The 144,179-nt window shown below is 40.7% G+C and overlaps 1 protein-coding gene across 1 annotated transcript; it reads right to left on the minus strand.

Moving 5' to 3' along the window:
- Positions 1-28,553: 28,553 nt before the first annotated feature.
- Positions 28,554-120,584, minus strand: hectd2 (HECT domain containing 2). Its single transcript, XM_052027298.1, has 22 exons — positions 120,295-120,584; positions 119,083-119,283; positions 104,138-104,267; positions 93,923-94,061; positions 88,543-88,645; positions 85,870-85,959; positions 84,106-84,170; positions 78,700-78,745; positions 78,261-78,370; positions 76,484-76,632; positions 74,525-74,648; positions 61,940-62,036; positions 61,137-61,244; positions 51,860-51,992; positions 48,720-48,808; positions 45,919-46,077; positions 44,343-44,417; positions 42,814-42,901; positions 42,279-42,385; positions 34,366-34,481; positions 30,020-30,163; positions 28,554-29,438 (listed from the first exon to the last, which is right to left on the minus strand). The coding sequence occupies exons 1-22, from the start codon at positions 120,406-120,408 to the stop codon at positions 29,318-29,320; spliced, it is 2,508 nt and encodes an 835-aa protein (XP_051883258.1). The 5' UTR covers positions 120,409-120,584; the 3' UTR covers positions 28,554-29,317.
- Positions 120,585-144,179: the final 23,595 nt, after the last annotated feature.

Consider the following 144,179-nt stretch of genomic DNA (forward strand, 5'->3'; position numbering starts at 1 on the left):
CAAGCCCCATCCTGCCAGCCCCAAGGAACTACGGGACTGTACAGTTTGTTTTCGTTCGCAGGGGCACACCTCGGGCGCCATCGCAACGACCATATGAGGGACCGTTCCGAGTCATACGGAATAACGGATCCACTTTTATTTTGGACATTGGAGGCAGGGAACAGGTTTTCATGGCGGACCGCCTCAAACCGGCCCATTTGGATCTGCAACAGCCTGTCGAGTTGCCACGCCGCGACGCAGAGGCCGCCCCCCTAAGTGGCAGCTGGCACAGCCCACGGACCTTGGGGGCTGTCTCGCCGGTTCTTGGGGGGGTTGTGGTGGCGACTCACCGTCTAGTCGGGCGAACCGGCCGGCAGTCGGGTCGCGCGGCGTCGAGCGACGAGGCCCAAGATGGAGGCGGGCCTCGTCTTTCCGAGCGACGGGGAGAACCCGCGCGCGGGAAAGTCCTCGACTAACGTAGGACTTACGTCATTGCCGGTTGTTTTGGGCGGGACATTGTCCCCTTAAAGGGCCCGCGCAAGGCGGGAAAATAAACCAGTTCTGTTTGGCAATCCTCCGAGTAGAGTCTTGTTTTATTCCGCGGTAGCAACCGCTACAGTTTGATTATAAATGGATTGAGTTAATTGACTGGAAAATGTCACTGTCATCTCAAAAGGCTTGCACTTTAAATTAAGCTTTCTGCAAAAATAGCCTAAAAATGGCATGGATGTTCAAATGACTTCTCTTGATCGTTCAAAATCCACACATGGTATTTGTGACTCTCAAGATTTTTTTAAGCTTGAAAAATCTAGGAAGGAACAGGCCTTGATTTTCACATTCCTTCTGGATACTTTCTCTACCCAGCTATGTGGAAATCTATCAGTGAAGAGCCAAAGCAAGACAATTACGTCATAAGACATTGAATTAGATTAAACAGAAAGTGAAGGCTTCAACCTGGAAAGCTGCCTGCTATGATGAAAATTGTTTGAAAGTAAGTAGGTTGATGAAAGGAGAGATGACAAAGAATGGTAATCAAAAGAACTGCAGATGCTGGAAATCTGAAAAGAATGCAGAAGATGCTGGAAATACTCAGCAGGTTCTACACTTTTACAGGCTTGAGGAACAGCACCTCGTTTTCTATCTGGGTACGTTGCAGACTTCTGGTACTTTGTATGGAATTCTCCAACTTTAGGTAACTTGTTTTCTGTGTGTCTGGATCAAGTATTGGGCTTTTTTTTCTGCTCTAAGTCATCCATGTTCCGTTTTTTTACTCTCCATTTAGTACAATCTGACCATGCTGGAAATGTCCCATATCCTTGCTATTAGCCAATACATATTACAGAAAAAGTATTTAACTGCCCCCATTAACCTGACTATCACCCAGTCGAAGAGATATTCCCGTGTCCTATTGATCCCTTCCCCACCTCTACTACCATTTAAAACTAACTTATTTTTTCTCCTCTTTCCTCATTTCTTTCACCTGAAATATTAACTCTCTTTCTCATTCCACAAATGCTACCTGACTGCAAAGTGTTTCCAGCATTTCTTTTTTTGTTAATCGGCAAAGAAATTGATTGCTACAGTGCTATTTGCTACAAGGTCCAACATTTACATGGAAATTGATTAACAAGGCTTTCAATGTTTTTAATAAAGCAAACCAAGCATTAGGATTTACTTTCTAGAGGGATAGAATTGAAAGCATTGAAGTTATGCTAAAACTGCATGAAGAATTGGTTTGACCAATGTTCACACTCTTCATACATAGAGTCATACAACATGGAAATATTCTTACAGCTGTATTATGAAAAGGAGATAGAGGCAATGGGAGGGGCAGAAGGATGATACAGTAAATAGTAATGAATTTAAAGAGGAGGTGGACAAGCATATGAGGGAGAAGGGAATATTAGGTTACACTGATCGATTAAGGAAAAATAGGAAGGTCGAGTGATGCATAAATGCCAGAAAGGATCCACTGGCTGCTTAGATTCAATAGTCTGCTTCCGTCTGTACATCCTGTGTAATTGGCTTTAGCCCCAACAGTATATGGTGTCTAATACTTGGAACTACACTTTGGGGACAAATGTCAGAGCTTCAGAAAAGATGCAGATTGAGATTGACTGGAATGATGCTGGGGGTAGGAGATGAGAGACATGTTTGCTTGAGAGTCGGGATTAGATGATAGAAGAAGGGGAGACATTCAACATTATAAGGGCTTTTGATAGAATGCATTAGGTTAATGTGTATCCATTGCAGTGGGCTGGGAATGGGAGCATCTGATTTTTAACACAGGAAATTGTTATGATCCAGAATAATCACTGGATTCAGGAATAGCTACTTAAAAGGAACTGGATATATTGAAGGAAAGAAAAAAGCTGTGACGAAACAGCCTGACGAGTGGGATGAATTAAATATTTCTTTCAAAGGCATGGTGCAGATGCACCAGGGGGTCCAATGGGCTTCTTCTGTGCTATATGTGCAGAGAGAGGACGAAGAGAAAAACAGCATCTTTTTGTGAGGATAAACAGAATATGTGATGAGAAATTAATAAATGTTGATGTACAGAGAAGTCTGATAGATAAGTTAATGTGCAGAAAGAAATAAGAGAGGCAGATTATAAGGAGTATGTAATGCATATAGTTACACAAGGCTTTGATGAATGCACTCCTGGAGTAGTGTGTTCAGTTTTGAACTTGCACCTTCCTTCTGCATGGGTTTCCTCCGGGTGCTCTGGTTTCCTCCCACATTCCAAAGACATATGGGTTAGGAAGTTGTGGGCATGCTATGTTGGCGCCGGAAGTGTGGCGACACTTGCGGGCTGCCCCCCAGAACACTCCACGCAAAAAGGTGCATTTCACTGTGTGTTTCGATGTACATGTGACTAATAAGATATCTTATCTTATCATAATTTAACACTTTTAATCACAATATTATTCAAGTAAATCTGCAGTGCACTCTCACGCTCTCCCAAGGCAAATCTAGCCTTTGTTAAGTCCAGTGCCCAGAAGTGCATACATCATTTCAGATAGGGCCCTAACTGGAGCTCCATGTAGCTAGACCATAACTTACCAAATCTGCACTCCAGGCCTCCAGAGATAAAGGTCAAGATTTCAGTAGCCCTTTAATTCCTTTCTTTTGGACTAGTCCACCAGGTGTTGTTGTCAGGAAAACAAAAACTGAGTTAACCAGCTTATTTGATATCACTTACATGATGATGAAGTCAGAGATTGCTGGGTATTATTGACCCTGGTTGGAAGTGAGCTTCTTTCCATTGTTAAAGGACCATCCAGAATGCTGCTTTATGTGGACACAAGAGATTGCAGAAGCTAGACTCTATTTTTGCTGCTTTATGTGTAATGGCTGAATTACCCAGCTTAAAGAGGAAGACATCTGTTGGTTAACAGTGAATTACCATTTCTTTAGCTTAAATTGCTGCAGACAAGTTGGAGGTGTCACAAAACCTAATTCAGTAATCTTTTATTTAAGATTTTGCTGAAACTAATATTAGCTTTTTTTGCAATTTTCATCAGTGGTTAAGATGTAGCTTCCTAGAATAAGTAAATCTATTAGAACAGACATGACTTGCAGTTCCTCAATTTAAAGCAATAAAATATATTATATAAATTATGCAAATGATACTTGAATGCTTCAAATTGCTTTGTGAGTAGCTATCATTGTCATTCTTTTCTGTTTTATCTTGAATACATACACTGCTTTGGAGCAAGTAAAACACGTAAAAAGCAACTCCAAACAGATAATGTTGTTATTTGTAGTGGAGTTTCAAAGCTGACTTAGTGGTCCTTATTTTGATAGTATCATATAAACTGGCCCACCTGTAATGTTAAACATACTGGTAATTATATTGAGAGTCCAAGCTTCCTCTTCATAACTGACCTTTAAAATCAAAAGCTCACTTTACACTGCTGCTATTGCCATATTGACTCTTAGTTTGCACACAGTCATCAAACCATAAATGTGCTACACAGTAACAGTTTGTAAAACAATAGTGTGAGAAAGATTGATAAAGCTAACAAGATATATGGATAAATTGACTGGTTGGTGATGAATAGGAACCAGTTGTATTGGCTAGCCTCTCTTTCACTCATTTACTTTCCTATGTTCCTATATTAACAGTACGGATCCTTTTCAACAGGGCCAGCAAATCACATTGACCTCCACATGGCTCTTAGAATGAATGATTTCATTGTTTAGTGGCCCAGTCTGACCTAGAGTTTGCAATTAATTGCTACTTTTTCTAGCCTACAGAGCCGCTTAACTCTACTTGATCTAATGACTTTACGGATTACAGTCACACTGCAGCAAATGCTTTTCAATACTGAGATACATGATAAAAACATTTACATCACTAAGTCTTTATTGGGTGTATTAACTCAAAATTGGTCAAAGTCAAAGTTGAGTTTATTGTCATATGCACAGTACATGTGTGCAAAGGTGCAATGAAAAACTTGCTTGCAGCAGCTAACAGGCACACGTATGCATTAGAGACAGAACATTCATAAGAAGAACATAAATAAACATAACTCATACAAGAAATAACTAACTTAGAACACAAAAAGAAATGAAGTCCATTGTAGTGCAAAGTGATCATAGTGTTGCTTTATTGAGGTAGTGATTAGGTTTGTGCAGGTTGGTTCAAGAACCAAATGGTTGAAGGGAAGTAGCTGTTCTTGAACCTGGGTGGTGTGGACTTCTGGCTTTGACAGTAAGGACAGTCAAGTAAAAAAGTAAGTAAGGTCAATGTAAAACAAGTAAGTAAAGTTAGCTGAGATGACGATGGTATTGTTGGTTGGAATTTTTTTCAGTTACTGCTGAGAGCAGCGTCTATATTGATTTGGTTAATCTCAACCCCGGGTTTTATCATGGAACAAAGTCCTAAAATTTAAACCATTAACTATTTAAGCTTTAATGCAGAAACTTTACTGAAAAATGATCATGTGGTTTATTGGAATCAACCAGAAAAATCCAGCTGTGCAGGCAGCACATGTACTGGTTAATTAGCTGAACAAGCTATATTCCACAGCCAAGGAATTGTCCAGTGGATTGGACTGGATTCGTGTTGTGCTAGACAATCTCTGAGCTTCATCAAATGGAGTTATATGATGTTTTTTCAGTTAAAGTATGGGAAGTAGAACAATAAAAAAAACTACAGTACATACAGGATTTGGAGCAAGAAATAGTTTCTAATTACAAATCTTGGTGGCCAGCAGTATGATGTGTTGGTTTCAGCAAAAATAAATCCAGTGGAATCAAACTTCAAATAATTGAACAGCCACGGATAAATTCCTAAGGAAGTGAAAACAAGACCTCTAAATTTGTTGCTCAACTCCACATCAAACAATTGAGTTGTTCAGAGATCAATGCAGTCTGTATGTAAGCTTCAGGGTGCAACTTACAAAATTTTTATATTTGGCATTTATTTACAACAATTTGGGGCAACCTTTCATTGGTGGTCCGATCAATCAACGCAGTGTGAGCCATCAGGTCAAGGAGGTGTCGTCACTGTTGTAAACACAAATGGCAGGCACTTTACAAACCTAATGATGACAGGACTGATAAACTCTTAGTTGAGGGAAGATTGTTTGTCTGGATATGCTCCTCTTTGAATCGAACCTTAGCATTGTTTTTACCTGATCAATAGGCTCAATTATTATCTTAAACAAGAGATGTCACTTCCTCTGCACTGCACAGTCTATCTTCCTAGATTCTTTGTGGGCATAAACCCACAAGCCTCTAACTCAGTTTGAAGTGTTGCCAATGGAGGCTGGCTATTACCAATATTGAGCATTGCCATGGAAGTCACATTGCTGAAGCTATTGTCCTTCAGAAAAAAAAAATGCTACCTTGAGGTTCCATCTCCCTCTTCAGCTGGACGCAAAAGACTCTGAGTAGCTATGAAAGGAACAGAAGAGAGATCATCTAAAGTCTTAGCTAATATTCATCCTTCAAGTACCATTGCCAGGGAAAGAAAACTGATTATGGGGCTTGCTTTCTATTTGTCGGAACTTGCTGTGGAGAAGATGGTCACATTAGCACACAAAGCAAATAATTAGTTTCTCAATGATATATAACTGTCCTGGGTCCAGCACATGGATGCAATTGCAAGGAAGGCGCGCCAGCGTCTTTACTTTCTGAGAAGGTTAAGGAGGTTCTGCTTGTCACCGAACATTCTAACAAATTTCTACTATTGTATTGCTGAAAGTATACTGACTGGCTGCATGATGGTCTGGTATGGCAATTCAAATATGTAAGAATGTAAGAAGCTGCAGAGAGTAGTGAACTCAGCCCAATACATCACAGGCACATCCTTCCCCGCCATTGGTAGCATCTACAGGAGGCGCTGCCTCAAGAAGGCAACATCCATCATCAAAGATCCCCACCATCCGGGCCACGCCAACTTCTCGTAGCTACCATTGGGCAAGAGGTACAGAAGCCTGAAGTCCCACACCACCAGGTTCAAGAACAGCTACTTCCCTTGAACCGACCTGCACAACCCTAATCACTACCTCAGTATAGCAACACTATGACCACTTCGCACTACAATAGGCTTTGTTTTTTTTCTTCTAATTGTGTTCTGTCTTGCATAATTTAGGTTTAATCTACTTTTTCTTGTGAATGTTGTGTCTCTAATGCTATGGGTCTGTGATACTGCTTCAAGTAAGTTTTTCATTGCACCTGTGCATTCATGTACTGGTGCATATGACAATAAGCTCGACTTTGAGTTTGACAAGCTTTTTACTTCATGAGGGTTTAATATTCCATAACACTACACATCGTGCTAACAGCATGTTAAAGACTTTCCAAAAATACCTCATTCCTCAGTAGAATTTATCAGAATGGGCCACCGTTTAGCTATTTTGAAAATTTATCTACATTGTTTAAAAGACACATACACTTTGCAGACTATTACTGAAGAGTGTTCAAGAGAATCTGCAGCCTAAAATGCAAATGGAGCTCCACAATTCAGTAATTCATCCAAACAAAATAGTTATCTGTTCATTTTTTTTTTAGAGTTTATGGTTTACTGAAGGATCATCCAGTGAGGCTTTATGGGTGGAGCTGAGAAATAAGAAGGGGATGATCACATGGTTGGGATTGTATGATAGGCCCCCAAATAGTCAATGGGAATTAGAAGAACAAATATGCAGGGAGATTGTGCAGAGTTGTAAAAATAATAGGATTGTCATAGTAGGGGTTTTTAACTTTCCTAACATAGACTGGGACTGCCATACTGTTAAGGGGCTTAGATTGGGAGGAATCTGTTAAGTGTGTTCAGAACAGTTTCCTTGGGCAATAGATAGAGGGCCCAACTAGGGAGAGGGCAAAGCTCGACCTCTGCTTGGGTAATTGGGCAGGGAAAGTGACTAAGGTGACAGTGAGGGAGCACTTTGATACCACTGACCATAATTCTATTAGCTTTAGGATAGTTATGGAAAGGAATAGGAGGACTGGTTTACAGGTTCAAGTTCTAAATTGGGGCAAGGCAAATTTTGATGGTGTGAGACAGGAGCTTGCAAAGGTTGATTGGAGTAGGTTGTCTGTGGGCAAAGGGGCCACAGGCAAGTGGGAGGCTTTTAAAGGTGAGATAGTGAAAGGTCAAAGTCCGCATGTTCCTGTTAGAGTGAAAGGCAAGACTGGTAGGAATAGGGAACCCTGGATGACGAGGGAAAAGAAGAAGGCATGGGTAAGGTACAGATAGCTGGGATCAAGCGAATTTCTGGAGGAGTATAAGGGATGCAGTAGTGTACTCAAGAAGGAAATCAGGAGGGCAAAACAAAAGGACTTGAGATAACTTTGGCAGAGAAGATTAAGGAAAATCCAAAGAGATTTTATGTATGTTAAGGGAAAAAGAGTAACTAGAGAGAGAGTAGTGTTCCTCGACAGGAGATGGGCAAGGACCTTAATGAATATTTCTCCTCTGTTTTTACTGTGGAGAAAGTCATGAAGACTTCAGAACTAAGAAAAGTAAATGGGGAGGTCTTAGGGATAGTCTGTATTACAGTAGAGGAGGTGCTGGATGTCTTACAAGGTATGAAGGTAGACAAATCTCCAGGGCCTGAGCAGGTAAATGCAAGAACACTGTGGGAGGCTAGAGAAGAAATTGCGGAAGCCCTGGCTGAGATATTTGCATCATCATTAGCTGTGGGTGAGGTGCCGGTAGACTGGAGGGGAGCAAATGTTGTGCCTTTATTTAAGAAGGGTGGCAAAGAAAGACCTGGGAACAATAGACCAGTAAGTCTAACATCTGTGGCAGGTCAGTTACTGGAGAGGATTCTGAGGAATAAGATATACGTACATCTGGAAAGACAGGGGTTGATTAAGATTAGTCAGTATGGTTTTGTGCCATTTGATTGAGTTTTTTTGAAGATATGACCAAGAAAGTTGATAAGAACAGGGCGGTAGACATAGTTTATATGGACTTCAACAAGGGCTTTGATAAGGTTGCACATTGTAGGCTGCTCTGGAAGGTTAGATTGCATGGAATCCAGGGAGAGCTGGCTAATTGGATAGACAATTGTCTTGATGGTAGAAAGCAGAGGGTGATGGTGGAAGGTTGTTTCTTGGACTGGAGGCCCATGACTAGTGGTGTGCCTCAGAGGCTGGTGCTGGGCCCATTGTTGTTCGTCATCTATATCAACTAAGGCATACTTAGTAAGTTTGCAGATGACACCAAAATAGGTGGTATACCGGACAATGAAGAAGGTTCTCAAAAATTACAGGGGAATCTTGATCAGCTGAGTAAGTGGGCCGAGGAATGGCAAATGGGGGTTAATTCGGATAAGTGCGAGGTGTTACATTTTGGAAAGTCAAATCAAAGTAGGACTTTCACAGTGAATGGCAGGGCCCTGGGGAGTGTTGTAGAACAGAGGGACCTTGGAGTACAAGTACATGGTTCACTGAAAGTGGAGTCACAGATAGAGAGGGTGGTGAAGGCGGCTTTTGGCACACTGGCTTTCATCAGTCAGGGCATTGAGTGTAAAAGTTGGGAGGTCATGGTGCAGTTGTACAGGATGCTGGTGAGGCTGTACTTGGAGTATTGTGTTCAGTTCTGGTTGCCCTGCTATAGGAAAGATATTATTAACTGGAAAGAGTGCAGAGAAGATTTTACAAGGATGCTGTCAGGATTTGATCGACTGAGTTATAGGGAGAGGTTGGACAGGCTAGGACTTTATTCCTTAGAGTTTAGGAGACTGAGAGATGATCTTATTGATGTGTATAAAATCATGAGGGGCATAGATAGGGTGAATGCACTCAGTCTTTTTCCCCCAGAGTTAGGGAATCAAGAACTAGAAGGCATAGGTTTAAGGCGAGAGGGGAAAGATTTCACAGGAACTTGAGGGGCAACTTTTTTTTTACACAAAGTGTGGTATCTATGTGGAATGAGCTGCCGGGGAAGTGGTTGAGGTAGGTACAATAACAACTTTTAAAAGACAGTTAAACAGGTACATGGATTGGAAAGGTTTAGAAGGTTATGGGCCAAACGCTGGCAAATGGGACTAGCTTGGATGGAGCATCTTGGTCGGCATGGACCAATTGGGCCGAAGGGCCTGTTTCTGTGCAGTATAACTCTATGACTCTAGAAAAGTGTAAAGTTCTATAGCCCCAGTGAGATTCTGTAAAAAGCAATGACAGGGAAAGGCAAGGTTAGAGACAAACACAATGAATCCTGCTAATGTTCATGGTAACCATCAGCATGTAGACAAGAAAGACGGGCTGGCATTTCACCAAGAATGATCACCCATCACTCTCTGAATTGCTGTGAATTCTTTGTTGCTATTTTCTTGATCCAACTCTCACAAAAGACTTAAGTGCACACCAAACTTGACCATACTTGACCTGGGAGTGCTGGAAACAGCTCAATGTTCCCATACTCCCAGCACCAACATTCCTCAGCATTACAAGCTGTATATTTTTACACTACATTTCTGCTTTTACCTCCTACTATTAGTCTCACGCCCAGAGACTGAAAGTAAAATTCACACTGAAACTTTGACTAAATCTATGTAAAAGCTCATTGATTTTTGGGCAGATTAATACCAAAATGTACTTACCTTGAAAACATTTGCTATTATTTAGCACTTACAGGTTATTGTGAAAATTTACCCTGTTCAAATATTATGCACTAAGATCGGGAGTATGTTGGGTGGGAGGGGATAGTTGGGGGAATGACTGAAGAATGTGTTGGGTGGGAAGGAATGGATGGGAGAATGACTGGAGAACAGGGTGGGAGTGGATAGTGTGGTGGTTGAGAGAGCTGGAATCTGGCATAAATATTTGGTGTCCCAATTTAGCAGCTGTGCTTGTAAGTAGCACACTGGTGGCTTTTACATTCCACCAGAAATGAAAGTTCATATTTAAACTTGCATTATAGGGAAGGCTAGTTTTATGCAGGAAACTTATAGAGGGTTGTTGCTCATTTTCTGACTGTCTCTTTTTCTTAAGAAACTGACTGAGCAACTGAACTTAATTTCTATTTGTTTGGCGATTGGAAGATATAAGATTAGAAGATATATAAGCTTCCAGCTAAAAAAAAATAAATGCTGCCTTCTCTCTTTCCTCTATAATTCTGCAATTTTGAAATGTCACATCAGGAATGTGATGGTTCCTCTCCATTCTTTTATATATTTATAGAAATTCAATGGAAGTTAAAATAGCTCTATCTTGTATACATGGAACTTTTGTATTTGGAAACCAGTGAGATGATGCTATGCTCTTGACCGCTTGGGGAGTTTACTTCTTATAGTTGCTGCATCAAGGAAAGGTTAAACAGGGTTGGGGTTTGCTCATTGGAGTTTTTTAAGAATGAAAGACAATCTTATTGAAATATATAAGACTTTTAAGGGGCTAGCCAAAGTAGATGCTGAGAGAATGTTTCCTCTCAAGGGAGAGTCCAGAACCAGAAGAGTCAAAATAAGCGGGTGCTGATTTAAGACTGAGATGAGGAAAAAATTCTTCTCTCAGATGGTTATAAGTCTTTAGAACTCCTTGCCACAGAGAGAGGGAACATAATCCCTGAGATAGATGGATTTCCAATCAGTGGGAGAATTGAGGGTTATGGAGAAATGGTGGGAAAGTGGACTTGAGGAACGTTGGATCAGTGATGATCCTATTGAATAGCAGAGGAGGCTTGAGGGGCTGAATGGCCTAATCCTGTTCCCACCTCATGTTTTATCAACTAATATCTGACCTTATAATGGGAGGAAGGTTACTGCAGAAGATAGTTGTGCCTTGGACACTCCTCTGAGGAACACCTGCAGTGATGTTCTGGGACTGGGATACTTGATCTCCAACAATTACAACCAATTTCATGTATGCACTGTATGACTCCAGTCACTGGAGTGTTTTCTCTTTGACTCCAGTTTTACCATGGCTACCTGTCACTGCCTTGATGTGAATGGTATTACTCTCACCTTATCTCTGGAATTCAAGTCTTTGATCCATGTTTAGGCCAAGGCTGTGATGAGGTGTGGAGCTAAATTGTTCTGGCAAAACCCAAACTGGGTATCAGTGATCCAGTTATTGCTGAGTAAGTGCTGCTTGATAACACTGTCGATATCATCTATTGCCTCTTTGCTGATGATTGAGAGTAGACAGATTGGGTGGTAATGAGTCAGATTGAATTTTTCCTGCTTTTTGTGAACAGAACATATCTAGGCAACTTTCCACATTGTTGGGTTGATGCCAGTGTTGAGACTGTACTGGAGCAGCATGGTTAGATGCATCACTAATTCTGGACCACAGATCTTCACTACTACAGAGGCTCTTTCTGATCCCATTGCCTTTGCTGTATCCATTTGCTCTCAGCCGTTTTTTGATATCATGTGGCAGAAATCAAAATGGCCAAAGATTGGCTTCCATGACGCCAGGGATTTCAGGCGTAAGCCAAGATGGACTGTCCTCTCAGCACTTGCAGCTGAACAATGTTGTGAATGCTTCAGCCTCATCTTGAGCCCTCACACACTGTCCCAACAATGAGGATAAAGATATTCTTGGGGCTTCCTCCTACAGCTGTTTAATTGCCCACCAACATTTGCAACTAGATGTGGTGAGATTGGAGAGGTTTGATTTGATCCACTAGCTGTGATATTACTTATCTCTGTATGTTACACACATGTAATCCTGTGTTGCACCTTCACCAGATTAGCACCTCATTTTTAGGTACAGCTGTTGCTGCTCCTGGCATGTACCCCTGGTTGAAGCCCTCGCTTAATAATAATGATAGAATGAGGGGTATTCTGGGCCATGAGGTTACATATTGTGATGGTGCATATTTCTGCTTCTGGTGATGGTCCACAGCACCTCGTGGTTGCACAGTTTTGAGCTGCCTCATCTGTTCTCAGTTGATCCCATTCTGCACAATTTTTGTGCCACACAGAATGATGGAGGGTGTCCTTGGTGAGGATTTTATCTCCACAAGGACCGTGTGGTGGTCATTCTTACCAGTGCATCCTTTACGTATAATGTGGTGAGTAAGAGGTCAAACAGAATTTCCGTCATGTTGGTTTGAATGCCAGATCCACAGATCCAGTCTGGCAGCCAGGTCCTTTAAGACTCAGCCAGCTCGGTCAGTGGCAATGTTACACAACTTCCAAGCCACTTTAGGTGATAGGTATTGAAGTTCCTCACCCAGACTACATTCTGTGCCCTTGCCACTTTTAATACATCTTCCAAGAATTGTCCACTGTCTGCCATCATGCCTCTGTTAACATCGGAAGTGTGTACATTTGAGGTGGATTGGCTTCCTGCTTCAGATATTTTTAGTTTTAATCAGGACAAGTTTTTCACACACACAGTGGTGGGAATATGGAATGAGCTGCCAGAGGATGCGGTAGAGACAGATAAAATTACAAGTTTAAGAGGCACTTGGACAGGTACTTGTATGGGAAAGAGGTACGGGTTTATGGACCTAATGCAAGCAGATGTGATTAGTGTAGATTGGCATTATGGTTGGCATAGATGAGTTGGGCCAAAGGGCCTGTTTCTGTGTTGTATAACTGTATAACCAGGGATCCAACCCTAACTCACTTGTTATTGGGAGTTATGATTCAGCCCATTCTTTCTGTTGAATGATTGTGCTACAGCTAATGCAAAAAAAGAGCAGGTGCGGGTTTAAAATGTTTCCAGAGCTAACTGCTAGGCTCATGAAGCACTTTTGATCATTGACATTTTGATGATTGAAGTTAAAAAGCCAGGGGAGGTAATAAAAGCTACGTGACATTTCTGTCCTTTGCCAATTATGATACAGTGGGATCTGATGATACAAATATATATATGGAACTAGTCAACACTAAATGAGCTGTGTCCTTGTCAATAAACAATGCAATCAGTTGGGTAAATCTGGCACTTCAAGGTCCTCTTGGCCTTGTTTCCAAAATGTTGTGTATTCTTTTATATATTGAACAATTAATTTTTATTTTAGTGTTGGTTCTTGGGAGCTGGTATAAATAAATCAGTACAATGGTCAGAGTCTCTAAAGGATATGAAACAGTCTTCACATGGGAGATCACGGCTATTTTTTGTTAGAAAACATTGAATTAGGGTTCAATTAAGCAAACTATTAAATAGCAAGAGTACTTTGAGCTTGATAGATATCTTGTATTGTGACTAAATTAACTGACCACAAATGTTCCCATTTCAGAAATGCTTTTAAATTGTCAAAGCTAATTACAGTTTCAGCAGCCAGCAACAAGCAGCTCATGTCACTTTTAGTTTGTTCAGTTACAAAGTACAATGTTGAAAAACCTATTAGTTGTAAAGGTTTTTTTTTAACTATTTCAGTACAAAATATTTTACACATCATCTGCAATGCACTTACCTCAATGCTCCAATGTTTAATCCACCACACCAGTCTTGTCAGGGAGCAAGCTGAAAATCTAGCTTGCAGGATCTACAAAGATTGCAAATGGGAAGAAATCATTTTAGTTTTTTGTTTTCTCCTCATTTTTTAGAACTCTCAAATGTGGTGAGTCATCCTGGATACAGCTTCTTAAGTGCAAGCAACTCTGATGGTCTGCCCAAGTTGCCATTCTCCATATGTGAGCTCGAAAGTCACTGTTTATTAATGGTATCACCACTGATGAGCCTGACCCTAACGTCAATTGATGTCCCTGCTCATCTATAATGGAACAAGAGCATTGATTTGATTTTCCCATGTAGCCTGGAAATGTCACAATTTTTCTTAACCCATTGAAGGCCATTTGGTTCATCATGTTTGTTCCTTCTATAAAAATTATGCACAATCCACAGAAATGTCTGACCCTGAACCCTACCCAATCCACTATCTGAACAATGGGAGGCCTTTGAAATGGAGATGTTTCTATGTAGGGAGAAGGATAGGGAAATTAAAGCCAGAACTGCATGGATGACCAAAAAGATAGAGTAAGTAGAGCAGAAAATAAAAGCATATGATAGGTTGCAGGTTGTTAACACAAGTATGAAGCAGGCTGACCATGGAAAATTCAGTTAAAGTGAAAAAGGAAATAAGAGAGGTATGGAGTGAGCATGAGAAAAAATGGTAGCAAGCATAAAAGGGAATCCAAAAATATTCTGTAGGTACATGAATGAGGAACAAATTATAAAAGGAGAGGTGGGCCGATTAGCCATTGAAAAGAAAATATACTCATGGAGGCAGAGGGCAAGGCTGAGGTATTCACCAAGAAAAATGATGCTGTTGGAGTCTCGATCTTCCTTTGCTAAGACTCGGCCCACCTCTCCTCTCAGATGGGACACAGCTAAGTTGCTGAGGGTAAAGTTCAAGAAAGAATAATCCGGGGCAGAATTAGTGGTCACTTGGACAAGTGTGGATTGATTAAAAATACCACCTTGGATATGTTAAGGGCAATTTATTTCCAACTAACTTGATCAAGTTTTTTTGATAATGTAGTAGAGAAAGTCAACGGCAGGAGATGATGTTGGCGTGGTATATGTGGACTTCCAAATGGCACTTGATAAAGTGTCACACCATTGGCTTGTCATCCAGATTGAAGTCAAAGGGAAAAAAGAGGTTGCAGCAGTACAGACAGAAAATTGACTAAGGAAGAGGAAACAGAGAGCAGGAGTGAAAGTTTGTTTTTCAAACTTGGGGGGAGAGTAAAGTGGAGTTCCCCAGGGGTTGGCACTAGGACTTCTGCTTTTCTTCATAGATTATTAATGATTTGGACTTGGGTGCACCAGGCACAATTTCCAAATTTTTTAGATGATACAAAACTTGGAGGTGAAGTGAAATGTATGGAAGATAGTTGTAATAGACTTCAATGAGATATAGTCAGGCTGGTGAAATGGGCGAGGAGGTGGCAGATGAAATTTAATTCCAAAAATTTGTGAAGTGTTACACTTTGATACGAGGAATCAGAAGATGCAATATAAACTTGAAGGAATAAAAAGGAGTAAAAGAACAGAGATGTAAGTGCATAGATTGTTGAAAGTGGCACGGTGGTTGTGAAAGTGGTTACCAAAGCATGTAGGATCCTTGGATTTATATAAAGGCACAGCATATATGAGCAAGAAAGTCATGATAAACCTGTATAAAACATTGATTCTACCACAACTCCTTTCATTTCTGGGTGCCACACTTCAGGAAAGGTGTAAAGGCTGTTAAGAGCAGGTGCAGAAGAAATTTACCAAATGAATCTACTGATGAGGGACTTTAGCTCTGTTGGCAGACTGGAGAGGCTGGGATTGTTCTCATTGGAACAGAGAAGTTTGTGAGGAGAACTAGTTCAATATCATGAAGGGTATAGACAGATTAGATAGAAAGCAACTGTTGCCATTGGCTGAAAGGTCAAGAACTTGGGAACATAGAGTGAAGGCGATTGGCAAAAGGACCAAAGATGGCATGAGGCGTTATTACTTTACACAGTAGGTGGTTAAAGTTGGAATCCACTGCTAGGGATAGTAGAGGCAAATTCAGCTGTAGTGTTCAAAATGGAGCTGGATCAATATCTGAAAGGAATGAATTTGCAGGGCTATGGGGAAAGGTGGGGAAATGGGATGGACTGGATTGCTCTTATGTAGAGCTTGTCTAGACTCAATGGGCAGAACAGCTTTCTTCCATGTTGTAACCATTCTGTGACTCTGAGATCCTGTAATTTCAAGAGAGCTTTTCAATTATCAATTACAATCCGAGGAACACAATGCATTTCCACTTCTGAGTGGAAATTCCAACTTCCTAAGAAGAGTGAACATGGTTAATAAAATGACCCGTTTAACCTTCTGTTGTCTGAGATTTCTCACATCTACATCAAATAACTGGATCCCAGATTGTTAGTTTCAGACTTGTTGGAACTGTTCCAAATTAAACATGCTTTTGCCATTTTGTCAGTCACAGCTGACTGAACAAGTAAGTGCAGAATAGTGATAACACACCATGCTTTTTGTGTTGGAAATAGTCAGAGACCACTGCAGAATTACACTGATTTTAGCTGGTAATGTTCAAGCTGCACCATGTCCTGTGCTATAGTCTTTACTACATGGAAAACAAATTATTATTTTGCAACTGTGCAATTGAGTTGAACTAAATTTGAACATCAGCTTTTGTTTTGAATTTACCAACTACTGGCTTCAGAACAGAACAATGATATTATATTGCATGCGGAAAATCAACATCTTATGACTAGCTGCCCTAACAAATTACTCATTTGACCTTCCTATTTCATTTGAAGAATGAGTAAGTACATTGTGGAGAAATGTTTTTCTCATTAGCAAGATAACCAGAGCCCACTTCTTCAGCTTTCTTTATATTTTGCTAGGTCACACACATTTACTCCCATACAACTGGAACTAATGTTTGGCTTCAGATCTGGCTCTGTGCCAATTTCTTCCATGCTTGCCTGATTTCTCCCTGTTAACACTTCTGATTGATAATCTAAGGTGTTCAATTGCATTGTGCAGAGCCACCAGTTTTCATCTTTAGGACATCGCATCAAAGTACTCATTTGAATCCACAGCAGCAAACCTCACTGATGCTGACCGTGGGCTTTTTAACTAACCTTTTCTCTTGGGACATTGAGAATGGAGGAAAACCCATTGGAAGATGGTGAGAAGTGTTCTCAGCTAGCATCTAATTCACCAAAGGTATTTAATGAAAGATGTTCCTATCTGCACCCTCTGAGGAATAAAGCATCAGGTGCCTGAGGTTCAATAAATTCATCCTCCACAAAAACACCACACAGTCCACTGGCAGAGCCTTGCAAGGTTTGCTTTGCCAGTGGCCACTGAGGTCACCACTACCATCAACTTCATATTCCAAGATGAAGTTGGAAGGAAACACAATATAATCCCAGTTTTCAGCATAAAGGAGGCTGCAGATACTCTTTGTTCCAAGAGAACTGAGGGCACATCACAGTCCATTGTCAGAGAGCAGCAGCAGGCACAGTGAACTCACAGCATTGCAAGGGCTGTAGACTTCATCATTGATGAGGGTGTCACTGACGGCACTCCTTTCATTTTGCGGGTACCTCATTTGAACTCGGAGATATGTGGAAACTGGAAGGGATTCTGCTCCCTCATCCATAATCAGTGCATCTTGGAAAGTCAATGCCTGCTATTCTTACTGCAGTCACTATGCCTTCACTCTGTTTGAGAGGATTATGTCATCTGTATTTGAATCCCCTTGAGAAATGAAACAGGGGCAACCAGATGACAAGAACTATTCACTATTAATGTGGTTCTTGAAACAATATGCAGATAATAATGCCAAGATTCCACCTGCAACCATTGGCATGTTCATGGAATGATTCCATTGATTGGAGGAGCCCACTATACCCAGAAGAGTGTGTCTCAAGACTTGTTTTGGGCTGCTGTACCTCCCAAACACCTGGCTCAGCCCTTGATGTGAGGAATAACTGTGGAGGAGGACAGGCAGAGGAGGAAGGAAGGAGGCTACTTGGAAGGCACTGGTTGGACATCAGACTTGCTGGCAGGCTTGCCATTGTACCAGATATGCAAACCCATTGGCCTTTGTTCTCATATCTTGATTCTACTTTGTCCCCCTTGGCTCAGTCCCTTCCTACCTATGTCTGTGACACTTCGCATGCTCTCCATCACTTCAACAACTTCCAGTTCCCCAGCCCTGACCACCTCATTTTCATCATGGACGCTGAGTCTCTATATGCTTCCATCCCCCATCGGGAATGCCTTATGGCTGTCCGTTTCTTTCTCGATAACAGACCCAACCAGTTCCCCTCCACCACTACCCTCCTCCATCTGGCGGAACTGGTACTTACCTTTAACAACTTCTCTTTTAGCTCCTCCCACTTTCTCCAAACTAAAGGTGTAGTCATGGGAACTTGCATGGGCCCCAGCTATGACTACCTCTTTGTTGGCTATGTGGAACAGTCCATGTTCCAAACCTACACCGGTAATGCCCCAAAATCTTTCTCCGCTACATTGACGACTGCATTGGCGCTGCTTCCTGCACCCGTGCTGAGCTCGTCAACTTCATCAACTTAACCTCCAACTTCCACCCTGCCCTCAGACTCACTTGGTCCATCTCCAACTCCTCTCTCCCCTTTCTGGATCTCTCTGTCTCCATCTCCGGAGACAGATTAACCACAGACATCTTCAACAAACCCACTGACTCCCACAGTTACTTTGACTACACCTCTTCCCACCCTGTCACTTGTAAGGCTGCCATCCCCTTCTCCCAGTTCCTCCGACTCTGCCGGATCTGTTCCGATGATGAGGTTTTCCATTCTAGGACATCTGAGATGTCCTCCTTTTTCAGTAATTGGTTTCCCTTCCATCACCATCAATGCTGCCCTTACCCATATCTCCTCCACTTCCCACACGTCTGCCCTCACCCCCTCCCCCCGACATAACAGGGACCAGGTTCCCTTGTCCTCACCTACCACCCCATGAGCCTCCACATCCAACACATCATGCTCCACAACTTCCGCCACCTCCAACGGGATCCTACCACCGGGCACATCTTCCCCTCACCTCCTCTCTCTGCTTTCCACAGGGACCGCTCTCTCTGTGACTCCTTTATCCACTTGTCCCTCTCCACTGATGACACCCAACACTTATGCCTGCAACTGCACCAAGTGCTACACCTGCTCTCTCACCACCATTCAGGGTCCCAGACAATCCTTCCAGGTGAGGCAGTGCTTCACCTGTGAGTCCGAGGGTGTCATTTATTGCATCTGGTGCTCCCGGTGCAGCCTCCTGTACATCGATGAGACCCATCGCAGATTGGGTAACCTCTTCGAAGAGCACCTTTGCTCCATCCGCTGCAACAGCCAGGACCTCTCGGTGGCCACCCACTTCAATTCCACATCCCACTCCTATACAGACATGTCTCTCCAATGGCCTCCTCTACTGCCCCGTTGAGGCCAGGTTCAGGTTGGAGGAACAACACCTCATATTCTGCCTTTGGAGTCTCCAACCTGACGGTCTCAACATAGATTTCTCCAACTTCTGGTAACCCCATCCCTTCTTTTTCTTCCCCCCCCCCCCCGCCCCAACTCCTTTGTCTTCATTTATTCCTGTGGCTCCCTTCCCCCGCCTTGATGACCTGCCCATCTCCTCTCCTCCCCTCCCCCATCCTTTATTCCATGGTCCACTGCCCTCTCCTACCAGATTCCTTCGTCTTCAGCCCTTTGTCTCTTCTACCTATCACCGCTCAGCTTATTACATCTTCCCCCCCCCCACCCCCCTACCTTCCCCCTCTCACCTGGACTCGCCTATCACCTAAACTCAATCTATCCCCTACCTGTGTATACTCCTCCCCGTAACTCACCTTCTTATTCTGGCTTCTGCCCTCTTCCTTTCCAGTCCTGATGAAGGGTCTTGGTCTGAAACGTCGACTGTTTATTTCCCTCCATAGATGCTGCCTGACCTGCTGAGTTCCTCCAGCACTTTTTGTGTGTTGCTCCAGACTCCAGCATCTGCAGAATCTCTTGTGTCTCAGCCTTTGTCCGTACAATGTCTCATTGGTGTTAGAAACATAGAAAAACCACAGCACAATTCAGGCCCTTCAGCCCACAAAGCTGTGCCGAACATGTCCCTACCCTAGAAATTACTAGGCTTACCCATAGCCCTCTATTTTTCTCAGCTCCATGTACCTATCCAAAAGTCTCTTAAAAGACCCTATTTCATCCGCCTCCACCACCGTTGCCAGCAGCCCATTCCACGCACTCACCACTGAGTAAAAAAAACTTACCCCTGACATCTCCTCTATACCTACTCCCCAGCACCTTAAACCTATGTCCTCTTGTGGCCACCATTTCAGCCCTGGGGAAAAGCATCTGAATATCTACCCGATCAATACCTCTCATCATCTTATACACCTCTATCAGGTCCCCCCTCATCCACCGTCGCTCCGAGGAGGAAAGGCCGAGTTCCCTCAACCTACTTTCATAAGGCATGCTCCACATTCCAGGCAGCATCCTAGTAAATCTCCTCTGCACCCTTTCTATGGCTTCCACATCCTTCCTGTAGTGAGGCGACTAGAACTGAGCACAATATTCCAAGTGGGGTCTGACCAGGGACCTATATAGCTGTAACAGTACCTCTTGGCTCCTAAATTCAATTCCCCGATTGATGAAGGACAATACACCATATGCCTTCTTAACCACAGAGTCAACCTGAGCAGCCGCTTTGAGCGTCCTATGGACTCGGACCCCGAGACCCCTCTGATCCTCCACACTGCCAAGAGTCCTACCATTAGGACTATATTCTGCCATCATATTTGACCTACCAAAATGAACCACTTCACACTTATCTGGGTTGAACTGCATCTGCCACTTCTCCCTCTGTAACCTCTGACAGCCCTCCAAACTATCCACAACACCCCCAACCTTTGTGTCATCCGCAAACTTACTAACCAATCCCTCCGCTTCCTCATCCAGGTCGCTTATAAAAATCACAAAGAGCAAGGGTCCCAGTACAGATCCCTGAGGTACACCTCTGGTCACTGACCTCCATGCAGAATATGACCCTTCAGCAACCACTCTTTGCCTTCTGTAGGCCAGCCAGTTCTGAATCCACACTGCAATGCCCCCTTGGATCCCATGCCTCCTGACTTTCTCAATAAGCCTTGCATGGGGTACCTTATCAAGCACTTTGCTGAAATCCATATACACTACATCTACTGCTCTCCCTTCGTCAATGTGTTTAGTCACATCCTCAAAAAATTCAATCAGGCTCATAAGGCAGGACCTGCCCTTGACAAAGCCATGCTGACTATTCCTAATCATATTATACCTCTCCAAATCTTCATAAATCCTGCCTCTCAGGATCTTTTCCATTAGCTTACCAACCACTGAGGTGAGACTCATCAGTCTATAATTTCCTGGGCTATCCCTACTCCCTTTCTTGAATAAGGGGAACAACATCCGCAACCCTCCAATCTTCCAGAACCTCTCCCGTCTCCGTCGACGATGCAAAGGTCATCGTCAGAGGCTCTGCAATCTCTTCTCTCGCCTCCCACAGCAGCCTGGGGTACATCTCATCCAGTCCCGGCAACTTATCCAACTTGATGCTTTCCAAAAGTTTCAGCACCTCCACTTTCCTAATATCTACATGCTCAAGCTTTTCAGCCTGCTTAAAGTCCTCACTACAATCCCACAGATCTTTTTCCGTAGTGAATACTGACGTAAGGTATTCATTAAGTACCTCCGCCATTTCTTCCAGATCCATACACACTTTCCCACTGCTGCACTTGATAGGCCCTATTTTTTCGCATCTTATCCTCTTGCTCTTCACATATCCATAGAATGCCTTGGGGTTTTCCTTAATCCTGCCCAACAAGGCCTTCTCATGCCCCTTCTCTCTCTCCTAATCTCCTTCTTAAACTCCTTCCTATTAGCCTTATACTCTTCCAGATCTCTAACATTACCTAGCTCTCTGTACCTTTGGTAAGCTTTTCTTTTCCTTTTGACTAGATTTATTATAGTCTTTGTACACCACGGTTCCTGTATCCTCTCGTGACTCCCCTGTCTCATTGGAACATGCCTATGCAGAACTCCACACAAATATCCCCTGAATATTTGCCACATTTCTTCTGTACTTTTCCCTGAGAACATCTGTTCCCAATCTAATCTTCCAATTTCCTGCCTGAGAGCCTCACAATTCCCTTTACTCCAAGTAAATGCCTTTCTAGTCTGTCTGTTCCTATCTCTCTCCAGTGCTAATGTAAAGGAGATAGAATTATGATCACATCACCAAAATGTTCACCCACTGAGAGATCTGACACCTGACCAGGTTCATTTCCCAATACCAAATCAAGCACAGCCTCTCCTCTTGTAGGCCTATCTACATATTGTGTCAAGAATCCTTCCTGAACACACTTAACAAACTCCTCCCCATCTAAACCCCTCACAGTCTGGAGATGCCAATCGATGTTTGGGAAATTAAAATCCCCCATCACAACAACTCTGTTATTCTCACACCTTTCTAGGATCTGCTTCCCTATCTGCTCCTCAATATCCCTGTTACTATTGGGCGGCCTATAAAAAACACCCAGTAATGTTATTGACCCCTTCCTGTTCCTAACCTCCACCCACAGAGACTCCATAGACAGTCCCTCCACTAAGTCCACCTTTTCCGCAGCCGTGACACTATCTCTGATCAACAGTGCCACTCCCCCACCTCTTTTACCTCCCTCCCTGTCCTTTCTGAAACATCTAAAACCCGGCACTTGAAGCAACCATTCCCATCCCTGAGCCATCCAAGTCTCCGTAATGGCCACCACATCATAGCTCCAAGTATTGATCCAAGCTCTAAGCTCATCTGCCTTGTTCACAATACTCCTTGCATTAAAATAGACACATCTCAAACCTGTCTGAGCACGTCCCTTCTCTATCACCTGCCTATCATACCTACTACTAGCTTTCTCTATTTGAAAGCCAAACACCTCTTCCCCAGTCTCTCCAGTTCTGATCCCACCCCCCAACAATTCTAGTTTAAACCCTCACCAGTAGCCCTAGCAAACCTCCCCGCCAGGATATTGGTCCCCCTGGGAGTCAAGTGCAACCTGTCCTCTTTGAACAGGTCATACCTGCCCCAAAAGAGGCCCCAGTGATCCAGAAATCTGAATCCCTGCTCCTTACTCCAATCCCTCAGCCACGCTAATCTGAGCCTACCACAGCAACCCCCCCCCTCGGGGGAGATAACACCCAAGGTTTTCTTTCTCTCTGCCCTGGCTGCAGGCCACTCATACCTGGCACCTCATTTTGTGTATATTAACCTGTTCAAAGGGCAAGGTGTCTGTATTTGAGTGGTGGCTGGGAGTGCAAAATCAAGAGGGCATGCCTTCACTTTCTCCTCTCTCTGCCTTTTCAGATTGTAGTTTTGAGTACTTAATACCTATCCATTCATCCATATCTATCTGTTTATGTCTCTCTTGTTTGTTACAGATTTCCCAAGGTAGAAATTGACCAACACTGCTGTACCTCAACATGGTACAGCTTTAAGCTGGTCAAATGGGCAGTGTCTAGTGCCCTCTAGCAGCAATGGCTGGATAGCATAATTGTACAGTATCCAGTATAAAAAGCTCTTGGTCTGTTAGCATGAGGTGATAAATTGAAATGTAAAATTCTAGCTAACTTACAAGTTTAGTGTGAATTCTAAAGTTAATGATTAAATAATGTTCAGTGTAATACACTAACAGATTTTTCTTTTTTAACCCTACAACAATATCCCCAATTTCCTACACTCATTGGCAATCTATGTGTGGATCCAAAGGATGTGGGTGAGGTCTTAAATGAATACTGCTCATCTATTCACTAAGGAGGAAGACACTGTTGTTGAAGATTTTTGGGGGTTGGGGGTAGATATTCAAGATCATGTTAACATTAAAAGGAATGATGTATTAGCAGACATAAAGGTGAACAAGTCTCCAGGGCCTGATGAAATGCATCGGAGGCTGCTAGGAGGAGGCAGGGGAGGATATTGCAAGGCAGAGATACTTAAATCTTCGTTGGCCACAAATGAGGTGCCAGATGGCAGGAAGACAGCAAATACGGTGCCCTTATTCAAGGCAGACCACCAAGGTGGATAATTACAGGCCAGTCAGTAGTACAGAAATTATTGGAAAAAATTCAGAGGGGCAGGATAAATCTACACTTGGAAAGTAAGGATTGATTAGAGATAGCATGGATTTGTTGGTGGGCCATCCTGTCTGAGTTTTTTTTGACAAGTTAACATAATATATTGATGAGGACAGTGAAGTTGTTGTGGTTTACATGGCTATCAGTAAGATCTTTGACAAGGTCCCAGATGAAATGCTGGTCCAAAAGGTTGGGACACATGGGATCCAAGGCAAGCTGGCAAATTGGATCCAGAATTGTCTTGGTAATAGGAGACAGGAGGTGATAGTAGAGGGTTACTTCTGTGATTGGAAGTCTGTGACCAATGGTGTACCATTGGGATCAGTGCTGGGATCCTTGATATTTGTTATAAACATTACTGACATGGATGTGAATGTAGGAGCCATAAATAGTAGGTTTGCAGATAACACAAAAATTGCTGATGTTATTGATAGTGAGGATGGTAGTTTTAGGAAACAGGATGATATTGATCAGCTGGTAAGTTGGACAAAGCAATGGCAAATAGAATTTAATCCTGATCAGTGTGAGTTAATGCATTTTGGGAGGTCTAATAAAAAGGTAGAACATACACCATGAACAGTGGAGACTTGATGGTGGGCATAGACATATTGGGCCAACTATAGCGTAGCGGTTAGCGCAACGCTATTACAGCGCCAGCGATCGGGGTTCGACTCCCGTCGCTGTCTGTGAGGGGTTTGTACATTCTCCGTGTCTGCATGGGTTTCCTCCGGGTGCTCCGGTTTCCTCCCACATTCCAAAGATGTACGGGTAGGTTAATTTGGGGTTTAAAATGGGCGGCGTGGACTCGTTGGGCAGGAAGGGCCTGTTACCATGCTGTAAATAAAATAAAATTAAAAAAATTAAAATAGCTCTATAATTATTTTAATTTTATACATAATAATACCTTCATCAATAAAATTGCGATTTATACCAAACAGACTTTGTGGCTATGTTGTTGTCAGCCAGTGATAACAAAAATCATAAACTAGTCCAACTGCTAATTGATATCTTTTAATTATTTTTCTTAAAGGAAGTAAGCCCATATACATGATTTAATATATCATAACAGATTACAAATTAACATTCAATTAGAGAAATAGTTATTACTAATCTCTGATCACATAAATTCTATAAACAATAAAACAGTACATCACAAAATCCTAAATTGTTATGAACAATACTTCCACTATTACACACAGTGCAATATATAATTGTTGCTAATTCCCAGTTAATAGATTTCCTGCTAATATCACAGACTACAATCACAAAAGACTGGGTTGATGAGGGTGGTTACGTAAAAGCAAACAAGACATTACAAAAACCAGACATTGAGAATTTCATCAACATTAAACACAGCAGAAAGATATTTTTAATTTATAGAGTGTGCAACACGAGGTGGATAGCCTGTACTAAAATGATCTTTGACAGTTTAGATCACAATTTTCAGAACAGTGTATTAGAAAATAAAGGAAGCATTGAAAAATTCAGCTATTTACATTTATTGTAAATCCTTTAGGGAGTAAGTTAATGCACAAACTCCAAAACCAACTGGGCAGGTGAATTAGCATCAATGAAATTAAAATGGTTGTCCTTATTTTCAATAGGCATATTCCAGGGCTATTTCCGTCAACTTCTGCTTCAAAAGCAGACCTTTGTCAACCAGCCAAAGTATTTTGTGAACAAACACTGTAATCTGCTGTACAGATTCCTGAATTTCTGATAAGAAGCTTGCTTATTTCAGATATTTCTTCCTTAGAAAGCCAACTTAGAAAGTAAAAGTATACTGCTTACAGCATCTATTAAACCAACATCAGTCAATATCTGGAAGTACAGGGAAATTTGCTGCACATTTTATGTTTGAAATCTCATTATATTCAGCAAGTGTCTTTGAAAAACAAAAACATAATAACAAACTTGATTTAGAATGCTTTTCATGATTCTGGTACTTCCAAGCCTTTTTTTTTTACAGTAGATATATAACGCAACAATATCTGAATATCAATTACAAGCAATGTCTCCTATTTCTCTAATCCACTGGAAAAGGTCTCAGTATCTCATCTCTTTTCTTAACAATAGTTTCTCATCCCCAAGTGAATTTGTGCAGCAGATTTTGATTTTTATGCTTTTTCTATAATAGAGCAGTCAAAAATGAACTAAGTCCTCCTGTAAGTAGTATACAAATTTATAGTTCAGTCATCTGTTCTCATAATCTCAGTTCCTATGTCATTATACATTTTTGTATTATTTAATCTGTCTTCATTCAAACTTTTTATTTTAAGAAACTAAATGCAAGGGTGGTTATACAAAATCAAAAGTCACATCAGAATTGGGGTATCTTGGAAGTGCTCATATCACATTGAAATACTAATAGAGCAATGGGAAAGGCAACATCTAATCAGCTAATATCATTAATATATGATCTCCAGAACTAATGTTTGGATCATCAGGGATTAATGGGAAGAGGAGCTAACAGAAGTGTTCAAAAAGTTAGAAGAGTTTTAGGTGACAAACAATGGAAAATTTGTTTGGCTAGTCATTGAATAAAGAAGCGCAAGCTCAGGATTAGGACTAAAAAAAACAAAGGAGGATTCAGAAATTTCTTCATCATGTAGATTTATTTTAAAGTGAAATGCATACCAGAAGCGACGATTGAAAGCATCCCTTTCAAGAGATGAAAAAATGAAGAAATGTTATGAAATACTGAGAAAGAGCAGGGGGATAAAAACTGACATTGGTGTGGTGTCCTGAATGAAACTGGGAAAGTGCATGTATTATAACATAAACAACTTTTTGTCTCATCATACAAGTAACTAATCTGATAATTAAATGAAATGGAATACCAGCATGGTTGGTGCACAAAATTTCAGACTTCACAATTTTTATATTAGGTTAGTCAACCAAAATCTTGATGTAAAAATAAAAAATAAAAATAAATACATTCCATTTCATGTGATTGAAAGGGTTGTGGCTATGTTATTTAAATAAATAGTTCTGATTATTTTTCCCCACCAGAAGCAAAATACAGTACAAGAATAAATTATACACCTTAACTTGTTGCTCCTCATTCCACAGTAGCAGAACACATTAGTATCTTTCTTTTCTTCACATTCATTCACAGGGTGGATGAAGGGAGATCACCCATCCCTAATTTGTCCTTGAATTCTGTGACCATTTTAGAGTGCAGTTAGGAGTCAATCATATTCCTGTGATAGGAGTCATTTGTAGATAAGGACATGAATGAATGGTTGATTTTCTTTGCTAAAAGATATATCAAGGTATGAACCCATACCTCTTAATATCCTATTCCTGAAGTTTCAGTAGAAATACATTACACAGAGTTATAGAAACAGGAATAGACCATTCAATTTCTGTCTTGCTCTTTAATTAGACTATGGTTGAACTATATATTAATTTTATTTACCTGTCTTGGTTCATAGCCCTTGATACACTTGACATATGTATATTAAGCTAAAGTCTTGAAATTTTCAAATAACTTTTAGATAATGGCTAAACAGCTGAATTACTACTCTCACTGTGACATAAAATTTATCCAAATTGCAGCAGCAAGAAATTAATATTGTCTCTCTGTTAGGTTATTAAATCTGGTAATATAATCTTGCAGACACATATCTAACTGTGTATACGATCAGGCACCCAGTGTAATACAACTGTTGCTTCTTATGAATGAAACTTTGATGATACACCAGCACCTGCTTTATATTCTATTTATTCAAAGGCTTCTCTGGATGTTAAAATGATTATGAAGTACATTATATTGTAAGAACAGTTGGGTGAAAATTAAAGTAGCACATTACTGAGTAATCAACAAGAATTTTAATACACTATCATCAGCAGGGTGAATCCAGTCTGTAAAAAGATAATCAGTTCACAAGCTTCCCTTAGAGGATTGTTTTGAGGGAATGGGTTGTTATTGCAACTGAGCTCAGTTGTTTTAAATATCTGCCAAGTTGTTCATAGAAAGGACAAACATTCAGCACTCTCATAGAGAAGATAAATATTTCTGCTTCTTGTTTGGCTTCTTGTTTCTTTAATTATTATTAGTTTAACTATGCATTTCTGTTTTAACTCAGCTAGCGGGACTTTGCTTCCTATATGTACTTTGGTTTGCATTATGAATGGGAGATATCACTTTCACTGGGTTGAAATGGAGAAATTATACTTGGGCATGTGAACAGCAGCAATTCAGCAAAGGGTATGCACACCAAGCCTGTTAACTGCACTGCTCTAGTGTGACAGCTGAACTGTAAGCTTTCTTTCTTCCATCTTGCAAGGATAGAAGGAAGGCCGGAGTGTTTAGATTCTCCCTTTTCCTTTTCCAGAGATAATAGTGTTACTGTTGAATGGAAAATGTTCTTAAGGCAGCATTAGAGCATTACACACAGCATTTATTTTTCCCATATTAAAGGATTATTATTTTCACTAGTCTTAAAGACCTTTGAGAAAACAAAGTCTGGTCTCAGACTCCATGATGCTGAAACTAACCTCCACTCTTATTGCACCTGATTCTGAAAACTAGAAACCTCAATCGGTAGCCTAGCTTTTGGATGCCTGGAATCAGAACTTAATATGTCACTTCCTGTCTCAGCTGGTGTTTAGGTGCTGGATTCAATAATTTGTAAGTTCAAAAGGTGAGCATCAAAGATAGATGGATCAACATGATCCCAATTCAGATCATGCTTCAAACATCTCAAAGGCATGGTTTGCTCCACCTGTGAAGCTAATAAGACACAATGGCCTAGCAATTCTATTATGTAGTACTATGTTTATGAGATAGAACTTAATTAGAAAGCCAATTGCTTTTGTGCTTTTGTATTTAATGTGCAGTTCACAAAAATTCCTGAAGTACTTCTGGGCCCTCTCTACACATGGCAGGCTTACACACAGAGGGCCCATAAATGCACAATGGTGTCATATGACATGCATTGAAGTTTAGGTGCCTCCTTTGCTACATTTAGTAATGCATGTGTAGTCTGGAGATGGTGTGGCCACTCATGCAGAAACAGAGTCTCTGCATGAATGTAATTACACCAACCATTACTATATATCACAAAATATTACATATTTTCCAATGTTAAAAAACTTGCACTTTTTGATTTTCCACGGCCCATTCTAAAGTAAACTAAATGGGACACAACTTGGGTCCACTAACCTTAAATTAGGGGACCATTAAGTGACACTCCATTTCTAGCAAGTAAATTACACAATACTTGGGTTATAATTCTGTATTTAAAGCTCCACATAAAAGCAGGTTGTTACTCCAGACCAAACCCCTCTGCATTTGAAATAGCGATTGTTAATTTCTGTTTCAGTTCTTTCTTATTCTTGTATGGAGGCAGGCAGAGTTGATTGAAACAGGTATGGGCGATTGGTAACCTGTAGAACCAGTGACAGGAATTTTAGAAAGGCTTTTTCATATGCTGTTTAAAAGTGAACATATATAATTATTACTCGAGAATCTGATCTGTGCTCAGCATGGTTTATGTAATCAGATATAAAACAAACATGTTCCTAAGCATGCTGATGTTTACAGTTAACCCCATTTCATGGGGTCTATAAACATTGCAAGTTCTGCTAAGCTGTTGCTGGCATTTCAGTGCACTGAGGTTGCTGGGCATATGTAGTGATAGCCAAAAGCAAAATGCTGCAAATGCTGGAAATCTGAAATAAAAATCAGAAAATGATGGAAATACTCAGCAGGCCAGGCAGTACCTGTGGAGAAAGAAACAGTTAATGTTTTAGGTTGATGACCTTTCATCAGAACTTAACATAGTGGGATGTCATGGAGGAAATTCCACTTGGCACGAGCCTTAGCCATTATGTTCACTGGAACAGTTAAATATTCAGAAAGCCAATCCAAGGTGGTGCCATGTTCGGCAATCTTGATACAAACAATATCATAAGTAATTTTTTTTCCCCTGAGATTAATTGCAATCACTCAAAAAAAGCTGTCTTACCAGTCAGTGGGCACATCAATCCTTGTGATTTTAAAACTAAGATCAGCAAGTCCTCCCACTGGAACTCGATCGCTTCCTGTGGTAAAATGTAGAAGTTGTTTCTGGAGCTCAAGACTGAATCCTAAAACCACATCCCAGAAGTACCTACCAAAGAATAATGGGGACACTAAAGTCACAATAACATTTATACTGGAGCATATATTCAGAATCTATTTGCCAATGCATGAAACCATTATGTAACTGCTTTAACAACATGAGGTAATATGCTTTGTATTGATATTGTAGTTACAGTGTAGGTGCAGACTCAACATGGGGTCAGGGCTAATCCATTGGTCAGTAGATAGCTAGACCACCAATATTAAAGGGTGCTGTCTGAGAGCAAGTGTTATCTGCTGTCCAAACCATTCTGCAAGATTTAGTGTCAGCATTAGAGGACCCAATTGTGCCTTGGATCTGTAGCCCACTGTAGCGTGCTGAGTCACGGTAGACTGTTCGGCTCCAGTGACAGAGCTTTTGCTTATTTACTTTTTTTAAAAATACTTACTTGGTTAATATGAATGTTTGAGGATTGGAGGTTTATAGGAGGAGTCGCTGCCTTCATAAATGCACAAAGATTTACTGCCAAAATGATCAGTGAACATGCTGAAGGGAAACCTAATAGTGAGGGCATAGTTGGGGCATAAATGGATGGGACTGTCACCTCTCTGAATAATGCCAAAGCTGATTTTCTTGCTTGACACCAAGTGAGACAGAAATTGGGCAGGGATGGACAGTAACAGCAGGACTGGGTGTTGCTGCACTCTTTGTAGAACTACTCACAGCTTCCATGAAATTCAAAAGCCAATTTACTATGTCGTGTAGCTGTTATATTTATATATCAGTTATATTTTAGCTTATGTTTAGAGTCACACTTGAAGTATTAGAGTGAGACACACATCATATCTACAGCATTAATGGGCTGCATTGTGTAAATCCGACCTGCTGCCCATGCTTGCTGCTCACGCATGTCCCATAGCCACACTGCACTTATACAGCTATGTGCTGCTAATGACCTGTTCTGGAGCTGTCCCGTGAGTGGACCGGGCAGTGTGGGGATCAGGCCTCTAAATGATGTATCCAGAGCTGCTGCCCCCAGCATTGCCAAGATGGTCTTTGAGAGCCTGTGTGTCAAAGGCCTGCTTCACTCTGTTTTTTTTAAAAAATGAGTTTGAATATCAGTTTCATTTAAAAAGTTAAAATTGATCTAAATAATTATTTACCAAAATTAAATTGAATAATATATTTAAAAAATACAATAGACTATTGTTACTTAAGTAAAAGCAAATATAGAGAGAAATTTAAAAAAAGCAAACAAACTGAACTGAACTTAGCTTTTAAATTTTCAGCTATGTCTGGCTTATGCTAAGGGGGCCAGGTATGAAGTGAATTAGGCTCCTCAGCACACTGATGTCATGAACTGCCCCTGTATTCATCACCGAGTGTGCTGACATCTGACCCACAGCATGTTGTGTATTCCCGTGTGGCAGTGTACAGATACAGAAGTTTGTCACACAGTACAGGTGGCAACTAAGTATCAATATGATCTGGCCTGATATTTCTGGTTGATGTTCAGAACATTGTTCATCAGTTTTGGTAGAAGGCATTCAAGCTGAAACCTTAACTTGCTTCCTTTCTCCTAAAATGCTGCTGAATCTGCTGAGTATTTTCTGCATTTTCTATTCCCTTCAGATTGTCAGTAAATGCAGAATTTTGCTTTTGATTAACTATCTGCATCTTGTCCTGGCCTCAGCTTCACAGGTGAATCCTTGCCTACAAAGACTTCAGAGAATCCTTGGAATTGGAATATTATTGTCACCTTTACTGAGGTTACAGTGAAAAACTGGTCTTGCATAAGCATTCATACAGATCAATTCATTACACTGTACATTGAGGTAATACAAGGTAAAACAATACGGAGTAAAGTGTCACAGCTAAAGAGAAGATGCAGTGTAGGTAGACAATAAGGTGCAAGGTCATAATCAGGTAGATTGCGAGGTCAAGAGTCCATCTTATTGTACCAGGGAACCATTCAATTGCCTTATAACAGCGGGATAGAAGCTGTCCTTGAGCCTGGTGGTACGTGCTTTCAGGCTTTTGTATCTTCTGCCTGAAGGGAGAGGGGAGAAGAGAGAAGAGAGAATGTCTGGGATGGGTGGGGTCTTTGTCTATACATCTCGTTGCCTCCGTAAAACAGCCAGCATAACCAGAGTCCATGGAGGGGAAACTGGTTTCCGTGATGTGCTGGGCTGTGTCCACAACTCTCTGCAGCTTCTTGCTATCCCAGGCAGAGCAGTTGCCATACCAAGCCATGATGCATCCAGATAGGATGTGTTCTATGGTGCATTGATAAAAGTTAGTGAGTGTCAAAGGGGACATGCCAAATTTCTTTAGCTTCCTGAGGAAGTAGAAGCGCTGGTGAGCTTTCTTGGCCATGGCATCTACGTGGTTGGACCAGGACAGGCTATTGGTGATGCTCATTCCTAGATATTTGAAGCTCTCAACCCTCTCGACCTCAGCACCGTTGATGTAGACAGGTGCATGTGCACCACCACCCCTCCTGAGGTCAATGACCAGCTCTTTTGTTTTGCTGACATTGAGGGAAAGGTTGTTGTCATGACACCGTCACTAGGCTCTACCTCCTTCCTGTACTCCGACTCATGGTTACTTGAGATATAGCCCACTACAGCGGTATCATCTGTAAAATTGGAGATGGAGTTAGAGCAGAATCTGGCTATGCAGTCATGAGTGTATAGGGAATAGAGGGCAGAGGACACAGCCTTGTGGGACACCAGTGTTGAGAACAACTGTGGTGGAGGTGTTGCTGCCTATCCTTACTGATTGCGGTCTGTTGGTCAGGAAGTCAAGGATCCAGTTGCAGAGGGAGGTGTTGAGTCCCAGGTCTCGGAGTATGTGATCTTATGGTTCCAAAAGAATAATCATAACTATAGAGTTCTCTGTGTGAGAACCACTTTTTCTGCATGTGTTCATGAGCAGTAGCAATTTATTTTATATAGGACCTTACAGCTGCCTAGAGTGACTTCCAACCACTCTGCCTGAGCTGGATCGGAACTTAGCTCCCAGAGGTAAAATAATGGATTACAATGGTGGAATATCTATACAAAGTTGTGTTAGGAAACTCCTGTAAGTAACAGGTCATTGTGCATTAACCCTCCTGGTCTCATTCTCCAGAAACCTCTCTTCATGCCTTTCTACCTTTCTAGTTTAAAAGGTCTTTCTTTCCTTTTGACATGATTATCTCTCCTAATTCTTCTGGTGCTGTACTTCATCCATTTTACCCTTGAAGTGGTGTTCTTGATACAGGCACTATGAAAATGAGAGCCATTAGGAATTGCTTTACCAAAGTAGTCACTGGGCCAGATTGTGTTTGGCTGAGCCTAGCCTTGATCTTTGTCCCCTCATTCACAGCTACATTAACCCTTTGTGGTTCCCCCCTCCTCCTTGTCTGATAGCTCTCAATGCAACAATTCCAAACACGACATGTCATCTCAGGTGCAACCCACTAATTGATCAAGGATTATGGAAATCATATGGAAGGACACAGGGACTGAGTGGGAAAATGGAGTTGAAGTAGTAGATCAGCCTTGATCTTATCAAGTGGTAGCCCAAGCTCAAATCCTACTCCTGTTCCTATTTCCCATGAGTAAACCACAGGACTGACATTGAAGGTCAATGAACTCTTAGAGAGATGGAAATACTAAGTTAAGGACAAACTAAGGTACAAATAAAGACTCTGTAATACCCATTGGAGCTGAAAGATTCCCCAAAGCACAAGTCATGAAGTATTTTTGAACTATGGACATCAGCAGGATCCTGCAAAACAGAAAGGAGATAACGACGACAATCTTTTCTAGTGAAGATAGTAGAGGAGGTCAGTTTGTAGCCAAGTCACCATGAAAAACTCTTGCACATTCCATCAAAATTGTATCTTAACATCCATTTAAAGTCTCAGAGAAAGACAGTAACATTGACCATGTGGCACTGCCTCAGTACTGCATTGGTGTCAGTCTCTGATAGTGTCTGGAATCCACAAGCCTGAGTGGGCAGAATGATATTAATAATCATGTCTGAGATAAATATGCTATACGCCATGCATAAATAGTATGTGTTTCAGCATATTGTTTAACTATAATTTGTACTTTAAATATTAAAGTTTATTTATGCACCAGTAGTTCAATTTATAAAGAAGCCATTTTGAAAAAGAAAAGTCAGGCCCAGTTCTGTATAAAACAGATATCATTACAAAAACTGAGCTCAGATAAGTACAACAGAAGCATGAACCTGTTTACCGTATTGTGGGGTCTACCTTCGAATAACCTTCATACTGCGTGATCTTCTGTAGTGCGTAAATGTCCAGCTCAGGGCTCCCACATACGAGAATTTCCACTTCTTCCGGGAGAAGCAGCTGTGGAAGAATGAACCAGTTATTTCTATTTGTTCTGCACACTCGCAAACTGAAATGAAACTTTCATTCTTGTGCTGTTGTAACAGAGATGAACTGGATTCATTCTATCAAAAGGATTTCACTGTATTTTCTGAGAGCTTCAACAGAAACTGGTTTATATAAAAACAAAAAAATGCTGGAAATGCTCAGCTGATCGGACGGTATCTGTGGAAAATGGAAATACTTAATGCTTGACCCTAGATCCTAGGCCCTTTGTCAGAAAATTACTTTCTTGGCTAAATGAGTTAATAAATCTGACATAACAGTCAACAGGTTTAAGAAAAGTAGGTCTTCTGAATATTATTTGATTCTGTCACATTAATACACTTATATTTGTTCATCTAGTAAAATGTGCATGATTTTAACAGTATAACATTTCCTAACTTACTATTAGGAAATGTTATACTGTTAAAATCATGCACATTTTATACTATGTGGTATGCTAGCCAGATATCAGACAACATTTCCTGGACAGATAAGTAAACAAGTTTCCTCTTTCTGCAATTATCCACACATTTTCTACACTGTTCTCTTTGGAGAAATACTTCATGTTGTCTGCAGTCACAATGGCTAGAACTTTATATTTCAGGAATCATGCAAAAACATGGTATATTTCCACTAATCCAATAAGAAAATTGATTTATGCAGACTTGTAGAAACAAGAATCCATGTCTCATTCTGGTGTTTCTTTCTAGTCTTTAGGTGCAATAACTTAATCAAAATGTTGGCTGTGCTCATATATCCTCCTTGTAGAAAGGTCTACACAATAACTTTGTTGAAAAAGAATAAGCTAATTTACCTGTCAATTTGATTAAGAATCACAGAAATCAGGATGACAGGGCATTTTAAAATGTTCTTTTCAAAATAAAAACTGATTATTTTAACATGTGGAAGAATTGAACTAGTTGATAACCTGGAAATGGTTTTAAATACCTTGAGCTGTATTAATCCTATAATATAGAAATGTACTTTTTGCTTTGAACTTCCTTGAGACTGAGAAAATGTTACTGTTCCATTAGTCGGATTGACAAACCAGAAAAGGGGGTGATGGGGAGACGGTGGTAGAAATTATCCCCAGGAGCTCTCAACATCAGCTTCTGACCCCACAAAATATTGTGGCCTTGGGTCAAACAAAGAAACAAAGAAACATTCTTGGGTTTGACACTTATTATTCCACCAAAAATGAGCAAACAATAGCCCTATTACAATGAATATTTGGAGGAAGGATTGAGCAAAACAAGGACACAGGATATAACCTCAGTGAACCTTAAATGTGTGTCACAACAAGCAGTTCTCTACAATTAGTGACTGAGCCAACATCATATCAACTTCTTAGAAGAGCTAGAAACAGCTTCACTGATGGTTAGAAGTGTAAGGAATCACAGGAGTCTTGAGAGAAACCTTTAATAAGGAAATAGAAATAATGGCATTTGACATGATGCAATTAATATTCCTTTTGGAACGAAGGCACATTTAAGCAGAGATAAAGTAGGGTAGGAATTTCAGAGCAATATATGCAGAGTCAGAATGATGTGATTTGCACAAAAATTGGAGGTTGAATTGTTCCTATGCAACTGTTTGCCTGTTCCAAGTACTGTCACAGGATAGGGAAGCACTGCCGAAAACTTGTTACTGGGTCTTTGGTAAGAGATGTCAAGCTTGATCCGTCAGAACAGCATTAATGAAGTCCTTAGAAAGTTTACATTCTACACTCATATACAGTATTATGCCCAAATTGTGCACAGAAGCTGCTTTGCATGCATTAAATCACAACAGTAATCTTTTCCAACAGGATTAATATCCACTGGGAAACTGGCCTGAACACTTCCAGGTGCAGCTCTCCCAGCATTGCTCACTTCTGTTCTACATCAGTTGCACAGCTAATGATATTGCGACATGCATTTCGGGAATACCAAACTCAATTGGTGCATTAAGCTGCAACTTACAACTGTTGTCGAAGTATAAAAAACAAGGAGTAAAGCCAGTAACAGAATGGCAAAGTGATGCAATTAAAAGGGTCCCCAAAGTGATCTTGATATTTCACTCCTAGCCTCTGCCTGGCTCATTTTAACTCAAATGCACAAGTATCACTGTGTGTCCCCTTGGCAATCGCAGCATTTCCATGTTATGCACCTCAATGCAAGTTGCTGCAATGTCTGCCAGGATTATCAGCTACTTGCAGCTCACGTGTTGATCAGACCAGTTGATCACACTGGAAATCTTCATGTTTCCCTTCCCAGCTTACTCTGACTTCCATGGCAGTTTTTACTACTGCTGTACCATGGTAGCCATAGTGAGAACTCGCTTACTAGTGTGACAATGATGTGGCAACTCCAAGCACCCCTTAGAGGTCTTGAGGGAAACTGAGGTTTGTTTTAGTGCATGAATTAGTGCATAAAACAACATACCATTAGCATGGTAGTGTAGTAGTTAGCGTAACACTATTACAGCACTATAGACTGGGGTTCAATTCCAGCCACTGCCTATAAGGAGTTTGTACGTTCTCCCCATGTTTGCGTGGGTTTCCTCTGGGTGCTCCAGTTTCCTCCACATTCCAAAAATGTATGGGTTAGGAAGTTGTGGGCATACTATGTTGGCACCGGAAGCGTGGCGACACTTGCAGGCTGCCTCCCAGAACATGCTACACAGAGGATACATTTCACTGTGTTTGAAGTACACGTGACTAATAAGGATATCTTTTCATGTTCTGTCGCCCATAGAAACCCACAATGCAGCCAGTAATAGGGAAGAGTAATGCAATGTTAGAGTCATAGAGATACAGCATAAAAACAACGCCCTCTGTCCATTGCATCCACGCTGAACATCACCCACTCATTTACACTAAATCGTACATTCATCCATTTTATTCTCCTCACATTTTCATTTAACTCCCCCCATATTTTGCCACTCACCTACACATTGGGGACAATTTACAGTGGCCAACTGACCTACCAACCTGCACGTTTTTGGGATGTGGGTGGAAACCAGAGCAGCTGGAGGAAACCCACGCAGTCACAGGGAGAATGGGCAAACTCCACACAGAACAGCACTCGAGGTCACAGTTGAACAGGGTTTCTGGTGCTGTGAAGCAGAGGCTCTACTAGCTGTGCCACTGTGCTGCCTTTTAGCCCTTATTTCAAGGTGATTGGAGTATACAAGTAGGGAAATCTTACTTCAACAGTACAAGGCACTAGTGAGGCAACATCCAGAGTACTGTGAACAATTATGATCCCCCTATTTAAGGAATGATATTTCACTGGAGGGGATGAAAGTTCACTAGGATAATCTCGGTTATAGCAGGGTCATCCTTTAAGGATAGGTTCAACAATTTTAATTTTAGTAAGCTCACAGATGACATGAAAATTATTAGTATTGTTGACAGTGGAAAGGATAGCCTCAGGCTACAGGATGATATTGATCAGTTGGTGAGATAGGTAGAGGAATAGCAGATGAAATATAATCCTGTTAAGTGCAAGGTGATGCACTTTGGGTGGATAATAAGGGTAGGAACTTTACAATAAATGGTAGGGCCATAGGGAGTATTGAGGTACGGATGAACATAGATGTACAAATCCAAGTATTCCTGAAGGTGGCAGCACATGTAGATAAGGTGGTAAAGGTGGCATATGGGAGACATGCCTTCATCAGTCAAGGCATGGAAATATAAAAGAGCAGGGAGGTTATAGTACAACTTTATAAAATATTGGTTCAGCCACAGTGGGAGTATTGTGAGCTGTTCCAGTGGCCACCCTATAGGATATGATGGATAGGCTTGGTTTGTTTTCCATGAAGGGGAGGAGGCTGAGGGACACCTGACAGAAGTATGTAACATTATGAGAGGCCATGAAAAGGTAGATACTAGGAAATGTCTCCCCATAGCGAAGGTGTCTATAACCAGAGGCTATGGGTTTAGGGAAAGGGGTACGAGATTTACAGGGGATCTGAAGTGGAATTTTTTCACCCAGATGGTGGTTTGAAACTGGAACACACTGCCTGAAGGGGGTGGTGGAGGCAGGTACTCTCACAACATTTAAGCACCCAGGTCAGCACTTGAATTGTCGAGGCACAAGAAGCCAGAATGTGGAGACGGTGGTGTTCCCATGTAGCCTTTGCCCTTCCTGGGAAACTGAGTCCTGGGTAAGAGACAACAAGCATCGCTCAGTGGGCAGCAGAACCTCGCAAAGAGGAGACAGGAAAAGTTAAGACTGCAACTAAATTACGAGGATATGGCTAGAATGTTTGGTGCATTGTTAAATGTCCTTCAAAACAGCAAACTGGTATTTGTGGTGATTTAATTAGTGAAAAGGGAGAGATGAGGCACTGCTAATGATGAACATTGAAATTGGCTCAAATGCTGATTTCAGTGAAAGGCACCAGTTTCAATGACGAAGTTAAAAAATTGAAACAGCTTTCAGTATAAAAGTTGAAGTTTTGGACAAATCAGGGTGGAAAGTTTTACTTAGTAAAACTGGGGATGAATACAATGAAAAGATAATGTGTAAAAACAAAACGTTATATGTATCAAAACTTATGCCCCGGGGACACAGGACGACGTGGACAAACTCAGAGGTCAGGGAGAGATATTTTTAGCTGCAGCTGATCAATGTCAGATGACAGGATTAAACTAACCTAGTCAGCAGGGGTAAAAGACAAAATGCAACCACATGCAGCACAAACAGCATCTTATGAAGAGGAATATACCTCACTGTTACCCAGCACAATATGACATTTAAATTTAATGATTCCTGAGACACCTTGCAAAACCAAAAATATATTCTGATTAAATTTCAATGTTGTATTAGAAAATGCGACCATATTTTTACCCCATAAAAAATCTTGCATGAGCATTATACAATTTGAAAGCCTGGAATTTCACAAGAACATAAGAAATAGGTACAGAAGCAAGCCATTTGGTCTTTGAACCTGCTCTGCTATTCACCAAGATCATGGATAATTTTCCACCTCTATGCAATTTTCCAACATTATCCCCATATCCCTTGAATACTCAGAAATCTAATGATCTCTGTTTTAAATTACCTCAATAACTGAGCTTCCACAAAGCTTCTGGGGTAGAGAATTTCAAAGATTCATACCCTGTATGTGAACAAATCTCTCTTCATCTCAGTCCCTTATTTTGAGACCATGACACCTGGTTTTAGAGTCGTCAGACAGGGGAAACATTCTCCCTGCATCCAACCAGTTGAGTCTTTAAGAATTCTGTAAATATCAATGAGATCTCCTCTCATTCCTCTAAACTTAAAAAAATTGCAGGTTTAGTCCAGTCAAATGGAGACACAAGAGAACCTGTAATCTAGAGCATAAAACAAACTGTTGGAGCAACTCAGCAGTTCCTCAGCAGCTTCCCAATGTAAGGTTGCTAATTTTATTTCTAAGACTCTACTTCAAACTCCACAAACCCAAAACATTGACTATCCCTTTGCCTCCACAGATGCTGCTTGACTCGCTGAGTTCCTCCTGCCGTTTTTTTGTCGCTCTGGTCTAATTAATGTTTCCTTGTATGCAAACTTTCCATCCCTGGGACCAATCTGGTGAACCATCACTGCAATCCCTCTATGGCAAGTATATCCTTTTTAGGTACGGAGACTAAAACTGTACACAATTCTCCAGGTGCGGTTTCTCCAAGGCCCCAAGTAATTGTAGTATGACATCATTACTCCTGTACCCAACTCCTGCTGTGAAATAGACCTACATACCAATTTCCTCCTTAATTGCTTACTGGACCTGTCTCATGGTTTTCAGTACTTATGTACGTGAATACTTAGGTCCTTTGAGCAACAGTACTACACAGTCTCTCACCATCTAAAAACTATGATGCTCTTCTGTTTTGTGCACTAAAGACGACAAATTCAACCCTCTCAGATGATATTATCTCTGTCATGCTCTTACCCAGTTACTCAATTTATCCAAATCCCAGTAAAGCCTCTTTACACCCTTGCCCCTACTCATAATGCCACCTAGTTTCATATCATTGGTAAACTTGCAAATAAGACATTTGGTCCCCTCAGCCAAATCCTTGATGCAGATTGCGAATGGCTGGGACCCCATTAATTATTGCCCGTCAACCTGAAAAGGATCTGTTTATTCCCATCCTTTGCTTTATGTCCAATAACAAATTCTCAATCCACTTAATGCTTTATACCAGTCCCTGTGCCAAACTTGATGGGATAGCGCCCTGATATCCTTAATGATGACAGCCAAATCGTTGAACAATTCAGTACAAATTACTTTTCTTTAGAAAATACAACCACCAGAATCTAATGCTCCATTTAAGTTTTTCAATATACTTGCTCACAGGATGTGGACATTGCTGGCAAGATTGGTATTTATGGTCCGTTCCTAATTGTCCCCTGAAGTGAGTGGTTACCAGGTCATTTCAGAGTTAAGAATCAATAATTTTATTGCATCTGGAGTCATGTTTTGGTCTGATCAGGGAAACATGGCAAATTTCCTTCCCTATAGGGCATTAGTGAAACAGATTGTTCTTTTTAATATGTCAGTCCACAAAATAACTTAAAACTGGAAGACAGAAACTTAGAAAAGTAAAACCACTTTGAAAAATACAGAAGCATGTTTCAATCCTTATTTTGATTGAAACAGTTAGGACAAGATATTCAACACAAAACAGCCAGTGATAACTAGACAGGTCAACATGTTTAGACATGTTTAGGGCAGGCACGGTAGTGTAGCAGTTAGCATAACACTTTACAGCACCAGCGACCCAGGTTCAAATCCGGCCACTGTCTGTAAAGAGTTTGTACACTCTCCCCGTGTCTGCGTGGGTTTCCTCCGGGTGCTCCTGTTTCCTCCCACATTCCAAAGACATACAGGTTAGGAAGTTGTGGGCATGCTAAGTTGGCGCTGGAAGCGTGGTGACACTTGCGGGCTGCTCCCAGAACACTACACGTAAAGATGTATTTCACTGTGTTTCGATGTAGATGTGACTAATAAAGATATCTTGTCTTATCTTATGCACCCTTCTCTGTAAGACAGGAAATTAGACATCTCTGGGAACCTTTCCACTGAACTGGAGACCAATCAGGGTATTGCTCCAATTGCCCATGATTGATCTCCCCACCATTGGTTGTGCAGTTGGATGCTGTGACCTTGAGTTCCAATGATAAGGTCATGTAGGAGGTCCAAGGTTGGGAGCGTATGTGCAAGGCCAAGGCCGGATCTGTGACAGCAAGGTCATTTCATGTGCCTTGCGGGCACTGACAAAATCACAGGTAAGTGAGATCTTTCCAAAGGAAAATGTAGGTATCCCAATTGACAGATTAAGAGTCTTCATGTTAATACTTTTAAAGAAACTCCCTTTTCATGAACAATTGTATATATGATGATGAAAAAGCAGATGTTCTTAAAACATTCTTTTGTATAGAGATTGCCTTTAAATAACATACATGTATTGACATTTAAAATTAACTCGGAAAATAACATTCACAGAAAATTGGTTCAATTTGAAGTACATTCCAGACTCAAAATTCACCAGGCAACAAGAAATATTTACACATAGATGACATTGAAAAATGGGATTCAAACAGAAATGTAGGACATATTATGCTTTGACAGAAATATAATGCTTAGTGCAATGGCAGGCAGTAAGGTGCATCCCAGTTAAAGTTGCCTTCCTCTTGAAACCAGTCCCCATGTTACATGAACGGAGTTAATCAAACAAAGCCCAAACAGTAAAAAGATCTTTACTTTTAACAAATGACTATTTGGAAAATAACTACTTACCATTAAGGCATTAGAGGCACAGACACTGTGAAACCCGTAGTAGAATGCTGCAAACTGCTTGTACATAGACTTGTTGAGAAGGAAATCTACATAAAGATGTACATATTCTGTAAATATAAAAATTAGAATTATGCACAAAACAATGTTTTTTTAACCTTTTATCAAATTAGCATTAGAAAGTTTCTCTAATGGTATAGCCATTCAATTGCAACTTGTCCTAATATAATCAGTCTTATATTTAACTGCACTGCCAAAGCCATTAATAAAATAATCCTATCTGCTTCTTCACACACTATGAACAGCAGAATATTCTGATTGAAAGCAAGGAAACACAGACAACTGAGATAAGTCACATTCTTACAGAGATTTCTGAAAACAAAATAAATCATAAGAAAAACTTATTTAAAATAAATTGAGTAAATCTATGCAAATACTTCCCAATGCTTTAAGCTATTCAGTGTGTCTGTGCATAAACTAGACAATTGTTTATATAATAATGTAAAACATAACTGTAGAAGAATTTTCACTCGCTTGCCTTGCCTGTTCTGATTGGTTACAAGGATTTTGTCACCACCTGGTTTCAGGTTGTATGATTTAATTGTTCCAAACTCTTCCTGAAATACCTGAAATCAGTGCAGGATGAAACAATGAACTTGTTGAGTTATGTACAAATTAACAATTTTCATTAGAGAACAGGATTGAAATGTAAGATGAGACAAACTGTAAAATACTAAGACTTTGGTAAAGCAAATACAACTGAATATAATAGGATGGCACCTTTGGAATACAAAATTCATAGGCCTTAAGGAAGGATGGAGATCAGAGGGAGCCCCAACCTTCCAAAGAGTGGCATTTGAGGAACAGACCACCAGCAAAAACAAAAGGGTGAAAAATAGCAGGATAAAGGTTAAGGTTACACTATTAGAATTGGAAATTTGAGTGCACCCACTAAGCATCCGTGTCTGCTAAACAATTCACTTTCCCCTTGGGCATAAGTGATGGAGTGCCACAACACTCAGCACTGACAATGTGGTGATGGTTCTCTGGGATAGGAGAGGCTTGTTGCCCCTGGCCCAATTGTGTTTCAGCTCATGGAGAGTTCGGGGTGGAAATGTAACCATTGTGTGAAGTCTGAAGGAAACAAACAGGGATCCATTTGAAAGTGAGGGGGAGCTCAGGAGCGCACTGACATTATTTGAAAGGAGGCTGAAAATCAGACCAGCATGGCTAATTTGGGCATGGGAGAATTGGGGACCAGATCTGGTGTGTGGCCAAGTGAGTCAGCTAGGGGCAGAATCGGGGATCACAATTTTCAGTGGGGTGGGGGTGGGGAAATAATGCAGTCAGGGGTAGCAAATCACAGGATTGGTGGGGGTTGGGAAATTATGGGTGGGAAGGGGAGGGGATCTGTGCAGAGTGGAGAGGTATCCAAAGACGATGATGTAATTTACATACTGGGCACACATCCTAGTCCAATGTGTCCTAGTAAGATCACGATGTCCTGGGAGTGATCCAACAACACGTGCCCCAGATCAATGTGGATCGGTTTCCTCTGCCAACCACCAAGGAAGCATTGGCTGGGGAAAAATGTCATCCTGCACACCCCATCATGGGGAAATCAGGGTGGGGTCACTAAGCTGACTCATGACAGTCAGTGCCCAGTTGAATTTCCAAAGTAATGCAAAACTAGCAAACGGCATTATCATATTTCACTCAGAAAAGATAACAATTGATTTTCTGTTACACAACACTGAAAAGTGGTTATGCAATCAAAATTCAAAGCAATTCAGGATCACTGACTCTTACTTGCTAATGCACTCAAAATTAAGCTCCCAGTTTGCTCTACATATCATGAACATTTAATACAAACACATGAAGAGTACTAGCAGGAACAATAAAAACATTCATCCACTGTTCTTACCACAGAACATTGTTTTTTGTCTAATTAATATTTCTTCAATATTCCCTCATTAAGATTCGTACAATTTATAAATTCAATTTTTTCTTCACAATTACCAAATGATTTTGTAATTAAGGTAAAATTTGATCAAGTTAGAAACCTACTTGAAACGTGGAGCCAAAGTCTTCCTCCACATTGCCTTCATAATTGATAAGTGCCAGAAGTCCATTAGCTAAAGCCTTAAAATGATATATTAAAGTGTTAATTCATTTCAGAATGATTAAACTTTACTACTCCCTGTCACCCCACTATAACACCAGAATAATTTCCATTCATCTAGAGAAGGCTAAATGTTTAACTTAAGACAATGACAAGGTTGTTTCATGATGAGCCTATGGGATACTTTGGCGGGAGTAAACATTGGCTGCATCATTCTGGATCTGGACTGCTGCTGAACTAACTACCTGCCCACCTGCATTCACCTGATCTGGATGCTGAGAACTGGCTAAGTTGAGCCATCGGACACAAGAGTCCTCCCATGAAGTGGTCAGACTGTGAGCAACAACTAGGCCTCGGGTCATATCCTGACTCTGGAACACTCCAAAAGGTGTTTGAATTTTTTTTAACACCTCTGATATTAAAAAAAGTGTAAATAGGCAGAAACAGTTTTTTGTTTAATGAAAACACAAGATAATGAATTTAAATAAAAACACCTTGGAGTCTTTTAAATAATGAATTTTATTTTATTTTACTTCAGCTTAATATTAAGTTAGCCAATTACCCACATTCGCCATTTCACTCTGGGTCAGCAATCCTTCACCAAAGTGACACTGGGCCCCTCATCTCTGTATGCCAGTCCCCTGCTGTTGGAATCAGTGGTGTGTCCAGCAGTGGAGCGAGAGGTCAGATGCACTGGCCTCCACTGCATTTCCAGCTTCTGCATTTCAATGTAAAGTCATGGAAGTCAGACACAAGAACAACAAGGACTGGCAGAACTGTCAGAGGCAAGTGTTATCTGTTCTTTGCTGGTAACGGTGGACAATGGTGCAAATAATTTATCTAAATTTATTGTTCCAATTATACTCCAAGATAGTGATCAATGAAATATAACAGGATCTCTGGATGGACTTTTTCCCAGGACGACAATGGCTAACACGAGGGGACATAATTTTAAGGTGATTGGAGAAAGATACAAAGGGGTAAGTTTTTTTTTACACAGAGAGTGGTGGGTGCGTGGAACGCACTACCAGCAGAGGTTGTAGGGACAGATACGTTAGGGACATTTAAGAGACTCTTAAGACATTTAAGACACATGAATGATAGAGAAATGGGGGGGGGGCTATGTGGGAGAGAAGGGTTAGATAGATCTTAGAGCAGGATAAGATGTCGGCACAACATTGTGGGCTGAAGGGCCTGTACTGTGCTGTAATGTTCTAATGGCAGAAGGCATGACTTCTTACAATTGTAAGAATGATCATATCTACTCCTGTCTTAATTACTACAGAACTCCATGGCTTTGACACTGACACTTAGAGGGAAAACAAACATCCTTTATCTGGGTGGTATTTCCTCTGTGTACTTTTGGAGAACTCGTGACCCAAAACAGCTCATTATAATTAACGATATAGTTAGATAACCAGAAATTTAGCAGTAGCTAGTGAATGCTTGACAAAATTAATCTTGAACTTATTATGATGTAATGAAGTAAACTTGAACCATAGATTCCTCAGAGGCACTTACTGGCATAAGCTGGCGCAGGTCATCGAGTGTAAGTGTTGCTATGCCAACAGCAGCATTCTGGTCACATGGAACAACAGGAGGACTCAGCAGTTTTTTATAGCAGCAGGGTGGAAACCGAACATCCAGGGTAATGCTATTATACAGAGCCAGGCCCATCAACTACACAATGGAAATGTTAAGGTAAAAGCAAAACAGGTTTCTCCAAGTTAAAATATAACAATTAAAAACTCCAAGAACTATTTACTATCTGTAGGAGTGACACTTCATAGTTTTAATCCCTCCCTTGCTGGGCTAGTTGTGGTTAAGTGACATTGCAAGAATGTAAATCTCATTGTTTAAAGAAGTCCTCAGGTACTCACATTGTTGAACATCAGACCCAATTATCTGCAGAGAGTCTAACTGGTTTCAACAGTGCAAACATTGCAACTTCTTGAAACAATACCATACAGCTTCTGTTTTGGGGAAGGCTAAGAAAAGAATGGAGCAAAATCCAAACCTGGTGAATCACAGTTCATGCTGTGGCTCTTTTACTGATATCCTCTACCACGGTAATGGTGTGCAATTAACTCACTGAAAATGTTGCAGCAAACACTGGACCATTGCACTGAAAAACTGGAACTTGTATTTCACAACTAAATCTCTCAGTAGCAAGGGATTTTGACTATAAGGAGATCAAATAATAGGTAAAGGACCTCAATTTGTTATAACAGGCTATCTCACAATGTGGCCCATCATTAGAGTGGCTCCTTCTTTCTTCAGTTCAAAGACTTTTGCCCACAAAGTTTTTGCAAGTTGACAACAGCAGGGGCAACAAAGCGATCTGGTACACTGTAAGCAACTGGACAGAAAGGATAATTCCCTTGCCAATCAGATTAAAGGATTTACAAGAGGAAAGTGGAAGAGGGCGTGAATTCAGTGTAAAATTCAGTCCAAGCACAAAATAAAGAAAGATTGGATAAAATGAGACAGACAAAAAGACAAAGATGAGAAAGAAGAAACAAATATTTTACAGACAGGCGAACACAAAGGTGATATAACACTATAAAGGTGATGGGACTATCGATTACTAGGCTTCACTTCTTGTGGCAAATTTAGCAGAACAACTAATGAGAAACTGCAACAAATTCACAAGAAGGGTAATGCAAGAAGATGATGACCGGGTGATGAGTCAGTCACCTGTGGAGATTCACAAGTAGTAGCCATTGCTTCCTTGCCACATGAGTCAGCATTAGTTATGGTGTGCTTCTATTCATTCACTGTTAATTTGAAGAAAATTATGTAAATAGGCTTACAAGGTACAATCTGCGGAAATAAGAAAATCAAGAAAAGGAAGTACTGCTCCTAAAAAAAACAAAACACTTGAAAGCGGTGGCTAACTGGAACAATTAAACAATGGCAAGCAAGAAACATCAGCTTGATTCACTCCAACTCCAATAAATTGCATTTGTTCAGGGGAAAAAAAAATTGTTTTTCCACATTAAGCTGTAAATATTTTCTGCAGTATGGAATCTCTTCACCCACTGAATCCATTTGTGAAATCTGTCCTCTTCCTAATCCATCCCCCATACCATCATCTTCCTTACAGTGTCCCCCCCATACCATCCTCCAATCTGCCTCTCTCCAATCTGTATTGCACCATCTCCCTTCACACACTGTCCCAATGCCACTCCATCCCCTCTCCACTTCTTCCCATCCATCACTCAATTCTGCCCTTTCCCCAATCCCTCCAAATCCCCATTTAAGCCCTCTCTCAATTCTGTCACCCACCCAATGTTCCCTCCCCACCTCGTCTCTCTTCTCACTTCTCACAAAGACCTCACTCCGGCTCCTTGCCCACTCTTTCCCCTTCCCCAATCTCTCCCCAGCTCCATCCCACGTTCCATCCTCTCATCTTCCAATTTTCCTCATGACCTCCACCATCCCATCTTGACTGTGACTGACCTCACTTTACAATTGATCATGACCCCACCCTTTCCTTCTGTACCCAATTGTGGTTTCCTCACATTCTAACCCTCCAGATCCCAATTTCATCCATACTGATACAGCATCTCTTCCTCTACCCAGTTCAATTCCCACCCCCCACTCCCATCCACAGGCCTCTGTTTCTCATGACTTGCAATCCATGACCTGGGCCTGGATCCTACCTGTTCTCTCTGTGCTCCGCGATGGAAGTGCACAGTGTACAGAAGTGCACGGTAATTAGTGCTTCATCAGCAGCAGACTTTTGCAACAGTGGACCCTAGAGAAAGAGAGGATCATCAGGCTGCAGTATGCCCAGTGTTTAATGGGTCTTTCTGGACAACAAAGAATTTCTGGGTTAGGCTTCCTGCATGCATCTGATTGAAATTTCAGAGGTTAAAATACGAATATTTGGAAAAGATTAGATTCCTATTACTGGACATGAAAATGTTTTGGTGGTAATGAAAGGAACTTCAGGAAGATGTCAGGGCAAACAGCCAGTAACTTTATTCAATAAAAACAAAACTTAAAATTAGCTCCTAACCTGCAGAGGATTTTGATACCACATGCTGACCTCAACAGGATGTTTTCATGCTCTGCTCTTTGAGTCATTCAGGCAGTTTTGGCAAACTTGTACTGTTTTCTGTCCAGTTTCAGGTGGGTTGGTGCTGTGGACTGGAGACTGGAATAAAATTGTTCAACTAAATTGTGCTCAAAGTCGTTCATAAGGGATTTCTCCCACTTCTGTAAATCTACTTTTTGATGATCATCTCATTTAAAGTCCATTGTTCAAAATGTTTCCCTTAACACTGACAACAGTGAAATAAATCTGCAAAGGATACAGCTCCAACTAGTCGAAATTCAGAGTAGCTTTCACATTTAAAGCTGCTGAACCAATAAAACCGTGAATCCCACTGATACTGAAACATACCTGTAAAACAAAATGCAATGACATTTATGACACATTTTAGAAAGGTATCCAGACAGATTGGTGAAATACCTGTCCAAATGTCTTTTAAACATTGCAATTGTACCTGCCTCCACCACTTCTTCTGGCAGCTCATTCCATATCCTCACCACCTGCAGGTCCCCTTTAAATACTTCCCCTCTCACCTTAAACCAATGTCCTCTAGTTTTAGACTCCCTTACTCTCAGAAAAAGACTGACCATCCATCTCATCTCTGCCCCTCATGATTTTATGAACCTCTATAAGGTCACCACTCAAGCCTGCTTCACTCCAGGGAAAGATCCTGAGATGTCTTTGAGAACACACAACAAATAATGCAAAGTCTCTGTAAAGTCTGCAGTTACTCTCCAGCTTACCGTTACCTTGCAATGATGTTAATTATTGCAGGGAAGAAAACAATTCTTCATTTTCCTCCTTACATGAAATGATTAGCATTACATTGTAAATTAGGAAGTAATGAATGATAAGGTGTTGCAAGAGAGAAGTGGGATTAAACTAGCAGTGCAACATGTGGAAAAACAATCCAAGCATCCAAATACACAAATCTTTAATTAGCATTTCTCCCCCACCAATTTAAGGACCATACAAACCAAAATACACAGTGTAATCCTACTAAAAGACTCCATAGTGTTATTTTCTGCCCCTTTTCAAAATGATCACCTTGATGCTTAATGTTACATGGCTTCATATCTTTAAACCAATGATTAACTTGACTGATATCCAGTTCATGTCTCTGTTCCTATGAACTGGATATCAGTCAAGTTCAGATTCTAATTGCTGCCACTCACTTGCCCTTTGCTAGAAGCAAGCAGAAAAAGATAATCCTGCTGTTCTGTAGACCCAAGGTCCTTAAATCTTGTTAACTGCAATTTCCCCAACCTTGTAACTCTTGAACTATTTTGAAACTCTTATGCAAGGAGAAGCAATTAATCTGATGGAGGCATTTAAGAAGATTAAAGAATTTTCCAAGGCAGATATAGAGAGAAATTTCAGAGTAGGTCCAGAACAAGTGAGCAACACATAAATAAATCTAGAGTGATCAGAAATGGATGTCAGGAAGAAGTCATTGAATTTTGGATAGGCAAGAATATTAAGAGAGTGGAATCAAGTCAGTAAATAAGAGTTGATATGAAAACAGCCACAATCTAATTGAGTGGTGGAACAGGGGCTGAATGGTCTACTCTTATTTCAAGGTTTATTAATAAAATTTATGAGCAAGTCTGACCAAAAAAAAACTGTTTTAGAAGTATTAAGATTAATCACATCTTTTTATTTTGTCAAGTAATTAACATACTTTGTACTACTGAAATGTATTCTTAATTAAAATACTTAACATACAAAATTTTACTTATATTTCCTTAAAAAATGGAATAATGGCAAAGCCCTTTGAGTGTTGGAATTGTCCATCTGACTATTTTAAAACTTCCATGTAAACACAAATAAACATAACTTCTGCAACCTTATGGGATTTTATGAATTGTACTTTTGATGTAGCTTTTGTTCAGCATTTTATGATACACCAAAAATTTTGTAAGGGCAAAGTGGTGCAGCTTGCACCCTCACAGCTCCCATGATGTCTGGTGCTGTGTGTGTGAAGTTTGCACATTCTTCCTCTGACCAGATGATTTCACCCAGGTTTTCTCCCTCATCCCTAAGACATGCAAATTGGTGGGCAAACCAGCCACTGTAAGTTACCCCAGTGTGTGGGTGAGTGGTAGAATCTCAAGGAGTTGTCAGAATGTGAGGAGAATAGATTAGTGGGAAATGGGATTGCTCTGTGAATCAGCATAGCCTTCATGGGCTAAAATGGCCCCCCTTTTATGTTGCAAGGAAATATGGCTCATATAACCAAACTCAGCGTGCCAGTAACATTATACAACTAGTTGGAAATAGTGGGCTAACAACTATTTATACGTTAGGCTCACTTTTCATTCCTTGGTCAAAAGCAATATATATTCATCCAGTAAAAAAAATACTATTTATGCTCACTGACTGAATTGAGGCACTCTGTTCAAGTTTAATCAATCTACTTGAGCCATTCTAGTTAATAAGAGCTTAGCCAATCAGCTAGGCACTGATGTTTCCCAACAGACATTGATGTTTTGATGTCAAGTGCCCTGAACTGCAACACTAAAGGGTTACACTTACTGCATAGCAGCTCAGAAGCATCAATACCAAAACATTTCCTTCAGTTTGTACACGTATTTTTTTTAAACCAAGCAATAATTATTTGTCCACAATTCAAAGACCCAGTTGTTAAATTAATTCAAAACCATCCTCAACAGGTTTCTGGACATTGAGAGAATGAGGGGATATAGGGATAGTGCTGGGAAAAGGCACTGAGGTGGAAGATCAATCATGATCTTGATCAGGCTGGAACAGGCTCCACTGGCTAGAAGTCTCCTCTATTTCTATTTCTTATTTTCTTATAAATAAACAAAAAAAGGACACAATCAAACTTATCAGCAGTAAAATATGGGAAAGTAGTGGATTGGTGATATGAATGGTGATGTAACCAAAGATAGAACTTTTGGATCAGAAGAAGACATCTTTAATTGGGTAAAATTGCCAGGGTAAAATGGAACCAAGCATTGGCAGGTAAATTTGAAAATAGAAGACCTTTTAGAGATATTTCAAGTACAGGTTAGGGGCATTCCTACAAGGGATAAAGGGAGGGGACTGAAAACTAGGGATCCCATGATGACAAAAGATATAGGTGTTGTGATAAACAAAAACAAAGGGAAGCACGAACCATGTGAGAGATAAAGTGGAAAGGAAAGCAATACAAGCACAGAGAGAATATCAGGACTGAATTGCAGTTAATTTATGGGGAAGCCTAAAAAAAGTTTCCATAGATTTGTGAATGGCAAGCAGGAACTAAGAGGAAGGTTAGGACCAATTAGGGATCAAAAAGCTAATCAAGGCATGGTGCCAGTGGGCAAGGCTAAATAGTTAAACTAATTCTTTCTATTGGCCAGTGCATTCATGTATAGATTTTTACTGTTTTTGCCTCACCATAATCTGATTGGAAGATCTGTCGAATAAGCAGAAGAAACCACTCTTTTGTGAGACCACCCATGTCTAATCCAGCTTCTCCAATAAATGTGACTTTCAATTTTTTTTTCAAATCTGTCCTTTTTCTCGTTAACTGCAACGTAAAGAAATGGTCATGGAACAAGTAACATACAGGATAATAAAAGTAAATGGCAGATTAAATTTAAAAAAAGGATTATGCAAAATGGAAAACATAACATGGATTATATAAAGAGGAACAATTTGTAAGTGTAACTCTATGTTCTATATTAAATAGAAATGAAATTTACTGCCTGCAATATTTTGAAAGGTTGAGGAATTCAACACAATTATAAGCCAACATTAAAACAACAGTTATTGTCTGACGGGGCACTCAAAGTAGTTGGACAGGATGCCATTTGTACTTCTATTGTATGAGCTACAGCCTAGAAATTGGATTAGTAAAAACATTTGCACCTGTTGTGTCTAAACCACACATGAAAAGCCATTTAGTGCCTGTTTGTTTATGTTGAAGCCCTGCCCATCAGTAAATTGGACTGGACACTTCCTGTCATGACTCAGCTTCATGCAGGTTTTGATTTCTTGTGTATTTATGATGATGTTGTCATGGTGCTGTGTTTTGGACTTACTGACATGCATTGGATCGAAAGGTTGCAACCTATGGCCTATGTTGTTCACACATAGTTAAACTAGGAGAACACCATGCAGCAAATTGGGAACCATATGTGAATTAAAGCACCTCACTGGACTTTGATTTTCATTTCATTGACTCCCAGAATTGATCTCATGTGCTGCCTTTGTCAGAACGGCAACAGATAAATAGCTTGCAGCACCTGTGAACCAGGTGCTGTGTTCTTTGGCCCCAGTGATAGCAGCACCACCAGACCCAACAGAAGTGCTCCACAGAGCAGCACAGGCAAGTACAAGAAATGATGGCAGCTCTAAGCTCAGGCAACTGCTGAAATCTGTGAAATGCACGTCAGCGCAAGGCTTTTAAATCAGAGAAAACCATGATAGGGATTTCTCAGTGTGCTGCAAATTTTGGAGTCACCCAATTTGGCATTAGGACGAAACCCTGCATCCACCAAATGTACCAAAAATAGGTGAAATCCAACTTTTTGTTATTGGCAAGTATGTATTTTTCTTTTTTTTGTTCCTTTCATGTGTACCTTTTATGGCAGGTAAGCAAACCGCCAACTGACTGTGCCTGTGATGGGGTTGTGTAGTCTTTACAGCTCTCTTCAAATCTCCTTCCTTAATCACCAGTGTTTGTCCTCTCCCTGCAGTACCACCCACTTTTATTTTAAGACTATACCAAGCTTGCCTCTTGTATGCAATGCACTGGAAGATCGATTAGGATAATATTGTAATAGGGTGACATAAAAATATAAGTGAAGCCTTTGGTTGCAGCTGATAGTATTCTCATTCACATTGTACCTTTTTCTCTCTGAATGATGATACCCTATCCTTGTACCATATATAAATTGTACAAACATTATTTAAATACTGCACATTGCCTTTAGTCAAACTGACCAAGAACTGATATAATCAGGTGAAAGTTGCATGGTTATGTACTGCAAAATCAAAAGATAGTAGATTCCTCAATATATCAAGACCTGGGACTCAACACCTTCCTCTGCAACTGGATACTTGACTTCCTGACCAACAGACCGCAATCAGTAAGGATAGGCAGCAACACCTTCAGCACGATTATTCTCAGCACTGGTGCCCCGCAAGGCTGCATCCTCAGCCCCCTACTCTACTCCCTGTACATTCATGGGTACATAGCCAGATTCTGCTCCAACTCCATCTACAAGTTTGCAGATGATACCTCCGTAGCTGGCTGTATCTCAAATAACAAGCTGGAGTACAGGAAGGAGATACAGAGCCTAGTGAAATGGTGCCATGACAACAACCTTTCCCTTGATGTCAGCAAAACAAAAGAGCTGGTCGTTGACTTCAAGAAGTGGGATGGTGCACATGCGCCTGTCTACATCAATGGTGCTGAGGTCAAGAGGGTTGAGGGCTTCAAGTTCCTAGGAGTGAACGTCACCAATAGCCTGTCCTGGTCCAACCATGTAGATGCCACGGCCAAGAAAGTTCACCAGCGCCTCTACTTTCTCAGGAGGCTAAAGAAATTTGGCATGTCCCCTTTGACACTCACCAACTTTCATTGACGCACCATAGGAAGCATCCTATCTGGATGCATCATGGCTTGGTACGGCAACTACTCTGTCCGGGATCACAAGAAACTGCAGAGAGTTGTGGACACAGCCCAGCACGTCACGGAAACCAGCCTCCCCTCCACGGACTCTATCTATACCTCTCGCTGCTTTGGTAAAGCAGCCAGCATAATCAAAGACCCCACCCACCCCGGACATTCTCTCTTTTCCCCTCTCCCATCAGGCAGAAGATACAAAAGCCTGAAAGCACGTAACACCAAGTTCAAGGATAGCTTCTATTACGCTGTTATAAGACTATGGAACAGTTCCCTAGTACAATAATTCCCTAGCACCTTATTGTCTACCTGCACTGCACTCTCTCTGTAGCTGTGACACTTTACTCTGCATTCTGTATTGTTTTACCTTGTGCTACCTCAATGCACTGTGTAATGAATTGATCTGCAGGAACAGTAATGCAAGACAATCTTTTCATTGTACCTCAGTACAAGTGACAATAATAAACCAATTCTATATCTTAATTTATTTACCTAGAGTTAGGTTGTGTGTGATGCATTCAGAACATGCAAAGTCCTGGTTTCAAGATTTTCTCCTCAAACACCGAATCTGCAAATTCATTCCACACATTGACTAGTCTTCTGTGAAAACCTATTTGTTGACAGGACTAAATTTCCCTTCTCATTTGAGGCTGTATTCCCTTGTTCATTTATCATGCATAATATTTTAAATAGTCCAAATCTACTTGAAAATCACATCAGAGCCTGTTTTGCTGAAGTTTCAAGCATTTTCTGTTTTTATTGCAAATCTACTTTCCTTATAAAGTTAACATTATTTTGTTTTGTAGGTCACTATTCAGTCCATCTCCATTATTCATTCAGGCTGTGAAAGCCAGATCAAGATAATTTGTTGTATATAATGTATCCTCAACAACCTCTGCTACTATAACTAGAAATTGTTAGTAGAAACTTGAAAGCTTTAGGAATCTTAATGTCAGTTTCTATGATACCCCATCCACAATTAACTTCCTGAAGCAACACCATTAACAAAAGTGTGGGTCTTCAACCACTTTCTTAAATGTCCTTACATTTGAATCTGGTTGCCCAACAAAGCTTGAGAAATTTCCCAAGAATAACTTTAAAAAAATGAGCTTGTGGCAAGTAATTTAGAACATTATCAGAAGTCGTACTTCATTTAAATATTATGTGAGTACTCATTCTACAGAAAAGTTATCTCTACCCAATGAAATATTAGATTTTATATTGCGATGTAATTGGAACAATGATCTTCCTTTTCATTCCTCCCAGCCATTGTTTCTTTGCTGCATTTTGGTTCCAAAGTTCCTTTGAACATTATCAAATATCTTATTCCTATTGCCATTTTTAGTTCTCAGTCACCAAAAGGGAACACGGTACGCATGTTAAACAAGAGAGGCCTCATAAATTAGGCTGATGCTGCTCCAATGAGGCTAGTTTGTGTGCATGTGCACACACAAACAAACACACCCTTAATTATGAATCACTGTTTTAAAAACTGACACATAAATGGATGGAATATTGGACATACCTACCTTTCACTCTGATTTGATTGTCAAAATCTATTCTCAAGAGTGGCTGCATGAGTAACGATGTCTACTGAACTGCTCAATTAATCACTCCAGATATTCATTGGCTGTTATCTATTTAATACTATTGGCCTATTTCCTACCTACTTTCCTAGAAAATTAAGTAATTTTTGAACCCTATTTCAATTATTAATATTCCAATGATTAAGCTGGCAAGGTGTATGCTACAACAAAGGATAAAGACAAATTTAACTAGAAGCATTATAGCTGCTCATGGTTGAAACATCTTTGTTGAACAATAGTATTTATTTAAAAGTACTTTTTTATCTTTGTATGGCTGTTTTGTAATGAACAGTTTTTACATATTTGGATATGAAAATAAGTACCATGTTCCTGCTCAGCAACTTTTACATGTTTACAATTAAATTAATTAAAATTAGTTGCACCATCATACCTGACTAAATGACACTTGCGATTCAAAGAGTGCTACATTTTGTCATGCTTCTAAATTATAAAGAGGGAATCAAAGATCTGAAAAGTCTATATACCGCTCACCAACTGGAAAGGTGCATTAAAATCAACAGGGCAGAGCAAATTAATGTTTGTTTGTTTTCAGGGTAGTTGCTGCAAACATCTACAGTGTACGAGACATAAGGAATAGAATACAAACTTTACAATTTAATATGGTAACAGCCTTTCCTTTGTATGTTTATCATTGCAGAGTGCAGAAGGTACACACGCAGAATTTCAGTTTTGGGTGGCAGTATTATCTTGTGGGACAGGTGCCCGGGTGTTGAGATGTTGGAAGGGGAATGGGCGGCCAGTTAGAACCTTCAGTATCAGATGGAGGCTTAGGAGGGGACTATGATTGGCTATTGGCAGGGGAAGGTCTGGAATGTAGTCGAGTTTGGGCAAGGATCAGGCTGGGGAGACAGGTGTGGGAATCCCAATCGAGGGCTATTGAGGGGATGTGTTTTTTTTTATTTATAGAAGATCTACCTAGTGAAAGATAGCTGGGAATGCAAGGGTTAATGACTGGCCGTGTAAGGGTTAATAGTATGCTTTTTAGTATGGTTCTCACTGTGAAAGGATTTTCAAGGTAAAGAATAACTAAATCACACCATAATGAAGTCACGTGTAGTTTAAATAGCAGGTGCAAGTGGGAAGAAGTAATTTTTAAACCTATATCTTGTTATGTTCGAAACTTTATGTAAACAATTGCCTGCGTAAGAGTAGTTTCTCACCTAGTGTTCCTATGAAAAAGGGTATAAAAATATGCTGTAGCCGAGCCTTCTTTGAGTGGGTTTCAGTATAGAGTTAGAGTTACATGGTTACCCTGTCTCTGTATTTTTCTCACTCCCACAAGCGAAAGCTAATAAAGCATTTATCGTAAGTTCTTTGGTTCTGCTGCTGTCCGATTCTTTCCAGAAGCGCGGGTCGACTTTGACATTGGCGTAAGTCAGCAGGATTTCACAGGGATCTGGATACCTCAGGACTGAGTAAGTGGCGGACGGCGTTCGGAAGGTCAACGGGAGAAAAAGGCGCCTTCAGACCCCTTGTGTCTGACTCCTACATTGACCTCCTGGAACACTGTGGTCCTTCATCCGAGGTTGATCTGGTTCCCCTGTCAAAATCCCAAAGAACCGACGGAGATTTACGGTAGGAGTGTGTTATTTTTAAGACTGTCGTGTGGTATTAAGAAGTAAATTCGTGTGGTGAAATAAGTATTTAAAGTTCGTTTGGTATAAGTACAGTCGTATGGTATAAGTAACTTTGTTTGGAGAAATAAAGTAGTATTACAGAGTTCATTTGTGAAACAGAGTTCGTTTTGAAATACTGTTCGTCTGGAAAACATAGTCTGGGATAAATTGTAATTCGATCCAAGGCAGTGAGGCCAAGGTAAATTGTGATTCGGACATCAGACATAAATCAGAATGGGACAGTCTCTTGATACAAGTGAAGGAGGTACCCCGGTGCAGCAGATGTGCTACCTGCGCCCAGAACATCAAAAACAGTTTCGACAATTGTCTGCAGCTTTAAATGAGAAATTAGGTAACGAAGAGTGGCCGATCAGTGGTAATGGTGCGCATTAAGTCATCTGTTTAAAGGACGTCAAGGGAGATATTTAATTCAATTTTCTTTTAAGGCTCTAATTTCCGTCTTATCTTATTTCATGCTATCTTACAATTTCATGTTAAGTCCGCTCTTTAATTTCAAGAGTGCTTTTCAGTTTGTGGTAGAAATTTATGTTTTTAAAGTGACACTTTAATGTATAAGTGTTGTTTTTGGTTCATTTTTGTCTTTCATATTATGTAAGATTTTTTGGGAATTGAGTTCTATTAAGTTAACTTTTGAATAGTTAATGAACAACATTATGTACTGAGGAGGGATAATGCATGTCAAAGAGGGATTGAGTTATGTACGAGGGAGGATGCACCAAAAAAAAACTGGGAGGTTTTAAAGGCTGAGTATGAATGGTATGACAAACAAGAAAAGAAGCATAAAGATAACAAAGTACAGCGTCAATTGATTAATAAAATGGGCAAAAGCAGTAAAATTGATAATGACCCCGGGGACCCACTGTCAGGCATGGCGACCCTATTCTTGCAGAATGATGAGGATGAGGAATTGGAAGATTCCTTGTGGGCGAGACCACCCCCGTATGCCCCTCAGGGACCCCTAGATCACCAAGCTCCAGCACTGCCAGCACAGCCGGAGCCATTACCTCAAGCTCAGGCTCCTGTCAGGGATGAGCAAGCGATACAAACAACTCTTGAATAGAACGGCCCTGCCTGACGTGGGGAGTGCAGTGAAACTTCAGGGGGACGCCCCTGCAAATCAAATTGACCTATGGAAACAGCAGGGGTGCACTAGAGATCCTGACACGCAGTTATGGACCACCCCTGCCGGACAAGTTTGTGTACCAGATGCATTTTTACCTACTTTGGGCAAGGAGGGAATGGTGGGAGTGGCACTACAAACTTGGTGGCACCCCAATCTGAGGAAGGAGGCACAAAGAAAGGCACAAGAATGTAATATTTGCCAGAAAAATAATCCTGGTAAAGCAGTTAAGTGTCCTCTGGGTAGGACAAAAATGCCTATGGGTCCTTTTGAATGCATACAGATTGATTTTATAGAATTGCCAAGAGTGCAGGGTTACAAGTACTGTCTTGTTATTATTGATCTTTTTAGCAGATGGATAGAAGCGATACCAACAGCAAATGCCACAGCAGAAGCAACGGTAAGAATTATACTACGGGAAATAATACCTCGATTTGGGCTTCCTACCATTATTAGTTCAGACAATGGACCACATTTTACTGCTAAGATAAATGAGGAGCTATGCCAGCATTTCAAAATAAAACAACAATTTCACTGCACCCATCATCCACAGGCAGCTGGGATTGTGGAGAGAGTAAATGGTACTCTAAAGAATAAATTGGCTAAATTCACTGAGGAGACAGGATTGAATTGGCTGAAGGTACACCACATACCAGTACAGGATTAACTCCAGCAGAAGTATTATTTGGAAAACCACTGCGCACACCATGGGGTGCAGATAACAACATAGATGCATGTCTTGACCTTCATGCCCTTAGTGAGAGAATAATTACTTAGGTACAAAAATTAACTGATGTTCTTAAGATTCTACATTCACAGGTTCGTAATGTTCAGAGAAAGGAAGAGGACAACACAGAGGAATCGAGGATCCAGCCTGGAGATTATGTCCTGATAAGAAATTGGGAGCGTAAAAAATTGGCACCAAGGTGGAAAGGCCCCTTTCAAGTGCTACCCACTATGCCCACAGAGGTAAAAGTCGAAGGACAACCTCAGTGGATACATCATTCCAACTGCAAAAAGATTGGTCGAGGGAAAGGACAACATGTTGGGGGGAAAAGGGACACTTAATGCATCTCTAAATATTCTAGGACTTGTTTTTGGCAGCCTCGTAGTAGGGCCATCTCTGATAACTCCTTTTTAGTAGCATATTGTATGCCTGTTTAGTGGCCTATTTAGTAGCATATGGGATGTGATATTGCATTATGGCTTAATAGTAGTACTTATTATTGTTGTAATTATTATAGTATGCTATCTTTTTCTGTTATTAACACAGTATTGTACTCGATCACTTGCTTTATAGAATTGTTTATCATGGAATGATAAAGAGGGAATGTGAAAGATAGCTGGGAACACAAGGGTTAACGATTGGCAGTGTAAGGGTTAATGATATGCTTTTTTTTTAGCATGGCTCTCACTGTGAGAGGATTTTCAAGGTAAAGAATGACTTCATTATGGTGTGATTTAGTTATGTCTAGTTTAAATAGCAGGTGCAAGTGGGAAGAAGTAGTTTTTATACCTATATCTTGTTATGTTTGAAACTTTATGTAAACAATTGCCTGCATAAGAGTAGTTTCTCACCTAGTGTCCCCACGAAAAAGGGTATAAAAATATGCTGTAGCCAAGCCTTCTTTGAGTGGGTTTCAGTATAGAGTTAGAGTTACATGGTTACCCTGCCTCTGTATTTTTCTCACTCCCACAAGCGAAAGCTAATAAAGCATTTATCGTAAGTTCTTTGGTTCTGCTGCTGTCCGATTCTTTCCAGAAGCGCGGGTCGACTTTGACATTGGCGTAAGTCGGCAGGATTTCACAGGGATCTGGATACCTCAGGACTGAGTAAGTGGCGGATGGCATTCGGAAGGTCAACGGGAGAAAAAGGCGCCTTCAGACCCCTTGTGTCTGACTCCTACATTGACCTCCTGGAACACTGTGGTCCTTCATCCGAGGTTGATCTGGTTCCCCTGTCAAAATCCCAAAGAACCGACGGAGATTTACGGTAGGAGTGTGTTATTTTTAAGACTGTCGTGTGGTATTAAGAAGTAACCTGAAATAGATTTTAGTACTGAACTCCATGATAAGTCGAGTATTTTTTAAGGGAATGTTTTCACTTAAATTGATAGTGAGGAGGAAAGTCTCAAGATACAGGAAAAGATGGATCAGCTGCTAAATTGGGTAGAGCAATGGCAGATGAAATTTAATCCTGATAAAAAGGAGTGATGCATTTTTGGAGGTAAATATGAGTGGGACATATGCAATGAATGATAGGGCTGCAGGGTGTATTAAAGAAGAGGGAGCTTGGTGTACAAGTCCAAAGATCCCTGAAGATGACAACACATGTAGATAGGTTGGTTAAAAACACATGCAGGTTGCTAGTTTTCATTAGTTGGGGCACAGAATACAAGAGCAGGGAAGTTATGGTACAGCCTACCGTCTAGGAAAGCAGCTGATATGTAGGTGACATTGAGCCAGGAATAGGTCTTCCACATGGGTCAAATTGTACAGGGATAAGCTTGTTGGCCCTGCAGGAATATTGCTATTAATTCTATATTATGGTACAAGAGCCTCACCCAAATACATTGGTTAAGAGTATTTAAATATTCTTAACTTATTTATTATAGTCCTGATAAAGAGGGAATAATTCAAATGGTAGTTATTAACAAGAATTAAGAATCCACTTTACCTCATCCAGTGAATCATTAACCAGATGTAATCGCCTCACTTTAATGTTTAGAAAAAGCATGTTCATGTCTGGCCTCTGTCTGCGGGACACTTTATCAACCAAGCTTTGCTGCACAGAAAGAAAAGACACAACTTCTGACCGCAAAGGTTTTCAACATTCGCAAACAATGGAAAATATCTTCGATTCCTTACAAGATGGGAAAAATGAGACCAGGAAAAAGAACTTTACCAATTCTTGTTTAGTATTAGTCTTGCACATTCAATGTCATTGAGATGTTTTCCAAGTACCTTCATTTATTCTGATCAACATCTTATTCTATCTCAACCAATAATCAAACCAGATATGGTTATATTGGTGCTCCTCTGCTGTGAATATGTGGCAGCACTTGTGCTTGGTGTATGAACTGATAATAGTAGGTTCATTTTTACCAATTGTTGTGAAATTATAATGGTTTTTGTATCTACTTCATGACATTATTACAGCGATTACTCAAACTCATCAGAAAGTGTTGTGAGGATTCAATTACAAATTCTTTGCATGAGAGTCTAATAATTCTGTGGTATGTTCCATCCAGCAAGTCCTGTCAATAGAGTTTAAAAACTTACTCATCACAAGGTAAAATTCAAAGAGTAATTGAGAATGTAGTTGAATTTTAACCCATACATTAGTATGGGAATATTAAAATGCATCTTGTTAGGAGAATAAAGGACTCAACAATACATAACTAAAAATGTTGTCCTTGCAGATATAAATAATCCAATGACAAGCACTCACACAGGTTTGATTCCACGAAGTCCACTTACCCTGGCTACTGTAATCATCTGTTGTTCAGAGTCCCTCTGGATTATAACTTTTTTAGCCGCCAGTGAGAGAATGAAAGGAAATTGGCAGAAGGAAAACCTATATGGAGTGGGGGAAAAAAAAGAGACAAACGAAGTTCTCAAAGTACATAGGCTTCTGTACCATACTGTTGCAACCAGTATATTTAAAGGCCCTTCAGTGAGTACAGGTTCTGCTAGACCTTTCAAAAACACTGCTGCTGAAGGAGTTATCCTACAGGGCAGCACACATCCAATTGCTCCCACTTCAAGCTACAGGCCAGTCAGATATAAAGTCATGTCAGAGAAGACTTGGCAGAAGCATTGAGATGTGATTCAGTGCTGGTAACTGCTGAGACCAAGTAGTAATCAGGGGGCAGTCACATTACTGGTCCATGAACACTCCAAGCAGGTGAGAGGCACTCAGAGCAGGCGTGCTGGAAGACAACTGGGATTAAGCAGGAACAGTCATGGTTGATGGGCCTGCAAGTATTTGAACTGGTTGAAGTGCCAGTACAAGTCAGTTGAACCAATCCAAAAGTGAAGACGCACGAAGGACAGTCACTGAATGTGCAGCAACCCTTTGGAAATGACTAGGTTGCTGCTTATTGTATACTGACTGAATTAGGGAGATTCAATAAATGCTTGCCTTGCAAAGCTCACAGCCCGTACAGAGATTACTTTAAAAAGATCACATTTAATTTCAGAAAATCACCTTGTCTACACAAATAATAACACATTTATTCTGAATACAGGTTAATTATATTGTCAAGTGATTCAAATACTTATCATAATCAAAACATCAATGTAACCCATAATGTCCCCAGATCAAAACCCCAAAACATACTTATGCTTTTCACTGTGCTACAAATGTTGGAAACGCAAGATTTAAAGCATTAACTTACATTTATACTCAGAATAAATGTACTGGTGGTTGTGTTCAAAATGTTTTGTTTAAATATGGATATCACAAGTTTTAATAATGGCATACTATAGAAAGTGCAATGAGATTACAAGGTTAACAGTAACCTATTTGATACACTGGAAATGAGATGTTAAGATTTAGAATATCTCCTGTGAAAATGTGTTAACAACACCATGCTGCAGAAATGTACTGTAATGTACCCATTGTGCTTATGAGGGCACTGTTGTACTATATTTGCAAATTGATAGAATTTATTCTGCTTTGGATTAAATGCACAAAAAAAAAGCAAAAAGCTATTTGTACTGCCTAACAGTCACACTTTCTTGCTGATCGGCAGCGAGAGGCGAGGGAGCGGAGAGAGCCGAAGACTAATGAAGCATTATTGGTTTTTTTCCCTTAGCGTTCGAGGATAGCAGGGAGTGAAGCGCAGGCACATGACATCATTCTGTAGCGCGCGCGGGCAATTTAAAGGTTGCAGGAGTACCTTCGGAGTTTCTGATCGGCAGCGAGAGGTGAGGGAGTGGAGAGCACTGAAGACTAACAAAGCATAATTGTTCTTTTTTTCCCTTAGCGTTAGAGGATAGCAGGGAGTGACTGCGCAGGCGCGTGACGTCACTTGGCAGCACGCGCGGGCAATTTAAAAAGAAGACTGGCATATCCAGTGGGCAGCAGAGTGAGAGGGAGCAGAGTGGTTGGGCTTTGGCAAGAACGGGGTAAGAGGCGCGATTTATAGAGCTGGGGGTACGTTACTAGTTTATTTATTGTAGTTGCATTAGACAGTGCCATAGCAGTATGCATCTGGGGTTAGCGTTATGTTTGGAGTGCCAGATGTGGGGACCCTGGGAGACTACCAGCCTCCCCGAGGACTATATCTGCGCAAAGTGCATTGAGATGCGGCTCCTCGAGGAATGTGTTGAGAGTCTGGAGCAGCTTGATGACCTTCGGCTGATTAGGGAGAGTGAGGAGATAGACAGAAGCTACAAAGATTATGTAGAGAGTACCTCTGTGGCGGTCCCCCTCAAAAATCGGTATCTCATTTTAGATTCTGTTAGAGAGGATGACCTGACAGAGGAAGACCATGGCAAACAGGATTTTGGCACTGTACCTGGTGCCGCGGTCCAACGGGAAAGGAGAAATGTAGTGGTCATTGGGGATTCTATAGTGAGGGGAACAGATAAGAGATTCTGCGAACCTGACAACAATACCCGGATGGTGTGTCGCCTCCCTGGTGCCAGGGTATGGGATGTCTCGGACCAGGTCCAGAATATTCTGAGGAGAGAGGGTGATCAGCCAGAAGTCTTGGTGCATGTAGGTACCAATGACATAGGTAGAAAAAGAGAGGAGGTCCTGAAGGAAGATTACAAGGAGCTAGGAAGAAGGTTGAGAAGCAGGACCTCCAAGGTAGTAATCTCAGGATTACTACCTGTGCCATGTGCTAATGGCAGCAAGAATAGAAAGATCTGGCAGATGAATATGTGGCTGAGAGACTGGTGCAGGAAGTAGGCCTTCAGATTCTTGGATCATTGGGAACTTTTTTGGGAGAGGTATGACCTATTCACAAAGTATAGGTTACACCTGAACTCCAAGGGGTCCAATATCCTGGCGGGAATGTTTAATATAGCTGTTGGGGAGGGTTTACACAAATTTGGCAGGGGGAAGGAAACCAGGATGTTAGGATAGAGGATGAGGTATATAGGAGCAAGTCCGAGACAGCGTGCAGTGAAGATGGAAAGAAGGACAGGCAGGTGAAAAGGTGGGATAATTTGCTGAACAATAGATATACAGCAAAATCAGCAGCAGATACTGGTCTAAATGTACTATATTTAAACACACGTAGCATTAGAAATAAGGCAGATGACCTAGTGGCACAGCTACAGATCAAAAAATATGACATTAGTGGCAATCACCGAGTCATGGCTTAAGGAAGGCTGTGACCAGGAACTAAATGTCCAGGGGTACACAGTGTATAGGAAAGATAGGCAGGTAAACAGAGGGGGTGGTGTGCCTGTGATGGTTAGCAATGATATAAAATCAATAGAGAGAAGGGACATAGGGTCAGAAGAAGTGGAATCATTATGGGTGGAGCTAAGAAATGGCAAGGGTAGAAGGACAATAATAGCAGTGATATATTGGCCCCCTAACAGCAGCCGGGATGTGGACTATAAATTACAGCTAGAAATAGAAAAAGCGTGTCAGAGAGACAATGTCAAGATAATTATGGGGGATTTTAACACGAAGGTGGATTGGGAAAGCCAGAAAGGCAGTGGATCTCAGGAGAGCGAGTTTGTGGAAGCTCTACGGGATGGCTTTTTGGAGCAACTTGTTGATGAGCCCACCAGGGGATTAGCTGTTTTGGATTGGGTGCTGTGTAACGAACCAGAGGTGAGTAGGGAACCAAAGGTAAAGGAACCATTAGGAACTAGCGATCACAATGTGATTGATTTCAGTTTCAAATTTGAAAAGGAGATGCTGATATCAGATGTGTCAATATTTCAGTGGAACAAAGGAAATTAGAGTGGCATAAGAGGGGAACTGGCCCAAATTGATTGGAAAAGTAAGCTAGTTGAAGGAACAGCAGAGCAGAAATGGATGAAGTAAGGAAAATGCAGGATAGATATATTCCAAGAAAAAAGGTTATGAATGGAAAAATGGCCCAAATGTGGATAACGAGAGAGGTGAAGGCTAAAATAAAAGCAAAAGGGAGGGCATACAAGGAAGCAAAAATTAGTGGGAAAACAGAAGACTGGGAAACTTTTAAAAACTTACAGAAAGAAACTAAGAAGGTCGTTAGGAAAGAAAAGATGAATTATGAAAGGAAGTTGGCAGATAACATTCAAAAAGATACCAAGAGTTTTTTTTAAATATATGAAGACTAAAAGAGAGACACGGGTTGATATAGGACCAATTGAAAACAGTGCAGGAGAGATTATAATGGATAACAGAGAGATGGCAGAGGAACTAAATGAGTATTTTGCATTGGTCTTCACTGTGGATGACACCAGCAATATACCAGATAGTCAGGGATCTCAGGGGATAGAACTGAATTCAGTTAAGATTACTAGAGAGAAAGTGCTCAGGAAGCTAAATGGACTAAAGGCAGATAAGTCTCCTAGACCAGATGAGGTGCACCCCCAGGTTCTGAAAGAAGTGGCTTCAGAGATTGCAAAGGTATTGGTGATAATTTTCCAGGAATCAATAGACTCCGGCACGGTTCCAGAGGACTGGAAGGTTGCAAATGTGGTTCCGCTGTATAAGAAGGGTGGGAGGCAGCATAAAGGAAATTACAGACCTATTAGTCTGACATCAGTGGTGGGAAAGTTATGGGAATCGATCAAGGATGAGGTTATGGAATACCTGGAGGTGCAAGGCAAGATAGGCCCAAGCCAACATGGTTTCGTGAAGGGAAGATCCTGCCTGACCAACCTATTGGAGTTTTTTTTGAGGAAATCTCAGGTAGGGTGGATAAGGGAGAGGCTGTGGATGTTGTGTATTTAGACTTTCAAAAGGCCTGCGACAAGGTGCCGCACAAGAGGCTGATTAATAAGATGAGAGCTCATGGGATTTCAGGTAGGATATTGGAATGGGTGGAGCATTGGCTGGTAAGCAGAAAGCAAAGGGTGGGAATAAAGGGATCCTGTTTTGGTTGGCTACCGGTTACTAGTGGTGTTCCGCAGGGGTCGGTGTTGGACCTGCTTCTTTTTACTTTGTACATAATGATTTGGATTATGGAGTAAATGGTTTTGTGGCTAAATTTGCAGATGACACCAAGATAGGTGGAGGAGTAGGGAGTATTGAAGGAATAGGAAGGTTGCAGAGAGACTTGGATAGTTTAGGAGAATGGGCAAAGAAATGGCAGATGAAATTCAATGTTGAGAAATGTGCTGTTGTACACTTTGGAGAAAGAAAAACAGGCAGATCATCATCTAGATGGGGAGAAAATTTGAAGTACAGAAGTACAAAGGGACTTGGGAGTACTCATGCAGGATATCCTAAAGGTTAACCACCAGGTCGGATCAGCAGTAAAGAAAGCGAATGCTATGTTAGCATTCATCTCAAGAGGTATAGTGTACAAAAGTAAGGAAGTGTTGATGAGGCTCTATGGGGCACTGGTGAGGCCTCATTTGGAGTACTGTGTGCAGTTTTGGGCCCCATATCTTAGGAAGGATGTACTGATGTTGGGGAGGGTTCAGAAAAGATTTACAAGGATGATTCCTGGAATGAAGGGGCTTACTTATGATGAGCATTTGTCGGCTCTTGGACTGTACAGTCCAAGATTGGCATACAGAAGAATGAGAGAGGACCTCATAGAAACATTTAGACTGTTGAAAGGACTGGACAGAGTAGATGTGGTTAAGCTGTTTCCCCTGGTGGCTGAGTCCAGGACTAGAGGGCATAATCTTAGAATTAGAGGGTACCAGTTTAAAACAGAAATGAGGAGAAATTTCTTTAGCCAGAGGTTAGTGAAATTATGGAATTCTTTGCCACATACAGCTGTGGAGGCCTGATCATTGGGGGTGTTTAAGGAGGAGATTGATAGGTATCTAATTAGTCAAGGTATCAAGGGATATGGGGATAAGACCGGAAATTGGGGCTAGAGAGAAATAGTATTAGCTTAGCTTATGGAGCAGACTCGATGGGCCAAATGGCCTACTTCTGCTCCTTTGTCTTGTGATCTTGTGAAGTAATTGTAAAAAAAATTTGATTTATAAACCACCTATAAATACAACATACAATATTTTATTCACAAGCTCTCAAAATTATAGTTTTTCTGCATTTCAACTAAAGCGGAACAAGAGAGATGTCATTTAGTTTGATGTACACGTTCCAAAAGACCTAGAAGAAAGAAGAATGAAGACAAATAGAATCATTAAATCATGCATCAGTTTAGGATGAATATAGTTGTTCTCAGACAGGAACATAAAAAGTTAAATTGACAATCGAGTGCAGTATCAGTGCACTGCTCTGTTGAAGGTGTCATTTTTCAACTGGGCATTAAGCTGAGACTCTGTTCCCTCCAATGGATGCCAAAAAATCCAATGGCACAATTTTGAAGATCGGGGGGTTATCCCCAATATTATGAGCAGTGCCAATTAGTATCAATAAATATCAGGTAAGCTGGTCACTATTCAAGTGATTGTTAATTACATCTTGCTGTGCACTATTAACTGCATTTTTCCTATATCACAACAGTGACCACACTTAAAAAGTGTAATGTTAGTTGGAAATGTCCCCAAAGTGATGTGAAATGTGCTGTAAAGTTGCAAGTTCTTCTTTATTTTGATAAATGCCTTATTCTCTCTCAACCAATAACCAAACAAGATATGGTTCATATTGATGGTCCTCTTCTGTGAATATGTGACAGCACTGGTACTTGGTGTATAAACTGATAACAGTGGGTTCACTGGTGAAATCTTTGCTGTTTTTGGATGCACAGGGCAAAGGTTCTGCAGAGGCTTTTCTAGATGAGCCTGCAGACTGAGCACAAGTAAAGAGGGCTATAATTCTGACGACCCCAATTCCAACTTGTGAAATGCAACCATTATGAAATGAAATTACTTTCATCTCAAGCCCATGAAATGGACAATTAAGATCAAGTGGAAACCAAAATGTTCTGAGAAAAGTTCTTAAACTGACCAGTCAACATATACACTTTAATCATGAAGGCACAGCTCTGATTGTTAGGCTGTGTGATATGAGAATCAGAGCCATGAATCCTGAGAAAGATCTTTAAAGATAAATCACCAATTGGGAAGCAATTACATGGGCAGAGAAAAAGATATAAAAAGCACTTTGAATATCTAATGGTGGGGAACAACTTCCACCTGAGAGAGCGTAGTGAAAAGCCATTAGAAAAGGCACCTCCTACTCTGAGCCCACTGTGTTGCTAATGCTGAGCACAGACAATTTCTGGGCAGAGATCCTGAGCAATAAATTATTAAAGAATGCAGTGGGAGAAGTCAAGTGATTTTTTTTGTCTGTGTTTTCCAATATCAAAGGCTTTAGGTTAAGCACATAACACGTTGCTTTTGTTAGCAATTATGCTTGGTCATCTTCAACTGCCTCCCATTGGAAACTAGTGACTGGAATTAAAATACTGCAGTAAGCTTCTCTACTTATCCCCCTTGCTCCGAAAATTACCAACAGGCTCTGGGTTTGGGCTAAATACTGTGGCAAAGATCAGTGGTGAAATAAGAGTCAAATAAGAGCACTAATAGCAAGGCAAATTTATACATTATATTTGGCACTAAACAAAATAATAGTGCATTAATGGATTCCTTGAAATTCTAGGGCTCTTGAGTTTGGGCAAAAGATCACTGCTTATCTGAATGAGGGAGGGTTCCACTCCATCACATTCAGCAAGTCAATGATCAACACCAGATAAACACTAGGTTGGAGGAAAATAAAGAATAGGAGCAGGGCAAATGGCCTCTTGGGCTTGGTCTGCCATGCAGTCTAATGTTCACCCCTTGGGCAGTAGTCAGGATAAAGAACCAACACGTTTTTTGTTACATGTTTGCGTAAGAGCAAGTATGGCTTCTTGGAAATCAAGGCTACCTTACTCAAAAATGGCTAATGACACAGTTGCTTCAGCTGTGGTCAAAGCAAAAATACGATGAAGCCCACACAGCCTCAATCACCTTTACAAAATACAGCACTGGTGCTTGAAGCTGCATTTTATTTGTGTTGACAGTTTAAGGCTTCTTCCAGTGCAGCTCTGGCAAGCACAATACTGTAAACCTGTGTAGTCAAAAGTTCACTGCCCCAAGGCATTCATGCAGGAGTTATTTAGTTGTATCCACCTACGCCCTGTTTTAACCTGCTCTCTGAATCAATTTTTTTTAAACCCCAAATCAAAGTTCACAGGGCTGGAGTTTCTGCCTGATTGTGCTGGATTTCTTGGCACAATTTGCCTGAAATTGGCATAAACTAATAGAAATATTTGTATGGTTTTAAGTCCAGCAGAAATCGAGCATTCATAGTCTTTTGCCCTGTGTCAAGTAACGCCATGGGGGTGTTCTCCCATTCTACAACACATCTCCAATGGTGAACTAATCACCACTGGGAGTTTCCAGTAAGTTTGGTCACTTGGGAGAGCTTTTAAGGTTCTAAAGAATTAAATGTTGATGAAAGGGCACTGGCAGGCCCAATTTAAAGACTTCTAAATATACTGTACTTCCATGTTACTTCCATTCCCCATTATAGTTAGCAAATTATTCTGCAGATTTTTAATGTAATTTTCAATCCTTACAAATTAGGTTACAGGCTCTGGGTTGACACCGAATTGAAGTGTTCTTTTCAGCTCTTCTTCTTCAGCAGCCCCTGGTGTACAAGAATGACTTGCTTTGGTGGGTTGAGGTGGCTGAAGAGGCCAATGTAGGAACCAGACTCTTCTACAGATGGGGCAGGAGGTGGATGATGAGGCAGGTAGGTGGGTAGTTTGAGAGGAGCTGTGCTCCTTCTGCCACTTACACAGGGCTTCCATAAGCATCTGATGCATGAGCTCGAGGTTCTCTATAGCCTCCCTAATGATCTTCTCCATTTTTAGTGGTCAAGGGCCAGAGATTCTCCGAAGTTGATGTGGATTGTGCAGATACGTGTTTACATGTGCTTTCAGGCTAAAAGCCAAGTCATCACTGACGCTTTCACTGAAACATTCAAGAGTTCATGCCATGCAACACCCACAAGACAAAGGTCCTGTACCAACCTGCTCCCTCTGTACATACTTCCTGCCAACACTCAAGGTTCATGACAGGACACTGCAGACTGTGGTGATGAAATTCACCACTTCCTTCAATGTAACAGCAAGTATAATCTGAGAGACATGCGAGGCTGTCAGCAGTGTTAAATTTGTAGAGTTGCCATGGAGCATACAAACTTTAAATACAAAACTTGATGGCAATTGGTAGAGTGATGGTGTGGTGCACTCAGCAGTATCTCATACACTGTTTGGATATGGCAGCTGAAGATCCAATGACCAACCTAGATGATTTGTGTAACATTACCGAATTCTTGTGGTCCATCACCCTTAAGGTCTGTCTTCTGGAACTGACATCTAGGACTGCCTATTCTGACAGGCCCTGTACACAGAAGGCCTCCTGGTACCCCGCATCACTCCTACTTTGTACCTCATTTGCCAAGGCTCCAGTTTTACATCCAAAAGTGAGGAGTCCACTAATTCAAATCTTGTGCCATCCTTCACAGCTGCAGGTGTCAGATTTGTAGAACGACCACCAGCATTTGCTCCTGCCTCACCAACCCACTGAGATGTACAGACCAGATTTAAGGTTAAATTTAAGTGGAGTCATAATATTGCTTTGTTACTGATACTTCCAGCCAATAAACACCACAGTTGACACTGGCTGGTCACTGAAATGATAGAAACCAGCAAGCATTGGCATGCTGCCTGCATTGCCACTCATAACTTGATTTAATCGCACATTGAGATCTCTGTGCTTGTACTGAGCAACTTTTGAATTTAGCACTGGGGTGTCTTGGAATCATAGGGAGATAGAACACAAGAACAGGGTCTTCAGCCCAGAGTTCACACTGACCATCAAGCACCCACTTTTACACTAATCCTCCCTAACCCAATTTTTCCTCAGCATATTCCCATCAATTCACTGCACCTTCCCAGATTCTACCACTCACCGACTAGGGCAATTTACAGTGACTAATCAATCAACTGCTATACGTTTGGTCCTGTCCTGAAGGGTCTTAGCCCGAAACGTAGACTGTTTATTTCCCTCCATGGATGTTGCCGGACCTGCTGAGCTCTTCCAGTACTGTGTATTTCTCCAGATACATCCAGTATCTGCAGAATGTCTTGTGTCTCTGTACACCTTTGGGGTGTGATAGATAGCTAGAACACATGGAGGAAACCCACACAGGGAGAGTGTGCAGATTCCACATAGACAGTATCAGAAGTCAAGATTCAACCCTGGGCACTGAACTGTAAGTCAGCAGCTGTACGAGCTGTTCCACTCCCCCACCATTTCAATTGAAACATGTAGTTTCTATGCAAAACCCCAACAGGAAAAGGAAAGCAGTTGTTTGGTTGCTAGATTTCAGAAGCTGCAGGACATTGAGGAAAGCCTATGTCTCGCATTAAGTCTCAAGACAATCCTTGTATCATGCTTCACCTCATTGCTACAAATGGCTCATTAACATTCTTCACCCCATCTGTGTATTTTAAAAGACAGGGATACCACCTTGTTAGATAACCAATCATGACCCGTGGACAGAAGTCAGTTTGTCCAATGAGCTGGAGGAATATTCATCTGGCAGCAATGTGGCCAGTGAAACACTGCCCCAAGCTAGCCAACAAGTTGCTCACCTGCCTGCCACATCAGCCACAAGCATGTTGTAAACTTGAACCCAAGAAAATAGCAGCAGTAGTTGGAGAATGATACAGTGAAGATCTTCTCTTCTTAGGTTCTCCCTTAAGGGTGATGACGACTTGCTCCCACTCCAGTTCTGTGGGTTCTGAGTTGGCTTTTAAAACTAATCTGGGATCCACGTGCTCCACTACCAGTAGGCAAGGGGTTCTTGACAGGTTGGTAGTTTGGGAGACGATGCACCCCTTCCAGCCTTTACACTGGGCTCCCAAGCAATGGGCTAGAAGGCTCTCAGTTCCAACCCACACACTCTGTCACTTTAAGAAGTTATAGGTCACAGATTCCCATGAGTCAATGGGGTTGGTATAATTTTTCCCCAAGGAGGCTTTGAGAACATTCTTGAATCATTTCCTCTGTCCTCCAGTAATGCCTGGTTGTGATGTAGCTTGGGAGTGTCCATTTTGGGAGTTTGGTGTTGGGCATACTAGCTTACTTTTTATCTACTTATTACAATACAGGCCATTCAGCCCAGTGAGTCATGGCAGCCCCTGACAAAGCAATTTCATCTTATTTCCCAGTAGCCTTTTAACTTATTCTCTCTCATGTCCATCAACTCCCCTTTGATTCTTTTGGCAGTTACTTACAGGGGTAAGAGTAACCAATTAACCTGCCAGCACATTTTTCGGATGCAGGAGGAAACTGGCGGACACACAGTGGAAACCCATGTGATCACATGGAGAATGTGAAAACTCCACAAGGTTAGAATCAGACTTGGGTCACCGCAACACTAGAGCAATTTGAATGATGTGGTCTGCCCATCCAAGTTGTCTCAGAGTCTTGAAGTTTGGGATATTGTCCCAATAGAGTACATAGTCTTTGGTTGGTTATTCTGCTAGTGGATTTGAAGTATTCGGTGGAGATAATGTTGATAGTATCATTTGAGGTGCCTGCTGGAGGTAGCCCATGTCTCTGAAGTAGCCTGGAAGTCTAGTAAACCATGAAATTTGTTCCAGGTTTGATGTCTTGATCTTCAAACACATTTTTTCCTCAGATTGTCAAAGGTTGGAGGTGGTGTACCAAAAGCAATAGTGAACGTCATCATTGGTGTCTGCCTTCACTGAGAGATGACTCTTGAGATACAGAAAGGGGGCCACATTATTGCTGTGGGATGGCAATATGCATTGGAGACACGATGTTAGAGGACCTTTGTTTTGTGGATGTTTACAGTAATGTCTTGGAACTCCCCCTCCAAAATGCACATGGTTTGTGTTTTGCTGGCCAATAACCCAGGTTGGAGTGACTTGGTTCCCGAGAGAATCTGAACAAATTCCCTTTGCTCCTGAAGAAAACCTCCACTCTACTGGGAAGCTGGTTGGAGCTGAAATTTCAGAAGCATAAGAGCTTACGAAATAGTATCAGCAGTTAGTCATATGTATCCTCAATGCTGCTCCGTTATTTAATAGGTTTATGGTTACATAGATTCATACTTTTACATTGGCTCATTCTTTTACATTTGTTACATAGACTCTTGGTTAATCTTTATCTCAATGCCACTTTCCCATACTAACCCCATATCCTTTGATTATCTTTAAATATTTAAACATTCACTGATCCACTAAACAAAATCTGAGACAACCTCCACAGTCCCTTTAGGTAGAAAATTCCAAAGATTCATTACTCCTGGATGAAGAAATTTCTTCTCACCCAAGCCTGAATGGTCCCTTATTTTGCAACTGTGACTCCTAGTTCTAGATATCCAAGTCAGGAAAAATATCGTCCCTGCATCTCCCCTGGTGAACAGAATAGAATCCAAAGCTGCTCGAGTGGAATACATTGACTGCTAACAACCTAGGTAGATTGCAAGGAATTATTGTTTGTGTAGCACGTTTTACAATGCAGACAACATAAACCAAGTAAACACAGGAACAGCGAAGAAGTTATTAGTATCCAAAAGCCAGTGTTACAGAAAATAAATTAGTGTTAAGCATTAAAATCACAATAATTTTTCACTATATTCAGCACTTTTTTCCTCAATTTCCAAAGATTGAATTAACTAAATTTGGAGTTGAAGAACCAGTTTTTTACCTCAATTATTAATCTCAGATTTGGGGAGACAGTAATAGGTCATATATTCCTTACTGATACTTTATTATCAGGCCAAAAATTGTTAAATAACACCAAACTTAAGAATCTTTAAACTTTAAAATATGTTGATATAGAAAACAAAAATCAATAATTTGTTCTTTTTATAAGAATGCTTAGGTAAACTTTCTTCTAACAGAAGTTATGGATTCCTTCTTTCGTTCTCACCTGTGAGAATTTCCACAACACTGCCAGATGCGATACTCCTCCATGAGATCAATATGGTCCAAGGTGGAATTGTAGAAATCCATGAAGGGAATACTTGGAGGATTTGCCAGACTATTTGCTGCATCTGTATTAATGGCAACCATTAAAATATCACTAAAATTTAACATCTGCTATTATGCTAATCATTGAAGCACCATGGGAATTTACCACCACGAGTAATGGTCATCATTAAAACAACCCTAAAATTTAAGATCTGTAATAATGGTAATCCTTACAACACAAGAATTTAACTCTTGCATGAAGGTAGCTATTACAACACCACTAATGTTTAATATTGGTACCAATGGTAACCATTGAAGCATAACTAAAGATTAATAAATAAAACATTTTGTCAATATAAATTATAGTCAAAAAAAACAATGCATAACTAACTCACTTCATGGGAGAGGAGGCCTTTCAGCTCATTGGGAGTGCTGGATACCTTGCCACACCGATCCAAAGCTTAACCCACTACGTTAACCACTTTGACTAACATTCTTTGTTTCCCTGCTTATGTAATGTTAAAAGGTGCCATTCTCCCTGCTTCAACCACAGACTCCGAGGATACATTCAATATCTCAAAAACCTGCTGCACAAAAATTCCTCCTAACTTTCTCCCTTACTGCCTTGGTGTCTAATCTTTAATAATCCTTTCATATTGCTTTCCCAACCATTCACCTCACAAAAATAACCATTTGATTTTAAAACCAAAATTAAATTTTCTCTTAGCTTTCTTTGTTTGAGTAGCAGCCGCCCCAGTACTCCTTCTAGCATTAGTTTCTCACCCAGTGTCATTCTGGTGAATCCACAAGAACTATATTTTAAATGACTTTTTTTTTAAATGTTTTGGCACCAAAATTAAACTGTTCTGAAATGCCATATACAGTAAATGTATAATTTCCTTATTCTAGTACTTCCTGCTCCTGTTAATAAAATCCAAAATGCTATTAGACATTTTCATGCAATCATAGCTTCAATCTTTAGGGAATGGGATCTAAAATCTTTTTCCCTGCTTTAGCCATGTGCAGGAATAAACACCATGTCCTTCCATAATTATCAATACTTTTCATTCTCCAGCTTTGCTTTAACTGCTCTGTGCAATCACATACACAACTATCAATGCGGACATCAATCCAAGCTCTCTCATTTGGTCTTATTTTAAGCATCTCAATTCTTCTATGCCAACTGTGATTCACTTGGTAGCACTCTTAGTCAGAGGGTTCCTCATTCAAGCAGCACGAGTACAAAAATCTAGGCTTATATACTGATGATACTTGGCCCAACCATGATGGATTTGAATAAACAAGGTTCAAAATATTATTCAGCTCTGCTATTTCACATGTATTACAAACTGATGTCACTTTGCCAAATTTTCAAAACGGTGTGAAAAGTAGCAATTTTAAATATGGGTATAATAAATTAAAAAATGGCAAATGTTGTAAGTACTTGGCAGGTCAGGCAGTGTCTTTAAGGGAGAGAAACAGAGTTAATGTTTCAGGGTGATGAAATTTCACCAGAACTTAGGAGTTCTGATGAGAGGTCATCAACCTGAAACATTGAATTCTGATGGAATGTAATTGATCTGAAACATTAACTCTGTTTCTCTATTCACAGATGCCACCTAACCTGTTGAGTATTTCCAGTGTTTTCTATCTTTATTTAAATTTCCAGTGTCTAAATTTTTTTTTGCTGATTATTGCTTTTCAATTACTTGATTGTCTTTGCCAAAGACTACATAACAAGTAAACCTTGTTATCAGTAATGTGAACAGGAATCAAAAACTAGTTTTTTCCCCCCTAAATGGAGGTGTTGTTTGTACTATTGTTCAAATTATTGAGCTGCACTAAAACTAGCACATTTTAGCTTTGTCATTGTCTACATTTGAGATATACAAAGAAACAGAAAGCCACAGGTACTCACTAAGCAAAGCTAGGACTTTGGTTGCTGAAGAAATCCACCATGTACATTTTGCCAGGGGCGGCAAGTCATCTGGCTTTGCTGGGAACAGACGTAGAGATACAAACTGCAGCAATCTTTCTACTAGTTGCTTAAATCTTCTCAGAGGCATTCTGGTGAAAGCACATATCGATGATGCTGTTAGTCAATATCCTGCCATATTTCATTTTGGAAGGATTCAATAACATACTTCAAAAATGGTTCTGAGTTTATTATATGTTATGAAGGCTAACGATGTCCCATGCTTATTTTCTCATCTGTACCTACCTTAGCCACTGCAGCAGGATGAGGTGCTACTGTACATTTTGGAAGACTCAGCTGCAGAGGGAATAGCTAGATTTCTTGCTTGTTCCCAGTAACCAGAATATCCTTTTTTTAAAAAAAAAAGGATGTCTACTTGAATACAGGTTTGGACAAATAAACAACTGATAATCCATTGGAAAGGTCTACACACAATCAAAAGCTATTCAGATGGAATAAAGGGGTCTGATCAACTATCTCAGGATTAAGCAGGGATATTCAGGAGAGACAGGGCAACAGAAAGTTACGGCTTCAGGAAAAGTAAGACCTTTGAAGTAAGTGTTTGATAGCATAGGTGAATATTACTGAGGTCTAAAGTTCTCAAAATAATTTCACCAGCTGGTAGTCCAGTACCAAGCCAATATGGACATCTTTATTCACAGCTCTGGGTCTGTATCCTAAGATTGTCTGCACAGCTTTCAACTCAGATAGGGGCTTCTTAAGAATTGCATATTCTATCTTGACAGAAGGAGAATCTCATACTTTCTACCAGCTCTAGCCAGAAAGAGCTTTTCTGGTCACATGGGTATGCAAAGACATCAATGGCAATCATAATCAGACATTGATGAAGGGAAATATTGCAACCAGCTCATGACTTTAAATCATCATCTCAACTGAGTTGTAATCTCGGGTTAATAGGAGAGTTAATTATGCCATTATTAGCCTTATGACTGATTGGCAGGAATCAGAATTATTTTGGCATGGAAGGAGTGACAGAATTCATAGAATCATTACAGCACAGGAGGAGGAGGATATTCAACTGATTGAGTCTGTGCCAATTCTTTGCAAGTGCAAACTAGTCAGTCCTGCCCAGTGTCTTTCCTTGCACATCTGAAGATTTTTTTTCTTGGATGTCCATCCAGTTCCTTTTTAAAGACTGAATCTGCACCACCCTTTCAGGCAGTGAATTGCTGATCACAACTACCTGCTGCTTGAGAAGGTATTATTTCTTCATGTTGTTCCTGGCTCTTTTGCCAATCATCTTTGACTGATGTCCCTTCTATTAATAGGAACACATTTTCTTTTTTCACACTATGGAAAGGAATTAGCATTGTTCCTGCAGTGTTGGTTAATAGAGACTCCTGGAGAACTTCTGACATGCTAGTGTGAAAGGGATATTAGTAAATTGGTACTCTTTAATACCTTTCCCTTTTTATTTCCACAAAGCCAACATTAATCCCAGGGATGGGAGAAATGGAAAAAAGGTAAATGTTTCAGAAAAACCAACTGTTCAAAATCTACTTTTATAAACTACTTCCCTGGGTAAGTCCAATATGTGTTTAAACAAATTTTAGTTGTTCTAATATTCCCCACAGCCGACTACACTTCCAACAGGGCAAATATCAGTCACACCAAAATACACCAAAGCTATTGTAAATGTACTAAGGGTAAGCCACACCCTTCAGAGTTTCTAGGCCCATCAACAAAAGAAAATGTTTACTTTTGAAACCAGTGAACCAGAAAATGATGATCCGCTTCAGACAAAGTGGCCATCTGCCGTAACAAGTGGGCATAGATGATGTAAGTTGATGTGCCCGCAAATTGAGGATTCTACAGGAAAGAAAATCAAACAGTATATAATAACCATCTGATTAGAAACCCAGAACCCAAACAAATTGTATTTAACTGCTTCAACATGGAACCCTTCAACAGCAGATTGTGGAACAACATGTTACATGGCAAGCATCTCACATACAATTCATAGAACAAACTATTTGCTTCAATTGGTCTCTGCTGTCACATGTGCTCTCTTTGAACTGTTTCAAGGCAGCATGTTTAATAATGGATACCAAAGTTTAAGATTTTGAGGACTTTATTTTGTGGTGATTATACCCAAGTATCATAAACTAGTAATGCCTTGTAGGATAATAGGCCCATACCTGCACAAGTAAAAAATAAGCGCGAAGGTCATCTTTTGTCCGTGGCCTAGAAAAATGGCAAAACAAATTCAATATTATAGAAGGAAGAGTAGGATGAAGGTTCTGTACAAAATTCCAATTACAAGTTGATTCTGCACTAATAACCCTGGTGGTAAAATCCAAATGAAGGCACATTTCAACCAAAGAATTATTGCAAATGACTAATGAAAACAATCAATGTTATCACGCAGAATCAATGTTATCATGCAGAAATAGCTAACACCTCTAGTTGGCAGTTTTCTCTCCTGGAGGCATCACTGATAATTGCCTGATGCAGCTTCCAGGTAGTCATTTTCTAACCAATGCACAATCCTCACGCACATCTTTATCATTGCACTTTCCAGCAGATATTGTGGATAGTAAATGAAAGATGAATCCATGGTTGATTTTTTTTCCTCTCCATTCATTCTGAAACCACTGCAACAGCCCTCCTGTCCCATTAGGCAGAACTAGTTAGCACAAAACAAATTAGTAATTGAACCTGGTGGGAGTTAATGACAATATGAGGAGAATAAAAGATGGAATTAAGGTAGGATTAGTGTAAAAGGGTGGTTGATGGTCAGCACTGAATTGGTGGGCTGAAGGACTCGTTTCTATGCTGTATCTCTGTGACTCTAACCAGGAGCCCTCTAAAATAGTAAGTTTTGGCAATTCCTCTAGAAGCAACCAATCCTCTAAGAAGCAGTGGTTCTCAGTCTGACATAATGACTGAAACATGACGGTTCTGACCCAGTTCATGGAGTCTAAATTGTCTATAAGCAAGCCAGAGCTTTGGTTTCTATTGCAGTCTTAAATGCACACCTTGCTCAGTCGTCGTGAGATAATGCCAAATATGAAGTCACTTGAAAACACTTGTGGTTTTCTGGTCTGACTGTGTGAAATCCACCCAGATCGAATCGAGACGTTCTCTGAACATAATGTGAAGGAAGACTTTAGCTCATGTAATTCAGGGAGATCCCTTGAATATCCTGGACTTAAAGCATTAATTTTAGAATAGATTCTCATTGTTTACACTTAGTGGAATTAAGTCCATTTACAAAACTCTTAACTGATGCCGTTTTTAAAATCAAGGTCACCACAAAAAGTCCAACAAAGATAAACAGAGCCTCTCTTCCCAACATATCCTACCCCTTTTACAATGCTGGAAGCTTAGAGTTGGCGACAGTTGTGCAAGTCGAGCTGCCAGGAGCATGCTGCCTCCAGAGGCAATGAATAAGGTAGGTAAAGCCTCTTTCACATCAACATTGTCCTTTACAATTTTGTAAAAATTAGTATCTTTTCAAATTTGCCAGGCAATCTTCATTGGCAGCAAATGCAAATGGACTTGAAGTCAAAGGCATAAATTGTTATGATAAAGGCTTTAAACCACTCCTTTCACTATCAGTGCAGTGAAGTACAATGATTATACACTGTAAAATTTTGTGAGCCCAGCATAGAAAGGAATCCAGCTGCTGAGTAAAGTCTATGGAATGTGTTCTGTAAATGTAACCACACTACATTGGGGCAGTCTGTAAATCTGACTCAGTTAATCTTCAAAATTTATCACTAACTAAACTCCACCCAGTAACTGTCATTTTAAACAGCAGCCAACTGTTCAAGTTTCTGGCCTTATTAGGGTGATCAGTTCCACTGAGTGAATCACACATTTCCTTCAAATAAATGCCTGGGAACAGGATTTGGAGGTTGGATATGGAGCAGATGTTTATAGTACCAAGTATCTCATCACACATTGTACTTTTAATGGAGCATCCAAACAAAGAGCTCTATTTATATTTTTCTTTATGAGCAGAGTCCTTTAATACAGTGGTGACCAATTCACATCCTGAGTAAAGTGCAGTTCTTTGTCCCCACAAATGCAAGCTTCAAGAACACACTGGTCATGAAATTGGGCTCAGTGGGCTGTTGCGAACTGATGGAGTTTGTGGCTTAAAGTAGAGTTTTACCTGAGCCTACACCAGTTCTCGAGACACAAAGGCGTTCACAGTTGTACAAGACATTGGTGAGGACGCATTTGGAATAGTGTGTTCAGTTTTGGTCACTCTGCTATAGGAAAGATGCCAGTAAGTTGGAAAGAGTGAAAAGGGGATTTATGAGGATGTTGCTAGGACTTGAGGGACTGAGTTATGAAGAGAGGTTGAGCAGGCTGGGATGTTATTTATTGGCATATAGGAGAATGAGGGGTGGTCATATGGATGTGTATAAAATCATGAGGGGCATACACAAGGTGAATACATTCACTCAGTCTTTTTCCACAGGGTTGGGGAAATCAAGAACTACAGGGCATAGGTTTAGGGTGAGAGGGGAAAAAGATTTAATAGGAACCCGAGGGACAACTTTTTCCACCCAGTTGGTGGTCCGTATATGGAATGTGCTGCAGGTGGTGGTTGAGTCAGGTACATTAACAACATTTGAAAGACAGTTGGACAGATACATGGATAGGAAAGGATTAGAGGTAAATGGGCCAAATGCAGGCAAATGGATCTAGCTTAGCTGGGAATCGTGGTTGGCGCAGACTGGTTGGACCAAAGGGCCTGTTTCCGTGCTGTACGACTTTTGTGATCTTGAAAGGAGAGAGGAGAGCAAGGTGGTGTGTCAGAAAGCGAGAGGGAGATTGGCCTTGTTCACACTGGGCTTTCTGGAAGCACCTTTCTGACAAAAACTTGACAGCAGTGAGATGCTTGACAAAGACCCTGCTACGCCTTGGAGATCACCATTGAAATCTACCATGAGCCTCACCATCAGGTGCACGGCTGGGCTGGTCTGGTCTTGTCTTGCAGCATTCGACTTCAAAGCAACAGCCACACTGAGCTTCCTTGGTTCCTTTTCTTGCCAGGATGGTGTCGGAGATGCAAGTCACATATCCCACACTGCTGAGTGCGGGAGGGTCCTTTACCCAAAAAGGTGATGGGTTCACCTCCTTCTCTTTGGGAGGGCAGCATCAGGCCGAGGGAGAGTAGGAATTTTCTACATTGGTGGGATTAACAGTGATGGAAGGAGGGATTGACTAGACTCATCGCACGGATGGTTCGCGAGGATGTTCTTGGGAAGTACCCACTTGAAGCTGTTCCACGAACATGATCAGATGAGAGTCAAATGCACAATTCTTGGGTAGTTGCCATGACATCTGTATCCTATGATAACCTGCTGTACCCCCTCCTTCTTAGCCACTGCATCAGCTACTTGGGCACAACAAAGCCTGGCTTCACACAACCCAGGTCGAGGAGAACAGGAATGTAGCGAGAGCCACACTGTCACTGTGATGTCACTGAGTAGAAAATCAGAGCCTAAGCAATGGTTCTGCTGCCTGAGTTGGTTGGGTGGGTCTTACACAACCTGCCAATCATGTGCCTCAGTCCAAGTCAGCTTTGATGATCAGGAGGTAGTGAAACAGGAGGGTGGATTAAGGAGAAGACTATTGAGTCACCGTCAGTTTATGCTGTTGGGGAAAGGCTGATGGAATTAAGCTTTTGGTGAAGTGGACACTGAATGGAATCCCCTTTTCTCAGAAAGTGTGGTGATCCATTCTCTCACACAGCAAGCAGACAACATTTAGAAGTAGACCGATAGGTGCCAGGTAACATCTGTCCCGCACAAGTGCATGGAAGTAACCATCTCCAACAAATTACATGACCACTTCTTGATATTCATCACCACCATCTTCACTGAATCCCTGCCATCGAGATCCTGGGATTTTGGTGGGGGGGGGGGGGGGGGGGGGGGTGTTGGTGGTGGTAAGTGAGGTTTGCATTGATCGGAAATTTCAGCTACATGGCTGAAAGGAGTGAGGCAGAGGTTAGATAAATCAGTGGAAAGTGACTCACCTCTTAACTCTCCAAAGCCTTTCCACCACTTACAAGGCATGTCAGGAGTAGGATCCACATCCCTGCATGAATGCAGCTCCAACAACACAACAAGCTCAGCACCATCTAGTACAAGGCAAACAGTCTGATTTGCAATACAGGCATAGCCCTGAACATTCACTCCTTTTTTTCCACCAGAGGTGCAGTGTGCACTTGGTACAAAATGCTTTGTAGTAACTTGACAGGGCTTCTCAGCAGCAGCCTCAAACCGCTGACCTCTACTACCGAGAAGCAAAAGGGCAGCATGCATGTGGGAATAACACCACCTCCAGGTTTCCTCCAAGCCACGAAACATTGACTTGTAAATTTATCACCATTTCTTCATCTATACTGGGTTAAATTCATGCAACTCCCTATCCAACAGCATTGAGGGAATACCTTCACTTCAATGATTACAGTGGTTCAAGGCAGCAGCTTAATATTACCTGCTCAAGGACAATTGGGAACAGGCATTAATTGCTGGCTTTGCACATGGCATCCATAACACATGGATATATAGTAAAGCATAGCAATTAATGGAAATAGTAACCTTTAAATTGGAGTGGAAAACATTTTTTTTTAAATACTATGAGATCCAACATTGATTTTATCAGGACCTTATCAGCCCAGTGGTCAGTTCATGGTGAAATCACACCAATTGTTAAATTGGACCAGGCCCTTGTATTTGGGATCCACATTATCACACCTTTTCCCATTGTCAGCCAAGTACCTAATGACACCACTGTTCATACAATCCCCATTTTAGACTTTACCAACATCAAGTGGAGCCTCAAATTCTGCCCTCTCCCCACCAAGTATTGCTTACTACTAGATGCAGGAATTTTGTTGTCCAAGTTCCTGGGCTATGCCCTAATATTTCCCCAAACTGTATGCACTATTTTTAATGAATGTTGGTAGAGGAATTCAATATCCCTCATGGGTAGTTGGGTAGTTAAATTGTAGCCAGGCCTCTGACCACTGAGCCAGACACACGAGTTTGAATCCCCCATGGCAGCTGGTGAATTTTAATTCAAATAATTGAATAAATCCTGAATTATTAAAAACTAATTTCAGTAATGCTAACCTTGAAACCACTAGGTTGCTGTGGAAACCCATCCAATTCACCAATGTCCTTCAGAGAAGGAAATCTGCCATCTTTAACCAGTGTGACCAGCATGCAACTCCTGACCCACCAATGTGGTTGACTCAACAGCCTCCATAGTACACGGGTAATTAGGAACGGGCGTCTCCAGTGACATCACATTCTGTGAATGAAGACATTTTAAAAATGTTTTCTTTCTTATTCCTTTAGCTGGAAACTCTTACTCTTTGGTGAATACACATGTAAAATGAAAAACTATAGAATGCTGCCATTAAATCACTGGAAATAACCTTGCTCTTCCTTGTACACAAAATCAAAATAGAATCGACTATCCACGTACATCACTTGCTACAACTTCCAAATTGCTGATGTAATCTGTTGACAGGACATAAAAGCAAGCTCATTCAGAAAAATACATACACTTACCCTTTCCATTCTTTCAGCAGACTGTTAATAATCCCTTTCAGTACTGCTTTCTGGATATCCTGGGGCTAAAAACAGCAACAGTCTGAAGTTTTTATACATAATCAATATATTTTAATTGCACATAATAGACCAACACATTATTCTTTGTATATTTTATCAGTATCCATAATCTGCTAATGTTTGTTGTTAACTACTGAATGTTCAGCAAAGACTGGTAATGTCCAAACTTTGGAAAGCACAAACATAATTCCTATGAGGCTGCATATGGTAAATTGATGGATCTCTATTACTTGGAGGAGGAGGACAGGAACACACATATAATCCACATTGTATTGTTCTGCTGAAGTACAATTGTGTGCAACTTGGTGTGGTTTAAAATAACAGTACATTTGGAGCAAAGATCCATCATAATCATTTGATGGTACATGAAAGCAATGTTAAGAGTGTGTACTGCAAATTAAAATGTTGCAGTACTCCAAATAATTATGAAACAATTCAAACTTACAATTTACTTTCACAAGTTTGTATCACAGCAAATCTGTACACCCACAACTACCTTTCCCATGGTCAAGCAGTGATACGAAACCAACAATATGGCTATCTCCAAGCAGTTACTAGTTTCAAATGAGTTACTGTAATACTACAGTACTGCCATTGAACTTTGTGCTGTCACTTTATTTGGAAACTGCCTGACCTAATGAGCATTTCCAGCATTTCCTGTTTTAGCTTCCGATTTCCAGTCATTTAGAATCACTATGGCACAGAAGGAGGTCATTCAGCCATCAAGTACATACTGGGTTCTCTATACAGTGATCCTGTTGGTCCCATTTCCCTGTCATCTCTGTATAGCTTAAATTATTTTCCTTCAAATACCCATCCAATTCCCTTTTGAAAGCCAGAATGAAAGCCACACATCCAAGGCTCGGGATCCAGATTATACCCACTGTGTAAAAAAGCTTTTTCCTCACATCTTCCTTGCTTTTTGTGCCCATTACCTTGAATCCATGACCCTGCTCTTAGAGCCATGTATTGTTGGGACCTTTCCCTCTATCTGGTCTACCTAAAGGCATGATGATCTTGTACACCTTAACCAAATTTTCCCTCATCCTTCTTTGCTCTTAAGGAGCTTAATCCAAGTTTCTGTACTCTAATCCTGCAGATGAAGTTCCCTCGATCCTGCAGCTATTCCAGTAAATCTTTTCCAGACCCTCTTTATGACCTTCACATCCTGACTAAAATGGATGCTATACTCCAGATGTGGCCTAACCAATATAAAAGGTTCAACGTAACCTGTGTTCTTAAATTCTACACTTCTATTTATCACATTCAGATCTCATGTGCTTCTCTCAACGTGTCCAGCCAGCTTCAAAGAAGAATGCACTGTTCTTTAGAATTCTGCCATTTAATTTATATTGTGTGTCTACCTTCTTTTTGCCAACATGTATCACATCACCCTTTTTATTAAATTTTATCTATCCTCTTTCAGCCCATTCTGCTGGCTCATCTTTCTCTTGCAAACCATTACTAAACTCCTCACTTTTTAACCACACATCCAGGTTTGGAGTCATCTGCAATTTCTAAAATTTTATTCTGTATCCTCAAAAACAACTCATTTACATTTATCAAAAAGGTCTTAGATATTTTGCTTTTATGTCCATGTAAGAGTGGCACAAAAAAAATTTAGATGAATCATTGTCTGGAAAGCTTTTGATCTATATATTGTAATTTTTAATATTTTGTTAAAGATGGTAATAGTATACTCACTGTGCTCAGCAAGGCATCATAGACACTGTTGATATATTTAACATTAATACCTGGATCTTCAATTGTATTAAAAGGTGCACTGACATCTCGCTAAGAATTCATGGAAGATAAAATATGAAGACCGAGTTTAGACAAAAATAAAGAAAGCATTAATGCAAAATTAATGTTAATTTCCTTTACATGGTAAAAAAAACCCAGATATTGGAAAGGAGCCAATGCATCTCCCATTTACTCAAATAAATATTGACAAAGCTGTACAAATAATACAAGTCCTCAATGTAAGTGAATTTTATCAGACATAGCATCAATGTTACCTTCACTGCAATAAACAACCAACTCATTGCAGAAATGAAACACTTCCTATGCATGGCCAACCATCAGTTTGTCTCCTGCTTTTGCACCCAACATAATGAGAGTCCTGAACATTCTTGTTCTTCAATTTAAGTATAAGCAGCATTGAGAGAATACACAAGTTTAGACTGGTGCAATTCATGTATAAAAGACTCCCAATTTCTTTCATTAAAATTGGAATCATTATATGAAGAAACATCTGCAAAGCAGAATAGAATAAAAGGAAGCCTGAGAAATGTATCTCACCTCTTTTCACACACTTAGATTTCTCAGCTTCCACAAAAATTCACTATGTATGTCCTACCTTTATTAGTTCTCCCAAGTGCATCATCTAGCACTTATCAAGATTTAATTCCATCTGCCATTGCTCCATCCATCACCAACTGATCAATACCTTCCTATAAATTAAGACTACCCTCCTCTGTCAACACCACCAACAACTTTCACATCAAATGCAAACTTACTAATTGCACCTTCTACACATATCCAAATCTTTAATGTATGTCACAAACAGTAAACACCCAGCGCCAATTCCTGTGGTATACCACTGGTCACAGGCTTCCAATCACAAAAACAACCGTCTATCATTACCCTCTGCCTTCTATTACCAACACAATTTTGGATCCAATTTGCCAACTTTTGAACCCCATGGATTCTAACCTTTGGGCTAGTCTCCCATGTGGGACCTTGTCAAAGGCCTTACTGCAGTCCATGTAGAATGCATCAACTGCACTGATCTCATCAATACAGCTTGTTACTACTTTGAAAAATTCAGTCAAATTGGCAAACAGAATCTCCCCATAACAAGCCACACAGGTGATCTGGGATTAATCCCTGCCTTTCTAAGTGTAAATTAATCCTGTCCCTAGAACTTCCCTACCGCAGATATTGGGAGGAGAATTAGGAGGCAGGAATATGGTGCCTTAGAGCATGTTATTAAAAGATGAAGGTTATGGTGAAGTCTGATCTTTGGAATCTGTAGGTACATTGTAAGGGGTGAGGAAAACAAAAAACTTTGATTTATACGAGATGGTGGTCATCAGTAGCTGACATGAACTAACATTTGAGAAGAGGGACATGGCAGGACTGGGGGCACTCACAGATTGGAATAAAGTGCAGGAAAGAATAATATTTAGATTTTCAGAGCAGGGAGATGGATTTTTTAATTCTTGAATTGCCACTCTATCTTTGTGTCCTGATCCAAAATATTGGACACCTTAAATTAAATAGCAAATGCTGGAAATTCCCAGCTTGAGCTTTAGGCTTAATATTTCAAGTCAATGACCTTTTAAAATGCTGTATAGGTGCTGCTTGACCTGTTGAGTTTTCCAGTTTTATTTCAGATTACCAGCATCTGCTGTATGGATGTTGTACAGCTTGCTAACCTTTCAAACAAGAGATTTGCACTAGATTCCTTGGCAGAGTTTTTGATGTTAAATATAAGCATAAAAACCCCAATCTTCAACAAAATACCCAATTAGAAAGCAATGTAGTTGCACAAGACATTAAGCTTTGTAGTAATCAGAACAATCTATAATCTACCCTGACCAGGGCGCACTGAGCTCTACTCTGAGAGTACTCTAAGCTTTCATTGGATAGCCCCTCTATCATCAATCCTGATCAGGACATTGAGCTCTGATCTACACCAATCAGAACTTCCAGTGCTCTACGCTAATGAAGACACCCTATGTCCTATGTTGATCAGGACAATCTATAATCTACCCTGATTATTGACAGCTGTGTTGATTAGGACATTACTTTCTGTTCTACCCTGACCAATTTCTCTTATCTAATATCACTTATAGTTTATTTGTATTGGAAATAGGACTGACTATTATGTGCACATTATAAGTTGAAAACATTATTTTGCCTCATTATTTTCCTTATCTGTTAAAAACAAATATCTTTTCTATTTAACTGAATTTTCACTTCTACAGCATCTAGATCAATGACTTTTTCAAAAACTTAGTGCTTTTGAAATTCACAAATGAAGCAGATTTAAAAGCAGACATTAAAAGATAGAACGGATAAACCATATAGTTTATCAGGAAGATGTGGAATCCAAATTATAAATCAGGAAGTTGGGTGTCATAATTAGAAAGCAAATAATTGATACTTCTAACATAGGGTTTTTTGTAATTTGTATCTCGGTTGGATCACTCCATCTCATGGGAACATAAAATGAGCACTGTGCCGTGTCTCTCGGGAACAGTTACTGAAAATCATTAAAATCATCTACAACTTGTTAGATAGGGACACGATGAATAGGTGTAACACCAGCTCCATTTTTTTTTCCTGAAACAAAATGAAACATCTGTATACCTTGAAAGCTGCGTTAAGTTCCAGAAAAGAATCAAATGTTGTTGAATAAAAATCATGGACAATTTTCCAGTCTCCTGAAGTCTTGGCTTTTTCTATATCTTCCCTGTAATCATAAATATAAACAAATACATGTGTTTATGTTAATCAAGCTAATAATGTTTATCTTCATTAAAATTCTGCCTTGGCGAATGCCGAATGTCACTATACTCCTTAGTTATAGTCTAACAGTTCAAAATTAGATACGAACCATAGAATAGCACAAAACAGGCCCTTCAGCCCACCATGTTGTGCCATCCATCAAACCACCCTCACACTACCTAACCCCTTCCTCCCACATATCTACTCTATCTATTCCTTTCAGTATTTTATATACCTCTATCATGTCTACTCTCATCCTCCTCCTTTCCAGTGAATAAAGCCCTAGCACCTTAAGCCTCTCCTCATATTCAATACTCTCTAATCTAGGCAGCATCCTGGTAAATCTCCTCTGCACCCTCTCCAAAGCCTCCACATCCTTCCTATAATGAGGCGACCAGAACTGAACACAGTACTCCAAGTGTGGCCTAACTAGAGTTTTGTAAAGCTGCATCATCACCTCGTGGCTCTTAAACTCAATCCCGCGATTTATGAAAGCCAACATCCCATCGGCCTTCTTAACTGCTCTTTCCACCTGTGAGGCAACTTTCAATGAACTGTGAATATGAACCCCCAGATCCCTCTGCTCCTCCACACTGCCAAGTACCTTGCCATTCACCCAGTATTCTGCCCTGGAGTTTGTCCTTCCAAAGTGTGCCACCTCACACTTCTCCGGATTGAACGCCATCTGCCACTTGTCAGCCCAGCTCTGCATCCTATCAATATCCCTCTGTAAGCTCCAACAGCCCTCCACACTATCCACAACACCGATCTTAGTGTCGTCTGCAAACTTACTAACCCAGCCCTCCACCCCCTCATCTAAGTCATCTATAAATATCACAAATGAAGAACATATGCTTCAATAAACAGATGGATCCACTTACTTGCAACAGTCATACAGCACAGAAACAGGATCTTCAGCCTACCAAGTCCATATAAACCATCAAACACCCATCTACACTAATCCCATTTTATTCTCTGCACATTCCCCTCAATTCCCCCCAGATTTTACCACTCACCTATACACTAGAGGCAATCTACAGTGACCATTTAACCCACCAACTGGTAGGTCTTTGGGATGTGGGAGGAAACCAGAGCACCCAGAAGAAGCCATCCTGGTCACAGGAAGATATGTAAATTCCATACAGGCAATGAAACAATACAGCACAGGAACAGGCCCTGCAGCCCACAATCTGTGCCAACCATGATGCCAAATGAAGCTAATCCCATCTGCCTGCACATGATCCATATCCCTCCATTCCCTTTATGTTGAGGTGTCTAAATGCCTCTTTAATGCCACTATCATGTCTGCTTCCACAACCATCCCTGGAACCACATTCCAGGCACCTACCACTGTGTAAAAAAAAAACTTGCCCCACACATCTCCCTTAAACTTTCTCCCTTACCTTATAGCTACATCGTCTAGTATTTGACATTTCTATCCTGGAAAAGTGACTATTTACCCTATCTATGCCTCTCATAAGTTTTATAAACTTTCATCAAGTGTCCCCTCAGCCTCCAACACTCCAGAGAAAGCAATCCAAGTTTGTCCAACTTCTCCCTACAGCTAATACTCTCTAATCCAGGCAACATCTTGGTGAACCTCTTCTGCACCCTCTCAAAGCCTCCACATTCTTCCTGTAGTGGGGTGACCAGAGCTGCACACAATACTCCAAGTGCAGCCTAACCCAAGTTTTATACAGCTGCAACACGAACTGCTACATCACTTAAGATCAGGACTGAATCTACAGTACTTACTGGAGCAATGACAATGACATCCACTATCATGATGTCACTCACCTCCTCCCAAAAAATAATTTGAATACAACAACAAAATATTAGTCCATACAATTTCTGACTTTTGAGCAATATCAACAACAGCCTTATACAGATAACTGAAATCCTCATATGCCCTATAGGGACTTGAATGGTTCAGAGGATGTTCCATTTCACATACAGTAACTGTGATTTTCAGATCCTACCCTGTTGAGTGCTTAGAATCTGCATATTAACTCAACTGATTTTTGCCAAAGTTATTACAAAAACACCAGCTGGGCCTTTGGGGATGACTACTATAGATTATGCTGTGTGAGGAATGGTATTATTCAAAAATGATGAATACTTGATAAAATAGATGATCTTCCTTCTACTATCATTCAGACATCTCTTGTGTATTGTACAAGCCTCATTAAAAGAATATAATTTTAAGTACAGGGAATGGTCTTAACTAGAATATCCCATCCCGTAACCAACACAAATCCACCTCATCCCAGCTCAAGACACGATTTTTCCTCAAACCATTCAGAAATTGTTAAATCACTACATAAAAACATTCCCTATTTAACTCCATGATAACCAATCATGTAGGGACTATATTTCAGACATGTTGTGCAAAAAGAGAGGACTTGGAATCTTCTGGCTTCGGGAATATGGTCATTGCTCTCATATCCAAAACAGGACCAAGTTTATCCACTTGCCACAGTAAGAAGAGAATACTGCAGTGTTCAATAGGTGAGGAGAAACCACACAACATTTAGCCCCTAAAGTTAGGTGGTGTCATACTCATGTTGCTGCAATAAGGCCTCAAAAAAGAATTGATTAGAAGTGATTTAAGATCACTATAAAGTGAAATTTAAGAAATTAATTCACATGTTGCAGAAAAAAATGGAATTGAATATCTGGCATTAGTTGTAAAAACCCACCTGGTTCACCAATGAGCATTAGGAATGAAAACCTGCCACTCACATACATTTCTATACATCGACCCCAGAGCCACATCACAATCATCGTTCAACTGCTCTCTGACCGACCAGGTCATTCAGTTATGTAAAAATCAATGTGCACGAGTGGTTTAAGGATGTTGCCAATGTCAGCTCCTCATACCCAGTCATGAATTGCCAATCCTTGCCAGCTGAGCTCCCATTCCCAAAAATAATATTTTAAAAAGTTTAAGCAGAATTTCTATTTTTGCATGCATTTTTTGAGCTTGTGGGGAATCAAAACATGTTTAAACAAAAACTATTCTCTAAACCTAATACCATGAAAAAAAATCTTTTTAGTAAAGAGTGGGCTAAGGTAGTCAGTGAAAGTCAACTGTAGAGGAACTGGATCCTTGAATGAGCAGCTCAAAACACTGAAAGTCAGGCTTGGGTTAATTATTTAAGTATCTTTTGGATAGGATTCTAAAACCCTTTATGCTTATTGAAGGTTTTATGGCCCCACATGTAATCTATTAAAATAATATAGGCAAATGCTTAGAAATCCTCAATGCAAAATGATTCTTCTGCTATTATCTTTAACCTTTCAGATTTTGCATTAGATTTAAGGTGGAATTTTCCAGCAGTGCTTCCATTTGTTGAATAAAGTACCTTTATCAATATTAAATAAACCAGTTGCAACCCTCAAGGCATAATAGAAATATGTATTCTGGCCCGTCACTGCAATATAAATAATGACATAGCTATAGATTCAGTGTCTGCTACTTCAGCAAGGCAGCTTGCACCGGATTGTCCGAGGGATAAGAAATGTTCCCTAAATAAAAGGCCTGGTTAAAACTTATCACTGACTACAACTTATTTGCTCTGCCCAAAGTTCTTATTAACATGCCAGTTAAGCCATGGATGCCCACACATTCCAACTATTATTTAGGTGACCCAGAATGATTAATTCCAGTAGGCTGGTTTAAGTGCAGGCCTAGATTCACAGCAGGAAAGGAATCAGCCCCTGCAACAATCATGAGGGAAATGAATCAGATGGAAAACAGATCATGTAGATAAAAAAATTACATCAGGCATTTAAAAGCATACTTCACCCTTCTGAGCTTACTAGAAGGCTAAAGAGACTGGATCTGAAATTTGAATGAAGTCAGTGATGGGAGAGAGTGACCTTCCTTAAAAATTGTCCAATCAAACAAATCAGCCACTGCCAGGTATTTAGCCTTTGTAAAGTTTCAGGAAGAGGCATTATGGGAAATTTCCTTGAAACTCCCAAGATTGAACAATTTTTCATCTTGTGTAAGAAAGGAATTAATATGGATTTTATGGTGTTTCCTTGTGTTTTTTTTTGTTCTGTTCCTGGACTAATTGACTACTATGATCATAAATGAATGGATACAGATGTAATCTGGGGGAAGCCTCGTCGAAGCACAAAATTGCTTTACTTTGAGTTAAGCTGATTGTCACAGCATAGCACCTTTATCTCTGGAGCTGTGTGAATTTCCAATCCATCTACTTAATTATAAAAGTTGTGAGATGCATACTCCATTATTGTCTCCCAACTTTCAGCAACAGATTTAAAGAGGCTGTGAAGGATATATAAAAGAGGATTCTGAAAAGCAAGATTTTAATTCATTATACTGATAAAATACAATTAATTAGATCTAATTATGAAAAGATTTTAACAGCTCCAAGTGAAAACCTCACAATTCACTGAGGAAGTTTTTATTAAAATTTCAAGAGAGCTGCTTTAAAGTTAAGATAAAATGACCAAAATTCAAGAAATGTTGACTGCTGCTGAGAAAAATTGATAGTTAATATGATGATAACCCAAACTGAAATAAAATCTACTACTCTCATTGGATTTCATTGCTAAACCTTGACTTCAAAAACCTATTTCCTCAGGGAATAGATGAAATGTTGCTTACGCGAGGGACCTTTCCTTCCATTGCAACCAGATGTGAGCAGGTTATCACATGTTTTTGGAGGTTAAGTGGCAATTTTAATTTCACATCCATGTCCATAATGAAAAGCAGTGATTAATTACAGTTGATCAATCATGATCTCCATAGATGACAATAACTGGAGTTACAGTAATAGCAATACTACTAGGGGGTTACTGCTGGAGTCAACATTGAAGGGCAGTAGCATGAGGGCTTTTTGCTGTAGTTAGAGCATCAATACCAGTAGGATACAAATAGAGTTACAGTATTGGCAGTAATACGTGGGCTGGAGCTACAATAAAAACAAGTTCTACCAGAAGGATGTAATTGGAATTGCAGTGATGGCAGTGATACTGGTGGGCTACAACAGGAGGTACAGTGAGGGCAATAATATCAGTAGGCTCTTGTTGATATTATAGTGAGGCAGTAACAGTGGTGGGTTACAGCTGGAGTTGCAGTAAAGACAGTAAGAGTAGTGGGATTACAGTAATACTGGAGACTATTGTGGTAGTCACAGTTAGGGCAATAACCCCCTGCAAAATTGTAAGTAGACAAACAAATTTACTTCAAACAGTTCTAAATACTTACTGAAATTCCTTTACTGTTTTAGTTCGGATGGGAAGTACTGGATCAGGAGGGAAAGGAGCTTTCATTTCAGGGGGTAAGATCTCTATTGAGATGCGCTGCTTTTGACGTACATCTGGATTAATAGGCGGCAGTTCTCGTACTGCAAGAAAAGGAGAGCATCATGTAACTGCTAATTCATGGTATATTAATTTGACTTTAATAAGATTTTAAAATATGCACAAACTCCATTATCATTAATCTGCTATCATTAATTACTTGGAAGTTTCATAAAAATAATCCAAGGCATTATCTTTCAGTTTAAGCTTTCTCACTTGTGGAAAGGACCCAGTCTTAATTAAGTGTCTCCTTATGATGATATTGTGATCAGGAGATCAGCAGCTTACACCCACATCTCTGCAAGCTCTTCTAGCAAACTGTAGCTATAAGACTAAGTTTACCAGTACCCTCCATCTGTAAAGTCTTCAAATTAGTTCTTGCACCTTTAATTCCAAGATCACTATTGATAGCAGCTTCATTGTTCATATTGCCTCTCTGGCAAGCCAGTGCTTTATTGTAACAGTAATATGCAGCCTGAGTTATATGTCAAACAAAATGTAAATACAAAGTTTGTATCACAGTGGGAGAAGTGGACAAGTACCAACTTGCAGATTTGACACCTAGGGATATAACTACTCATAGATGGAGGATAAATAAACAAAGAAGCAACACATAGCTCCAAGGTGCTTCTGTATTTCACTCATTTTGGGCTTCATCTTCACCAGGGAGAAAAACTGACACACACACACACACACACACACACACACACACACAAACAAAAACACACGCGTGTACATGAAACAGCTGTTCTTCAGTCCTCTGTGAACCTGGATGATTTCCAGCAGTGTACAAAAAATTACTGGGCACAAACTGCTGAGAATATTGTTCTCTTGTATAGTGAAAAGTTCATTAAACATTAGGGGATAGTGACAAGGAACCTTAAATAGATTACTGCCAAGAAGGACTTAAAAATAAAATGCTGCAGTAAATTAAACTATTTTGGCAGTGTTCAGTGCATCGTATGGATATTATCTCTCCCTCACCGCAACCTTTTTTGCTGTCACCCCAATCACATTCCCCACCCAGCCTCCTCCCTTCATTCTAAATATATGGAATATTGTGGCATTATAACTGCAAGGAGATTCAACCTATTAATTTAATTGGCAATGAATCACATGTTATGGTACAGGCATTTAATAAATGAAGATTTTTATTGCTGCTTAACATTATCGCATGAAAAACACCTTTGACACAGTTATGAAGCAAATGATTAAAAATGGCAAGATAAATACTAAGCACAAGCTTCCATAAAAATTATCCCACCTTACTAACTCTGGCATTGATAGCATATTTGTTTTTGAAAAGCTAAATGATCAACACAAATATCTTAACATTTTCAGAATATCTTGATGACAGATAATTCATCTATCAAAGGGATAAACAGGGTATTTTGGTAACTGCAGATACCCAAATTGTATAGGTAATAAATAAAACTCAAAACATACCCAACCAATAAAAGGGTAATCAATGTTTTAAGCAGAGTCTCCTATGGGAGTATAATTAAATAGGTGGCCTACAATTAATACAAAATATACTGCTTAAATACATCAGCTGCCTCAGGTTCAGCCTAATTTGGAACAGTTTAAATTAATTTGCATCACAACATTCAAGGCAAAAAGAATTGTTCTCAATTTCACTTCAAATAAGAGTACTGACCATAGTAACAGTTATTTAAAATACAAACTGAGTTTTTAACGTTATAAACTCAGGTTGAATTTTGCAGCATAATCTTGAAGTACTGTTGTGTCACATCATATGTTGCTAGGCAAAAAGGTAAATACAATAAGACTGGATATGTTCCTTCACTGGAGCTGGCTTTAATGTTCTGAGATTCTCGTTGCTCTGGTAACAGAGTCATGGATTCACTGTGGTTTGGTTGCTAAGGGCAGGTTTCAAAACTGAAATGTTTTGAAAACGCATTTATAATGAGGAACGCCAAACCTGTGGAAAGAAAGTGTGGTATAACAATCAAGATTGGCATTAATCTCTTGGGGGGGTGGGGGGGAAAAAAATCACTGTTACCAGGCAACCAATTCAAATGTATTCAAAATATAGCTATCTGACATAAATGTGACCAGAAAATAGTTGAAGCTTGCAGATGATGAGATAGTCATTAATTTAAATGTTTTAGACTGCCATTCATTAAGTGGCATTTCACAATTTGTAAATTTTAATAAATGTGCAAATTAATTACCGCAGCATTCTGTATGTGCAGAAAGGCTTGTTTCAGCAGTCTCACTGTGATTTTGTTTTAACAATTCCTTTTTAGAAAAGCTAACAAAATGTCAGATTAGTGTGGACACAAGCACCTTTTGCATAATCATGCTTTGAACTCAGCATTGCTAAGTTGACAGAGGATCCTACTCACGTGCAATTGTTACACAATGCATGATAGTGTTGTGTGCACACAGCTGTCCGTGATACAAACATTGCCTATAAAAAGTCCTTTAGCATATAAAGCAACCCAAACTTCAATCATTTACAATCAGAGTAAGTGAATTTGATGGAGCAGGAAGTTCAAAGTATTTGAAAGAAGAGAAAACATGGAACCAAAGAATTATTAAGAGTTGACAGCTGGAAAGCAAGCAATTTACATTTATCCCATTCCAATAACAAATGGAACTGAAGATATTATAAATAACTGGAATAGTTAAATGCTATGAAATTAATAATTATATTTTTTGAGAGGGAGAAAGCTCCAATTTAAATCCAATCCTGTAAAAAAAGCATACTTCGTCAATTATGGTGTTACAAACTACAAATAAAATTGCTCTTTTCTTGTTCCTGTCTCTCTGCTCTTCCATTTTTAGAATTTGTCAGCTTGGTCTCCCTGTTTGCTTTTCTTACCTCCATCTCTCACTTTCTCTTATTGTGATCTCCTCACTCATGATACATTTGGGGTGCCCTGAATTGGGAGGGGAAAGGGATTGGGAACCTGCAAAGAACAGGGAGCTTAAGTGCTTTGGGTCAAGGTTGTTAGTCTGGTTTGGAAAACAGGGACAGAAACACAAGTGTTAGAACAATCACTTCTTGCAGAATATCGAGAACTATGAGAAAGGTCCTTATATTCATACAGATGCTAGACAAATGCCATTTCAAAATGGTATAACACCACATTATCAACTACTAATTTGAATAATTATAAATGCAGTTCCAGAAGAGAGTGGAATAAAACATGTACAGAAATTGGGAGTGGGAATGGAGCTTGTACCTCAGCTGGAATAGTACAGCAATGGTTATACTCAGACCTACAGAGTGAAGCTTAAGCTCAGAAACGTTCAGATGACAAAGCAAGCCAGTATGGTGTGGCGCTAAGATAGTGGCCAACACAAATCAGTACAAATGGGTTAAGTCACCAATGCTGGCATTATCATACTGGAAAGAAATTTAAGTTGCTGTTAACCCTGGGTTGAGCACAGAAAGAATGTTCAGCTTTTGCATTCAATCATATTCAGAAGAAAGGTCTCACAGGACAAAGAGACCAAAGTGGTGAGGTCTTGGTTTCTGGCTGTGCTTGTCGGTTTGAAGATATCCTGGTCACATTATATGTCCAAGTACTTCAGGAAAAGTGAAAAGCATATTCAAACTGATGAAGAGCTTTTATAGGTTATAGGAAAATAAGTGGGGCAATGTGATAGGCAGGATTACTTTGAGCTGGGCTGAATGGCCTCCTGTGTTGTAAGGAACCATGAGAAACTCAAAAAGGATGTAAAATGAGGAGTAAACAAAAATGATAACAAAAGGAAGTGAATATAAACATACCTGTTGTACTTTAGACTCAAAATAATACAGCATGGAAACAGGCCTTTCAGCCCAACCCCTCCATGCTGACCAAGATACCCATCTAAGCTAGTCCCAGTTACCTACATTTGGCCCATATCCTCTAAAATAGAGTCACTAAAATAGTATTCATTTGGGATTAGGCATTAAATGAGATTAGGATGGCGATTTGAGTATCACATGGCTGCCAATCAATGAATTTGGGGGCCCCATCATATTACAGATAGAATTTTTTTTCCATATGCATAGTGGAAATAGATACGAATCATTTTTGATTTATACTTGGGCCAAAAGTGGGAAGTTAGAATTGGACTGAGAAGGTGGTATGGGAGGTCAGAGCCTGTTCATGATAGCTGTGGGGATATTCCAGTGGGGTGGTCTGCACTTTAAACATTGAACTGTTCAAGTATATTAAACTTTAATCAATGGAGGAAAGTAGTTTAGAAATATTCATGTATATTATAAATTAACTTTTGGTCCCCTTATTGTTACAGCAACTACTGCACAATATGCTTAGTTGTGACAGCTGCATAAAATACCTCCCTCAGCACACCAATAAGCCTGCCTAACAAATGTCACATAAAATATCTTGGTCTTGGAGCAATTTTAGAGCATTAAGCAAAAATAAAACTCACTTTAATACAGTGCAAGTAAACTGCCATGCTAATTTTACTGCTGTTTGCAAGAAGAACAGCAGTAAAGGAATTTGTAGAAATGAGAGCATCACACAAATCGGAGAAAACTAGGATTTAGCATTGACATTATTGCTAAAGAGGGAAAAATACTTTTTATTACCAGATCATGAGAACACATTAGCAATAACAGCATTATAAACATTAAACATTTCTATTAATTAGTCCTGATATTAAATTGCAGGCAGCATCTAAGCAAAGGGTCAGAATTTTGCAAAGCCCACAGTTAAGTTAGCATGTCAGAATCTGCAATCACGACACATCTGAAGCAATAAATTTCCCCCATCTCCAAGCTGAGCAGCAGGCATGATACACACCTGCATGTCACAACCTCAGCTATACTTAAAAAGACAATTTGCAGATGGAGCATGCAGAGTCAGGAAGGGTTCACGATGAATATTGAACAAAGACAGTAACCAGATTCTGTCCAGTATCACTAATTATTGCTGGGTGCAGTCAGTGGCAAAAAAGATACATCTCCCTCAGTAACTCATCAAGACAACATTGTTGGAGAGAGCAGAGGAAGCCAATAGAATAGTCTTACATTCTCTCAGACACCATATAGTTAGCATTTTATGGATCAAATCAGAACAGAAAATACAAGATTCATCTATATGCAGAGGATATTTCCTTTTGAGGCTGCAATATCACAGGATGTACAGCTATGCAAACAAAATGTTTTGCTACTCACTTTTAATAAATCCAGATAAAATGGAATCAGATACACTCACCCAGCAATGTATTATGACTGGTCTGACGGGGGTGCCCCCGTTTCAATGTCCTCAGTTTTCCCTCATCTGAATAAAATGATGAGCCCCTTCATCCTCCTCCACCAGTAATCCATTTTGCTGCACAAAACTGCATGAGACACACCACTATAATTCTAGACACCTCCACTGGTGGCCCACTCCCACCTAGATATTTGAAGCACTTCATATTCTCTCTGCTTTCTTTGACATATCTGGTAGTTACATGCCACCACTTATATCAGGCCTGTGGCTAATTGGTAGAATTCTTGTTATCTTGCTTAAATCTGCTTCTTGGAATGAAAAGGCCTGGATTTTTGGACCTCCTCAGTATTAAAGCATCATGACAGTGATTACACATCAATTACAGTGACAAAAATATCCCTAGTTCACAAAAGCATCTGGCTGCTATTCTGATTATTGGATATTTCTTTGCATTTGATGGCATCATATACCTGGGAGAATCCAGCCACAGAGGTGAATCTGTGTGCTCACTTGAATGACGACAATAGTCAGAATAGAAAGGTTACTCAGTGCCCGGGCTTTACAAATAATTCACCCATCATCTTCCTTTTGTATTTATGGTTGTCTAACTGAGAAACTAAGAATGTTACTACAGATATCTTGAAGCAATCAATACTTAGCAAAGAGCTCAGTAACTATGAGCACAGATTTAAGTTACTTACTAGAAGGAATAGAGGGCAGCTGAGAAAAAATGATTTCACTCAGCGAATTCACTGCCTACAAGGGCACATTTATAATGGCTGAACACATGAAGAACCATAGCCTGCAGAGCTATAAGAACTAGAAGCAAGGTTTAATCTAAAGTCCACTTTAGGCTGGCATGGCTGAATTGGCTTTGTTTGTTTCAAACACCAGGGAGTGTATGATTTGCTTTCACATCCACTGGGAATGGGGGCCACTAGGTCCAACAGGTTTTCTTCAGAGGCTGCAGATATCTGCATCACCTGCTTTGCCAACATCAGCCTGTGTGAGGGCTGTATTCTCAGAGGACAAGGCAGCCAAGCTCCTATCTGCAAACCCTGTGACACAAGATATGATCTCAGGCCCTGTCTTATGCACCACAACCCCACTGCATGTGCAGATTCCCACCATTGCTATTGGTGACGTAGATGGCCTTCCTCTTCTGATGTGTTGTTAAGCACATCCAAAATACGCTTCATTAAATTTTGACAGCTTGAAAGCTCCAGCACTGCCAAATGGAGCCAACCACACAAGAGCTCACTACTAAACATTTTCCCCAGAGGGAACAGAGATATTAGCTATAAAGCAAGTTTTTGTTCAAATGGAGCAGGGTCAGATTTATATGGATACATAAACAGCAGCTGATTCTCAGCTCTGTTTTACTGGTGTTTTTTGGGCCCCAGTCAACAGGTTTGATAGAAAGAGGAGCAAAATTTTATTGAGAAAGAACTCAGTAGTATCTCTAAAAGGACATTAATTTCACTAATAATTATCCACTTCTCCCCATTAAAGCTCACCTTCAATGAATGAGTTAATTGCAGGCATTTAAACACACCTCCCTTAAACTTGAAGGTGGCACACTGAAGCCAGGTTTTGGTCACTTAATTTACTTATTTTAACAGCTCACCCTCCTCAAAAATTCTCTTGGCACCATTAAAGCTGCCCTAGTCTCCTTCCTCATGTTCAAAACTCAGCTGTTCACACCAGTTGTGTTCAATGTTCCAGTAGTTATTGGCCAACATTGGTTCCCAGTTAAAAATTCTTCTTTTAGGATCCAAGACCTTGCTGAAATCTCCTTCAGCTTCACATCACTTCCTATGACTTTAGGTCCAAGTTAGTTCCTGCCCTCCCTTACAACCTTCCTTCTCCCACCCCCAGCCCCTTGGTCTTCCCAATTCACTATCATCAGTGCCTTTCAACTTGCATCATGGAAATTACTCTCCTTCACCTCTTTCTACAACCATTTGAAAACTCACCTTTATCAAACTATGGTTCATCTTGCACAGAATGACTCATCTCCACTTCCTTTTATTTTTTTTGACCATTCATAAAATACTGCTGGATATTTTTTGATGATAACATTCCTTCCAACAGCCAGCTATAGTTCTTTAGTGGTTTTGTGCAGGGCTGCAGCTACACGATTAAACTGCTCCAATAAAGTGTTCAATTTATACTGTAAAGAACTCTACCAACCTCAGCTTTTCCACCTCATTTGCAACCCAGTTCTGTTCAACTCTTGAAAAACATTCTGCACGCAAGTGCTGAGACCATAAAACAGTTATTAAATAAGAGGATTACAGAGGTCTGAAAAAACTGCAGCTTTTTGAATGCTGGGGTGAAAAGTTACAAGAGTTGAAGACTTACAATTTCTGCTTGAGAAAAATAAGCTATTTTCAATCTGAAATTACTTAAAGGTCAACTTTGAAATCAAGGTAATGGAGTCATAAATAGGAAAGATTTTACTTAGGATTTATATTTCCTGCAAGTCTCTGCTTCTTGTCCACTAATTCTATTTGTCCTTTGCATTATTCCTATTCCATGTGGAAGATAGTCTTTACTGAGGTGTTATTTTGAAGTCCTATGTCCACCCAAAATGGAAACCATCCAAGTTGCTGTACAATCCTGCCAGACAGCGCAAGAACATAATAAATAGGAATGGGCCATTTGGCCCTTCAAGTCTGCCATTCAAGATCATGACTGATCTGTCCCAGTCTCATCTCCTCTTCTATACCCATTCCCCTCAATGCCCTAACCTTTCAAAAATGTTTCTACTTCCTCTTTAATGCTCCAAATGATCTAGCCTCCAGAATAGATGATTCTGAGGATTCAACACCCTCCACAAGTAGTTCCTGAGCATCTCAGTTTTAAATGACGGTTTCCTAATCTTAGGACTTTGTCCTCTCATTTGAGATTCTCCTACTGGTGGAAATATCAACAGCTACTTGTCATTTTAATACCTTGATATGTTTCAATAAGATGGAACACAAGTACATCATTTTTAAATGTCTCCCTGAACTACTTGATCTGCATTGCTGAAAAAAATGTCCTAACAATTCTTCTTTGCAAACTACAGTAGATTTTACGATTAAATTGTCAGTAATAGATCAAATATTAAAATGTAGTCACAATATATCAGCTTCTGAGGGTTGTGGATGGATGGTTTAAAAAAAAACAGGAAGTGCTGGAAATACTCAGTAAGTCAACCAGCATCTGTGGAAAAGTGCTGTCTGACCTGCAGAGAGAACGGTGCCAGACCTGAAACATTAACCATTTCTTTCCACAGATGCTGTTTGACCTGCTAATTGTTTCCAGCACTTCCTCTCAATTTCTTCCCTCATTATAAACCCTCTTGTCAACTTAAAGTGGAAACTATGCAGGTTTGCACACTTGGCCTTCCAATATAGCTTTCTACTATTGGTAAATTCTTTGGGGTTTCAGTGGAACCTAACTACATTAAAAACATTAAATAACTGCAGTTTAAAGGAATAAACATTAATCTGATCCTTCACAATGATTTCTAGAAATACAGGATCAGGAGTAGGCTTCTTTGTCCCTCAAGATCCATCTGCTGTTTAATTAGATCATGAGTGATAAGTATTTTACTCCAGTTTGGTTCCACAATGTTTAATACTGCTTTGTAATGACGTAGATGGAGGTCAACAGGCCCATGTCAGCTCCTGGGAAGCAATCCTTTAGTTCCATTCCCCCTCTTATTTCCCCAATTCTTCAGCTACTCACTATCTCATTAATGCCTTTCAACTCCTCTTGGTTCTTTTTTGCCATTAACTTACACTAAGATGTAATTTATGGTGGTCTATTAATCTACTAGCACCTCTTTGGGATGTAGAAAACTAGAGCACCTGGAGGAAATGGACAGTCACAGGGATAATGTGATACTCTGCAATGACAGCACCCGAGCTCAGGGTTGAACCTGGGTCCCTGAAGTTGTGAAGCAGCAGCACTAGCTGCTGTGCCACCTTAAAATCTTACCCAGCAAAAAAAATCCCTGTTCTGTAACGTTTACAATCCTCAATAGCATGAGGAAAAGAGTACTAAACTTTCCTTTATGTTAAAAAGCACCATCAGATATTGCTGCTGAACAGCTCTTATTTTAATGTGCTCAACCAGCATGTCCCCCACACTCATTCCCTGTACTATTCCCATGGCTGCACACATTTTTGTGCCCCCAAGGTCCAGTGGTACTGGCCATCCACTAACATGGCTACCCAGGAGATGAAGCTGTCCACAAGATCTTGAGATCCTGCCTCTGGACAGTCTGGATGTCATTTTACAGCTCACTCTTGTCAAAGTTTTTTGAATTGCTCTTAAATGTCCATGATCAGAGACACTTAAAGTAATCTCAAACAAACCTACTAAAAATATTTACTTAAAAATACCTTCAGGTTCTACAACATTAAAAACATACCTGCACCTATGTTTAAAATTGAGAATTGTGACCTCATTTAACTGAATGGGGTCGTTCTACTTCTGCCGACAATGGCTGGTGAAAAGTCAAGGAGGCAGGTGTGAAGTGCATCTTGTCCCTCAGTTAAGGTTACTTGTACTTCACCTCTGGATTCAGCAGCAGCTGTGGTTGATACTTGCACTAGATTGTTGCTTATTCTAACCATCAAGAGGCAAGTATAATTCAGGCCAATGCTTCTGCTAGCAGCCTCAAGACTGATGTGAGCCGAGGACAGTTCATATGGATTGCACTACCTATTTGGGGGGGGGGGGGGGGGGGGGGGGGGAGCAATAAGAACGATAAAGGAGGTGCCAAGAATCATAAATACTATTCAAAAATGTAAAAAAAAAAATTGGAAAGCATAGCTGGATTTGTTTGTAAAATGGTGCTGATCAGATTAAAGCATAACCTCACAACAAGCACTGATCATTGAGAGCAGGTATTAAATTACCATATTTAGCATTATGCAAGACAGGCTGTGTGACGGAACTGATGGCACCGATGGTTTCCTGTTTCGGGTTGATCGTGGAGATAAAGCTGTTAAAAGCTGGAAACTGGACTTTGGGTCCTCTTTCAGCTCCCTGCAACAAGACAAGCAGAAATAGCCTGATTAAACCCAGTTGGAAAGAGAGCTTACAACTGCTTTTTACAGTGTTTCATTAATAATTGATTACATTTGTAGCTGGCAGAAATTCTTTGGAGTTACTTGATCACTAATTTAAGTTCTAAAGTTTTACATTTTAATCATCTGACAACTGAAATAAATGAAAGACAAACCTGACCAGTTAAATACAAGGGGAAATACCTAATGAGAAAGATCAAGTATTGTAGCACTGATAGAACTTTGCTTAACCCAATTTGCACATGAAATGTATCTAGTTCAAAATACAATATTATAGCATCAATTAATTGGTGACATATTGTCACTTTCAATGCACTATTCTTGGACCCCCATAACTAGTATTCCAAATGATATTTTATCAAATAATAGACACCCGAGTGAGATTATAACTACCAAAATAAAGGTTCAGAGATGCAAAAATTGCAAGAGCCTTTATATTTTTATTGTGAATTGTTCCTTGGACAAAAATCAGAAGAATGTGCTTTTTTTAAAAAAAAATTGGAAAGCCATCAGGAAATGCTTAATAACAAATCCCCCATCAAGTTCAAAAATAGTGAGAAAGAATAAGGCATACTGAAAAGAAACAGGCCTTTCAGTTCACCAAGTCTATGCTGAGAATCAAGCAGCTATTTGCACTAATCACCTTTTGTTTTGTATTCAACCCACATTCCAAGAACACAAGAAAATAGGAGCAGGGGTAGGTCACCAGTCTCCTCAAACCTGCCCTGCCATTCAATCTGATCATGACTGATCGATGCTGGCCTCAACTCCTCTTCTGCCAGTTCCCCACAGCCTTCTCTTCCTCAATCTTTCAAATAGTTAACTATCCCCACCCTAAATATATCTAGTTATCTAGCCTCTAACACCTGGGGGTCAGAGAATTCCAGAGATTCACTATCCTCCGAGAAGAAATTTCTACACACTTCAGTTTTACATGGCCTACCCCTTATTTTGCAAATATGTTCTCTTGTTAGTGAGTCTCCCACTAGTGAAAACATCTCAATATCCACCAAGTCAAGCTTCCTTAGAATCCTGTGTCTGAATAAGATCAATCCTTATTCTTCTAAACTAAGAAGGAATACAAACCTCAACTGTCTAGCCGCTCTTGATAGGACAAACCTTTTATCCCAGGGATTACCTGGTGAACATCCTTTGGACTGTCTCCAGTGCTACTTTATCCTATATACTATAGGTAAGGAGACAAAAACTGTGTGCAGTACTCCAGGTGTAACTTTACCAATTGTAACAAAACCTCCTGTTATTAAACTCCAACCCCTTTGCAATAAAGAGCAAACTCCCCATTTGCCTTTTTAACTATTTGTCATTCCTATCAACTCTTACCAGCTTCTCCCACTCACTAGAACAGTTCTTACAGTGGTCAATTAACCAGCAATGCATATATCTTTCGTACGTGGGAAGAAATCAGAGCACTCAGATGAAACCCACGTGGTCACAGGGAGAACATTCAAATTCCACACAGACAGCACTCAGGGTCATGCTTAAACCCAAGGTTGATGGAGCTGGGTTGGGGTTGACTATATCCATGTGATTCTTTGAAAAGTTGTAACCTTTGGGTGGAAGAGTGTAGATTCAGAATGGATTTTAACACAACCAGGATGCAAAGTTGAACCAAAGGTACAGATGACAGTTTCATAAAACACAGTATGCCTTTAGGCATATTGCATCTATGCTGGGTCTCAGAGCATTACCATCAGTGCCACTCTCCCACTTATTACCCTGTATTCTACTCTCTCCTATATGCCCATCAACTACCCCGATTCTCCTGCCACTCATCCATTTACAGTAACCAATTAGCCTATCAACACATCTTTGGGATGGGGGAAGAGAAGAAACTGGAGCACCCAGAGGAAACCCATGTGATTGCAGGGAGAATGTTCAAACTATGTAGAGTGCAACCAAGATAATGATTGAACTCCAGTCACTTAATGTGGGACACCACCTCCCACTGCTACAACACTGCTTAATCAGAGGTTTTCAGATAAGAAAGGAAAGTGACCTTTTATTTAAATGCAATAACTGCATATCCCATATCTAAACTATATCTATTAAACATCATGTGGTATGAAGAGTTACCAGACCAGAAATTCTGATCCACTAACCCTGCCCAGAATTTTCCTCGTGCCTGTACTTACCTAGTCTGGAATAGAAGGATCATTAAGGGCCAATTTAATTGATCCAAAACATTTAGACTCCAGTGGGGTGGGGTGGATGGTGATAGGACCACTCCATGAAAAAAACTTTCAACATGGCAGTTGTCACATCCGTGAGATATTTGAAATTGCTTTTAAAGTGTCTCTGGCATTTCAGACATGTTGAAATAATTAAAATTGAAAGTTAAGTAATTTGAAAATAAAAATGTCAACCAACACCATCCAAAAAAACTATTTAACTGAACCAAAATAAGTCTCTCGGACTGGATGAGATGCATCCCCGGGTTCTGAAGGAGGTGGCTTTAGAGATAGAAGAGGCATTGGCGATAATTTTCCAGAAATCGATAGATTCCGGCACGGTTTTGGAGGACTGGAGGGTTGCAAATGTAGTTCTGTTGTATAAGAAAGGTGGGAGGCAGCATAAAGGAAATTACAGACCTATTAGTCTGATGTCAGTGGTGGGAAAATTATTGGAATCTATCCTCAAGGATGGGGTTACGGAATACCTAGAGGTGCAAGGCAAGATGGGTCCTAGCCAACATGGTTTTGTGAAGGGAAGATCCTGCCTGACCAACCTATTGGAGTTTTTTTTGAAGAAATCACAGGTAGGGTGGATAAGGGAGAGGTGGTAGATGTTGTGTATTTAGACTTTCAAAAGGCCTTTGATAAGGTGCCTCACAAGAGACTGATTAATAAGATGAGAGGTCATGGAATTATGGGTAGGATAACAGAATGGGTGGAGCATTGGCTGGTTGACAGGAAGCAAAGAGTGGAAATAAAAGGATCTCGTTCTGGTTGGTTACCCGTTACTAGTGGTGTGCCGCAGGGGTCGGTGTTGGGACCGCTCCTTTTTACCTTGTACATTAACGATTTGGATGATGGAATAAATGGTTTTGTGGCTAAGTTTGCAGATGACACCAAGATAGGGAGAGGAGTAGGGAGTATTGAAGAGATAGGAAGGTTGCAGAGGGACCTAGACAGTTTAGGAGAGAGGGCAAGGAAATGGCAGATGAGATTCAATGTTGAGAAATGTGCAGTTGTACACTTTGGAAGCAGAAATAAGTGGGCAGATTATTATCTAGGAGGAGATAAAATCCAAAGCATGGAAGTACAAAGGGACTTGGGGGTACTCGTGCAGGATACCTTAAAGGTTAACCACCAGGTCGGATTAGTGGTAAAGAAAGTGAATGCTATGTTGGCATTCATTTCAAGAGGTATAGTGTATAAAAGTAAGGAAGTGTTGATGAGGCTCTACGGGGCACTGGTGAGGCCTCATTTGGAATACTGTGCGCAGTTTTGGGCCCCACATCTTAGGAAGGATGTGCTGACATTGGAGAGGGTTCAGAGGAGATTTACGAGGATGATTCCAGGAATGAAAGGGCTTACGTATGAGGAGCATTTGTTGGCTCTTGGACTGTACTCGCTGGAGTACAGAAGAATGAGAGGGGACCTCATAGCGACATTTAAAATATTGATAGGAAAGGACAGAGTAGATGTGGCTAGGCTGTTTCCCTTGGTGGGCGAGCCCAGGACCAGAGGACACAATCTTAGAATTAGAGGGTACAGTTTCAAAACAGATGAGGAAAAATTTCTTTAGCCAGAGGGTGGTGAATTTGTGGAACTCCTTGCCACGTACAGCAGTGGAGGCCAGATCAGTGGGGGCGTTCAAGGAGGAGATAGATAGATATCTAAATAGTCAGGATATCAAGGGATATGGGGATAAGGCCGGAAATTGGGATTAGAATAGTTTTTTTTCCCCCCTTTCTTTCCCCCATTCCTCATTTCTATTTTCCCTTTCCTTGGAGCAGACTCAATGGGCCGAATGGCCTGCTTCTGCTCCCTTGTCTTGTGATCTTAAAAATGTTTACTTTTACTTTACCTCCTAAGCCATAGCTGTGCAATACCATTGAAATCAGTGAGATCCCAACATAGAACAGGATCAGAGAGCCAATTCCACAACAGAATTCCAGCAAGACTGGTTTCTACTGCTGTGGAATAGTGATGGAATGAAATGACATATTCAGCATCCTGAATCCATCAGAGAGTCCTAGTCTTCCGTACTTATCAGCATACAACATTCGAGCATTTAAACAGCAGTCGTCTTGCTTGGGACCTCTGACAATAGGCAGCAAGATTTTGGCCTGTATTTCAGTTCAGTTTGAATGTACATCACACTTGGCAGCTTGTAACAGAATAGCCATTCTTAGAGCGAGTCATGGCTTGCCTTTCCTAAACCTGCTCCAACCTCAGGTGCATTTTATTCCAGTGAAACCCCTTCAACCCAGGCAAAATATTACTAGGATGAGTAAATACTTGTTCTAAATAAAATAAAACATTTTGAAAAGAGAAACAATTCAACTGTAAGTTCTTGTAATAATACAATAGGATGATGTTGTCACAGAGTTGCCAATGCACTACAATAATGTGGATGTCCCCCAAGGTGCTAATCAATCTCCTAATTGTTGCTACTGGTGCCATAGGAAACAAATAATTCCATGTACAAATTCTGCTGATTGATTGAATGACTGCAAATTCAAAATGTAAGATGGTTTATCTGGATGTTGTAATGCAAGTTCAATGCTACTCAGTGTTATTGTGGATAGTTACCACATTTGTTGTTTCATTTACCTTTGAAAATTTCACATATTATATAATAAATCAGATTTTAATATTTTGATCCATTGCCTTTGTTACAAATAGCCATGCACTGAAAGAGATCCACTCATATTTAAAAACACATCCAACTCCCACAAGTACATTAAGAAATGCTGCCATTATTACAAGGACCATGATGTAATAAACAGATGTGTCTCCATAATCAAGCTGCACTGTGCTTGAACAGTATCCAGTTTGTCATAAATAGAAAGAGCCCCAGGCCATTTCAGTGCTTTACAGTTAATGAAATACTCGGGTACTTGAAGTGTAGTCACTGTTCCATTAGTCAATTTGTGCACAGAAAGCTCCCATGAAGTGCAAATGCGACAATGACCAGCTAATTTATTGTAGTGATGTCAGCTGAAGGCTAAATATGGGCCAGAACATTAGGGATAACTGCTCTGTTCTTCAGAGCACTACCTGATGTATTACGTCTGCCTCTTGGGGCAGATGGGAGCTTGCTCTGAGGTCTCAGAGAGGCTACTTGAGCATCTACCACCCCTCAAAAAAAAGTTCAGTTTCCCTGTGGTTTATAAATGAGATGTTAGCCATTGAGCGTGAAATAAATAAAATTACATTTTGAAGAGTGCAACAAACACATGTGGAAGAATCTCAAGACAAAGTCCAAGCGGAGATAGCAATCTTAGTTAAGTACTATTTAGTTACATATAATCACTGGGATTAAGTATTGAATAAATATTGTCACAAGATTAAAGAAACTTTCTGTAACTGTACACTGTTTCACAAGCTGTTGATTTTAGGTGAGTCGTCCATTAGCTGCAAGTGAAAACGGAAAGTGATTTCAGAGGCACATAGGAAACTTCATCCCAGGAGGCCAATTTCACGTGGCTTCAACAATCATCCTGTTTTCTCTAATTACACTATTTAGCAGTCTGAGAATTACTTTCATATTTGCATTTAAGTAAACCTTCAAAGAAAATATGAGTGCTCCATTAGCTATGCAGATCAATATTAGTTCTGATTAAGCAACAGAATGCTATTGCCTTTTGTGAATGGGGTTCATTTGATTCCTGTATATCAGTGCCATATGCAACATTTAAATTGTAATGGCAATTTTGGTGGCTTTTATAATAGCCCACTCAATCCTGCCATTGATTTTAATAGAGCTGGTTTATGATAATTAGTTGTCAAACTCAAAGCAAGGAAAACAAGTAGTACAAAACCCCAACTAGCAGAGAGGTGCAAATAATGAATATACTTGCTCCTATGATAATTTCCTGCAACTTGGGCACCATTAATCAGTTGTTCAACATTGATGCCCCCATTATAATGGGGCAAGTCTTCCTGCATCCAGGGCCATTATTTCACACTGTCACACACCTCCTTTATTACAGTCCAAGAGGAATGCAGATGTAATATTTTTGGATCCACTGCATTCTAATGGTTAAAAAACCTTAACAAACATGGGTAGTTTAGAGAGCTTTTTAAGCTTTCAGATGCAGCCAAGAACAGCTTTTCCACCCTTGAATGTTTTCCTAAGTGGTAGAAAAGATATAGGTGAGGAAGAATCATAACAAGGGAGGTAGTTTTGAAAAGGATTCTGGAAAGTTAAATCAACACATTGTGTCATAGCTACAAAGTATATTTAATCGAACGGTTCACAAAAGCATACAGCAGTAATGACGCAAGTTAAGGTACTTAATGTTGCCAACTTCTTATATCCCTAAGACAACAGTGAATGAAGTATCTTATTAATGAAGCCATATCTCACTTTCAGACAGTCTAACAAAAAAATCTGTGCTCCATGTGTCAGTGCATGCTGTGAGATAGGATGTTTAGAGAATGCCACTTTTTATTCAGTGTGGGTTTGACACAATTGTATTTATTTTTCAAATAAATCTGAAAGAACAAAGCAGACAATGGCTTAGAAATTAAATTGTCCCCTTCCCATCCTTTATACATGCCATGAATGACTGAGAGCCCATTATGTTTGGTGGCAGAAGTGTGTTGGTTACCATTCTGGGTCAGGGTCCTCCACAGGAATCCAGAATTCACACTGAAGCTACACATCAACTCATTATAGCATCAAAGCTGGGGCGGAAGCTGGTTTTGGGGTTCTCGTGAGACTGGTCTGCTCTCCAGCACCTGACTCATGACAAATTTGCCTTACAACATGGATGCTAAGTATTAAGTAGAGTCCTTTATGCCCTCCATAGAAGAGCAGAAAAACTAATGCAAAAATACATCACCTGCACATTCCCTTCAACTGCACTACAGCAAATGCCCCATCCTTCAAACTACTTTCCACTCATCTAATTGACTTCCTGTAGAGCAATCTCAGGATTCTTCCTCAAACATCCACAACTGCACCAAATCCAGAAAAGGAAACTTCATCAAACAACTCAATTCTTATTTTCAGGACCCCAGTTAACTTGCAGAATTAAGAATTGCCCTCTGAAAACCCCTAGTATTTTGATTCAGTTCTGCTTTATCTTAGTGTCCTATAAGGTCCTTCCTTAGTGGGTACAGGTTGGGGAGGAGGAAGGCTGCTTTCTTTCCCCCATCAAGGACACTCCAGATGACCAGGGTGCAGACTCTAGGTGGCTGTGCCGTCACAGCCCGACTACAGCAGCTCACTGGAGCCAGGGGGTCTGATCAGCAATACACATCCAGGTGGTTAAGGGTGCAAGAAGAGTGGACAGTGCTCTGTCTGTAACCGTGACCTGCATCTCCCCATTGCCAGTCACTTCAACTCCCCCTCTATCACTGATACAACAGTCCTCGGCCTCCTCCACTGCCAGGAGAATTCCAAGCGCAAATGGAGGAACAGCACCTTATTTTCCATCTTGGAACCTTGAAGCCTCACAGCATGAATATTGAATTCTCCCACTTTAGATAATCCCCACTCCCTTCCCCACAAACCCCACCCCCCCCCCCCACACTGCTTCTTCCTTTTCCTAGCCCTTCACCCCCCCTTACCTTTTATCCATCCCCCAGTGGATCTACACTCCCCTCCCCATCATTTATCTCCTGCTTGCATCTACCTATCACCACCCTGTGCCCACCCTGCTTCCCCTCTTTTGTCCACCTATCACTGCTCTGCTTTTCCCTCCTATATATTGGGCTTCCCCTTTTCCTATCTTCAGTCCTGAAGAAGGGTCCTGACCCAAGACGTTGACCACCTGCTTTTCTCCACGGATGCTGCCTGGCCTGCTGAGTTCCTCCAGCATTATAGTGTTTTTCATCTAGGTTCCAGCATCTATAGTCCTTTGTTTCTCTGGATGGTGATGGCACTGGCATGCTTTCAGTTACCCTCAATGAGGGCACCAAGGGCCTCTCCCAAGCTAAACCCACTGTCCACAACATCTGTCATTCTGCATGAGAAGAGTAGAGGGTAAATAAACAGCAAACTTCTCTCAATGCTGAACCACACAGCTAAGGTAGCAGTAGTGAAGCAACTAGCAGCACAGGTACATTTAACTAAGAAAGAGACAACACCTGCCATGGTTGAGTAGTAGGGATGTTCTGCAAGGAAGTGAGAATCATGCTGGGAGAGTGGCAGTGTGTAGGAGGAGGAGCTGTGCAGAAGCATAGTGCAAGAGTTTGTAGGAGAGAGAGATAGGCTAGGAGAACTTTGAGAGGGGTCCATATTAAGCAGTCCTTGGGGTCAGCTCCAGTTCTGCTGGTTCTGAGGTGGCTGATGAGGCCTGTGTGGGACTAATGAACTCTGCCACAAATGGGGTAGTGTGTAGGTAGCTGGGGAGGTGGTGCATTCTTTCCACCATTTACTCTTGGCTCCCATGTTCTCAAATTTGGCTGCCCGCAGAAAGTTCATCTCCATCTTGTATTTGTTTCATTTTGACCTGAATTGCTATGACCTTATGGGTCCACAAGTGATGCAAGCTCCTTCTCCATTTCAAATGATCATGGGCCAGGGATTCCCATGCAGCAATGGTGATGTTACACTTGTTCCAAGGTAACTTTGAGAAAATCCTTGAATTGTTTCTTCTGTCCTCCTGGTGATTTGCCACAATGCTACTCCCTCCATTTCTCTTGGAGTTGTTATACAATGAAGTTCATATCCATTGTGGCTCTAGATGTAGGGATCAATGATTTGAGGAGCAGTTCTTTGGCCACTGGGAAAAGGCAATTGAGGAGAACCCTGGTGATAATGTTCCCCAAGGTAGAGACACCTCTTTGTAGTTACCATAATTGTGTTATTTCTTGAAGATGGCCATGATTAGAGCACCACTGATGTCCCTAGCATCCCCTCCTCTTCCTAGATGCTGGAGATGAAGTTATGAATTTGCATTGGAACTTTTTCCTCCACCAAATGTCTTAACTTCAACAGGGATATCCTTCTGTTCCTAAGGCCCTATTGTGTTTCAGGTAGCTTATAGCCTTTTGACTTCTTGTTGATTGGGGATGGAGGCAATCCTATACTGAATAGTTTGTTGTGGAATAGAGTCAAGGATCTCATATCAAGGATAGGGTCATGGTTGTGGGGTTCTTTGAAGGGTTCCTTCCAGCAGGCACAGACTGGCACTGTTCCTGATAAGTGCCCCTCTATTCATTGGCAAGCTGCCTGCAGCTATTCTGCAGTTCTCTGACTATGAGTGGACAGATTGAGATGTTCTTTTGGGACGATTAATTCTGAAGAGGTTAGCGTTGATGAGTGGGGAGATTGAAGGTTGAGATTGGTGGTGGGGGGGGAAGTGGAGAAGGAGCTGAGAAGGTCAAGAGGAGTCTGAGTGGTAGCATGGAGTCCCAAATCCCGTGCAAGGACTAGGTTGGAGGGTAGTTCATTTTAGTTAATAATTGGGATGAATGGAAGATCCTTATCTTGACAACTACAGTGTGATCATTGTACATTTAAATGGTACTGTAGCCATAACAGGTGCTCCTTATTGCCTTCCAGGGAGTTGCATTGAAGGCTTACTGTCTGTGGGGTATGGAGCAGACAGCATCTCCTCTTTCTGCTACTAAGACTGCATTAAAAAACCACAGAAGCTTCTCTGGACCACTTGCCTGCCATTTTACCATCTTCTTTTACTGTCTGAAGTCACAAATCTCCTCCCCTTTAATTGATTTTGATCACTTAATTGGGGTCATGAATGCTCAATTGCTAACAAATAGTGCACATCTTGAAATTATTGGTGGCTGCAGCCCTGTCTCATTGTCATGACATTTCACTTTTAGGCTGAATTTCAGCAATGATGTTTAATTACTTTGAATATTTGACTGTGCTTTTAAATTTCCAGAAGTATCCTATCACATCAATTTTCTTTAAGTGAAAAAATATAATGACTATATATTCAAAAACAATGTATTCTCACAAGGTGCTGAATATTGGAGAAGAATTAAATTAAGCAGAGATATTTTTAAAAACATTAACTGCACTTGGGGAAAAAAAAGGCAGGAAGACTTCAATTGTGACTCAGTCTTTCTGTTTAATCACCTTAATGAAATATTTGCATTTTCCTTCTGGGTGAACATCTTTACTCAAGGGTAATGTGTGTGTTCTAAGCCGGTTCTAAAGGGATGATTCATGCAATCAAGGGAACACATGGTGTTCTTCCAAATAGCTCTGATCTCCATGTAGTTTACACCACTGAGCATGTGAGAATTATTTCTATGCTGTGATGAACTTTACTGATGCAAGACTATCAGTCACTCCTAGTGGAAATTCATTCCTGACATTGGCATCACAGCTTTTTTTTTCCCCCTGATCATGAACCATTGGTGACCTCAGCCCAACCTTTTCTACAGAGAATTCTTTACCAAGAATCATTACATCAGTTGAATTCTGAAAAAGAATGAAGTTTTTCTTTCATTAAATCCTGGTCACAGAAAGTTGAAGGATTACGGGTATCTTTGCATCTTCTGTACCTCTTTTGTCTCAATGCTATACCATTGCCAAATGGGGACTCTGCTGGCAGTATTTTGCTTTAATTAATCCAGGAACAATACTTTATCATCTTGAATCTGTGACATACATGTCATATTGATTGCTGGGCAATAATTCATTTTATACTGTTTATTGCAAACAACACTGGCATAAGTTACAACAGGATTTCATGACAATGGTTCCAGATAGAGGTTTTTATCTTCCCCAGAGAAATAGCTATAAGGGTCAGTTGCCTCTGAGTTGTTTCATGAATGAAGTACTTTTGTTTGTAGTTTAAATTTCCAATTATTTCCAGTATCTTAGAACATAGAAAAACTACAGCACAATTCAGGCCCTTCAGCCCACAAAGTTGTGCTGAACATGTCCCTACCCTAGAAGTTACTAGGCTCACCCACAGCCCTCTATTTTTCTCAGCTCCATGTATCTATCCAACAGTCTCTTAAAAGACCCTATCGTATCCACCTCCACCACCATTGCCGGCAGCCCATTCCACACACTCACCACTGAGTAAATTAAAAAAACTTACCCCGACATCTCCTCTATACCTACTCCCCAGCACCTTAAACCTATGTCCTCTTGTAGCCACCATTTCAGCCCTGGGGAAAAGCCTCTGACTATCCATCCGATCAATACCTCTCATTATCTTATATACCTCTATCAGGTTCCCCCCTCATCCTCTGTCACTCCAAGGAGAAAAGGCAGAGTTCCCTCAACCTGCTTTCATAAGGCATGCTCTGCATTCCAGGCAACAACCTTGGAGAATGAATAATGGAGATACTGTGACATGGTGCAAGAAGTGCTGGTTGAAGAAGTTTAAAAATACACTCAAATCAAAATACCAAATGCCACAGCGGATCTCTCCCAATTAAGATAACACAGGGACATACACCAAGAGAGACCAATCTGTACGATTCAACTGAGACAGTACATAATGAAATAAGTACTATGCAGAAGTCACTAGATTTTCAGGAAAGTAACCTGCCTAAAGAATGGAGACAAAGGAAGGAAGGGTTAATACTACATATCAAGTTGGATATGGTAGATGAATTTCAGCAAGATTAAATTAAAGATGCCACTGTACCCATACCATAAAGCCCTCAAAATAAGACACTGGAGAAGGCATTGGATACACTGTAAACCACCTTGAAATGGAGCAATTAAATATGACTGGCTCTTTACTTAACTAGGAGCAGAGAGGATCCTTAGTTACTTCATAAAGGAGTTAAGATTGTAAGCAGGTGATTGCAGTTTTGGTGTCTTGCACATCAGAAAACCAGTTTTTGGAACCTGGCCTTTCTGTCAAAGGAAACAGGTATTATACAGGGCAGAGTATCTCCAGAAAAGTGCAAGGAGACATGTAAAGTGCAGAGTTATCCAAATCCAGGCTAAATGCATGATGGCCATCAGAAGCAAGAACATGTGGTGAAGGGTAAACTGCCAGAGGAAAGTACAGCCATGAGTACTTAGATGTTATTTCTATTGTGGACAGCAACACGAGTGGCTGTAAAAGAAATGCACACGAGAGTGTGGATTGAAGATCTAAAGGTCATTTCTACAAACGCTGCATGATGAAGAGGCGATCAAAAGTCCATGGACTGGACAAACTGATCTATAAAGAGACAGGGATGGGATCTCATTTAGAGTACCAATTGAAAACAATGTACCCAGATAACAAACTAGGTCAATTCTGTGGAAGGAGCACTCACTAGATCTCCCAAAACCAAATGTTAATGCAAGTGGAACCAATTTGATTCTACAGTAGTGTGCAATGGTTTCCCAAAGCAAAGCAATCTCCAGGCAGTGCAGATGAACCAATGAATCATGTGCTCTTAGTCAATACACCAATAAAGCCTACTGAAACAGTCTCTGAAGATGATGAATTCAAAATCAAGAGCTATGACGTGGATTTCATTGCAGGGGACCACAAACATGTCACACCCATACCTAGAAGTATTACAGCACATTAGATGGGACTGATGAAGGTACATTACAGCAGGATCATGAATATTTCTCAATGCAGACAATCACTATAGGGGCACAGACTGCTAGCAAAAGTGCAATATCTTTCAGCAGGCAGGGAAGTCAGAAGGTAAAAAGCATCTAGTACTAGTTAAGTGGAAATGTGTCCTAGTGACTTAAGGGGAAACATAAAACTGAATTGGAAAGATTGACTTAGACACAGATAGGAAGCCCTATGGACACATCCATCTGGTATCCAGCTTGATACATGCTGAGAAATTGAGCAGGGGGCTGAGAATTTGCTTAGACTCAAGAGACCCAAGAAGAGTTCTGAAGAAAAACAACTACTCAGTGAAGATGGAGAATGTTGTGCCAGATGCGAGTAGAGCAAAAATGTTTTCAGTACATTGGATGCAAAGAATTGATTCTGGTACATCACGATTCATCTGGAGAGTCCCGTTTAACCTGTTTCAGTGTGTCATTTGGTAAATATCATTGGAGAAGAGTACTGTTTGGAATCAACACAGTGCAGACATATTCAGGCTCTAGGTCCAAGAAAACCTAAAGTTGACATTTGTCAATCTCTTGTTCTAATTCCTTCATCTCCTGGCCTTTGTTTTGTAATCTCCTCAGTTCTACAAATCTCCAAGGGCTTCTGCATTCTTCCAATTCTGCACCTGCTTTTTCTGTCCCAACATTGGCCATCTAGGCCCAATTACCTCTGAGCTTTCCGCCTTGATTGGAACATCATCCACCACCTTAAACATTCAGTCCACTACCAGCACACCAAGCTGCAGTTTGTAACACCAACATGATACACTGCAGCAACTTCACCTCCAAACCCTTGACTTCTGTTGCTTACAAGAACAGAAGTAGGATGCCAATGGGTACCTCCCTCAATTTCTCTTTCAAGTGACACACCACCCTCAACTGGAAATATATTGATGTTCCTTCATCACTGTTGGGATTAAATCGTGGAACCCAAAAACTAACATCACGGTGGGCATACCTTCAGCATGTAGTCTGCAGCAGTTTGAGAAGATGTCCCCCTAGCACTTTTACATGGGCAAGTAACAATAGCCTAATGACAACCGACACAGTCCATGAAGAAATATATACAAGCAAACATTTTTCCCCTGCAAATCTATTTCTTTGGCCAGGCTTTTGGCCCCATGTTTTAGTATCACCTCCTTTAGCTCCGAGTTAATGTTTGTCTGATTAACCTCCAGCTACGTTAAGGTTATTATAAAATACAATTTCTGTTAAGGTGTAGCCTGTAACTACAAACAAAAATCACCAGCATATACAAATTATTCTGTGTCATTTTACAAAGCAACACCCATAACCTGATCGTGATGGACAAATTAGAAGATTCGAGATCAGTAACGAAAAAAAATACACAAAGTGCGTCCGCAGGTCAAATAGTCTACTTCAAATAGTCTTGTAACGAAGATAGAGAGGTATGGCCCTTCGTTGCCAGAATACCGTGTCTTCCCATTATAGTATGAAATAACATTTACTGTACATAATTGCAGATTATAATCTTAATTTGACAAACACTGGTTTATAAATTCCAAACGAGTGTTACGAGTATACTTGCAGCCAGTTAAAAGGAGCCAAAGTCATAACTGGAACATTAAACGACAATCAAATGAACTGCTTGTATACAAAACAGATCGAAATAAAAAAAAATCACAATATAAGTCTTACAACTTTGCACGGAACTATTTTTTTAAAATCGTCTCACGCAGCTAATATTCGCTGTGATGGTTTGAAAGGTTTTTCTTCAAGTTAAAAAATGCTAAGTTATCGAATGCTTAGCAAGGCATAACTGAAGGAGCAAGTGATATTTCGGTTTTTTTCTAAAAGGTGCCAAACTATAACTTCAGCCCTTATGTTGTTTTAGGGCTTCATTTAACAAATAAATTATATTTGTGAAATTTTAAGAAAAACTTATGTAGGATCCAGTTTTCGTCCCCCTGTGGAAAGATTGCTGTGATTTTTTTTGAGCAGCCCTGTGCCAACTCTTTAATCTCATGACAAATTACGACAGCATTTTGCAGAGACTACTGACTGCTCGAACCGCGGGCTGGGGCTATTGCTGCTGTAGAGTCACATACCGCAGGCGCCGCAGCGGACGGCTGTGTGTTTGTAGAGGCTGTCGCTATGGCTGGAAGTCTCTCCCTCTCTCGCCCACTGCCTTCAGCACAGTCCGAGGAACTCCAGCGCTCTTCATTCATGCTTTCTGATCGACAACGAAGAGTCGCAGCCTCCCCAGCTCGGGGTGACGAGGTAGCCACCACCACACCAACCCAGTGAAGCTGAAAAAGACCGGCAGCGCTTTAAATCCCGCAGGTCTCCAGCTCCCTGGGAACAGGAGTGGGAGGGAAGCAAACTCTCCACTCCAGTCGCACAGACCCAGGTGCAATTTATCAGAAGCAATGAGAAAAATACTGAAGAATGCAAGTAGCTCGCCAGCCAAGACTTAGTCTCTGCAACGAGGGAATGCACGTTATTGTTTTAAAGTTGCCCATAAACCTGCAGCTGTACCAGTAATGGTAGGCGTAGAGAAAAACATGTTAGCGACCAGATTGGTAAGCATCAAGGGCTCACGCAAGATGCGAATCCATCACAGAGGTATCTGCATTGAATTCTGGAAGGTTAGATATTAAAAGGAAGGTAAAAATGGATAGCACTTGCAGGTCTGAGTGATTCCGGACCACGTTGAACTGTCTGGTCATTTGGAGGATTGGCTGTGACTCAGTTCTACCTTTCTTGAAGACCATTTGACCAACCTGCCAAACTCATTGAGGGTGGTGCCTTAACCTTGTTCAATGTTTTTCTTTTATGATGATAAATTGATGAAAATTTTAGTTTGTAAACTTAAAGCTAACCGCTTCTTAATTGTAAAACAGCATGGAAACAGGCCCTTCGGCCCACTGAGTCCATGCCAATCACCAAGCACCCATTTACACTAAACTCATTTTATTCTCCCCACATTCCCATTAACTCTTCCCAGATTCTGCCACTCACCAACACACTAGGGGCTATTTAAAGTGGCCAATTGAGCTACCAAGCTCTGGGATGTGAGAGAAAACGTGAGCACCCGGCGGAAACCCACACGGACACAGATCAAACGTGGAAACTCTATATAGATGGTGCCTCAGGTGAGGACTGCACACTACCAACTATGCTGTCCTGTGCCACCAATTGTGTATGTTTAGCAACAGAATAAATTCACATTTTTTTTTAACCAACAGCGACATAACTGAAAAATAGTTTTGGTCACTGACACGCAAACATAACAACAATGACTTCCATTTATTTAGCACCTTCAATAAGTAGATAAGAAATAGAAGCAGATCTTCTGCCTCAATGCCATTTCGTGCCGATGGCTCCTCAGCTGAGAATGTGCACCGAATGTCCGAACCTATGGTTCCTCTCATACTGAGCTTGATTACTATTGATTGTTTTGGGGTAGGTGCAGGTTTTGAAAAGGAAGTGTTTTCTCTTCAGCCCTTCTCACCTCTCTCTTCATGAATGTGTAAAGTTCCACGGATGTCAGCAGAATACCTAGTACTTTATCCAAGAACCAATTTAATATTATAGCCTAGGTAGTGAGTGCCGGAAGATTATTGAAACCTCAAGAAGTGAAAAAAGTCCTTCTTAATTAGGCCATAATCTTTCTGCTTTTAAAACTAAAGACAGAACTAATCATCTGAACAAAGGGCCCTAAAATTATGGTATTATTGAAATTTCTATCACTGGGTGATTGCTTGTCCAAATATCCTTAATTATATTTTAAATAAACAGAGGAACCATGAAGTTAGCCATTAAAAGGTTAAAAAGGAAACTGTCATTCATTTTGCTAAAAGCAGTGCAGCAAAGAAGAAATCTGTAATCTAAAATGATCTCTTAGTGAAGAGTCAGAACATTTTAATGGTCTTAAGATGGAGAAGTTATGAAATACAGTCAAAGGAAGGCAATTTGCCAATGTTAAGAGCTCAAAAATAATTGTGTGACAAAGTATGTTCAAAAAAATGAACTGATGGGAATGTCCCATTTTGGCTCCTGCCAGTTAGCCACCCATCCTTAATTACAGTACTCAGATTAGACATCAATATGTTGGCCTTACTAATAAAAGAATGCTTGGAATAGATTAGAAGATGGCAAAACTGATCAAGAAAGACTGTTGGAATTGGTTAACTCCAAATCAGGAGCTGACCAATTTGACAAAATGTGGGTGTATAAAGATCAAATCATGGCACCACCTTCATCAAATGAACCACCCCGCTGAGAAGCGTTTACAGATGAAACATTAAATTGCTGTCATGGGGATCTCAGAATTGCAAAAAAGTCAATGTTACCTGAATAGATAATCTGGTCATTATCCCACTGCTACTTGTGTGAGCTTGTCGTGTACAAATTGCTGGTCCGGCCCCTTAAGTACAGCAGAATATAAGAAACAAGACTGCCAATTTCAAGGTGCTTCACGGGCTGCTTGCAAAATTGTGAAGCACCTTGAACTGTTTGGAAGTCATGACATACAAGTGAGCCTTAAACCAGCCTCCCCTCCATGGACTCTGTCTGTACTTCTTGCTGCCTTGATAAAGCAGCCAACATAATCAAAGACCCCACCCACCTTGGACATTCTCTCTTCTCCCTCCTCCCATTGGGCAGAAGATACAAAAACCTGAAAGGACGTACCACCAGGCTCAAGAACAGCTTCTATCCTGCTGTTATAAGACTATTGAATGGTCCCCTAGTACGATAAAATGGACTCGTGGCCTCACAATCTACCTCGTTATGGCCTTGCACCTTATTGTCAATCTGCACTGCACTTTCTCTGTAACACTTTATTCTGCATTCTGGTATTGTTTTCCTTATAAGGTAAGGTAAGGTATCTTTATTAGTCACATGTACATCGAAACACACAGTGAAATGCATCTTTTGCGTAGAGTGTTCTGGGAGCAGCCCACAAGTGTCACCACGCTTCCAGCGCCAACATAGCATGCCCAAAAATTCCTAACCTGTACGTCCAAAAGATGTGCGGGTTAGGAATTTTTGGGCATGCTATGTTGGTGCCGGAAGTGTGGTGACACTCAATGCACTGTTGTAATGAAATGATCTGTATGGATGGCATGCAAAACAATGTTTTCACTGTACCTTGAAACATATGACAATAATAAAACAATTTACCAATTTTTCATTCTAATATGAACCTCTATTAATTGTTCATATTGATCTCTTTAGAGGGAGAAGCACAAGTGAACTCTGCTGATGCATACAATATCAAAGATGGCTGGAATAATGACAGAAGATTGCCCAGAGCCATAAAATAAACCATTTCAGTTTTCTAAAGTAATTCATGCAGTACTGTAACTCTTTTCAATGACTTGAAGGAAGAAATTCTATTCTACAGTCAGAAATTTTACTGGCCAGAAGGTTGTACTTCTGGGTCAGTTTTCTGGGTCAGTTTTCTGTGTCAGAGAGATGCGTTCCCATTCCCAGCCAAGAGGCATTCTGGGGGTAACTGGCCACAGCCCAGTGAAATACTTATACCAGAAGAACTGCTGCAACTGCCTCCGACATTCTGCACTAATCCAAGAAGTCAACATAGGAATCCAGTAGTTCACAAATCATATTTAGTGCCTTTGGAACCCTTTCACAAGCTGTTGGCCAATGTTGCTAGCAATTCTATCCCATGAATACAAAAGTACAAGTGCAGAGACAATCACTCAGCGGTGCAGCTAATGGAGCTGCTGCCTCACAGCTTCAGCAACCCAAGTTCAATCCCAAGCTCCGGTGCTGTCTGTGGGGAGTGTGCACGACCTCCCTTCAACTGTATGGGTTTCCTCTGGTTTCACCGATTTCCACATATGTCTCAAATACGTGTGGGTTGATAGGTTAATTGGACATTGTAAATTGCTCCAAGTGTGTAGATCAATGGTAGAATCTGGGGGAGTTAATTGGGAATGTGGAAAGGATAAAATTGCTGAGGGTAGGATTCACGTAAAAATATTTGATGGTCAGCATGGGCTCAGTGGACCAAGCTCTTGTTTTTGTGTTGTATCATTCTGTGACTCTATGAGAATAACTTCTGTTGAATTCCAAAATGTCATTGTGGCAAAGATACCAGGGACATTGACGGGAATTTTATTGCCCAGAGGGATATAGTTTTGTGAATGGGTGGGGGTGGGGGCTAGTTCCAGGGAAGCTGATATTGGGGAAGTTAGTTCCAACTCACTAACCTGGGTTTGTCAGAGATGGGTTGCCAAGGGACAGGAGGCTAACTCACTCCCAGAGGCTACCAACATTTAATATGCTGATGAGACTGGAAGACTCTGATTTAAAATAAATATGCAGCAAGTCAGGCAGCATCAGTGGAGAAAGAGACAGGGTTAATGTTTCAGACTGATGACCTTTAATCAGAACCAGGAAAAGTTGGAAGAAGTCAGTGTGTTTTACATTGCAGAGAAGGGGGAGGGGTTGGAGAGAACAAAGGGATGAGGTGGAGACCAAGAAAACTGGATTATTGGGGTCAGCTGAGAGAGGGCGGTGATACCATGTGAATGGGAGGTAATCTGGAGGTGATGTAAATAGACCAAGATGAAGAAGAACAGAGGAGAGAAAATAAAACGCCAGCTGAGATGCAGGAACCTGCAGTGGCTAGAGATCTGAAATAAGGTCATAAGACATAGGAGCAGAATTAGGCCATTTGGCCCATTGAGTCTGCTTCCCCATTTGATCATGGCTGATTTATTTTTCCCTCTCAGCCCCATTCTTCTGCCTTCTCCCTGTAACCTTTGATGCCCTTACTAAAAGAGAATACTTAGCAAGTCAAGCAGCATCCATGGAGAGAGTAGAACTGAGTTAATGTTAACTCTCTCTCTCTACAGATGCTGCCTGACTTGCTGAGTATCCAACATTTTTTAGTTTTATTATGGATTTCCAGGATCTGTATTTTTTGCTTTTCAAGCCTCTAATTTAGTCTACTCTGCAGATGTGCCCAGGGTGAATGGGATCCTCAGCCCTTGGGACACTCCACTGCTGCAGTGAGGTGAGGGAGTTTTTGGATCGGCACTGTTTCTGAGCCTGTCTGGGGGAGCTGGTATACTTCCCATAAGAACTCTGGATTCTGTCACCGGTAAAGCCCATGCATCCAAGGGTAAAGGTTTGGATTATCCTTCTGAAGTTAGGGGTCAGAGCCCGACCTCCTCTTGGGATCAGACCCCACCCCTCTCCATCAAAGTCTATCAATCGGGCTGACTGCTGCCTGGGAAAGGGGTTGGTGGGAAACCCAGCAAATACAGAAGATGTGCACACATACACATAAAACTCATCAGCTGGAAGGGAACTGAAAAGCAAACTGCTGGAGGAACTCAGTGGGTCAAGCTACATCTATGGGGGGGGGGGGGGGGGTGAGGAATTGTGGATGTTTCAGGTCAAGACCAGCAGTTTGCCTTTTGCTCCAGATTCCAGCATCTGCAGTCCCTCAAGCCTCCAGTTTGCAGGGAACCCTGCTTATAGGTTTCCCACACTCATTTGTGGCCCACAGCCCATGTCACTCTCCCTCTGACTATCCAGACCAACATGTGAGGCACGGGTTCTCATTTCATCTGCATCCACCTTCACTCTATTGTTTGACCCCTAGAGACATACTCAAGCAGACACTCACACACTAAGCTTACAGACCAATTTGCGCCTCAGATAACCACATCAATCCCAAGGCTTTTCAGATCATTTCAGATACATTATGCAGCTCAAGATCACAGAAGTGGAGAGCGGAAAGTCTCTGAAATTCTTGTTTTCTTGCTCCTGAATTGGATCTTGCACCTTAGATTACTGTTAAAAAAAGATCATTCTTATCCCTCTCAGAATGATTTTCCCTTAACACTAATCTAAGGTACAAGATTGCAGACAAGAAAACCCATATTAAAAATCTACACCTATGGAAAAGAATCAATAAGTCATTTTAATTTGACACTATTGCATGAAGTATTGCATAACACTGAACAGATTGTGCTACTGTTCTAGTTATTTTATATGAGGTTATGTTGCCCTCCAATGAAGGCTACATCTCCTCAATTTTACCATCCCATACCTTGTTAACCTGGCAGGTTAGGACTTTGGGGATGCTGGAATAGCAGATTTTCTGGACTATTGGATGTTATTCAACACTCCAGCGCACTTTTAATTCACTTTTTTTAGAATATGTTACACAGCAGAATGATTAATGTTCCAATGAATCTAGGAAGTTTAAAGGGAGCTCGGACAAACAAGTCCCAGTAAATTTCAAGGGAGTGTGGGAACCAGGGCCCTGGTGTGTAAAATGGAGCATGGGAACTGAGTCTTCAGTATGTGAAAGGGAACTCAGGAACCATGACCATGAGGTGTGAAAGGGAGTTCCAGAACCAGAGCCCCGGTGAGTGAAAGGGGGTGCAGGAAAAAGGTTCTCATATTTGACTGAGCTACTAAATTCATCAGGGATATTGCATAAAGTGATCCCCCCTTTTCAACTTACTCCACCCACTGTACCTCCACCTTGCAATGCATTTACCACTTTCTCTTGCCATATATTCTATTGCTTTGCCTCCACTGGAGATGCACTTAGTCTTCTCCTCCTGCCCTGGACAACCATTCACCATTTCCATCTAATCCTCCTTGAGTCCAAGATTTAAGGCACTGTACACATTTTTGCAGAACCCTTCAACCCTTCAGGAAATGGAACCCATTTTCTTATGGCACAGTGATGCAGCTAGTATTGGTATTAGTTTATTGTTGTCATTTGTACTGAAGTACCGTGAAAAGCTTGTCTTACAAACCAATCGTACAGGTCAATTCATTACACAGTGCAGTTACATTGAGTCAGTACAGAGTGCATTGAGGTAGTACAGAGTGCATTGAGGTAGTACAGGTAAAGACAATAACAGTACAGAGTAAAGTGTCACAGCTACAGAGAAAGTGCAGAGCAATGAGGTGCAAGGTCACAACAAGGTAGATCGTGAGGTCATGAGGCCATAAGTCATAGGTCATAGTCCATCTCATTGTATAAGGGAACCGTTCAATAGTCCTATCACAGTGGGGTAGAAGCTGTCCTTAAGTCTGGTGGTACGTGCCTTCAGGCTCCTATATCTTCTACCCGATGGAAGATGAGAGAAGAGAGAATGTCCTGGGTTGGTGGGGTCTTTGATTACGCTGGCTGCTACACCAAGACAATGAGAGGTAGAGACAGAGTCCAAGGAGGTGTCCGTGATGTGCTGGGCTGTGTCCACATCTCTCTGCAGCTTCTTGCGGTCCTGGGCAGAGCAGTTGCCATACCAAGCCGTGATACATCCAGATAGGATGCTTTCTATGGTGCATCGGTAAAAGTTGGTGAGAGTCAAAGGGGACAAACCAAATTTCCTTAGTGTCCTGAGGAAGTAGAGGTGCTGGTGAGCTTTCTTGGCCGTGGCATCTACGTGATTTGACCAGGACAGGCTGTTGGTGATGTTCACTCCTAGGAACTTGAAGCTCTCAACCCTCTCGACCTCAGCACCATTGATGTAGACAGGTGCATGTACACCGCCCCCTTTCCTGAAGTCAATGACCAGCTTTTTAGTTTTGTTGACATTGAGGGAAAGGTTGTTGTCATGACACCATTCCAGTAAGCTCTCTATCTCCTTCCTGTACTCCGACTCATCGCTGTTTGAGATACGGCCTACAACAGTGGTATCATCTGCAAACTTGTAGGTGGAGTTAGAGCAGAATCTGGCCACACAGTCATGAGTGTATAGGGAGTAAAGGGCTGAGGACGCAGCCTTGTGGGGCAGCAGTGTTGAGGATAATCGTGTCGGAGGTATTGCTGCCTATCCTCACTGATTGTAGTCTGTTTGTTAGAAAGTCAAAGATCCAGTTACAGAGGGAGGTGTTGAGTCCTAGGTCTCGGAGTTTGGTGACAAGCTTGCTTGGAATTATTGTATTGAAGGCAGAGCTGTAGTCAATAAACAATAGTCTAACATATGTGTCTTTACTGTCCAGATGCTCCAGAGCTGAGTGTAGGGCCAGGGAGATGGCATCCGCTGTAGACCTGTTTCTCCGATAGGTGAATTGCAATGGGTCCAGGTTGTCTGGGAGGCTGGAGTTGATGCGTGCCATAACCAACCTCTCAAAGCACTTCATGATGGTGGATGTCAGAGCCACTGGTCGGTCGTCATTGAGACACGTTACCTTGCTTTTCTTTGGTACCGGGATGATAATGGTCTTCTTAAAACAGGAGGGAATCTGCGATTGAAGCAGAGAGAGGTTGAATATATCCACAAATACTTCTGCCAGCTGATCAGCACAAGATCTTCCAGCGACCCATGTTCAACCTTGACTGCAGGTGCTGTCTGTGTGGAGTTTGCACATTCTCCCTGTGACAGTATGGCTTTCCTCCAGGTGGTCCAGTTTCCAAAGACATACAGGTTGGTAGATTAATTGGCCACTGTAAATTGCCTCTTATGTGTAGGTGAGTGATTGAATCTAGAAGGAAAATAAAATGTGACTAATGTAAGATTGGTGTCAACAGGTGCTGACAGTCAGCACAGACTCAGTGGATTGAAGTACCTGTTTCAATGCTGTATGATTTTATGACAGAGTTCTTTTGAGTTTGTAAAGAAGACATTCTGGGTTCTTAACACTGGAAGTGTTAAGGAGGAACTGATTTTCACCTGGTGCAAATGTGAGGAGATCCAAATATGAGCATTTCTTTCCACAATAACAAACAATGCAAGCAGGATCTTGAAGGCCCAGAGGATGCTGAGGGAGAGAGATATGGACAGCAGAGTCATAAAATAGGAGGGAGCAGCTGCCAATGGGGGAGAAGTGGGAGGAATGAGAAATAAGCAAGTGTCAGAGGATGTGTATGCAGTAACATACATCTGAAGGAAGCTGAAAAGCAAAAATATGAAATTGAAAATGAAGACAGAAATTTTAAACATTAACACCCCAGGGATTCAAAAGTGCTTGAGAAGGGCGAGTAGAGGGGATGGAGATATGAGTCCCACTGTGGGTGATAATGCAGACAGAGTGTCCTGGATAACTTACAGTAGAAGTGGAGAGTGTATGAAGGAAGGCAGTGGAGGGATGCAGCCTTGAATTAATAAAGGAATTGACCTGCAGATAGAAAACAATGGGGAGACAGGAACAGATCATATTCATCACCTAGCATTTCCCTGGTGCTGATGTCTTTGAGTATCATGAAATTGTTAACATGACCAAATTAATAAGCATTGAAATTATAGATTAAGTGATCTGGTCACTACTCTATGTATTAAAAATTACTTCACATTATTGGAGGATTCCATCTTAGTTTACATACTTTGCTTTCAAGTTGTTAAATTACTTCTAATTCTTCTATACCTGAAAATGATTTAATTTTAACTATAGGAAAGAAAAGTTAAAGTTCAAGACAGTGATCCTATACTTAGATAACACAATAATAGGTGGAAGGTCACGTTGTGATGAGAATATTATGACCCTGCAACGCTGCAATGGGATAGAGATAGGTTGAGTGATTAGACAAAAGCTAGGCAAATGGATTTTAATGTATGAGTTCATGCACTTTGGCAAGAAGAATCAAAAGGTGAATTATTATTTAAATGGAGAGAGACTATAAATGAATGGTTGGGAGGGATTTAGGTGTTCTAGTGCATCAATCACAAAAATGTTAGCAGGCAGATCCAACAAGTATTAAGAAGGCAAATGGCATTTTGATCTTTATCGCAAAGGGTTTGGAGTTTAAAAGTGGGAATGTTCTGTTACAAGTGAACAGGGTGTTGGTAAGGCCACCCCTGGAGTACTGCACACTGTTTTGGTCTCCTTACCTAAAAAAAAGGATATGCTAGCATTCGAGGCAGTCCAAAGGAGATTTACAGGCTAATTCCTGGGATGAGAGGGTTGACGTATTAAGAGAGTTTGAACAATTTGGGTCTGTATTCTTTGTAGTTTAGAAGAATGAGAGGATAACCTTATTGAGACTGAGGGGACTTCACAGGCTGAATGTCAAGATGTTTTCACTAGTGGATGAGTCTCAAATAAAGGGGCATGGTTACAAGATAAAGGGCTGGAAATTTGAAACAGATGTGTGGAGAAATTTCTTTTTGTAGAGGACGGTGAATCTCTGAAATTCTCTACCCCAGGGTATTGTGGAGGCTAGGTCATTAGAAGTATTAAAGGTGAAGGTGGATATAGTGTTGAAAGATTCAGTAATTGAGGACAGTGGGGAACTGGTGCAGAAGAAGAGTTGAGTCTGGCATAGATCAGCCATAATTATATTGAATGGCGGGGCAGACATGAGAGACTTGGTGGCCAACTCCTGCTCCTATTTTCTTGTGTTATAGATCAGGACCTTGGTCACTGAGGACTTTTGCCACTGAACCCAGTAGATTTTTCAGGTTTGGGTTTTTTTGCACTAGTTTGACTGTTTGCTGGGTACCTAAGGGGGCTGGGAGAGACATGGGTTGCTTGATACAGACTCACCACTCGCTTGAAGTTGTCTTTTAAAAAGGGGACTTCACTGAAAGATATTAAATCCTGGCTCCTTTAGGGAGGTTCATAGGATCAAAGTCAAAGCCAAATGTCAAAGTGGAGTTTATTGTCATATGCATGAGTACATGTATGCACAGGTGCAATGTAAAACTGACTTGCAGCAGCATCACAGGCACATAGCATTAAGTAAGCAGCATTCACAAGAGAAACATAAATTAAACATCTTGTTATCTTGTGCCTGGGTCCCAACTGTTCCTCACTTCTATTCTTTCCTACAATACAGTCCAGAAGGACCCAGGTATGAGGAATGCAATGTTTTAAGTCACTGCCTCAACTCTGCTCCTTTCTACTTTAATGGTTCCATTTCGGGTGGCTGGAAGGTAACCTCCAAAGGACATGCAGGAAACTCTGGCATAAGGCCAGGACTCAGCAAAATTGAGGCCCAGGACTATTTCTGACCACTTCAGTGTATCCTTTTCAAATTTTAGCAAAAGTATGCTGGCACAGTTGCACATTTTCTGAGCTCTCTGTTTGCTTACAAGGAACCACAAAAAGCTAGTACTCAGATGCAGCAAGTAGTTTAGAAGACAATTAAATATTGGTATTACTTTCAAGGGGAACAAAGCATCAGAGTAAGAAATTCTTGCTACAGATGTATAGGACTTTGGTATATTCACACCTGGATTACTGTATATACTTTTCATCTCCTTATTTTAAAAAATTACCTCGGAGTCAATACAGTGAAGGTTCATCGGATTGATTCCTGAGGAAAGATGCAAAACAATGGGCCTAGTTATCTGCAGTTTAGAAGAATGACATGAGATCTCATTTAAGATGAAAGATTCTGAGAGGGCTGGACAAGGTAGATATTGGAAGGACGCTTCCCCTGAAGGAGGAGTCTGCAACCATGGGGCAAAGGCTAAGAATATGCAATCAGCCATTTACAACTGAGGCATTTCTGCTCTCAGAGCATTGTGAATCTTTGGAATTCCCCTATACCAGAGAGCTGTGGATGCTGAGTTGCTTAATATATTCAAGACTGAGATAGATTTTAGGATCACAGGGTAATCAAACGCTATGGGTATCAGATAGAAAAAAGGAGTTAAGGTCAAGGTCAGATCAGCCATGTTATGAATAATGCAGCAGGCTCAAGGAACTAAATAGCCTACTCCTGCTCTTATTTCTTATGTTCTATGTTCTTATCTGCAGAGGCAAAGTGTCAGTCTTGCTTTAAGTAAATGATGCCTCAGTGTGCCCTAAGCCGGCCTTTGTTGGACATTCTCAATCTTCAGGGATCATCTGTAAGACAACAAAGTCAACACACCTTTTACCATATTCCATTTGCAATAGCATAATCTGCAACCAGTAATTAAAAGATGATCCTAAGGGTCTGAAACAAGCCCAGATTCCTCTGCTTTCATTTCCTTCCCTAATGAGAATTCCCTCTTGCTGCTGTGCATGGCATCTGTAATAAAAGCACCCAAGACGTTTCATGTTGATATGGATGCAATTTCTTGGGAGAAAACAACAGGAGGTTTCAGGGCCCTCCTCCAGTTTTGGAGTAAGTAATTATTTATCAGATGGTGATCCAAGAAAGCTTATGAATTTATTGGTGGCAAACATTAAAAAAATAGATCGATGTGTCTCAATACTGTGGTAGCACTAGCTCAGTAATAGTAGCACAGTAGTGTAGCGGTTAGCATAATGTGACCTGGGTTCAATTCCTGCCGCTGTCTGTAAGGAATTTGTACGTTCTCCCCGTGTCTGTGTGGGTTTCTTCTGGGTGCTCCGGTTTTCTCCCACATTCCAAAGACATATGGGTTAGGAAGTTGTGGGCATGCTATGGTGGCGCCGGAAGCGTGGCGACACTTGCGGGCTGCCCCCAGAACACTCTACGTGAAAGATGTATTTCACTGTGTGTTTCGATGTACATGTGACTAATAGAAATATCTTATCTTATATAAACATATGCTGTTTAAATGCATGAAGCTCTACATTAATAGAGTTAGGTTTTGATGCATAGAAATAATTGCCACTTGTAAAATTGTAATTGTTTCAACTCTTCTTGGGACAATCAAGTAACAAGTATCCATTTTACTGCCTCATAATCTTTCTCATAAATGTACCTTTAACATTCCCAGATCCAATAACCCTTTAGCAGAATACAATCCGGATCTACTAGTGAGAAAAACCAGATCTTCAATATCATTGTATCTCAAAAGAGGCAACAAAACAAATGTTTTCACCATTACAAACAAAGAATTAACAATTAGACATTAATATAGGCCAAATTATTTTACACTGAAAATGCTGGAAGTACTCAGCAGGTCAGGCAGCATCTGAGGGAAGAGAATGTTTCAGGTGGAAGGGTCTTCGACCTGAACTGTTGTTTTTATTTCAGATGTCTATCATCTGCAGCTTTTTTAATTTTCTTTTATCATACATGGGATGTTGCTTTCCTTCTCACTTTTAATTTTAGATTAGCTTTTAATTTATATTTGGAACATCAGTCAAATAAGTAGTTGAGATATTCTGATTGGATATGTGGCATATTTGCAACCAAAAGTCAAATCAGCCAATATATTTTATGTCGGAACAATCTTTCATTCTAGATACAATCTGCAATTAATACACCATTTTTAACATTGAATTACATATATTAGATTTTTAGGGACTGTTCTCTTATTTAAATCTGCATTTTCCAGGAAAATACTTATCAATTGATTTGTCCCAACAGATCTCCAAATGTTCTGACATTCGTAGCCAGGATAATCTTTATGCTCTTTTCAAAGTACTTTTCTATGATTGTATATGGATCCTTTAACAAAAAGAAGTTTCAGGCACATAGTATAATGGAGATGTAGCAATAGGGTTAGAAAGTTGGTTGGTGGACAGCAAATAAGTTCATAATGTAGATATTTCATAAACTGGAGAAAGGTTAGAAGTGGTTTACCTTCATGGTTGGGTTTTGATTTTGCTATATTTCAATGGTTTGTGCAGGTTTTGGGTTGGGAGATGTGATGATATTGACAGTAGCTGAGAATATGTATTTGACAAATAGCACAGCGAATCAAAAATATTCAGGAAGACATTACTAGATAATGTTCTGAGAGACAGACAAGTGGGAGATATGATAGAATGCCTTGTGGTGTAAGATAATGGATTGGGAGGAAAATTGTAGGTGGTGCTAATTTCTTAATGGAATGGTGCTGCTGCTTGTGGAAAACAGGAGATGTAACATAAGAGTCTTTGTAAGTCCAAGTGCAACAGAAGTAGTCTTGTTGTATTTAGAATATTAGGCAGGGAGATCAAGAGCATGGCAATTTGCTTAGGAATTGTAATGTGTCTTAAAATATCTGTGAAAGTGGTATCAGGATTCCTTGCCAATTTTGGCCGAGGTTGCTAAGCAGTAATATTCTACAGTGAACAAGGCCCAGGATCAGGGTGAATTGGCTTCACATTATGAAATAAACATGAAGACCTTTCCTCAACAATCTCCTGCCATTGCGCTAGAGATCACAGAAGACGAGATGGTGGAGGGGTTGGGAGGATCAGAATGGCACCTGGCTGGGTGATGGATGTTGTGGCAGCGCATAATCAGTAGTGGAAACAGCATGGTTCATGGTTAGAGAGATATTGGAACAGCACATGTGTTTGGCAGGGTGGGGTAGAAATCGCACAATGTCAGGAGGTGATTTCAGATTCACAATTTCAGGATTACTACCTGTGCCACGTGCCAATGGTAGAAGGAATAGACAGCTCTGGCAGATGAATGCGTGGCTGAGTGACTGGTGCAGGGGGCAGGGCTTCAGATTTTTGGATAATTGGGACCTTTTCTGGGGGAGGCATGACCTATTCGCTAAAGATGGGTTGCACCTAAACTCCAAAGGGTCCAATATCCTGGCGGGAATGTTTAATTTAGCTGTTGGGGAGGGTTTAAACTAATCTGGCAGGGGGATGGAAACCAGGATGTTAGGATACAAGCTGCTAGGGTAAGGGAGGAAGTTTATAGAAACAAGTCCAAGGCAGCGTGCAGTGAGGATGGCAAGAAGGACAGGCAGGTGAGAAGTCAGGATAATTTGCTGAACAATAGAAGATTGATAGTGCGGTAGTACAAAGGGACTTGGGGGTACTTATACAAGATACCTTAAAAGTTAACCACCAGGTTGGATCGGTGGTTAAGAAAGCGAATGCTATGTTGGCATTCATCTCGAGAGGTATAGTGTATAAAAGTAAGGAAGTGTTGATGAGGCTCTACGGGGCGCTAGTGAGGCCTCATTTGGAATACTGTGCGCAGTTTTGGGCCCCGCATCTTAGGAAGGATGTGCTGACGTTGGAGAGGGTTCAGAGGAGATTTACGAGAATGATTCCAGGAATGAAAGGGCTTAAGTACGATGAGCGTTTGTCGGCTCTTGGACTGTACTCGCTGGAGTACAGAAGGATGAGAGGGGACCTCGTAGCGACATTTAAAATGTTGACAGGTAAGGATAGAGTAGATGTGGCTAGGCTGTTTCCCTTGGTGGGCGTGTCCAGGACCAGAGGGCACAATCTTAGAATTAGAGGGTACAGTTTCAAGACAGAGATGAGGAGAAGTTTCTTTACCCAGAGGGTGGTGAAATTGTGGAACTCCTTGCCACGCACAGCAGTGGAGGCCAGATCAGTGGGGGTGTTCAAGGAGGAGATAGACAGATATCTAAATAGTCAGGGTATCAAGGGATATGGGGATAAGGCTGGCAAATGGGATTAGAATAGTTTTTTTTTTTCTCTCTCTTTTTTTCCCACCCCATTTCTTTTTCCCTTTTCCTTGGAGCAGACTCGATGGGCCGAATGGCCTGCTTCTGCTCCCTTATCTTGTGATCTTGTGATCTTGTGAAGTACAACAAATCAGGATGTTAGGATACAGGATGTTAGGATACAGGATGAGGCATATAGAAACATGTCTAAGATAGTGTGTAGTGAGGATGGTAAGAAGGACAGGCAGGTGAAGTCAGGATAATTTGCTGAACAATAGAAGTACAACAAATCAGGATGTTAGGATACAGGATGTTAGGATACAGGATGAGGCATATAGAAACATGTCTAAGATAGTGTGTAGTGAGGATGGTAAGAAGGACAGGCAGGTGAAGTCAGGATAATTTGCTGAACAATAGAAGTACAACAAAATCAATAGCAGATACTGGACTAAATGTACTATATCTAAATGCACATAGCATTAGGAATAAAGTAGATGACCTAGTGGCACAACTACAGGTTAATAAATACGACATTGTGGCAATCACCGAGTCATGGCTTTATGATGGATGTGATTGGGAACTGAATGTCCAGGGGTACACAGTGTATAGGAAGGATAGGCGGGTAGGCAGAGGGGGAGGTGTGGCCATGATAGTAGTGATATAAAATCAATAGAAAGGAAGGACATTGGGTCAGAAGAGGTGGAATCCTTATGGGTGGAGCTAAGAAATAGCAAGGGTAAAAGGACAATGGTAGCAGTTATATATAGGCCCCCTAATAGCAGTCAGGAAGTGGACAATAAGTTGCAGTTTGAGATAGAAAAAGCGTGCCAGAGTGACAATGTGAAGATAATTATGGGGGATTTTAACATGAAGGTGGACTGGGAAATCCAGCAAGGCAGTAGAACTCAGGAGAGTGAGTTTGTGTAATGTCTACGGGACGGTATTTGAAGCAACTTGTTGATGAGCCCACCAGGGGATCAGCTGTTTTGGATTGGGTGCTGTGTAATGAACCAGAGGTGATTAGGGAACTAAAGGTAAAGGAACCATTGGGAACCAGTGATCACAATATGGTTGAGTTCAGTTTCAAATTTGGGAAGGAGAAGCTGATAACTGGTGTATCGATATTTCAGTGGAACAAAGGAAATTACAATGGTATGAGAGAGGAGTTGGCCCAAATTGATTGGAAGAGTAAGCTGGCTGGAGGGACGGCAGAGCAGAAATGGAAGGAATTTCTACAAGAAATAAGGAAAATGCAGGATAGATATATTCCAAGAAAAAAAAAGGTTTTGCATGGAAAAAAGGCACAAATGTGGATAACAAGAGAGGTGAAGGCTAAAATAAAAGCAAAAGGGAGGGCATAGAAGGAAGCAAAAATTAGTGGGAAAACAGGAGACTGGGAAACTTTTAAAAACCTGCAGAAAGAAACTAAGAAGGTCGTTAGGAAAGAAAAGATTAATTATGAAAGGAAGTTGGTGGATAACATTTGAAAGGATACTAAGAGTTTTTTTAAATAAATAAGGAGTAAAAGACAGACACAGGTTGATATAGGACCAATTGATAATGGTACAGGAGAGATTATAATGGATGATAAAGAGATAGCAGAGGAACTGAATGAGTATTTTGCATCGGTCTTCACTGTGGAGGACATCAGCAATGTGCCGGTTAGTCAGGAGTCTCACGGAATGGAACTGAGTTCAGTTAAGATTACTAGGGAGAAGGTGCTAGGAAAACTAAATGGGCTAAAGACTGATAAGTCTCCTGGACCGGATAAGGTGCATCCCCGGGTTCTGAAGGAGGTGGCTTTAGAGATAGAAGAGGCATTGGTGATAATTTTCCAGGAATCGAAAGACTCTGGCATGGCTGTGGAGGACTGGAGGGTCACAAATGTAGTTCCACTGCATAAGAAAGGTGGGAGGCAGCATAAAGGAAATTACAGACCTATTAGTCTGACGTCAGTGGTGGGAAAGTTCTTGGAATCTATCCTCAAGGATGGGGTTACGGAATACCTAGAGGTGCAAGGCAAGATAGGTCCTAGCCAACATGATTTTGTGAAGGGAAGATCCTGCCTGACCAACCTATTGGAGTTTTTTGAAGAAATCACAGGTAGGGTGGATAAGGGAGAGGTGGTAGATGTTGTGTATTTAGACTTTCAAAAGGCCTTTGACAAGGTGCCGCATAAGAGACTGATTAATAAGATGAGAGGTCATGGAATTACAGGTAGGATAACAGAATAGGTGGAGCATTGGCTGGTTGACAGGAAGCAAAGGGTGGAAATAAAAAGGATCTTGTTCTGGTTGGCTACCGGTTACTAGTGGTGTTCTGCAGGGGTCAGTGTTGGGGCCGCTTCTTTTTACCTTGTACATTAACGATTTGGATGATGGAGTAAATGGTTTTGTGGCTAAGTTTGCAGATGACACCAAGATAGGTGGAGGAGTAGGGAGTATTGAGGAGACAGGAAGGTTACAGAGAGACCTAGATAGTTTAGGAGAATGGGCAAGGAAATGGCAGATGAGATTCAATGTTGAGAAATGTGCAGTTGTACACTTTGGAAACAGAAATAAACGGGCAGATTATTATCTAGAAGGAGAGAAAATTCAAAGTACAGAAGTACAAAGGGACTTGGGGGTACTCGTGCAGGATACCTTAAAGGTTAACCACCAGGTCAGATCGGTGGTAAAGAAAGCGAATGCTATGTTGGCATTCATTTCGAGAGGTATAGTGTATAAAAGTAAGGAAGTGTTGATGAGGCTCTACGGGGCACTAGTGAGGCCTCATTTGGAATACTGTGCACAGTTTTGGGCCCCATATCTTAGGAAGGATGTGCTGATGTTGGAGAAGGTTCAGAGGAGATTTCCGAGGATGATTCCCGGAACGAAAGGGCTTATGTACGATGAGCATTTGTCGGCTCTTGGGCTGTACTCACTGGAGTACAGAAGGATGAGAGGGGACCTCATAGAGACATTTAAAATGTTGAAAGGACTGGACAGAGTAGATGTGGCTAGGCTGTTTCACTTGGTGGGTGAGTCCAGGACCAGAGGGCACAATCTTAGAATTAGAGGGTACAGATTCAAAACAGAGATGAGGAGAAATTTCTTTAGCCAGAGGGTGGTTAATTTGTGGAATTCCTTGCCAGGTACAGGTCATTGGAGGTGTTTAAGGAAGAGATAGATAGATATCTAAATAGTCAGGGTATCAAGGGATATGGGGATAAGGCCAGAAATTGGGATTAGAATAGTTTTTTTTCCTCCCCCATTTCTCATTTTCTTTTTTCCCTTTTCCTTGGAGCAGACTCGAAGGGCCGAATGGCCTACTTCTGCTCCCTTGTCTTGTGATCTTGTGATCTTGTGAGGCACTGATGAACTAGCTGTCCTGCCTTTCTCTGAGAGAACACTGTTAACCCTCTGGAACAGAAGCTGACTGAGTTCCAAGTTTTATTCTGCTTTGGTCATTTATAACTGCATTGTGCTTAGTTTGAAGATGAGATGCTGTTCCTTGAGCTATGCTAGGCTTCATTGGAACAGTGCATGAAGTCAAAGACAGAGAAGTTAGAGTGGGACTGGGATAGAGAATCCTCAAAGTGGTCACCCAGTCAGCATATGGTTTCTCTAATGTGCTGCAGACCTCGTCAAGACCACTGAATGCGTACAGTTCAAGTGACTCATTGCTTCACCTGCAAGTTGCATTTGGAAGCCTGGCTGGTGGGTTTGGAGAAGGCAAAATGACAGGTGTCTTACCTCCTGCAGTTGAAAAGAAAGATGCTGTGAGAAGGGGAATGGGTGTTGGTGGAGAGTAAACCAGGGAATTGCAGAGGCAGAAGTCCCTTAAGAATGCCGAGGGAGGAGAGGGGGAAGATGTGTCTGGTAGCATCATGACAGATGTAATCTATTGAATGTGGAAGCTGGTGACGTGGAAGGTTACAAAGGTGCTCCAGGTGGGAGAAGTGTGGGTGACAGCAGAGGTGCGGGAAGTGGTACAGACATGGTTGAGAGCCTTGTCATCTCATGGTGAAGGGGGAACCACAGTTAAAGAAAAGGGAAGACCCTCAGAAGCACTGGTGTCATCATCGGAACAGGTACAATGGAGCCAGAGAAACATGGAGAATGGAATGGAGTCCTTACAGGAAGCAGGACGAGTGGAGTTAAGATAACTATAGGATGCTGTGGAATTGTACTGGATATCAGTTGCTAACTTTTCCATTTAGATGGAAATAGTGAAGTAAGAGAGGTGAAGGGAAGAGTCGGACATGAATATAGAATATAAAACATAGATCAGTACAGCCCAGGAACAGGTCCTTTGGCCCACAATGTTGTGCCGAAATAATTAACCAGTAATTAAAAGCCTACTAAACTAGGCCCTTCTGCCTACACAAGTCCATATCCCCCTATTTTCTGCATATTCATGGGCCTATCTAAGAGCCTCTAAAACACTTCTGTTGAATTTGCCTCCACTCCCACCCCTAGCAGCGCGTTCCAGGCACCCACAACTCTGTAGAAAAAACTTGCCCCACACATCACCTTTGAACTTACGCCCTCTCACGTTTAATGCATGACCTCTAGCATTAGACATTTCGACCCTGGAGAAAAGATACTGGCTGTTTACTCTATCTATGCCCCTCATAATCTTATAAACCTGATAGAAGTTTATAAGTCTCCTCTCAGCCTCAGCTGTTCCAGAGAAAACAATTCAAGTTTGTCCAACCTTTCCTCATAGCACGTGCCCTCTAATCCTGGCAGCATCCTAGTAAATCTCCTCTGTACTCTCTCCAAAGCCTCCACAATCTTCCTATAATGGGGCAACCAGAATTGAATGCAGTACTCCAGATGTGGCCTAACCAGTGTTTTATAAAGCTGCATATGGTCTATGTGAAATTAGAGCAGGGTGGAACTTATCAAAAACAATGAAACATTTGAATTCTGTATGAGACCAAGAAGCAGCGTCAATATGGTCATCGATGTACCAGAGAACGAGAGTATTAAGGGCGCCTGAGTAGTATCTGAAGTAATGGCTGTTCCACAAAATGAAACTCACAGCTTGGTTTCTATAGAAAGACCTTTGATTTGGACAACCCGAATGCAGTTAAAGGAGAAGTTGTTCGATGTGCACCATTTTGCATTTTCTGCACAAAATATGCACATCTGGGACATTTGCTTTGGTTATTAAATGATCCTGGTGTTTTATAATTTCTTCATTGGTATTGGTATTGGTATTGGTTTATTATTGTCACTTGTACAGAGGTATAGTGAAAAACTTGTCTTGCATACCGATCGTACAGGTCAATTCATTAAACAGTGCAGTTACATTGGGTTAGTACAGAGTGCATTGATGTAGTACAGGTAAAAACAATAACAGTACAGAGTCGTGTCACAGCTACAGAGAAAATGCAGTGCAATAAGGTGCAAGGTCACAACAAGGTAGATTGTGAAGTCATAGTCCATCTCATTGTATAAGGGAACCGTTGAATAGTCTTATCACAGTGGGGTAGAAGCTGTCCTTAAGTTTGGTGGTACGTGCCCTCAGACTCCTGTATCTTCTACCCGATGGAAGAGGAGAGAAGAGAGAATGACCTGGGTGGGTGAGGTCTTTGATTATGCCGGCTGCTTCACCAAGACAGTGAGAGGTAAAGACAGAGTCCAAGGAGGGGAGGCTGGTGTCCGTGATGCACTGGGCTGTGTCCACAACTCTCTGAAATTTCTTGCGGTCCTGGGCAGAGCAGTTGCTGTACCAAGCCGTGGTACATCCAGATAGGATGCTTTCTATAGTGCAGCGATAAAAGTTGGTGAGAGTCAAAGGCGACAAACCAAATTTCTTTAGCCTCCTGAGGAAGTAGAGGCACTGGTGAGCTTTCTTGGCCGTGGCATCTACATGATTTGACCAGGACAGGCTGTTGGTGATGTTCACTCCCAGGAACTTGAAGCTCTTAACCCTCTCGACCTCAGCACCGTTGATGTAGACAGGTGCGTGTACACCGCCCCCTTTCCTGAAGTCAATGACCAGCTCTTTTGTTTTGTTGACATTGAGGGAAAGGTTGTTGCCATGACACCATTCCACTAAGCTCTCTATCTCCTTCCTGTACTCCGACTCATCACTGTTTGAGATATGGCCTACAACGGTGGTATCATCTGCAAACTTGTAGATGGAATTAGAGCAGAATCTGGCCACACAGTCATGAGTGTATCGGGAGTAAAGGGCTGAGGACACAGCCTTGTGGGGCAGCAGTGTTAAGAATAATCGTGCCGGAGGTATTGCTGCCTATCCTCACTGATTGCGGTCTGTCTGTTAGAAAGTCAAGGATCCAGTTACAGAGGGGGGTGTTGTCCAAGGTCTCAGAGTTCGGTGACGTTTGGTGCCATACTAATATTTTTACATGAACATCATAATTGGAACAGTTAGGAACAGCTAGGAGTTCTCACTGGGATATACAGAGACCTAATTCTCAAACTAATCCATCCTCTGTTGGGGAATTCATACATTCTATGGAAATTTGGTATTATGGGGTTTGCAGGACAAGTAGCTTGCAAAGTAAAAGATGGAACATACATAAAATGCAAATACAAGTAAGAATTTGGTATGTCATCTTATTTTTGTCGCATGCTCTGTGGGAAGTGCACACATCCAGAACATTTGCATTGGTTAATATGTGATCCTGGTGTTTTATAACTTCTTCATCTCAAAGCATTTGGTGCCTAGCTAACAATTTTTATGTGAACATATTAATTGAAACAGCTAGCAATGTGCAATTGTGTTGATATGTTAAAGATAAGACTAGACGCAATTATTGTAAGTGTTTTTTTTCATGCTATTGTTTCTTCTACCATCTGGGCCTTCTCTCTAAAATACCAATAGAAAAGTGTGTGCTTTTAAAGAGAAGCCATTGCTCCCAAGTATATGTATCTCCTGATTGACTTGGTTAGTGGACAGAATAGCCCTTCTTCAGTGCATTGAGCCATCACTACACTTTGTGCTGCTGCCAAATCAGGCCACCTGCAAAAGACATAACATTCTCCAAAAAGCTGTTTAAAACAGCATTGGTAAGCATGCACTAAAATGGGACCTACACAATTACTGATAAGGCCACATTCAATTTCTTTCTTAATCTCCATTCAACAACCCACTCCCCCCCCCCCACCACCTCATCCACTGCCCCCTCCCCCCCCCCCCACTTCTCTGCAATATAAAACAGGTTCAATTACCAGCAAAAAAACAAACTGCTGGAGGAACTCAACAGGTCGAGCAGCATCTATGGAGGCAAACGGATGGTCAACACTTTGGGTCGTGACCCTGCATCAGGACTGAGAATGTGGAGAGAAGATAGCCAATACAGAGAGGTGAGAGGCAGGGGTGAGACAGGGACTGGTAGGTGAAAGGTGGAACTGGGTGAGGTGGAGGATAATGGGAAGATGGAGCATGGTGGGGAAGGAGGAGAGAGGAGTGATAGGTGGAAACAGATAAGGCAGAGAAATCAATGGGCAGGACAGGGGAGGAGAGGGGGAAGGCAGAGGCTGGAAGGTGATGTGGAACCAGATAAAGGAGGGATGATGGGCAACTGAAACCAGATGGGGGAGGGGATAGGGATGATTGACCAGGGAGGAAAGAAACCCATGTGAACAGGTATGTGGGTGATGGGCAACTGAAACCAGATGGGGGAGGGGATAAGCAGGGCAGGCCAGAGCGAAGAAACCCATGTGAACAGGTGTGTGGACGATGGACAGGTGGAAATGGGAAAGGTGAACAAAGGGAGAGAGAACCTTGTGGACCCAGAGGAGTGGGAAAGGAATACGGAGATGTGGGTTACCTGAAACTGGAAAATTCAATGTTCAAACAACTAGGTTGTAGAGTGGAATATGAGGTGTTGTTCTTCTAGCTTGTGTTTGGCTTCATCGTGGCAGTGGAGAAGGTCAAGGACAGACAGGTCATTGTGGGAATGGGAAGGGGAGTTGAAGTGACATGCAACCGGAAACTCATGATGCCATTGCAGATGGAGTACAGATGCTCCATAAAACTTCTACCTCATCTATGTTTGGTCTTACTGATGTAGAGGAGGACACATCGCGACATTAGTTCAATTACTAACTTTTCCTAGTCTTTCTTTTGCTATCTGAAATGCTGAGTTTTTCCAGAATTTTCTGTTTTTAATTTGGACTTTCTACATTTTTTTTACTTTTTGTTTAATGCAGTGGTGTGGCTAAAATAAGGTGACATACAAAATTCATACTTGTATTTACATTTAAAATATAGGTTCCACCCACCATTTTCTGAGCTACTTTTCCAGCCAACTCCACACACAACTTTTCCTTAGAACACATGAATTCTCCAACAAAGTGGATAGATTGCCAATTTGAGAGTCAGGTTTCAGACCACTGCTAGCTATTCCAGTTCTTATATCAGTATAAAATTGTTAGCATGACATAAAGTAATTGACAATGATGATAGTTTAAGGTACCAGGATTATTTAATAACAAATGTCCACATATATACTCCATTCAGAGCATGCAAAGTGGTGTTTGTAAAATAAGATTACATACAAAATTCTAACTTGTATTTACGTTTTAAATATATGTTCCATCTTCTATTTTGCAGGCTTCTTTTCTTGTCAAGTCCACACACCATTTTTCCATAGAATATATGAATTATCCAAAAGAAAGAGAGGGTTGCAAATTCTGTCAACTAGTTATAAGAACCTCTGAGAAGAGTTGAGGTTAACTCATTATCTGACTTATCCCATTTTGCATCCATGTTCCATGGATATATCGACTGAAATTACAATCTCTTCCTTTAGGAAGTAATGCTAGAAAATCCATCAGTTCAGTAGTACAATTGGGATATTTGAACCTATCGTAGTGTCACAGTAAGCCATTAACTGATAATGATGCAGAGTACAAGATGACCAAGGCAACAGGTTACCTAGTCTGGCTGAGATGCTCACCAGCTGAATCTGAAAGAGTTTGCTCTGATTTAGTCACATCATTCTTTAAGTCTGTGATAGTCAATGAGAAATATATTCAGGAATCACCGACAGAGCTGATCAAATAGACCCTTAAGATGAACAATTTGTTCGTATAGCTTAATCTTTGTGGGTGGGTTTCTTCGAGGTCAGTGGCAAAAGTAGTGACCTTGCCAATTACCAGAAAATCCAGGTCAATATTTTGAATGTTTTTAGAAGCAAACAGGCATACTACTAACTGCATGAATTGTATACCACACATCATCTCTTAAAATAAATGTTAACCATGTTTCCACACCCTCCTGTGGCCAAAAAAAGAATTACATACTAATACAACTTGTTACACACTTTGATTTTCTTCTGAGTTTTAATCGTAGGATGCAATTCCAGGCAAACAGATTGCTAAAACTGACAAGAATGATTAAGTGAAGGCTGGTAAACCTGGGAAAGATCCATTTATTTTTTGGGATTATATCTAAGATGAGTACAATTTGCTGTGTTTCTTACGTATGTTTATGCTCAGTTCACTCATATAAAGAACTGAATGCCAGGCACACTCCACACTACAAGGAGGTTAGTCCATGTCCAACACCTAAGGAAGCATCCCCAGTATCAGCCAATCCAGATTTTATCCACGAAGTAGTTCACGGACATATATTTCCCCAGGAAAACTAATGGTAGAGCGAGAGGCCTCCAGAATGACCAGAACACACTTACCTGGGAAAGTCTACGGACAACTGGCTTTATATGTCTATGAGGGAGGTGACAATGGAGTTCTTCCACCTCTTGGTATATAATATGCAGATAACCTTTAAAACAGTGGAACTGACTACAACAGGATGATTTGAAACTGACAGATTTTTTTAAAGTGTAGTGTGTTAGTGAAGATATGCACATGACTAATTTGTCCATGATACATAACCCCATGGCCTTCAGTAATAACAAGAGTGTACACTCCATCACTGATCAGTGAATGTCAATAGAAGATCGTGTCATCTTGCATTGATGCTGTCATTGATGTTGTTTTGGCTCC

This window comes from Pristis pectinata, chromosome 12 (genome assembly GCF_009764475.1).
Source record: "Pristis pectinata isolate sPriPec2 chromosome 12, sPriPec2.1.pri, whole genome shotgun sequence".
Lineage (NCBI taxonomy): Eukaryota > Metazoa > Chordata > Chondrichthyes > Rhinopristiformes > Pristidae > Pristis > Pristis pectinata.

Bases quoted from the DNA above. Each gene is read 5' to 3' on its own strand.
- hectd2 (XM_052027298.1), bottom strand. From the start codon at position 120,408: ATGAGAGGAACCATAGGTTCGGACATTCGGTGCACATTCTCAGCTGAG. The intron at 78,371-78,699 runs GTATGGGCCTAT...TCTTTCCTGTAG, and splicing joins CTTATTTTTTACTTGTGCAG to AATCCTCAATTTGCGGGCAC. The intron at 42,902-44,342 runs GTAGGTTTCTAA...CACTGATTTCAG, and splicing joins ACTTTGGCTCCACGTTTCAA to GTATTTCAGGAAGAGTTTGG.